We start from the raw sequence: 144,179 nt of genomic DNA, 5'->3' as shown, positions 1-144,179 counted from the left end.
AATCATTTTTATACAATTTTAAGGTTACATTCTGTTTACAGTTATTACAAAATTTTGACTTTATTCTCCATGTTGTACAGTGCTTCCTTCTAGCCTATCTTACACTCAAGTTTGGTTTTATTATAGTTTTATAACAAACTTATTTATTTTACAGTAGGAAATTTATACCTTTCTGCCCCCTTTAAAAAATTTTGTTTTATCAAAGCCTAAATTATGAGTTAGATAGATGGGACTGATGTAGAACTTAAATTTTTATGGCCACCTTATGCAAAGAACTGACTCATTGGAAAAGACCCTGATGCCTGATGCTGGGAAAGATTGAAGATGGGACGAGAAGGGGACGACAGGGGATGAGATGGTTGGATGGCATCACCAACTCAATGGACATGAGTTTGAGTAAATTCTGGGAGTTGGTGATGAACAAGGAGGCTTGGCGTGCTGCTGTCCATGGGGTCACAAAGAGTCAGACACAACTGAGTGACTCAACTGAACTGAACTGATGCAAAGAACTCCTTGGAAAAACCCTGATGCTGGGAAAAATTGAAGGCAGGAAGAAAGGGGGATGACAGAGGATGAGATGGTTGGATGGCATCACTGACTCAATGGACATGAGTTTGAATAAGCTCCAGGAGTTGGTGATAAACAGGGAAGCCTGGTGTGCTGCAGCCCATGAGGTCACAGACTCGGACACGACTAAGCGACTGAATTCAATAGATGTTTGAGCACACACATGCATATACACACATACACATATACACACATTACCCTAAAATAGAGTGTTCCTATGACACTTTAATTGCACTCATCTCACACGCTAGTAAAGTAATGTTCAAAATTCTCCAAGCCAGGCTTCAGCAATATGTGAACCGTGAACTTCCTGATGTTCAAGCTGGTTTTAGAAAAGGCAGAGGAACCAGAGATCAAATTGCCAACATCCGCTGGATCATGGAAAAAGCAAGAGAGTTCCAGAAAAACATCTATTTCTGCTTGATTGACTATGCCAAAGCCTTTGACTATGTGGATCACAATAAACTGTGGAAAATTCTGAAAGAGATGGGACTGCCAGACCACCTGACCTGCCTCTTGAGAAACCTGTAAGCAGGTCAGGAAGCAACAGTTAGAACTGGACATGGAACAACAGACTGGTTCCAAATAGGAAAAGGAGACGTCAAGGCTGTATATTGTCACCCTGCTTATTTAACTTCTATGCAGAGTACATCATGAGAAACGCTGGGCTGAAATAAGCACAAGCTGGAATCAAGATTGCCGGGAGAAATATCAATCACCTCAGATATGCAGATGACACCACCCTTATGCAGAAAGTGAAGAGGAACTAAAAAGCCTCTTGATGAAAGTGAAAGAGGAGAGTGAAAAAGTTGGCATAAGGCTCAACATTCAGAAAACGAAGATCATGGCATCCGGTCCCATCACTTCATGGGAAATAGATGGGGAAACAGCGGAAACAGTGTCAGACTTTATTTTTGTGGGCTCCAAAATCACTGCAGATGGTGACTGCAGCCATGAAATTAAAAGATGCTTACTCCTTGGAAGGAAAGATATGACCAACCTAGATAGCATATTGAAAAGCAGAGACATTACTTTGCCAACAAAGGTCCGTCTAGTCAAGGCTATGGTTTTTCCAGTGGTCATGTATGGATGTGAGAGTTGGACTGTGAAGAAAGCTGAGTGCCAAAGAACTGATGCTTTTGAACTGTGGTGTTGGAGAAGGCTCTTGAGAGTCCCTTGGACTGCAAGGAGATCCAACCAGTCCATTCTAAAGAAGATCAGTCCTGGGTATTCTTTGCAAGGAATGATGCTAAAGCTGAAACTCCAATACTTTGGCCACCTCATGCGAAGAGTTGACTCATTCGAAAAGACTCTGATGCTGGGAGGGATTGGGGGCAGGAGGAAAAGGGGACAACAGAGGATGAGATGGCTGAATGGCATCACCGACTTGATGGACGTGGGTTTTGGTGAACTCCGGGAGTTGGTGATGGATAGGGAGGTCTGTGCTGCGATTCATGGGTTTGCAAAGAGTCGGACATGACTGAGCGACTGAATTGAACTGAACTGAACTGATGACACTTTTTGGGCTTCCCTCATGGCTCAGACAGTAAAGAATCTGCCTGCAATGCAAGAGACCTGGGTTCGATACCCTGGAAAAGGGAATGGCTACCCACTCCAATATTCTTGCCTGGAGAATTCCATAATAAGTTGAAATGACATAAAGCAAAGAAATAGTTACATACTATATATATATATATATAAGCAAAAATCCTTTTGGATTTCTTCTGGTTAAAGAAAGCAAATACTAACGTAGGTCTTCTGTAAAAGCAGAGTTGCATAAAGCAAACTTTCCAAGAGTGAATGATACTTGTGTGTGTACAGTTGGGATACAAGAAAGAACGTACAAGAAATATTGAGGAATGTAATTCTTTAGGACAATATTGTTAACTTCACAATTCATATATGCAGGGAGATATTAACAAAGTTCTCTTTACTTCTAAGTTGAACAACAACAATGGAAAAACAATTCCTATGGTTCATTGGAATATGTAACACATGTTCTCAATTCTGGATTGAGACCTTGAAAAGTGACCATTTCCTCAAGGGAGATGTCATTAAAAAAAAAATAGTCAGTAGTGAAGGTGTTCATATCTAGTTGCCTTGCTGAGAATGTCAGTCACAGTCTAAAGAGATTCCAAAGGTAACATGATAATATGGCATGTCTACTCAAGGGCAACCAGTGGAAATGTTCTGAATCAAAAATAACTCAACGTTTGAGAATTCTGAGAGGACATCCAGTATATCTCCATCTAGAATAATTGGGAGGGAGGGATGTGTTAGTTTGTTTCGGAATTTCAAGAGATTAAATTTAGTACGTTATAAATTTATTGTTGGAAGTGTTAAATCTCATTAGTAATTGAATTTCACAGAAATAAAGACTTCAGGGAAAACTGATATTTATCTATTTGGCAGAAATCAGTTAAATTCAATTAAACATGATTTTTCAAAAAAATGTTTTTGCAGTCACTGTGTAGACCAAAACTAAAATTCAATTACATGTAGGTGATCGTTGTATCACATTCTGGTTATCAGAAAACAGTCATCTTGAAATTCAACAATGGTATATTGGATATTTGCCATTTCAGCAAATACCATTGTAAGAGCAAAGACAGCTCATAGCCAAGAAGCTCATTCCTAAGCTTCTCTTTTGCTTTCACTCAATAAAGGGTATAATAAAACTTCGTCCTAAGAAAGGAGCTTGCAAACTCCTTGCCCCATTACAACAGAATTTGACCTGAATATTCATTTTTGTAGTTAAAAAATGAAGATAGAATGACAAACAGAATTATTCCAATTATTGTTCTCTGGAAATCACGTGTGTTCATTCTACAATGAGGTGTGAAGAAACTTTATAAAGAAAACTTTGTAAAGAAGAAAAATGAAAAAAATCATATTAGGAAAGGAAAATGTTGTTAATCTGAGGAGGAATGACAAAGGAAAAGGCAGTAATGGGTGCATAATATCTTCGGAGGTGCTTGATTTGGAATACAAGGTAGGGGGTTCAAATATGGAACCTGAGGTTTCTTCCTGGCAGTGATATGACAGTCATGTCAGCCATCCTTCTAAAACTGAACCGTGTTGTGTTTTATAACCTGTGGGTGAAAAGAATAGATATCCTCCCTTAGCCTTTTAGCAGAGCCAAGACAAGCAGTGCAAGGGAGAGACAAGTCTCCAGGAAAAGGAGTTACAAGAAGCTACTTCCCACTGTCACTCTGGGTCAGTGGAAATACACGTGCATGCCCAGGACACGCGTAGGTGCTGTGGGCAAGTTGGAGGCATTAACCTTGGGTGCTGCTGAGTCCAGAACACTTCAAAGGCAAGGGGCAGTGAGGGAACCAGAAGCCAATCAGAGTGAAGAGGATGTTTGGACCGAAAGAGAGAGTGCATATAAAGACTAAGGGTTTGGGGTTCCTCTCTCTTGCTCCACTGTCTCTGTTCTAGTCAACACCTGCCAGTCTGGGCAGGTATTTCTACAACTCCAAGAGGACAAAAGGAGTCAGGTGAGTCTGGGATCAACTAGACTTACATACATTTTGTCCCTCTGCAGTTGCTCTGTGAGACTTAAATTTGAATCATAAGGACCAGCCTTCCCAATGTATTCTACTTGTTTACTCTGAACCTGCTAAAGGAGTCAGCCATTGACATGTGAGCCCACAAATGCACATTCAAGAAATGAGTAGAATACATGGCCGCCACTGCTTCCTTTCATTTTCTCTGCATCGGGAGAGGCTGGGATGACGCTCAGGCCTCCATTTGTCAGACGGGGCTGGCATGGTCTGCGGCCTATTTGGCAGGTACACTGTGATACTAAAAGAGGCTGCATTTGGAAGAAAGGCATGTTACGATTTGGTTCTAGGGTGGCAAACTTTGAATATATTGCTGCAGAATTCTTCTTTAGGAACTGCTTTCTTTTAAGTGTCAGAAAGGAGAAATGTTAGTCTGGAGAAGAAATTCCAACTTCTTTTAATTGCTTAAAATATTTTTAGTCCTGTATGCATTTTTATTTACCCAGTGATCAAATGTTCTGAAGTGATGAAAGGAGCCTGTAATATGGAATTTCAGGCATCAGTCACAAGACTCAGGTAGGGGAGGTTTTTTTTTTAGCTACTTTTTACTGGAGGATAGTTGCTTTCCAATGTGTGTTAGTTTCCGCTATACAGTAAAGTGAATGAGTTATGTGTATGCATATATCCCCTCTTTTTCAGATTTCCTTCCCATTTAGGTTACCACGGAGCATTGAGTAGAGGTCCCTGTGCTATACAGCAGGCTCTCATTAGTTACTTTAAACATAGTAGTATGTATATGTCAACCCCAATCTCCCAATTCATCTCACCCAGAAATTTCAACTTCTGAAAGACCTGTGTCCCAGCTCTGAGCATTTGTTGATGCCCAGAGACCCTTTGGGAGTGATGCTTTGGTTAAGCAATGAGGCCGAACATACCATTAGGATTAAGTATGAAAGTGATATTCAATGACCAGCTCTTGCTTTATTCTTTCCATGACATCTGCACAGAGGTTTATAACCCATTTTATTATATTTTGTCATTTCTTAAAAGACAGGCACATGGGGGAGAATCTCCAATGCCATTCTTTGCTAATCCCAATGTTAACCTAGTGATTTTACTCTGAGACTTCCAGTTTGAGTTAGATGACCCTCAATAATAACCTATCTAATAAGAATACAGTCTAATATATTTATTGTTCATGTTAAGGACTAAGGCCATAACATGCAATGCTTTGCTTTTAGTTTTAAAATAAAGATCAAAGGAAACTTATGGATGGTTTCAAATAGGATGGTATTACCTTAGCTGATGAATCAAAGTTGTGTCAATATTACCCTCTACCTCACAATGAATTTAATCCCTAATTTATTTACCTGTATATAAAAAGGAATGTAGCTCACTTAATACTAACAGGTGGTGTGGGTCTAGGAAAAGGAAAGATTAGTCATTCTCATTCTTATCATCTCACGATTCCTTAATCTCATGATTAAAGGTGATCACTAAGGAAAAAAGTTCAAAGGAATGTTACAGTCCTGTTGAATTTAGGGTACAAGCCTAATGTGTGCCTTGGACTCCACTATGGGAATTTGACACTCTCAGTTGTTACTTCCAGAAAACTCTGGCAAATCTGGCTTATTAACTTTATCACCCAGGGAGACTGCAATAGAGGAATGACACCAGGGTGACTCTGTGCGGTTAGATGTAGGTCATTGTCAGATTCTTTGATTTGTAGAGGACAGTTAACAACTGTCTAATAAACCATTAGTAACCTGTTGTTATTGTTATTACAGAAGTCCCCTTATCTGATTTTAGCCATCAAGGAGGAACAGGAGGACTCCACTAAAAATGCTTCTTAAATGGCATCTGCATGGACTTTGTTTTGTTTTAAAACTTCCCATTGCACTTTTGCATTCTGTGTTAACCCATAAATGCCTTAACTCATTTTATAAGCAGCCAGGAAATAAATCCTAAATAGTAAAAATTTTAAATTTAGCTAATGTGTATATTTTTATAAACACACATGTATATATGGGTTTGTACGTATATGAACAAATACATTTATAGGTGGCTTTGTATTGTTAATGATGTTTTCCTTAAACAATACACACATACATATATATACATGTGTACATGCTCAGTTGCTAAGTTGTGGCTGATTCCTTGCAACCCCAATGACTGTAATGCACCAGGCTCCTCTGTCCATGAGGTTTTCCAGGCAAGAATACTGGAGTGGGTTGCCATTCCCTTCACCAGGGATGCATATGTATATATACATGTACCACTGTGAATTGGTATAAAGATTTTTATTTTGCAAAAGGCTTTTTATAGATGATCTTTTACTGAACTCCATAATTAACCTGTGCAAAGGTTAAATGACCTGCCCAATTTCACACTTGGTAACTCAGAAAGCCAGGGCTAGCAAGGAAGTTTCCTGATTGCTGGCCAAGAGTTCTTTCCACTGGAACAGTTGTCACTGGTTATTAGGAAGCTGAGGGGAAGAAACTGATTTAACTTCTCTGAAGTTGAGAATTATTGATAGTGACTGAAATATCATCAGTGCCGTGATTTTCCAAAGCCAGCTGATCTAAGACAGTCCTGTGTGTGAGAGAGTTATGTAAAGGGCCATGTATGATAACTTTGCTGTGTTCTGTCTATATTATGTGATGCTGCTCTAATTCTTTTATGTGAACTATCTTTTTATTAACTTTATTTTTGACAAACCATCACATAGCTGCTATTCATTACACTAGTAATGAAAATACTGATGCAAGATTATGAAGGTATACAGAACTGGAACCTTGAATCATATGATAAAAGTCAATTTCCAATACTGTCCTTCAGGCAACAAAAAACTTTTAATAGAAATCAGAGATTATGGTATTACAAAATTCATACTTTTTGCAAGGTTAAAATTTGATTAACCATTTTTTTAGACATTCTCTTTGGAGATACCCATTCATTTTAATTTATGGTTAAGCTTAATAGAGACAGGCAAATTGAAAGGTATTTAGTTTATTCAACTGGCCCTTGCTGGCAGGATTAGTCAAAGAAATGGGAAACTGCTACTTCATTACGAAAACAGCATACTCATAATCAAAACGAACCAAGTTGATGAACACATATTCTCCCTTAGAATTCAAAATACTCTTAACATATAAGGAGCAGTCAAGAACTCCTTATAGTAACCTTGGCATGATAAGTATTCAGAAAGGTCAGCCTGACCCTTCAGACTTATCGTGTGTAAAAATCTGTTCCTCCCATAATGTCCCAAGGGCAATTTTCACAATTGAAACAAGTTTCTTCTTATAAAACAAGGTAAAACCCTACATTCCCTGGGGTAGAAGTTAAGATGCTCTAACTCGCCTCCCCCCACCTCCCCTCCCCCGCCGAAATTATTTTTTACAAAACAAACAAAACCCAATGTAGTGGCTTACATAGATAGAAATGTATTTCTCACATTACAGTCCTGCCGGTCCAGGTGGTGAAGGTCATTAAAATACACAGGTCTCTTCCTTCATTTCTGCTGCATTGCCATTCCCTGATCTGCTCATCAGCGTTACCGAACGCTGAGTCTCTACCATGTCTGTGCTACAGCCCATAGAAGAAGGGACTAGGAGAGAGTCCAGGGCAAGTGTCTTTAAGGAGCTGATCCAGAAATGAAAGATATCCTTCTACTCCTCTCTCATTGCCCAGAACTTTAGCACATGAACTTATTTAGCTTCAAGGGATGCTGGGAAATGTAGTCTGTAATTGGGAGACCATTCTTTTAAAAGATAGTGTGGAGGAGGAAGGGTGGAGGGGTGGGTTCATCTATTAAAAGAAGGTGGAGAAGAAAAGATAACTGGAGAGCATCTACCAGTATCTGTCATAGTCACTATATACAAAGTAAAATGCATAGTATCCACAAGGAACCATCAAAGGCATTCAAATAATTAAAAAATAAATTAATGCTGGTTGTGCTTGTGTTTTTTTGGCTCCAAAATCACTGCAGATGGTGATTGCAGCCATGAAATTAAAAGATGCTTACTCCTTGGAAGAAAAGATATGACCAACTTAGACAGCATATTAAAAAGCAGAGACATTACTTTGCCAACAAAGGTCCGTCTAGTCAAGGCTATGGTTTTTCCAGTGGTCATGTATGGATGTGAGAGTTGGACTGTGAAGAAAGCTGAGCACCAAAGTATTTATGCTTTTGAACTGTGGTGTTGGAGAAGACTCTTGAGAGTCCCTTGGACTGCAAGGAGATCCAACCAGTCTATCCTAAAGAAAATCAGTCTGAATGTTCATTGGAAAGACTGATGCTGAAGCTGAAGCTCCAATACTTGGCCACCTGATGCGAAGCACTGACTCATTGGAAAAGACCCTGATGCTAGGAAAGATTGATGGCAGGAGGAGCAGTGGACAACAGAGGATGAGATGGTTGGATAGCATCACCGACATGATGGACATGAGTTTGAGTAGGCTCTGGGAGTTGGTGATGGACAGGGAGGCCTGGTGAGCTGCAGTCCGTGGGGTCACAAAGAGTCAGACATGACTGAGTGACTGAACTGAACTGAGTGCTTGTGTTATTTAAAAGTAGTGACTCTCAAGTTTTCTCAATCTAGTACAACTTCTTTGGTGTAAAATTTACCCGTCACTACCTTTTGAACAAAGATTTAGCTGTGTACATGGCTTTGTCTCTAATGAGAAGATATGAAGGTAGTTTCTAGTTTTTATTAATATATAACATAAGCATATTAGAGAGGCATGCCATTTTTTTGAACATTATTGAAGAATGAACTTTTCTAAGTTAACTTTCCAAATAATGGAAGCTCGCCATTTTTAATGTAAAACACATATGATTCTCTTTTGTGTATGTGTCTGAGTATGAATGTAAATATTTACTAAACTGAGGTAGTTTTCCATCTACTTCCTTAGGCCAGATAACAGCTGAATGAATTTATCAGTTCAGTTCAGTCGCTCAATTGTGTCCAACTCTTTGCGACCCCATGAATCGCAGCACGCCAGGCCTCCCTGTCCATCACCAACTCCCGGAGTTTACCCAAACTCATGTCCATTGAGTTGGTGATGCCATCCAGCCACCTCAGCCTCTGTTGTCCCCTTCTCCTCCTGCCCTCAATCTTTCCCAGCATCAGGGGCTTTTCAAATGAGCCAGCTCTTTGCATCAGGTGGCCAAAGTATTGGAGTTTCAGCTTCAACATCAGTCCTTCCAATGAACACCCAGGACTGATCTCCTTTAGGATGGACTGGTTGGATCTCCTTGCAGTCCAAGGGACACTCAAGAGTCTTCTCCAACACCACAGTTCAAAAGCATCAATTCTTCAGTGCTCAGCTTTCTTCACAGTCCAACTCTCACATCATACATGACCACTGGAAAAACCATAGCCTTGACTAGACGGACCTTTGTTGGGAAAGTAATATCTCTGCTTTTGAATATCCTGTCTAGGTTGGTTATACCTTCATGAAATGCCTATTTATTTGGCATCAATTATGTGCCAGTGATGACATCAGACTCTGCACAGTATTTCAGATTTAATCTTCCCAACAAGCCGGTGAGGTAGGACAGATTTTCCCTGTTTGGTGTGTGAGGAAACTGAGTCTCAGGGAGGTTAGGTAATGTGCTCAAGGTCACATCAAGAAGCCTCAAGTAAAACCCTGATCTCACCATTCCTTCTACAATACTTCTGTCAGTTTCCTTCATTCAACAACTATTTATCAAGGACCTTTCTCTCCGTGCAGTATGCTCAATGTTTTTATCTTTTGCTCCTGTTTAACCGCATGACAATCCCATAAAGTAGATGCTGTTTTTCCACTTAAAGATGATACATCTGTAGTTCAGATAAGTAAAATATCCAAATGGCAAAGAAATGGGTAGGCCAGGATTTACAACTAGATGGCCCTTTCTACTCAGAACCTGCCGTTCCTCCTATTGTATGGTCACTGAAGTTCCCAAAGCTTAGACACAACGCCGACCTGCTTTACCCTCCTGTTCTCTGTATTTCCCATCTACCGTCTCATACATCCTGTCGACTCTTCCAGAAACACCTCTCAGTCCAGCCCCCAGAATAGATGAGCCATTATCACTTTGGGCCTGGAGCTGTTTCCTAACTGTTCCTTCTATGATCGAGTTATCTTTCTTCCAATCTCCACATTTTCATAAGGTAGTTGGCCTCAAGTAAACAAAACAATCACAATTCTTTCATTCTTAAAATGTTGCTTTCTGGCTGGATCTCCATAGAATAATTTCTCAGTTTATTACTTTGGCATATGAAGCTCTTCTCAACTCAGCTGTGGCCTCATCTCTCATCACTCAGCTCCCACCTAACCTAAATTCTATCCATACTTAATGCTTTGCTAATCTCCAAACCCATCTGCTTTTTCATGTCTATGTACTTTTGTACAGGATGTTCTTGTGACCTAGAGTAGCCTTTCCCATTTTTCTTTTTCTGCCGGAAAAGTTCTACATGGTAAAGATCCAAGTATAAAATTATGAAAGTAGTTCCCTAAATGAGCGTTGTCACTCTTCCTTGCTCTCCCAGTACTCTTGTGTCTTAAGTGCTGTCCTATTTATGTATATACGTGTCTGCCTCGGCCAGACTCTACTCTTCTTGACAGCCAGGACCACCTGGGCCTTGCACAATGTCTGGCACATAATAACCATTTAGCAAACGTTTGACTGGGGACAGTGGATGAAAGACTCAGCTGCTAGACATAGCACAAAGGCAGCTGGGATACAGGGGTCATTTAATAACAAAACAATCAACGGCTTATTGAAAACTTAACCTAAACTCTGTTTCTTAGTACTATAAGGGGATCAGGAAAGAACAAAATAATCCTCACCTTTAACTCTTTGCCTTAGCTTAAAATTTAATTAAGCAGCTAAGACTGATGTATTGGAATTAGAGCTTTCATGTACCTTCTTAATTGTTACTGTTTTATTTCTGCTAGACTGTACAGTCCAAGCAGCTGGATTCTGTTTTCATCCTTGTATTCCCAGCTCTTGTCATTGTTCATATAGTGAGGATTCAAAAATCTCTGTTGAAATGTGAGTGAATAACAAGTTTTCAAAAATACACAGAATGACTATATTTAAAGTACAAAGTAGCTTAGCCTCTGTAGACATTATTGGAGATGAGATGAAGATATAGGAACTGAGGGAAGCTTTGGGTCAATCTGAGACACAGGGAGGTTGTAAAAAGATTGAGAAAGTGCTGAAGTCATGTCAAGGACATAGAAAAGTTATGAGAAAGTACATTCTATTAATCATCAAGGCCACATAATACTGCCTAATAACTCCCAAACTCAGTCTCTAATACGAGCACTTGTTTCCACACTTATGGGTCTGCTGATTGAGGCTGCATTAGTCAAGTAGCTCTGTGAAAGGCTGCAGGTCACTTAAGTCAACTGGAGTTGCCGTTAGACTGTGGTTGGGTGCCATTCTGCTCCACGTGTCTCCAGCCTTGTGTTATTTCTGTGCATGCATGTTCCTAAGTCATGTCCTACTCTGTGCAACCCCATGGACTTAGAGCCTGCCAGCCTCCTCTGTCCATGGGATTTTCCAGGGAAGAATACTGGAGTAGGTTGCCATTTCCTTCTCCAGGGGCTCTTCCCAACCCAGGAATCAAACCCACATCTCTTGCATCTCCTGTACTGACAGACAGATTCTTTACCACTGTGCCATCTGGGAAGTGTTATCAGGGCAGGGTTTAAATGTAATTTAAGCGTGAGAAGTACATGAATAATTGTGTCCAAAGGATGGGATTTTGTCAATTGATTCATTCATTGGCACAATGACCCCTCCCCTTGCTAGAATCCACAAATGAACCCTCCCTTTGCTGGAATTATACATTTACATAGTTTGTCATATGATTTTGCAACACTTCACACCCTCAGTGATGTTGAGACTGGCTGCGTGGTTTGCTTTGGCTGATGAAATGTGGGCAGAAGTCACAGTTGGCCAGTTTGGGGCTAAGACCATGTGAGAAATTGTGCTTTCCCTGTATGACCTCTTGTGCTCCTGCCCTTTGCCACAGGTAGTACATGCCACACATAACTGCTGGTCTAAGAATGATGAGGGATATATGATGTAAATTTGTTCCTGATCTAAAGCCTGGAGCCCAGCAAACTTAGATGGAAGCAAATCTGCTTCTGCTGACCATCAGAGCAGTGAGCAAGAAAAATATATCTTTGAAGACTCTGGGTTTGCAGGAATAGCTGACCAGTACAGGTGTGGACGTGGGCAAAGAGAGGAAGTATTCAGAATTTATTTTGGAAAGAAGACTAAGGATTCATTGAATGGAGGCAGGAATAGGATGTGGGAATTGACAGGGTAAAGAGGCAACAGATGGAGAAGAGGGTCAAAGCTGACTGGGTGGTCAGTCCAGGTTAAAGTTGGGTGAGATCTTGAAATTACCCTGGAAACTGCAGTCTCCAAGGCAGGATTTTTCTGTAGAGTAGTTTTGTTTGGCCCTTTAGATTTTTAAAAATTTGAATTTGAATCTATTAGGTGGGTCATCTACTCTCCAGCTCCTTAGCTTCCCTACTTTTTCTTTTTGACACTCCATACCTTGGAATGGGCTTCGCTGGTAGCTCACTAGGTAAAGAATCTGCCTGCAGTGCAAGAGACCTAGTTTCAGTCCCTGGGTCAGGAAGATCCCCTGGAGAAGGAAATGGCAACCCACTCCAGTATTCTTGCCTGGAAAATCACATGGACAGAGAGCCTGGCAGGTTACCGTCCATGGGGTCACATGAGTCAGACACCACTTAGCAACTGAACTGTTGCCTTGCAATGCATTTGAGTTTATGTCCCCTATTAATCCCATCACCACTTACTGCCAGGCACATTGATTTTAAGGTGAATATGAGATAATGTGAATTCTAATGATGAAAGCTGGTGTGAATTGAACACATTATGGGTTCATCCCTTTCCCTAAGTACTTTATATGTCTTGTCTCCTGAATTCCTATTTCATGGATAAGACAAAAGTAAGTTAAGTAATTTGCCTGAGGTCAACAGCTGCCAGTGGACAGTCCAGCATTTGAAACTTCCAGTTTATTGGTGGTTTAGTCGCTAAGTCGGAGAAGGCGATGGCACCCCACTCCAGTACTCTTGCCTGGAAAATCCCATGGATGGAGGAGCCTGGTGGGCTGCAGTCCATGGGGTCACTAAGAGTCGGAGATGACTGAGCGACTTCACTTTCACTTTTCACTTTCATGCATTGGAGAAGGAAATGGCAACCCACTCCAGTGTTCTTGCCTGGAGAATCCCAGGGATGGGGGAGCCTGGTGGGCTGCCGTCTATGGGGTCACACAGAGTCGGACACGACTGAAGCGACTCAGCAGCAGCCGCTAAGTTATGTCCAACCCTTATGATCTCATGGAATTTAGCCCTCCAGGCTCTCTGTCCATGGCATTTTCCAGGCAAGAACACTGGCGTGGTTTGCCATTTCCTTCTCCAGGGGATCTTCCCAATACAGGGATCAAACCCAGGTCTCTTGCACTGCAGGCAGAACCCAATTTATTGATCACTTTCAACTGGGTCAGCCTAAAGATGAAACAGGACTTATTTTTGTTTAAACACTTTCCTCAGTGTCTTATCTTGCAGCCCCCTTCCTTTCCTAGTTATAAATTCCTTAGCCATGTCTTGAACAGAATTATAACTTACAGTCACTTTTGGTGTTAAAAATTGAATCATTTCACAGCTCCAATCTTACCAGAGTAGGACCTTTCCTTCCCGGATCAACAGCTACATCTAGGATTCAAGAGACCTGAAGGGGGAAAGTGGTGATTTCTCCTCACTCCTTGCCCACTCCTGGCCTGGCACTGTGTGTGGGTATATTGGGGTTGGTAGTTAGGGTCATGATCTGGTTCTCTCATTCTCTTTTCAAGGTGGATGAACTCTAGTGTTGAGGGAGGGTCAGGGAAAACAGGGGAAGAATGGCAGATGTCTCTTGACTCAGCTGCCCGGGTTGTTCTTTTTCTGTAGATTGTCTTTGCTTCTCTGGCCAACGCAACTGGCCTGCGGTACTATAGGTGTCCAAATATACAATAGGTGTCCAAATACTGGTTCTCTAGAAAGTCACATGTATACGATATTTGGAATGGTCTTGGAGATATGCTGGAGACCTGGGTTTGATTCCTGGGCTGGGAAGAGCCCCTGGAGAAGGAAATGGCAACCCACTCCAGTATTCTTTTTTTTTTTTTTTAATTTATTTTAATTGGAGGCTAACTACTTTACAATATTGTAGTGGTTTTGCCATACATCGACATGAATCAGTCATGGGTGTACATGTGTCCCCCATCCTGAACCCCCCTCCCACCTCCCTCCCCATCCCATCCCTCAGGGTCATCCCAGTGCACCAGCCCTGAGCGCCCTGTCTCATGCATCGAACCTGGACTGGCGATCTATTTCACATATGGTAATATACATGTTTCAATGCTATTCTCTCAAATCATCCCACCCTTGCCTTCTTCCACAAAGTCCAAAAGTCTGTTCTTTATATCTGTGTCTCTTTTGCTGTCTTGCATATAGGGTCATTGTTACCATCTTTCTAAATTTCATATATATGCGTTAATAGACTGTATTGGTGTTTTTCTTTCTGACTTACTTCACTCTGTATAATAGGCTCCAGTTTCATCCACCTCATTAGAGCTGATTCAAATGCGTTATTTTTAATAGCTGAGTAATATTCCATTGTGTATATGTACCATATGTATATGTAGCTTTCTCATCCATTCATCTGCCAATGGGCATCTAGGTTGCTTCCATGTCCTAGCTACTGTAAACAGTGCTGCGATGAACACTGAGGTACACATGTCTCTTTCAATTCTGGTTTCCTCAGTGTGTATGCCCAGCAGTGGGATTGCTGGGTTGTATGGCAGTTCTATTTCCAGTTTTTTAAAGAATCTCCACACTGTTCTCCATAGTGGCTGTACTAGTTTGCATTCCCACCAACAGTGTAAGAGGGTTCTCTTTTCTCCGCACCCTCTCCAGCATTTATTGCTTGTAGATTTTTGGATAGCAGCCATTCTGATTGGCGTGAAATAATACCTCATTGTGGTTTTGATTTGCATTTCTCTGATAATGAGTGATGTTAAGCATCTTTTCATGTGTTTGTTAGCCATCTGTATGTCTTCTTTGGAGAAATGTCTGTTTTGTTCTTTGGCCCATTTTTTGACTGAGTCATTTATTTTTCTGGTATTGAGCTGCATGAGCTGCTTGTATATTTTTGAGATTAATTCTTTGTCAGTTGCTTTGTTTGCTTTTATTTTCTCCCATTCTGAAGGCTGTCTTTTCACCTTGCTTATAGTTTCCTTCATTGTGCAAAAGCTTTTGAGTTTAATTAGGTCCCATTTGTTTATTTTTGCTTTTATTTCCATTACTATGGGTCATAGAGTCATAGAGGACCCTGCTGTGATTTATGTCAGAGAGTGTTTTGCCTGTGTTTTCCTCTAGGAGCTTTATAGTTTCTGATCTTACATTTAGATCTTTAATCCATTTTGAGTTTATGTTTGTGTATGGTGTTGAAAGTGTTCTAGTTTCATTCTTTTACAGGTAGTTGACCAGTTTTCCCAGCACCATTTGTTAAAGAGATTGTCTTTTCTCCATTGTATATTCTTGCCTCCTTTGTCAAAGATAAGGAGTCCATAGGCATCCTCCAATCATTAGGAGTAGCTCTCTTCTCACTTGTCTGTAGTATAATTAAGAGGTAGTAGGGTATAAAGTTTCCCTCAGGCCAACAGCTCAGAACCAGTACTCTCAGCTACCAATGTTATCTACCAACTGAGAGGTCAGTTCAGTTCAGTTGCTCAGTCGTGTCGGACTCTTTGCAAGCCCTTGGACTGCAGCATGTCAGGCCTCCTTGTCCATCACCAACTCCCGGAGCAGAGGTAAGATCCATAATACTGACTTTTGTCTGTCTGGAACTAATAGTTGAAGGTAAGAGGAGGGATAGCTCTCAGAGGGAGAGACTACTGGGAGAAGAGTCTAGAGGCTAACACAATTGAGTAACAGAAGGATCTAGTTTCCTGAGCAGGGATCAAATTTCGGCCTCTGCATTGGGAGCATGGAGTCATAGCCACTGGACATACCAGGGAAGTTGACAGATGACTTCATTATTTTCCTCCTTTCTTGTGTCTGCTAGGTGAGCATCATTTTTCTAAGGCTTTTGTTTGTTTGTTTTGAAGACCACTGTTTTTAATATATTTTCCCCTTGGTTTATTTATAGTGACAATGCTGTCCTTAACTTAATGGTTATCTTTTATGTAACCATAGAGTCATAGGTGCTGAGCTCTGGTTGGGAACCAACTGTTCAGAGAGACCATTGTACGTTTTCTTAAACCAATTGTTATTTTTCTATGCTGCTTGAAGTCCACGAAAACTGCTTTTTTTGTCCTTCTTTCCAGCCACTTATGTAGATGGGGACCTCTCAGTGTTTTAAAGCTTTTGAATTGAACTCTTTATTGATGCATTTTAAAATATATGTTAAAAAGTGCTTGCATCTTGATCCTCCTCTCAAGCATGTTTTCGCTACTTCCTGGCATATCTCACACTTTTCCTTTTGGTTGTATAACTGATTTGCAAACTTTAGGAAACTGATTTTTGAGTATACTGTTGTGTGAATGGAGGAGATAACTCTTAATATTTCATTTGGCTCCTTATCTCTTTCCTTGTACTTTGTGTTCATTTTCCTAATTCACTAACTTATAGTATGTTTCTTTCAAAGAGAATGTCATCCTAATACTATTTAAAAGGGTATGTTTAAAATAGTGTGCCCCCCATATTTACATACTGTTCTAAATTTACAGCAGTTTCCTAGAGACAGAGCTCATATCTCTTTCCAATCATTTTTTATTTTTTTTTCCCCAGAAAGAAGAGAGGGACTATATAATTCTAATTTTTTGTCTTTGATCAGTTACAATTAAATTTACACTTGTGGGCCTTTCAATTTAGATTTCAGGCCCTTTTGACTTCTTGGGCTGGTGGCGCTTACTCCTCCCTGGGAACCTCCCCTTGGAATCTGGGTACCATGTCTTCCTCTTCATATTAAGATTTGTTGTTGTATTAAAACAACATCCATTTATTTTTCTTCTCTCAGAGCTAGGCTTTTAGCCATTGATATTTATAGCTATTTCTTTTGTAATGCATGTTTCTGTCTATACTTTTTACATTGTGATTACTCTGTGAAGACTTTTCTTGAATATTTTCTCCCTGTCTCATTTGATTCATCTTTCTGCATTGTCTATTTGTCTCAGGTTGAGTTGCTCCTGTCCCAACACTAGTTCTTCCATTCATTTATTCCATATTTGTTGAATGCCTTATATTCTCGACTGGAGAAGGAAATGGCAACCCACTCCAATATTCTTGCCTGGAAAGTCCCATGAACAGAGGAGCCTGGCAGGTTCCAGTCCATAGGGTCACAAAGGGTTGGACACAACTGAGTGACTAACACTATATCCTTGACACTAATCAAGGATTTGGAGATACAAGGGCACAGATGGCAGGCAGGATCTCTGCCCTTATGGAGTTTTCATTTTAGTGTGGAAATCAAATGAATAATATGATTTCAAATAATGATATATGCTGTGAAGAAAATAAGGTAGCCTAATGAGGTGGAGAGCTAGATTTAGTTGAGTAGGTAAGCTCTTCTTTTTGGAATTCTCATTCTTAATAGGATGATTAAGGCTCCTCTAGAAGGTGACTATGAGCTGAGACGAGATTGACATAAAGAACTGGGAAAAGAGAATTCCAGGCAGAGCGAACAGCAAGACTAAAGTCCTGGAGGTGAGAAAGAGCTGTTTGAGGAATATAGAGAAGGCCACTTTGGCTATAGCTGAGCTAAAGAGGATAAGGTGGACAGGAGCTGATGGTGGCGGAGTGGTCAAGGGCCAGGGCACACGGGGTGCTGGCGTCCGCCTTACTGGAGGCCCCTGTGGAGTTACTTACAGACGGTGACTTACAGAAGCCTTGGCACTGATTTTGAATTTTATTCTAAAGGTCACAGGAGCCCACCAGGTGATTTTAAGTCAGAAAAGGAGAAGATCTATGTTTAAGAAATGACTTTGGCTGGTGTGTTGAGAATAAGCTGTGAGAGGAGACACTGGAAGCAAGGGGATCAGTTGGAGGCTACTCTCTTTAGTTAGAAAGATGTTTTGATTTGTTAAATCCAAGTTACTCCGACTGACTTACAAGAGGACATGTTTCATTTCATATATAAAAAGTCCAGTAGCAGGGTGGACTCCAGGATTGGTTGTTTCAGCAACTCCATGATGTCATCAAGGAGACCCCTCTGCCACCCCTGGATTTTGTGTTATTCTCACGCTAGTCACAAAATAGTTGCTATAACTCTGAGAGTGATGCCCCCAAATCACCAAGTCCAGAGGTAGGAGAGAAGTTATTATATCATGTGGCAATCTCTTAGCAAGTGTCCTTCTAAATACGCCCCATATCTGTTTCTAAAAATGTATTTACTGTATTTGTTTGGGTGCGGCAGGCCTAGCTGCAGGCCTGCAGGATTTTTCGTTGTGGCGTGCGAACTCTTAGTTGCAGGATGTGGGGTCTAGCTCCCTGACCAGGGATGGGACCCGAGTCCCCTGCATTGGGAGCATGGAGTCTTAGCTACTGGACCACCAGGGAAGTCCCTGCCCCAATACCTCTTGGTCCAGGATTGGTTACTCCTGACCCCATCACTGACAGAAGTTATGGACTTATTAGTATTTACTTGAGTGAATACTTTGAGGATGGAGTGGATAATAGGGAGCCCACTCCTATTGCTCTAGTCCAGATAGAAATAAATATTGAATGGCTAGCCTACTGTGTGTGGGCTTCCCCAGTGGCTCAGTGGTAAAAAATCCTCCTGCAACGCAGAAGACACAGGTTTGATCCCTGGGTCTGGAAGATTCCCTGGAGAAGGAAATGGCAACCCACTCCAGTATTCTTGCCTGGGAAATCCTATAGACAAAGGAGACTGGCAGACTGCAGTCCATGGGCTCGCAAAGAGTTGGATACGACTTAGGAACCAAACAACAACCACAACAAGCCCACCATGTGTACATAGCAGGACCTCACACAGAAGTAATAAACCAAAACCAAACAAAGTAATCTTCCTTCTTGGACACTTCAAAAACACTCCAAAAAATTTATTTTTCCAAATTATGTTGTCCTGTTAGCCCATAACATAAGAAAAAGATATTCAACTAACTTTTCAAGTTTGCTTATAAAGAGAGGGAAAATTTGCATAGCTCTCATATAACAGGTAATGTTCTGGAAAGTTTACAATGAGAACTGTGTTATACTTTACAAACATCTTACAGAATAAGTATTTCTAGATCCTTTATGCAAAACAAAAGACTTGGCCTAATTAAATTGATGAAAGTCACACAACAATTTTTGCCATTCTCCAAAGTCCATGTATGAATATCATTTTAAGAATAAAATAAAATTATATGTATGGCTATAGTTGAATCTGCACATTTGAGTACTTTTAAAGGATTCTGAATCAATAGCTTGCCTAGATCTTGATAGCTGGATCTCATTTTTAGCTTCCACGGGCTCACAGGCAATATGAAAAGCAATAATCTTCAAATTTGAACAAATAAAGATCAAAAGTGATAGATCACCTAGAAGCAGACTCCAGAGCCAGGTCTCTTTCTATTTGACAACTCACATGTAATAAAGACAGTGCCTAATTATTCTAAAAGTACTTCAGGAGGGTTGTTCTGTGGATGTTGAGATGCTAATGTTTTTGGAAATGAGTATTATGGAAGCAAAATTGACAAAAATACAGACTCTTTCCACCTGAAGACAAGTTATTTATTCCACTCAGTTTGGGGTTTTTGTCTTTGTGTTTTTAACCTTTGACTCACTGTCTACTCTGCACAGATATTGACCAAACCATAGCTGCTGGGATGTGAAATTAGGTGATTTAAAGATTCACTTCTGATTCCCAGGATTGCTTCAGGGCATACTGTGATGTGCTTTAGGGCGTAAAATGATCTCAGGCTGAGGCTAAGGGGGGAAAAAAAAATCTCTGCAGTAACAATAAATATTGCATGGTGGCTAGGTGGTTAGAAAATAACGTTCTTACACATTTTCTGAGAAGCCAGCTATACTTTTCATCAAATAAGTTATAAGGCAGGAAAGTGAACTATATCAACTGTTGGCTTATTACACATTGGAAACTCTCTAAGTTATTCAATATGTTATAAATTGTTTTCACCAGTTCAAAGATGAAATTCACTTTTTTTTTGTTTGTTTTCCTAAACTAGTTTTGCATCAATGCATAGAGCTAAAGATAAATATAAAACCTCTGGGAGAGTTTTGGTACACCCAGATTTTAATTTGTCCATGGTAATGAGGGGGAAAGGAGATGGTAACTCCTGAATGTCCAGTTCTAAAGAATGGAGTTTTAGTGTAGAAAACCAGATAATCCTACCAGGGCTTTGATTGATCTGTCATTTGCATAATCAGGAGTAAAGGACAATCTTAGAGTATAGTCTCCCAAATAACTTTTATCTGTGTTACCAGAAAACAATGAAACCCTGACTCAGTGCTTCCTGAACGTGTTCCTTTCTACCCTCTGGCAGAGCTTCTAATAAGCCAACTGATCAGAAAACAGTGGAGGAAAGTAGGCAGAAAGAGAAACAAGGAATCTGGGTTAATTTCCAAACTGAATAATCAGCTTCCTACTAAAAAAGAGAATTGGCAAGGCTGTATGGAAGGTTCCATGATTCCCTCGTTCTCATTGTGGCCGCAGTATGTGAGCTGGCAAGAGAGACCTGCAAATACTATGGATAAACCTAATCATTTCTCAAAGGCTCCCATTTAACTCACTATAATTTAAGATTACACAGCCCTACTTGCCCTGCATACATCCTCCTCTGTGTTGAGTCTACAACTTGCTTGAGAACCTAACATTAATCGCCCTGAATGGTGTGTTAACGTGGAGGGCTTTGTAGTTGGTGATACACTTGGGAATTTGCAAGTTTGGCCCGGGAAAAAGAAATCTGTCCTCCCTCTCAGAATCTTGGAAAAACTTGGCCACTATCCCAGTGGCTCATATTCCCTGATCCCTACTCCAGCCATCTTTTTATGATTAAAAAAAAAAAAAAGATCCTGCTTAATTGTGTCACTCCAGGTTGGTGGAGAACAAAGATCTGGGTGTGGCTGGTGGGTTTGTGACCTACACAGCCTAGCTACTGCCCAGCAGAGCAGAAATTATTCAAATCCTTAGAAAGCCTGCATTGCTCTATTAACACACTGATTTTACATGTGAGGAAACGGAACTCAGAGTGTTTAAATGACTTACCCAACTTCACACGGTGTTGGAGTCAGGATTTAGACACACACATTGGTCTGATGTGGAAGCTCATGCCGTCTCCACCATATCATGCTATCTCCCAAACGTATACAAAGGGAAGAGTAAACACAAACAGGTCAAGTGGAAAATTGTCTTTAAGTAAAAAGGTCTTTGACATGGAATAAGCATTTAATAAATGCTTTCATTTCCTTGAATGAAAAAGCAAATTAATTAGCAAGTGATTTTTAGATTTTTTTTCTCCTTCATTCTTGCTTAAATGTAAAAAAAAAAAAGAGTATTCATTATTTTTGCAATTCCTAAAAAGAAGGAAGTGAGAGAAAAAAGACTTGCTTGCCCTTTTCCACAGATGTAGAAAGTAGTTCCAGAAATTAAAAATACCTGCAAAAAAATTTTGGATGAGGAATGTTCTTTAGAGTTCAAGTCATCAATTTTAGCACTGGATCAGTTATTGTTGGTTTAGCGGATTCAGTTCTCAGAATGGTCAGTGTCATAAAGTGACCATGTAGTTCTCTTTCCCTTGACTTTCCATCTGTGAGCAGATTTTAATCTCTATCATCTACCCAGGAGAATGAGATGTTCTAGTGAGCACAGAAATATAAAGTACTCTCAGTTTGGATAAAAGACCTTGGGATTAGAGAAGTGTTAAGTAAAGTTGCAAGCCAGTACACATTCAACAATTACTTGATTTATAGTCCACAAGGATTTGAACACATAATAGAGAAGTACAGAAAGGAAAGAAGTAATTGCCAATGTGTATCCACAGACTTTCCTGTATCATAATTGCATGAGAAGAATTAAGAATTAAGACAAAGTCTGCCTTTGTGTCGCTAATGTGAGATGGAGAGCCTTATCTAATCTTTGGATCTCAAGCATAAAGTAAGAGAGATATATAGAGATTCTTGATATTTGGAAAACAGAATTTTGGAAAGCAAATCTCCTCTCCCTGTGATTTCTAAATTTAGAAATGTGTCATCGTGGAGAATACTGGGAACAGAAGCTTAACAAATTACACAGATGACTTAGGACAAAAATGCGCAACCCTACACAGCACTATCCACTGCATGAAAGAGCAGTTCTGTCGTCTAGAGCAGTACTGTTCAGTTGAACTTTCTATGATGATGGGAATGTTCTATTCTGAACCATCCAAAACAAAAGCCACTAGCTGTGAATCAGCAATTGAACTGTGACTAGTGTGGCTGAGGAACTAAAATACTAATCTTATTTCATTTTAGTTAACTTGTATACAAATTCAAGAGCCACATGTTGCTAGTGGCCTAGGTATAGAGACAACTTGTACCAGAAGTTTCTATTTCATTGCCTCTGGACTAAGCAGCGTTAATTCCAATGGCTATGCTGGCTTGTTGAACTCAGGAGGGTCAGAAGGGCCCTCTTGGAAATCAGACTTCAGTGGGAGAAGACTTTTCCCCCATTATTCCATGACTCTAGAAGATCTTAAGACAGGGCATCATCTCACAATAGGGCTTCCCTAGTGGCTCAGATGGTAAAGAGTTTGCCTTCGATTCAGGAGACCCAAGTTTGATCTCTGGGTTGGGAAGATCCCCTGGACAAGGAAATGGCAACCAACTCCAGTATTCTTGCCTGGAGAATCCCTTGGACAGAAGACCCTGATAGGCTACAACCCATGGAGTCACAAAAAGTTGGACATGACTGTACGACCAACACTTAGACTGTCATAAGGAACCCAAAGACTCCTTTGAGTGATTGTTGGCTTCTTCACTGAGTGGCTAATTCTCTTAGTGAGTGAGTGTAAGTCGCTAGTCAGGTCCAACTCTTCACAACCCCATGGACTGTAGCCCACCAGGCTCCCCTGTCCATGGGATTCTTCAGGCAAGAATAACTGGAATGGATTGCCATTTCCTTCTCCAGGGGATCTTCCCGACCTAGGGATGGAACCCCCAGGTCTCCTGTATTGTAGGCAGATTCTTTACTGTCTGAGCTACCAGGGAAGTCCACTTCTCTGAAGATAATCCCAAGAGACAGACTGACATAGGACTACTCAAGAACACTTATTCCATGTGAATCCTTCTGTGTCCATCAGTATCCATACACACATTTGTTCATGCAAAAAATATTGAGTGTCTATCATGGGCCAGATGCTGTTCTCGCAAGGGTAATTTTCTCCTACTACTATACGGACCCCATAGGCACATTAGGGAGCAGCAAGGCATGGAGGAAGGAGCTCTGGAATCAGACCAACCTGAAATAGCACTGATTCCTAGAGCAGAGTTTGGCAACAATTTTATTGTAAAGGGCCACATAATAAATGTTTTAGGCTCTGTGAACCACAAAATTTCTTTCACATCTATCCAACTCTACAGTTGTGTCAAATAAACCATGAACAATACATAACCATACAAGCTTGGCTGTGTTCCCAATAAAACTTTATTTATGGGGCTGAAATTTGAATTTCATCTATTTTTTCCTGTATAATAAAATCTTTAGATCTTTTTTCAGTCATGAAAAGGTAAAAATGATTTCTTACCTTATGGGCCATACATAGACAGGTGGCAGAATATGTTTGGCCCACGGGTTAACATAGCTTGCCAGTCCCTGGCCTAGAACATAATAAATGAGAAAATGTCTATGGTATAATGCAACTAAAAGCTCTTTATGAACATTTAGTATTTCTAGAACACCACTTGACTGTTTATGTGGAGTCTTACGTTGATTTTCTTTTATTTGGATTTTTAGGATTTTTCTATGTTTAGTCATTAGAGTTAAGATGAACATCCTTGTTCATAATAACTTTATTGTGGATTATACACAAGTTGGAAGGTGTAAATATTTTAAGATTTTTGTTATGTTATTGCCAGTTTGTTTTCTAACAGTTTGTAGAAACTATGTTCTGCAATAGCCCTGACTAGTCTTTTTCAAATTTCGTATAATTTAGTCTTTTTGTAGGTAGCTCTGTGGCCTCATTACCTAGAGTCTTAATTCTATGTTTGAGAAAGTCCTTCAAACCTACTCTAAAGACAAATAGACTGAAATATCCTGGCTAAAATTTTCCCAAGCAACTGAAAAAGCGATTAACATTTATTAAATGAAAAAACTCCTACTAGGAATCTGGGTTACTGGCTGGGTTAGTAAGCTATGACAGTGTATTAAGGGTGAGAGAGATATGACTTTCCTAACTTCGAAGATAGGTAAGAAAGTAATATGCATACCATAAAAGCCATCTGTTGTTTAAAATGCAGAATTCAGGGGATTCCCTGGAGGTCCAGGGGTTAGGACTTGGAACTTTCACTGCCATGGCCCAGGTTCAATCCCTAGTTGGGGAACTAAGATCCACAAGCTGCATGGCATGGCCAACAAAAACAGCAAAAACAAACAAAAAAGCAAAGTGAAAATTTCAGTGATTTTAACTGTGTCCCTATAGATCTGCCTGTTCTGAAGCTTTAATATAAATGAAATCATATAATATGTAGTCTTTTGTGACAATCTAATGTTTTTGAGGGTCATCCATGTTGTAGTATGTATTACTGCTTCATTCTTTTTTATTGCTGAATAGTATTCCACCGTGCAGAGGTAGCACATTTTGCTTATGCATTCATCCATTGATGAGCATTTGGGTTATTTCTACTTTTAGGTTATTTGGAATCCTGCTGCTAATATTCATGTACAAGTTCTTGTGTTGACACAAAGTTTCCATTTCCCTTGGATATAACTAGGAATGACATTTTTGGATCATATGATGACTTTTCCCTGGTCATCAGATGGGCTTCCCTGGTGGCTCAGATGGTAGAGTCTGCTTGCAGTGTGAGAGACCTGGGTTTGATCCCTGGGTCAGGAAGATCCCCTGGAGAAGGGAATGGCAACCCACTCCAGTACTCTTGCCTGGAGAATCCCAAGGACAGAGGAGCCTGGTGGGCTACAAGTCAATGGGGTCACAGAGTCAGACATGACTGAGTGACTAAGTCCATATATGATGACCCTATGTTCAACATTTTAGGAACTGTCAGATGGTTTTCCGAAGTGGCTACCCTGTTTTATATTTCTACCAGCAATATATGAGGACTTCTATTTTTTCACATCCTCACCGTCACTTGTCTGGCTTTTAAAATGTATTCATCCTTGTGGACATGACGTAGTGTCACATCATGATTTTGATTTGTGTTTCCCTCATGACTATGATGCTCAGCATCTTTTTATGTGCTTAGTGGCCATTTGAATAGCTTATTTGGACAGCTCTTCAGATTCTTAGCCTATGGGCTAAGATTTTTAAATTGGGTTATTAATCTTTTTATTGTTGAGTTCTTAGAGGTTATCTTTATATTTTCTAGATGAAAGTCCTTTGTAATATATATGACTTGCAAGTACTTCCCCCAGTTCAGTGGGTTTACTTTCTTGATAGTGTCCTTTGAAAGTGCAAGAGTATTTGATTGTGAAGTCCAATTTATCTAATTTTTCTTTTGCTGCTTGTGCTTTTAAAGTGTTATCTAGTAAATTGTTGCTAAGTCAGATCATAGACATGTATTCCTTTGTTTTCTTCCAAGAGTTTTATAGTTTTCTACAACTTATTTTAGGTTGTCTTTTACATTTAGGTCTCTGATCCACTTTGAGCTAATTTTTATACATGATAAGAGGTAGGCATTCAAGGAGGGTATGGCAACTCACTCCAGTATTGTTGCCCAGAGAATTCCATGGACAGAGGACCCTGGCAGGCTACAGTTCATAGGGTCAAACAGAGTCAGACACTACTGAAGCAACTTTGCACGCATGCACGAGGTAGGCATTCAACTTCATCTTTTTGTATGCAGATATCCAGTCATCCCAGAACCATTTGTCAGAAAGACTATTCTAAGAATTGTTTTGGAATTTTGGTTGAAAAATCAAATGACCATAAATGTAAAGTTTTGTTTATTAATTCTTAATTAGAATGAATATATTCCATTGATTTGTCTTTCCTTGTGTCAGTACCACTCTGTTTTGATTACTGTAGTTTTTTTTTAAAGTCAAATTATTTATATCTAACATAACAGTTAATAATAGTTAAATGACATGTAAAATAAGATTTAAAATATGATTTCAAAAACATAAAATGTTAAAGGTTTAAAATGCAAGCTTAAGTGACCATCAACTTAGATTGCTTTATACATAGGTTGTTATATATGAACCTCATATTAACTTCAAAAGAGAAAAATAACCTCTAACAGATACATGGAAAATAAAGGGAAAGAAATACAAACATAATCTTAAAGATAGTCATCAATCACAGGGAAGAGAACAAGAAAAAAAGAAAGGACCAAAGAAGAACTACAAAAACAACAGGAAAACAACAACATGGCTGTTTTTAAAATTCTTTTTAAATTGGAGGAGAATTGCTTTACAAATTTGTGTTGGTTTTCACTGTACAACAATGTGAATCAGCCATAAGAATATGTCTATTTCCTTACTGTAGATGTTTAATGTTTTGAAATTGGGAAGCTTAGTCTTCCATCTTTGTTTTTCTTTCTCAAGAATGTTTTGACTGTCCTATCTCATCATTTTCATACAAGTTTTAGTATCAGCTTGTCAATTTCGGCAAAGAACTCAGCCAGGATATTGATATAGTTTGCAGGGAACTTGTAGATCATTTTGGGGGAAAATCTTAATAAAATTAAATCTTCTGATCTATGAGCATGGGATGTATTTCTGTTTATTTGGATTTTCTTTAATTTCTTTCAACAATGCTTTGTACTTTACAATGCACAAGTTTTGCATTTTTGATGAAGTTTATTTCTTCATGTTTTAAAATGCAGCTGCTATTGCAGTGTAAAAAGCCAAAAGAGGCAAATGGTGAATGGCCTGGCTTCTACACCTAAACTCCCCAGTAAGGTGATTCATTTCTTCTCCTCTGACAAGAAAAGATGAAAGTTGGGGGAGGAAGGATGGGACAAAAACAGGAAGTTTTATTCAACACAATTCTTTCCTAGGACTAAGAAGTTCCTTTCAGGTGACACGACCAGAGGAAAATAGGGATTCTTCCTAGTAGAAAACCAGATGATTGACTAGATACGACAATTAAGGAGAAGAAAGTAACAAGAATAATTCCAGTTTCTTGTGAGAGCAATTGAGTATACTATACCGCTATTAGATGGGGAAAGGTTCTATAGAACCATTTTTGGGAAGATATACTCAGATTGGTTTGAACAAGTTACCTTTAAGATGCCTTTGAAATGTGTGAACAAGGATGAATAAATAATTAAGAGTTTAGAAATGGACTTCATAGAAGGCTAGCAGCAAAGTTAATTTGGCCTAATTAGCATATTAATAATAAATTAAAATGTGCAGAGCAGCTGGAATCATCTAGGGAGAATTTATAGTTTTACATGAGAAGAGAGTCTAGAACTAAGTTTTGGGAAATTTCATTATTTACTGGTGGGGTAGAGCAGGATGAGCTGGGTAAGTTGAGAAAAGGTAGAGATAGCAATTATGGGAGGAAACAAGAGATTGCTGTGTCCTGAAGTCAAGAGTAGAGAATGTCTCAAGCAGGGAGTGTGTCAGATACGAAGGAGACATCGGGAAAACGGAGCTTGCCTGAGTGCTCAGTCATGTCCTACTCTTTAGGAACCCCTTGGACTGTAGCCCCCAGGCTCCTCTGTCTGTGGGATTTTTCCAGGCAAGACTACTGGAGTGGGGTGCCATTTTATTCCTCCAAAGCATCTTCCCAACCCAGGGATCAAACCTACATCTCCTGCATCTCCTGCATTGGGAGACAGATTCTTTACCACTGAGTCCCTGGGAAGCCCTGAAACAGAGCTCGACCAATTAAATTTGAGGATATCAAGGTCTTTGGCGACCTTCACAAGAACTGTTTCAGGGGATTGTGGTAGGATAGAAAACAAGATTCTGAGGATCTAGCTGGTGGGGGGAATATAGTTGAAGAATTTTTTTTTTTCTTTTTATGAGAAGAGAAACTTAAGAATGCTTAAATGTTGATGGCAAAGAGGCCACAGAGAGTAAGTCAAATATATCTCAATAAAAATATATAAATAAAAGGGAAAAAACCAATTAAGATGGTAGAAATGTGTACAGTAGGTTTCAAAGACTTGGTATAAAAAATGGTATAACATTACTCATTGATTATGCTAATTGTATGTTGAAATAGTATTTTAGATATATTGGGTTATTAAAATATAAAAAGAGATCACAGAGAAAGAAGGATGAAGATGAATTGATGAGTTGGGACAAACCATAGGATGCTTCCGTCGTAGCTCGGGTGGTAAAGAACCTGCCTGCAGTGCAGAAGACCTGGGTTCAAATCCTGAGTTGGGGAGATTCCCTGGAGAAGGAAATGGCAACCCACTCCAGTATTCTTGGCTGGAGAATCCCATGGACAGAAGAGCCAGGCAGGCTACAGTCCATGGAGTCACAAGAGGCAGACACAACTTAATGACTAAACCAACCAACCAACCAATTCATAGGATTAGGTTCTTAGAAAGGCAAATTCTCAGAGGATCCATAGTACACATAGAGTGGTTATCCTCTTAAATAAAGAGATCATTCCTTATTGTGGAAGGATGCAAGATACACTGATGCTTGTATCTTTTAGGTTTGAGAAGATTTGCTGTTTGCTGTTGTGTTTTTTTCCTTACAGGAAAGGAATGGGTAAGTAAGGGAGGCTGGGTATTTAAGGAGAGCTGAGAGTTGGTCAGGGGACTTCCCAGGTGGTGCTAGCGGTAAAGAACCTGCCTGCCAATGCAGGAGACATAAGAGACATGAGAGATACAGGTTCCATCCCTGGGTCAGGAAGATCCCCTGGAGGAGGGCATGGTGACCCACTCCAGTATTCTTGCCTGGAGGATACCATGGACAGAGGAGCCTGGCGGGCTGCACACCAGAGGGTTGCAAAGAGTTGGACACAACTGACGTGACTTGGCACGCATGCACGAGAGTTGGGCACACATGCTGTGGGGCTATGACAAATGGAAGAGTGTGTCAACAAAAGAGATATTGTCATATTGCTAGATGGTATTGAGGGCTCGATGTTTGGATGTGCAAGAGGAGCTAATTAAAAAAATTATTTATGTATTTTTGGCTTGCTGGGTCTTCGTTGCTGCATGCAGACTTTATCCAGTTGCAGCGAGTGGCGGCTACTCCCTCATTGTGGTGCGTCAGCTTCTCGCTGCTGTGACTTTTCTTGTGCAACACGGGCTGTCTGCATTTGGGCTTCAGTACTTGGAGCACGGGCTCAGTAGTTGCATTGCTTGTGCTTAGTTGCTCGGTGGCAGGTGGGATATTAGTTCCCTGACCAGGGATCGAACCCATGTCCCCTGCACTGGCAAGCAGACTCTTAACCACTAGACCACCAGCGAAGTTCCAGGAGGGGCTCTTAATGAGGGAGACATAACCATGCGATGTGATGGAACCTGAAAGCAAATGACTGGGGCAATAGATAGACCTAAACTGAGGAGGTGGTGGGTTTAGACTAAGGTCACTTCCAACTTTCTTGTTTCCAACAGAGGCTGAAATTAGAGAAGGACTTGATGGCTCTGAGTGACAATAGCCAAATGCTTGTCTTTATTTTCCCACAAGACTAGACAGCATTTCCAGTTCTGTTCTGTCATAAAGGAAGCACCAAGGCCAGCTTTGTAGAACAAGGATTCCTACCTAGGTTTCCTTCTCCAGCTGCCTGGTGCTAACAGCTTAGAGTATTTTATTACAGTCATATGATTGGTAGCTACAATTCAGAGCAAGACTCCAGACAAGAATCTGTGTCATCCAATTAGAAAAGGTCATTGCACTAATCCTGAGCTGGAATGAGGGTAGAGAGAGATGTAACTGGCAAGGCTAATTTTGTCATGTGGCATGCAAGGGCAAGTGGCAAGCTAATGGTCTCCTACTTTTCTAAGCTAGGAGCCCAGAGTCCTTGGCTGTGATCGGATGTAGGAGAAGAAAACATTTATACTCCCAAGTACCATGAGGTTACCTGTCTTCTAGAGAAAGCCCTCAAGCTTGTCCCAGCCATGAAGAACCCCAGAATGCCATGGCAGCCTTGGTACATTACCCTCCTCATCTCCCAGTGAGACTTTTTGTATCAGTGCCTCGACAACCTCACACATCCCCTGTGAATCAGATTGCAGCAGGGACATTCATCACGTTATGTGCTGAGAAATGTAAAAGAAATGGGAGTTGCCTGAAATGAACAAAGTAAAGCAGGGATTGTTGATTGTGGAGTCAAACTGCTAACTTTCAGATAATACCTATGTGGTGAAGCCCATTGTCACAGGATTAAAATATCAGGTGTGTTTCTCTGGATGTGTGTGTGTAGGTGTGTGTGTGTGTTTTTAAATTAGTTGTCTCCAAGTAAGAAAACATGATTAGTGACAGAGTGTAAATCAACACTTTTTGTGGAAGATCATAATGTATTTTAATTAACATTAATCTCCCATGCTTCTCAAATGTCCAGTATTTAGATGTGACACAATCTCATTTTTGATTAGGAGGTTTGGAAACATTTTACTTTCAAGTGATTGGCTCCTGGTGATAATGGTTGAAAGTATTACTCTTGGTCATGATAATAATAGTGGTAATAAAATAATTATTATAGCTACCATTTATTACTTACTTGGTGCCAGGCACTCTGCCAAACATTTTACAAGTATTGTATCATTTAAGTCAAACAACAACCTTATAAGCTGGTACTATTATTTTATAGTATTTATTTTACAGGAGTCTATTTAACCAAGGAAGCTGGTTACTTCTAAAATATCAGGGCTGGAATACAGCAGAGTATATCTGTTTCTGGACGCTGTGCTCTGTATTCTGCCATTTCCTCTGTGACCCTACTGTCCGCGTGCCTCAGTTTCTTCTGTATAAGAGAGCTAATTGCATCAATCTCTTTGGGAATTAAGGATTAAAGGAGACAATGCAATGTAAAACTCTGATAACAATACAAGTACATAGAACATACTCAAGTAAATGCTGGTTGCATGACTGCATTAGAATAAATGGTGTATCCATTAGAATTCTTGTACGAGAATTCTCTCCTGATAATCAGTCAGCTTGCTCTTTGAATTACTTTTCTTGCAGTTGCTCGAACACGACTGACCTCTCCATAAACCGTTTCTTGGGATCAACAGCTAACAATAAACTGTAGCACAGGGCTACAGTTTATAGAAACAGAATAAAGTAAAGCCTAAATGGCCCACAGGGAAACCACATTCATAGTGACAAATTTGTAACAATAAACTGAATTCAGCTAAACAAAGTCTGTGAAAAGGAAAGATGATGTTCAGCAACAGCCTCTTTTGAGAATCTGGTTCCTTAAAACCACAGCCTTTTAAAGTGCGGCAGCCAAGTTAGGGCCAACATAAGAAAATTTGTAAAGGTCCATTGGTATGAGGATTTCTAGAATGTGAAATCATCCACTTGGTCTCCACTTGCCCATGTTTTCAGGAAGCTGCCATTTAAAATCTAACTTGGGGACTTCCCTGATAGCTCAGTTGGTAAAGAATCCACCTGCAATGCAGGAGACCCCAGTTTGATTCCTGGGTCGGGAAGATCCACTGGAGAAGGGATAGGCTACCCACTCCAGTGTTCTTGGGCTTCCCTTGTGGCTCAGCTGGTAAAGAATCCGTCTGCAATGTGGGAGACCTGGGTTTAATCCCTGGGTTGGGAAGATCCCCTGGAGAAGGGAAAGGCTGCCCACTCTAGTATTCTGGCCTGGAGAATTCCATGGACTGTATAGTCCACGGGGTCGCTGAGCGACTTTCACTTTCACTTTCACTTTGGGGATATCACTCAACAACAAGAAGGAATGACCTACTGATTCATGGTACCATGTTAAAATAATTATGCCCAGTGAAAGCCAAACAGGACATTCTGTATGACTCCATTTATATAAAATTCTAGGAAAAAGAAACAATCCATAGTGACGTACAGTCAATCACTGGTTGCATGGAAATGGAGCGGGGATGTCGAGGGAAGCATCACAAAGGAATATACGGGAACTTTCAGAGGGTGATGGTTTCACAGGTATACAAATGACAAAGCTTATTCAGCTGTACACTTAACACATGTGGAGTTTATTGTACTTGATTTTACTTCAATAAAACTATTTTTTAAACTTTCACAGGATTCTTTAAAAATTTTTATAAATGATAAGTTTTATCATTTTTTCCTTCAAATCTATTGTCAATTCCTACTCATGCTTTAAGAGAATTTTAGGTTTTCTTATAAACTTGAACTTCTTTGTTGAAGTTAGAATTAGCTTTCAGGTTTAACTTATTCATTTACACATGTATGGTTGCACCCTGACACACACAGATACACATACCAAAAAACCTGTTAAGATTTTGATAAACTGCACTGATGCTATACATTAATTTTGAAGCAAAAGACATTTTTATGACATTGAGTATTATGAACCACGAGTATGGTATATCTCCATTTGCATAGGTCTTCTTTAATGTCAAGAGTTTTAGAATTTTCTTTATATAGGTCTTGTACATTTCTAAGTATTTATGATTTTACTACTGAAATGATACTGTTTTTCCAAAAATAGGTTTTCTGTTGACAGAGTATTAAAATGCAATTGATTTTTAAATACTGGTTTTAATCCAGATGCCTTTTAATAATTCTTTTAGATTTTATTGATTCTTTTAGATGATTTTATGTAGACAGTGATGGCATCTGCAAATATCAAGAATTATTTTTACTTCCTTTCTGATTCGCAAAGCTTTCTTTTTTAAGACTTATTTTCTTATTTATTTTTGGCTGCACTGGATCTTTGTCATTGCATGCAGCCTTTCTTTCATTGTGGTGAGCAGGGGCAGGTCTGCATTGCAGTAGGTGGGCTTCTCATTGTAGCAGCTTCTCTCGTTTCAGATCACGGGCCCTAGGCACCCTGGCCTCAGTAGTTGTGGTACATGGGCGCAGTAGTTGTGGGTCACAGGCTCTCAAGTGCTGGCTCAGTAGTTCTGACATGCGGACTGAGTTGCCTTGCTGCATGTGGGATAGTCCCAGACCAGGGATCAAAACTGTGTCCCTTGCCTTGACAAGCAGATTCTTAGCCACTAGATACCTTGGAAGCCCTCTCAAAGCTTTTATTTCTTTTTCTTGTCTTACTCCTTTGGATAGGTTCTCCAATACGGTCATGAATATAAATGGTAATAGATTAATTTTTCTTACCTTCATCCTAAAGGAAATGATTTCAATACTTCATCATTAAATAAAACTCTGTAGGACAGTTTTATAGCACTGATTCAGTTTTTAAGACAATTATAGGACTATCAATTTTCTGTTCCTTAGTCAGTTTTACTAAGTTACATTTTCCTAGAATTTGTTTTCATATCCATTGCCATAAAGTTGGTCATGATATTCTTTTATTATATTTGAAATATCTTCAGCATCTCTAGTTATGACTTCTATTTTATTCCTAATTTTGCCTATGAAAGCATTATCTGTTTTCCTGATAAACCTTGCCATTGTTTTGTCAATTTTATAAGTTTATAAGAACTTTTAAATATGTAAATGGCTTATAAATCTATAAGAATTTCATAAGAACCAACTTTTAAATTTGCAGATGATTTCTATTTTATGTATGCCCTAAATCTGTACTAATAATTTTTACCTTCTCTTCTATTATTGTGGACAGACTTTCTGCGCGCAAAGCAAAGTCTAACCCCGTCATTTGTGCATTAAATTTCATTCCTTTCTCCTACTCAGAACACTGGTCTGACAATTCTCATTTCTTTTCCTGCATCATCACAGTCCCCCCCCTTATTACTGGAACATTTCCATCAACATAAAATATGCTATTACTTCTTCAATTTGCAACAACAGCATCAGTGTTCTTCTGACCTCATTACTTCCAGATGTCGCCCTATTTCTCTCCTCTCTATAGCACGATTCCTTGATAAAGCTGTCTGTACCTGCTGTTTCCAGTGTATCCTCTTATTTTTTTTTCCTTGAACTTCCATAGCAACCATTGCTCTGAATCTCCTTTACTCCAGGTTATCAGTGTTGCTAAAACCCAGCTGCAATTTCTCGGTCCTTTTCTTATTTGCCTGATTACCAGCATTTAACACTTGCTTCTTCTCTTTTCTTCCATTAGTTTCCAGCACACCACACTGCTACCCCAACTCTATTTCTGGCTGCTGCCTCTCAATCTTTTTTGGTAGTTCCTTCTCATATTATCAATATCTAAAATTTGAAGTGTGATCATGACTTAACCCTTGGACTTCATTTATCTATCCACACCACTGTTTGGTGATATCATCCTGTTTTGTGGTTCTAAATATTCGTCTGTGTTCTAATAACTCCAAAATTCTATCTCCATCTCACATGTTTCTCCAGCATTGACTCTGTTTGCTACATGGCCCCTGTAAATCCTCAATATGACTGTGGACCAAGTGGCATTTAGGATTCCTAGAATTCAGAGCCAGTTCAAAGCCAGTGCCTCATAGCTCCTGAAAGATCCAGATGTTTCTTTTTGCCATAGCACAATCATACTCATAAATGCCTACAGTTTCCTTTGGAAAAGGCTTGAAGGAAGGTTCATAGTATATACGTATGGCAGGGTAGCAGGCTCTAATTTCAAGTGAACTTAGGCTCTCCCCTATAATCAAGGGGTTCCAGGCTTATGTACAGAAACTAGATGGGAGGTTTTGACGCTGCATTTTATCAGTCCATGCCTAGTTTCTATCAGGCATTTGAATTGTTTGTATTTTATAGATCAAGTAACATTTTAGTAACCTGTCTCTTTCATCCTTCAGATCAGTTCAGTTCAGTTCAGTTCAGTCGCTCAGTCGCTCAGTCTGACTCTTTGTGACCTCATGAATAGCAGCACGCCAGGCCTCCCTGTCTATCACCAACTCCCGGAGTTCACCCAAACTCATGTGCATCGAGTTGGTGATGCCATCCAGCCATCTCATCCTCTGTCGTCCCCTTCTTCTCCTGCCCCCAATCCCTCCCAGCATCAGGGTCTTTTCCCTAGAGACACTCAGATCAGTTTTCCACTGCCAGATATATTTGCAAGTCAAAACAAATTGATTACCAGTTTATTCCTTCTGCTCATTATGGTAAATGCATCCATGTTGTCTTTGTCAGTTAAGCACAGACACTTGGTTAAACGTCAGTTAAGCCACTTCAGCACAGTTTCCTATTGAAAATCAGAGAACGCGTTTCAATGGCAGCAGATCTTAATTTCACAGCTATAAATGACAGCGACCAGAGAGCTTTCCCAAGATTCAGGTTCTCCCCTCAGCGTTGTAAACAAAGTGACCTTGGAGCCCTCTCGTGAATGTGGTGTGGGTTAAAGGTAGTGGAAGGGTGGGAATGTAGGTCAAAGGTGATAAATCTCCTGAACAGTCTTGCCCTTTACCCTAAGCCTTTTAGACCCGCTTTTCTACATTTTCCCAGGGATGTTCTGGCATCTCAGTCTTGTTACAGGCAGGCTATCAAAGAGTCAAATGCCACCCAATCAAAACAGACTATCAGAACCACTTCCAATGGACATTTTCCATCCAGAAACACTCAGAAAACCATTAATACCAAGACGCTTGGTTCTTTCTAGAATCCTGTTCCATCCTCCTTGGTCAAACACCCTTATGATCTATTCACAGTATTCTTCATTTCCTCTCTGTAAATGCTCCAACACACTCAAAATCTGCCCCTCACCATAGTCCTCGTTACCTTCATTGCCACGGTGCTGAAGGAGAGGAACCATTTGGTTTTCTACAGACCTGCTTCCACTGGCATTTCACCATCAATCACCAGCAGTACCTTGATTAGTCATATGCCAGTTCTTATCATGGATCACTAACTATCCATTTCACATTAACAAACAGTTCAACACTCACTGCAGCCTACAAAATGACCAAATTAACTCTAATGGACTATGTTTGATTGTCTGGGACTATGCCTCTTGCCAATATCTTTATCACTCAGGGTTCCTCAAAAAACAAAGTGTATCAACCTTTTTTTTTTTTTTTGAAATGAAGTGATTTCATTTAATGAAATAGTCACTGTGTTTAAAGTTTTATTTTATGTAATAGAAAAATGAAAAGAGTGAGAGCAAGAGAAAGACAAAGCATGAGGGTGTCACAGAAGTAGCTATTGAAGGAAGCAGCCACCACTCTTAGGGCTGGGTTTGGGGGGCAAAGGGGAGAGGCTGGAAATGTTAAGTCCTAGAAGCTGGAAGAGAGGCCTGAGATGCTGAAAGTCAGACTTTAAATGACAGAGAGGCTCTGCTTAGCTGTTGTGGGTATCTTTTTGTGTTGGGCTGGGACGGTGGGTGGTGGGGCGGGGTGGATGATAAAGATGGTTCTACCAGTATTAGAAAAATTGAAAACTGGATTCAGCTGCTGTGTTTGAAAGCAGCTGCTGCTTCCAAGGTAAAAAGCATTGTTAAGCAGATGCTTACAGTCACAAGAACAGGAAGGAAGCAAGTGGGAATTTTATAGCAAATAAATTTACAGTACTTTGGGGCTCATTCTTATCTTACAATCAGACTACACCTTGAAGTTATAGCATAGAAAGTCCCTGTTAGGACAAAATAAAGACTGAATTCTTAAAAATGAGTGAAACTAGCACACATCTAACTTAGCCAGAAACGTGGTAGATGCTACTTTTTCAACCCCCTTGCTCTGTGTTTGTGTGTAAAAGCAAAACATCTGTACACCTGCACATGTATTTATATAAACAAAATATGTTGGGGTCATCCAAATGGGCACACAATTTATGTTTGTTTCCATGGAATATTCCTTGGCTAGAAACCATGGTGCCAAGAAAATAAGTCAGGGTATAATGTCAAAATATCACATTTCATTGTGTAATTATTTAGTGTGACTTTGGGTGAAAAAAATATATTATTCTGAAAAAAAAAAGTTCAAAATGTGATGTAATTTTTCAGAAACTGAAATGATGAAGCATTGCTAAATGAATATAGTTATTACATGAGATAAAACTTCACTTGTTTCAGAGCTTTTGGGAAAGAAAAAGTGTAGCTGCCTTTATTTTCAGACCACAAATTTATGCTGAAAATGTTAAGAAATATTGTACAAAATTACTGAGTGATATAAATTTAACAGAGTTGCAGGATGCCTGGCCAATGAACAAAAGTCAGTTGTATTTCTATATATGAGAAATGATAAATTGGAAAGTAATATGTAATAAGTATTATTTAGAATAACAATAAAACACTTAGGAAAGAATTTATAAAATATGTGTAAGACCTATATACTTAAAGCTGTGCATGCATGCATGCTAAGCCACTTCATTTGTGTCTGGCTCTTTGCAACATTGTGGACTTTAGCTCACCAGGCTCCTCTGTCCATGCTCTCCTCCAGGGACCCATCCTCCTGACTCAGGGATTGGACCCGAGTCTCCTGCAGTTCCTGAATAGCAGGTGGATTCTTTACCACTGAGCCACTGGGGAAGCCTACTTTAGACTGTAATAGGATTAATATTTGCTGAAATAAGTTAAATATAGCATTAATGTCAAATGAGTTATATTATTAAATTGACTTTAAATTAAAATAACATGAAATTAATACAATTAATATTAAAAATTTTTAAATTGTATTACTTAATATAAAATTAATCTCTCATAAAACTTATGTTATCAGAGGAATATAAAATTAAACCACAGTAGATGCTCTGCAGTTACAATGTAATGGCTAAAATAAAAATAACAATAGAAAGTACTGGTAAGGTGTGGAAATAACAAAACTCTCACACATTGCATATGTACGCATAAAATGGTACAGCCACTTTGGCAATTTTGCAGTTTATTATGAGCCAAAACATATAGCCACCATATGACCCAGAAATTCCACTCTAAGGATCCAAGGAAATGAAAACATACTCATGTCCACATAATAAATTGTACAGGAATATTCATTGAAACTTCATCCATAATAGCCAAGAATTGGAAACAAATCCAATGTCCTCAAAAACATAATGCTAAAATAAAAGAAGTCAAATGCAGAAGACTGTGTGATTCCATTTATATGAAATTCTAGAGAAGTCAAAACTACAGTGATATAAAGCAGACCCTTAGGTTTTAAAGTCTAGAGTTTGAGGGGTAGGGGAGAATTAACCTCAAAAAGAAAAAGAACTTTTTGATGTGATGGAAATATTCTATATCATGATTGTGTAGTATTTCTACAACTGGGTACATTTATCCATTCTCATCAAATTGCTGATTTAGACTGGTGAATGTTATTGTATGTAAATTATGCTTCAGTAAGCTATATTAAAAAAAACTGCAAAAGAAAACTAAATTATTTTTCATGGAAGTAAGAATAATTCACCCTTTCTCTAGGATTGTCACCTAATGCCTCTGGTCAGTTTCTGAGGTGAGAAAGTAAGAAGATAAGTGTAAGAAAATGAAACTGAAAATTTCTCTTAGCTCAGGGGAGGATAACCGTAAAATGTAATTTCTTGTGTTCATTCACCAAGGAAGACTATGGTAAAGACTCTCTTGAAGGTTGTTGGAACACGTCTCAGATTCTTTATTAAAATCCCTTATTAAAAATAGTGCTTAAAGCTTTGTTATCACTTGGTATTTTAATAATTGGAATATCAAGGTGAATACTATTTATTAGTAAATATGCAAATATAATAATGTTCATTGAAGAAAATGTATTTTCTAAAATAAAAGTGCTCTGTATTTTATTCTTTCAATATACACATGTCAGAAATGACAAAAATACACCTTTTATTTTTTGTTATGATTATGAAATTTGGGGAAGTCTTTAAATTTATAATATGATCTTTAAGAAGACAGCTATTTATGCGATAACTGATATTTGTTTTGCATTAAATGTTAGATTAGAATTTTATATACGATCTTAATTAATCTTTACACTGTTCAGAGAGTAGGTGTTATCCCATTATCCCCCCTCTACTTTCTGGGGGGATGAGAAACTGAGGCTCAGAAAGGCTAAGTGACTTGCTCTGGCTCACAAAGCCATTAAGTCGTAGAGCTGGATATAAACAGGATCTGTGTCTCTGGCTTCAAAGTCCACGTTCTTTCTACCAGCTCACAGTGTCCAAGAATAAGGAAGAGAAGGGTGAGGGGCCAAGAACAAGAAAATGCCCTGCTCTGGGGAATAGTAAAAATCTGTGAGCTTCAGAACGAACGCTTGATTCTTAGAACAAACCTGGGACTTCTGAGACTTAGCCCCAAGCATTGGGAGCCCCAGGAAACACCAGTGCTTTTGCAAATGCAAATTAAATCAAGCTCCTTGAGGAAAAACCAAGGATTGAATAAATGCGTGGGCTTCCCAGGTGGCACTAGTGGTAAAGAATCCGCCTGTCAATGCAGGAAATCCGGATATGATCCCTGAGTTGGGAAGGTCCCCATATACTCAAGCCCTAATTTCCAATGCGATATTTGGAGGAGTCGTCTTTGGGCGATAAACTGGTTTTAAGTTGAATTCATGAGGGGGCAGCTCATCCTCATGATGGCGTTAGTGTCCTTATAAGAAAAAACTGGAAATAGAACTGCCTTATGATCCAGCAATCCCACTGCTGGGCATACACACTGAGGAAACCAGAAGGGAAAGAGACACGTGTACCCCAATGTTCATCACAGCACTGTTTATAATAGCCAGGACATGGAAGCAACCTAGATGTCCATCAGCAGATGAATGGATAAGAAAGCTGTAGTACATATACACAATGGAGTATTACTCAGCCATTAAAAAGAACACATTTGAATCAGTTCTAATGAGATGGATGAAACTGGAGCCCATTATACAGAGTGAAGTAAGCCAGAAAGAAAAACACCAATACAGTATACTAACGCATATATATGGAATTTAGAAAGATGGTAACAATAACCCTGTGTACAAGACAGCAAAAGAGACACTGATGTATAGAACAGTCTTATGGACTCTGTGAGAGAGGGAGAGGGTGGGAAGATTTGGGAGAATGGCATTGAAACATGTAAAATATCATGTATGAAACGAGTTGCCAGTCCAGGTTCGATGCACGATACTGGATGCTTGGGGCTGGTGCACTGGGACGACCCAGAGGGATGGAATGGGGAGGGAGGAGGGAGGAGGGTTCAGGATGGGGAACACATGTATACCTGTGGCAGATTCATTTTGATATTTGGCAAAATTAATACAATTATGTAAAGTTTAAAAATAAAATAAAATTAAAAAAAAAAAAAAAAAGAAGGGACAAAGACTAGAGCCGCCTCTCCCTCTCCCCCTTTCCCCCTCTGTCTCCCTGCTCCCTTCACTGCTCCCTCTCCACACCCACCACCAGCAGGTGAATACACAGAGAAGGCCGCTATCGGCAAGCCAAGGAGAGGAGCCTCACTAGCAGTGGCCTTTTCTGGCATCCTTATCTTTGACTTCCATCCTCCAGAACCCTGAAAAATAAATTCTCGTTTAAGTCACCCAATATCTTTTGTTACAGCAGCCAAGGAGACCATGGTAGGTGTGTGCATATATGCACAGACACATACATATATACATACATGTACATACACACACACACATACATGCATGCTAAGTCGCTTCAGTCATATTTGACTCTTTGTGACCCTATGGGTGGATTTTAGGAGGATACAAATAAATTTTAGGGGGATACAAATATTCAGTCTGTAATATAGACACAACACAAACACAGCAGGTGATTCTAATGTGCAGGCAGGTTTGAAAATCATTGCTTTAGAACAATTGCTTTCAAACCTTCTCATATGTCAGAACCACCTGAAGAACTTGCTCATATATATATATATATATATATATATATACCACCCCTGGAGTCTCTAACTCTCTAGGTCTGGAATCATTGTTCAGTCAGTCATGACCCATGGACTGCAGCATGCTAGGCTTCTGTCTTTCACCATCTCCCAGAGCTTACTCAAACTCATGTCTATTGAGTCGGTGATGCCATTCAACCATCTTATCCTCTGTTGTCCCCTTCCCCTTCTGCCTTCAATCTTTCCTAGCATCAGGGTCTTTTCCAATGAGTCGGCTCTGCATCAGGTGGCCAAAGTATTGGAGTTTCAGGGTCAGCATCAGTCCTTCCAATGAATATTCAGGACTGATTTCCTTTAGGATGGACTGGTTGGATCTCCTTGCTGTCCAAGGGACTCTCAAGAGTCTTCTCCAACACCAAAGCTCAAAAGCATCAATTCTTCGGTGCTCAGCCTTCTTTATGGTTCAACTCGCACATCCATATAAGACTACTGGAAAAACCATAGCTTTGACTAGATGGAACTTTATTGGCAAAGTAATGTCTCTGCTTTTTAATATGCTGTCTAGGTTGGTCATAGCTTTTCTTCCAAGGAGCGAGCGTCTTTTAATTTCATGGCTGAAGTCAGCATCTGCAGTGATTTTGGAAAAAAAGGAAAAAAAGGAAAAAAATCTGTCACTGTTTCCATTGTTTCCCCACCTATTTGCCATGAAGTGATGGGACTGGATGCCATGATCTTAGTTTTTTGAATGTTGAGTTTTAAGGCAGCTTTTTCACTCTCCTCTTTCACCTTCATTAAGAGGTTCTTTAGTTCCTCTTTGCTCTCTGCGATAAGGGTGGTGTCATTTGCATATCTGAGGTTATTAATATTTCTCTCTACAATCTTGGTTCCAGCTTGTGTTTCATCCAGCCCAGCATTTCGCATGATGTTCTCTGCATATAAGTTAAATAAGCAGGATGATAATATACAGTTTTGACATACTCCTTCCCCAATTTGGAACCAGTCCATTGTTCCATGTCTGGTTCCAACTGTTGCTTCTTGACCTGCACACAGGTTTCATAGGAGGCAGATAGTGGTGGCGGTCTGGTATTCCCATCGTTTTAAGACTTTTTCACAGTTTGTTGTGATCCACACAGTCAAAGGCTTTGGCATAGTCAATAAAGCATAAGTAGATGTTTTTCTGGAATTCTCTTGGTTTTTCTATGATCCAATGGATGTTAGCAATTTGATCTGTGGTTCCTTTGCCTTTTCTAAATCCAGCTTGAACATCTGGAAGTTCTTGGTTCATGTACTGTTGAAGACTAGCTAGGAGAATTTTGAGCATTACTCTGCTAGGTCTGGAATGGTACTCCATAATATGCATTTATAACAGTTATCCAGGTGGTGCTTATGCTGGGACCTCCCTTTGAGAATTGTTTTGGAAGCCACTGACTTGTGATGTGTACAAGCTAGTACAAGAAATTAATTTTAATCAATTGGATTTCAGGAATTCAGTTCACAGAAGTTCTCTTATTTAATCACATGTATTTATTGAGTGCCAGGTAAAGGCTAGTCACTCTTATCAGTCTCCAGGGATACACTAGAGACTAAGCCTATCAGAAACCCTGCTCTCATGAGGCTGCTCTTGAACCTAAGGCTGAGTCACTCCTTTCTATTTCTTTTACACTACAGACTTTTATTTTATAAGAATTTGTTTGTATATCTACCCATTTATGACTGAGTTTCCTGGTGGCTTAGATGGTAAAGAATCTACCTGCATAGCAGGAGACCTGGGTTCAGTCCCTGGATTGGGACGATTCCCTGGAGAAGAGAATGGCTATCTACACCAGTATTGCCTGAAGAATCCCACGGACAGAGGAGTCTGGTGGGCTACAGCCCATGGGGTTGCAAAAGTCAGACAGGAGGGAGCGACTAACACTCTCACTTTCCACTTATGATGGGGTTTCCTTGATGCACTGAATTATCTTTAATCCATTCATTCATCAGTTTACTGGACAATCTGTTTGCAAATAAGATCCAGAGGGAAAAAACTACAAGGGAAAAAATTCCTTGTGTAGGGGTGAAGACAAGGAACAAGACAATTGCAAGTAGAGCAATAAGCATGAAAGAGGCTGTGGGAGATGTGATTGTTGCCATATATCCACTCCTTGGCTGGTAGACCCTTTCCTCAGCTGCTGCCAAGGCTAAACTAATGCCATACACCTGCCACCTTTTGGAGGGGAAAAAAGGGTGAATGAAAGCCACCTGCCCTGGAGATTACTGAGAAGTTACGACCTACCCAGTTAATTCTTGGAGTAAGAACAGACTCCGCCCAGGGGAAGAAAACGGCGGAAGTAGTGAAGTCAGAGAAATCTGTGCAAAAGATCCTGATTCCTCTGGGGTACGCACTTGCATGGTGCAGGGGACGAATGTTTCTAAGTGACACAGGAAGCCATTTGATGCTGTCCTCAAGCCCCAGGGATGTTACGGAGGTGAGTAGCATGATCAGATATCCATTTTAACGTCATCATGGTTGCCGTGTTCAGAAGTGAGGTAGGAGGAGAGGGAGAGTGGAGGTGATTTTGGAGACGATGGTGTAGTGGTGAACGCTCCTGGCTCTGGAGCCTGATTTCCTGGGCTTAAATTCCTGGATTTCCTCTTAGTTAGCTATTTCACTTAGCATAAAATATTTAACTTCCCAGAGCCCTCAGTTTCCTTGTCTATATGATGGGGATAAAAGTGGAATTTACTCTTAAAGGTTGTGTGAGGAGCCTTAAATTAATCAAATTATGTCCGGCATTGGCTTATAGAAAGTGCCCAGTAAATGCTGGCTCTTATCACTGCTCGGTTAGTACTATTAGCAGCCACAGTAGCAGTGGTAGCGCAGGGAGGTAAGGCAGACGTAGCAGTAAAGCTGGCAGTGTGTTCAGATGAGAAATGAATGGAAGCTAAGCCAAGGGAGTGGCATCGGGGGACACAGCCATGGGGGAAGAACTTTATATGATATTTAGGTTTTAATTATCAGCAACAGTTTGACCTAGAAGTGGGTGAGAATAGCTTGGATAACTGGCTAGCTAAGCAATAGTGCCGTTTCCTGAGATGAGGATCACAGGCAGAGGTGCTGACTTTAATGGGAAAGTTCGAGTCTGGTTTTGAAAGTAATGAGTTTGAGATACATTTGCAATATCCCCAGTGAGATTTCCATATGTAGCTGGAGAGTTCTGGCATTAGAGACAGACGTGTGTGCATGCTCACTCATGTCCGACTCTTTGAGACCCATGGACTGTAGCCTGCCAAGCTCCTCTGTCCATGGGATTTCCCAGGCAAGAATACTCAAGTGGGTTGCTGTTTCCTATTCTAGGTAATCGTCCCAACCCAGGGATTGAATCTATCTTGCGTTTCCTGCATTGGCAGGCAGATTCTTTACCACTGTGCCACCTGGGGTAAAGACTGAACCTTGAGATAAACATCTCATAGTAAAGAGTATGTTTACAACTCGAGCATCTTTGGGACACCCACATTAAAAAAAATTAATAATTGAGAAAATAATTAGAAAAAAATGGGATCCAAGAATAGCTCTAAAAAGGTTTTAAGCAGAAGAGGAGGATGGAACTCTTGGGAGTACTCAGAAAAAAGCAATAAAGAATGCAGCCTTGGGAGGAGAATATGGTACACCAGAAATCTCAGGTAAAACCAATAATGTCCAATCTGTCTACTACAAACGTATACTCACACTGTCTACTCACAGTCTGCATTTCCCGGACCACAGAGGGAATAGAGAGTACAACAGGAGCAATTTTTACCTTGGTCACAGATGACATTCCAGTGCAAGGTGAGAGAAACATCACACTTGAAACCCATGTTCACTTTGATAAATTTCCTTTGAACACTGGGGCCCAGGCTAAGGTAGTTCTACAGTGTGAAATGCTAGCTCTGTAAGAAAATCTGACTTATTTTAGGTGTTTCTTTTTTTAAAAACCAAGAACATATAGATATCGTAGAAGGCTACAGTGATCTAGAAATTAAACACACAAATTAAAAAAAGCAAAAAGGCTTCCCTGGTGGATCAGTGGTAAAGAATCTGCCTGCAATGCAGGAGATGTGGGTTCGATCTCTGGTTTGGGAAGATTCCCTGAAGAAGAAAGTGGTAACCCACTCCAGTATTCTTGCCAGGGAAATCCCATGAGCAGAGGAGCCTGGTGGGCTATGGTCCATGGGGTGGCAAAGAGTTGGACATGACTGAGCAGCTAAACAGCAGCAGCAAAAACTATATAAGAGATTTATATTGTATTTTACAAAGCTAAATGTGCAAGACATAATATCTATTTCCTTTAAATAAAACCAAATTAAATCTGACTGTAAGCTTCAATACCACAGACTTTAATTTATTGGGACTCTCTCCATATTTTAATGTATTATGCAAGGAATCTTTGGCTAACTAGACTTTTCAGAGATGTAGGCTTCACTGGTTACCATTGAAAAGTCTGTGATCCTTTAAAATTCAGAGGTGCAGATGCTCTATTCCATGCACTTAGGGTTTAGGAGTCTGAATTGTCAACCCCAAATTACGTACCTAGAGAAGACATACTTCTGGCCTGAAAGGAGACATAAAGACATTTTAAAATGAAGGAAAACTAAGAGAATTTGTTGCCAGCAAATCTACCATAAATAAATGACCAAAGGAAGTTTTCTAAACAGAAAATTGCTTGACAATTGAACTAAAATTGTAACACTGTCTGATGGCTCTGAACATATGTAGAAATATTTATTACATTTATAAGTGGAGGAGAGTAAAAGAATGTAAAGCCAGGTAAGGTTTCTATGTACCATTTAAGTTAGTAGAATGACAATGCCAAATAGACAGTAATAAGTTATGTGTATACAATGTAATATTTAGAGCAACCCCTAACAACACTAAACAAATAAACTAAGAAATGCTATCAGTTCAGTTCAGTTCAGCTTGCTCAGTCATGTCCGACTCTTTGCGACCCCATGAATCGCAGCACACCAGGCCTCCCTGTTCATCACCAACTCCCGGAGTTCACTCAGACTCATGTCCATAGAGTCGGGTGATGTCATCCAGCCATCTCATCCTCTGTCATCCCCTTCTCCTCCTGCCCCCAATCCTTCCCAGAATCAGGGTCTTTTCCAATGAGTCAACTCTCCGCATGAGGTGGCCAAAGTATTGGAGTTTCAACCTCAGCATCAGTCATTCCAATGAACACCCAGGACTGGTCTCCTTTGAGATGGACTAGTTGGATCTCCTTGCAGTCCAAGCGACTCTCAAGAGTCTTCTCCAACACCACAGTTCAAAAGCACGATTCTAAAAACTGTTACAGAAAACCAATAAAAAGACTAGAAAAAGAAAACAGAAATAAAAAACAGAACAGAAAACTAACTAAAAAATGGCAGTGTCCAGTTTATTTATTTTTGTTCTGGTTTTGATGTCATATTTAGGAGACCATTGCCTAATCTAAGTTCATGAAGATTTACTTATATCATTTCTTCTAGAGTTTTATAGTTTAAGTTTTTACATTTAAATCTTTGATCCATTTTGAGCTAGTTTTTGTGTATGGTGTGATGTATGTGTGTATGTGATCCAGCACTTGGCACTCTTATTACAAATAATTGATCATAAATATAAAGGTATATTTCAGGATCCTCAATTCTATTCCTTTTGCCTATTTGTCTCTGTTTATAACAGTACCACATTGTCCTGACTACTATATGTTCATAGCAGGTTTTGAAATTGGGAAGTGTGAGTCTTCTAATTTTGTTTTTCTTTCTCAAGATTATTTTGACTATTCTGCATGCCTTGTGTCTCCATATGAATTTTAGGATCAGCATGTCCATTTCTGCAGAAAAGTTAGCTGGTATTTTGATAGGGATTGCATTGAATTTGTAGATCAATTTGGGGAATATTGGCATTGTAGCAATAAATATTTTCCATGAAAACAAATGTTTTCCTGTTGATTAGGGTCTTAAATTTCTTTCAATGATGTTTTGTAGCTTTTAGAGTATAAGTTTTACCCTTCCTTTGTTAAATGTATTCCTAAGTATTTTATTCTTTTTGATGCTACTTTAAATGGAATTATTTTCTTGACTTCATTTTTTATTTGATCATTGCTACTGTGTTGGGAAAATCCCCTGGAGAAGTAAATGGTAATCCACACCAGTATTCTTGCCTGGAGAATCCCATGGACAGAAGAACCTAGTGGGCTACAGTCCAGAGGGTCATAGAGATGGACAAGACTGAAGTGACTTAGTACACATGCACTGTATAGAAATTCTATTAATTTTCACGTCCTGATATATATCTTGCAACTTTGCTGAACTCATTGATTAGCTCTAATAGATTTTTAGTGGATTCCTACAGGATTTTCTATATGCAAGATTATGTCACTGGCAAGTAACAGTTTTATTACTTCCTTTCCAATCTGGAGTCTTTTATTTAATTTTCTTGCATAATTGTCTTGGCTAGGCTCTCCACTACAATGTTGCATACAAGTGGAAAGAGAAGACACCATTGTTTAGTTTCTAGTTTTCATTCACACCATTAATATGATATTTTTCATTTGTTGTTCAGTTGCTAAGTTGGATGCAGGAGACACAAGAGAGGTAGGTTCATTCCCTGGGTTGGGAAGATTCTCTGGAGTAGGATATGGCAATCCACTCCAGTATTCTTGCCTAGAAAATCCCATGGACAGAGGAACCTGGTTTGCTACAGTCCATGGGGCCACAAAGAGTTGGATACGGCTGAGCACTCCTACAAATATCTTAACTGTGAACTTTATGTAGAGGATTATTTGTATGGTTTTCACACCAAGGGGATCATATCATGTTTGCAAATTTTAGCCTAGTTTTCTTCCCAACATAAACAGTTGCATCATTAATCTGTCTTTTGTATATCACTGCAATGGCTACATGCCATTTTATTGCACTTTAAAAAATGAATTATCTTGCCATTTATCCAAGATTAATTATTATAAAAATTATCCTATAAATCCATGTGGTTATATTCATGATTGTTTTGGGGTTGAAATCTGAGAAGTAGCATATCTGGGTCATAAGGCATGCACCTGTGATAGATTTTTATAATTTAGTTTAGTATTTGTTCTGCTTGTGTTTTCTCTCCAACTGAATTGTCAGATTCTTTTAGATAAGAGCCTGGTTTTTTCTTCTGAGTATCTTCATAGGCTACCCAGGATACCTACACAGGAATATTCGCCTGAAGGTGGTTAAGGAAAATATTTAAATGACTAGATATCTCTTTGCAACAAATGATTTATTCTTAAACTTTCCTGCTGTACCTAAGATGTTTCCATTGTTTTCTTTTTATATGCCTTTATTATATGAAATACTACACACACACATACTTTTCAATAACTAACATTTTTTTATATTCTTTTTATCCAACTTTACATTTATTACTTCCATGTTGTCTAATTATCAAAGATATTTCAAGCAATATTTTTTTTCCACTTTCTAATCCAGGCAGAGAAGGGTGGGTATCAGGAACTGGGCTCTTGAGAATATATTGTTTAAGTAGTGCAGGTTTGGTAAGCAAACGCAGTTGGTAAAAAAGTTTAGTTTCTTGTAAGTCTATAGCCAGATTGAATGCAAATCTTTTGCTTGTCTAAACAATCATCATTGCTGCTGCTGCTAAGTCGCTTCAGTTGTGTCCGACTCTGTGCGACCCCATCGGTGGCAGGCCGTCAGGCTTCCCCGTCCCTGGGATTCTCCAGGCAAGAACACTGGAGTGGATTGCCATTTCTTTATCCAATGCATGAAAGTGAAAAGTGAAAGTGAAGTCGCTCAGTTGTGTCCGACCCCTAGCGACCCCATAGACTGCAGCCTACCAGGCTCCTCTGTCCATGGGACTTTCCAGGCAAGAGTACTGGAGTGGGGTGCCGTTGCCTTCTCCGAAACAATCATCACAGGTGGTAACAATTTTGCTACTAGAAGCACACACACAGATTGAGAAATTGGGTGTGTTTTGCAGACATTTTTCAGAAGTAGGATACTATGAGGAGCAAGCTGGCTTAAAGAATAGGAGAGGAGGCACCATCTGAAAGAATAGGAAAGAAAATTCATGAAAATCTGTGGCTGGTGATCAAACAGGAAAAGCTAATGGTTATTAGCTGTGAATAGTCTGAGTTTTTATGCTGCTAGAATGTACAATATTATAAATTACTGTTTTGGGATTGTTGTGCTAGAGAACAAATGACATATAAAAAAGAAAGAAACAGTCTTCGGATTGGGTTCTGTTTTATTTTAAAGTTATTTTCCAAGCACTACTGTAGGAGCCTTTTTCAAAAGTGACATTTCAAATCCTGAGGGTTTGTGCCTAGATGCAATTTATCTTTTAGCATATATTAAAGAAAAAGATGCTCTCATGAAATTTTACTTACCTGTTAGCAAAATTCATGCCTTTTAAAGTTTAGAAATTCTAGAGTTTCTTATCAAGACATCGACATTAGCATCTGCAGCTCTTTAGTAAGAGATGTAAACTTGCAAAAGATTAGCTTGTTTACTTACATTTCAGTTCAGTTCAGTCTTATATAACCAAACTGCTTAAGATCAAGACCAAACCAAACATTGAGAACCATAAAATACATGGAGGTGCTTTGGGAGAGCTAGGAGGCTGTTATCTAGAAAAGTCAGGTGAAACAAAGATGTATTCTATTGTGCAAAGAGCCAGATGTTTAGATGAATTGGGGGTTTGAGAAGAAAACATGAAGGATCAGCTAGGATCTTCAGTGCCCCTTTGTTTTCCATTAAATCAGAAAGCAGGATGGATAAGCATTCCCCAGGTTTAGAGGAAAGAAAGGAAGATTTTAAGGAGACGGTAAGATGCTATAAACCCTGTGTGTGGTGGGAACATAATGGAAAAAAGGCTCAAAGCTGTGCATCCGCAAGACCCTGGAAAGAGGACGCCCTCCTCCTCCAGGGGCGGCGCTGTCTTTGTATCTTGGAGCACTCCACATATCAGTCTGGGAATGATGTGGTAAGACTGATGGACCAAAAGGGTGCTGAGAAAGATACTATCAAAGTAACCAACTGATGGAGTGTAGCTTCCACTGTGACCTTTATTTCTGGGTTCCAAGAGCCTTCATCTTATTCTCATGGCTGGTACGATTATTATCTACCTCTGCCTGGGCCACCACGGTAGAACCCTGATGTTATTATTTTTAAAATATTTAGTTATTTGACTGTTCCAGGTCTTAGCTGTGGCTTGTGGGATCTAGTTCCCTGACCAGGGATTGAACATGGGCCCCCTGCATTTAGAGCATGGAGTCTTAGCTACTGGACCACAAGGGAAGTGCATCCCTGACAAGTCCTGCCCATCTTATTAACTGTTCTTTACATTGATGATCTATCTTTTCAAAACCCCATTTCCTGCATACTTGAAGTTTCTGCTTCTGTTTCAGATTTAACGAATCATTTTCAAATGCTTCCATTAACTGTTAAAAACCTTATTTCACATAGTTCTTTCTCAAATCATTAGCCTTTGTCTCAGTTAAGTCAGAATTATTTTCTGCGTCTGTGCTCTTTTTGCTCAACTATTTGCTCAGCCTCACTTTCCTTGGTTTAGATTCTACTCATCCTTCAAGGCCCAGTCTAAATCATATTTTTAACTTGAAACCTTAGGCAGCATACTTCAGCTCAGGAATGTTTATTTTCTTTTCTCTTTGCCAATATATAAGCCTATTAACTAGGATGCTGGGAAAGAAATGACCTCATTTAACATTCTGTTGAATCCAGTAGTATCCTTTATTTCCATTCTGCTGTCCAAACCATATAGTAAACATTTTGACAATGGGAGCCTTCTGAGAATTCTGCAGCGCCTCAGACAGTGCTGGGTGCCCAGCAGTTAACACAGCACCTACTTGTGACTGAGGAAGAAGACATTAAATAAAAAATACCACAGTGGTACAAAGTGTAGGGAAGTGAGCAAGCCTTGAATGATACCAGTCAGAAATAATTTCAAGAAGGTAATATAATTTTACAAGAGTTTTGTTTCTTCTTTCTTCAAAGACACCAAATGGGAGGGATAGGAAAGACCTCCAAATATTACATAGAGCTACCATATGACCCAGCAATCCCCCTACCAGATATAATGCCCGGAGAAAACTCTAATTCAAAAGGACACATGTACTCCAGTGTTCACTGAAGTACTATTCACAATAGTCAGGACCTGGAAGCAACCTAAATGTTTAACAACAGATGCATGGATAAAGAAATTGTGCATATTTACGATGGAATATTACTTAGCCACTAAAAGGAATGAATCTGTAGAGACATGGATGGACCTAGAGTGTGTCATACAGTGTAAAGCGAGTCAGAAAAAGAAACACAGAATCATAGATTAATGTACATATGTAGACTCTAGAAAAAGGGTACAGATGAACCTATTTCCAAGGCAGGAACAGAGAGGCAGACACAGAATGGACATGTGGACTTAGGTGTGAAAGGGAAGGGAAGGCTGAATTGAGAGATTAGGATTGACATAAATACTCTACCATGTGTAAATTAGCTAGTGGGAAGCCTCTGCCCAGCACAGGAAGCTCATCTCGGTGTCTGTGATGACCTAGAGGGGTGCGATGGTGGGAGGGAGCTCCAGGGGGGAGGGGATACATGTATACATATAGTTGATTCACTTCATTGTACCGCAGAAATTAACACAACATCATAAAGCAATGATAAGCCAATAAAAAATAAATTTAAAAAAATGAAAAAAGAAAAAAGATTCCAAATGTTGCATGGTCTGCTGTGTTGTTTTGTGCAAACATCCTTGGGAAAATTGGAACCTGGAATATTTGATGAATCCTCCAACCTTGGCACGTCAACCTGGAGTGTGCTTTATTTTCTTTTATTCCTCAGAATCCCTACGATTATTAATAGTGGATATTATCCAAGGGCAAAGAATGTGTGGTCTTTTTGACCAGAGACTAGTTTCCATAAAGAAAATAGCTAACTAATTATCATCTCTGTCTCCAGTCCATTTCTGCCACCCATAGCAACAAAGGATTCCATTAAAAAACATTACTATTTTATTAAAAATGCTAAATTAATTTAGTATTCTTTTTAATTTCCCAGTAGGTTTTGAAGAGATTATGGTGCCATCTGCGTATGCCCAGAAGGGATAATTATAATAGCAGAAGAACCAGCCTCAGCTTTGGTGCCTTCTTTTTCAAAAGTGACCTGAATGGAGTCATTGCATTTACTGATTAGTTACAGTTCTTTCTCTTCATTCAAATTGGTAACAAGGGAAACAATACTTCTCAATACTCTTTTAGTAAAAATGAATATCTCCTGAAGTAAACAGTTCAGGTGTAGACTACTTAATGGGCTTATTCAGCAGAGTTTATGAAAAGGTTGAACCAGTTCATTCTTAGCTTGTTTTCAGTTTTTACATATAGATTATCTTTTGCTAGTCTGTGAAGCTTGTAAACCACCTTCTGTGCCAAGCTATTGTTTCTTAGCTGCAAGCCCACTCTTCCAAACTCTACTTTGTGATGGTGAGGCTGAGATTTTGTCAACCACATTTCAGCAATGCCACTTGGCTCCTGGCTAGGCTATACCACTAGAGACCACTAGATGGGCTTCCTGTTTATTTCCTATGACTGTGCTATACTTCTTCATCTTTTCTGCATTATCTTCCCTTAATTCATTGGGAATTCATTTTGGAGTTTTTCCAACACTTGCAGAGTTGGATTCAGGCACCATCCCAGGGATATCAGCACTAGCTGAGCACCTTCTCAGAAGTCTGAATTTCATCTCCTCCAGGCTTTAAAAAACTTTAACTCCTCCCTTTGTTCTGCTAAGCCAAGGTGTGTAGCTGCCTCCTGCAACTGATACTTTCATGATACTTGAAAAAAATTGTTTTTGTTCGAGTATACTTGATTTACAGGATACTTCCCTGATACCAGTTGTAGGCAAGTGTGTGTATTATCTGTGGCTGCTTTATAAGAGTCAAATATTTGCAATGGAGACCATATGACTGAAAATGTTTGCTCCCTGGCTCTTTGTACAGAAAGTTTAGTGAACTCTGCCACAGTGTTCTAGTCTTGTCTTTTTAAAGTTTACACTAAAATTTTAAAATAATTACACTAAATTCTCTCTGTTCATGTAATCAGTGTGGTTTCTAGATCATGCTTGGACCTTGACTGATACAAATATTGGTTCCACGTGTGGTCCTGGGAAATGGACACTCCAAATGGGGATTGGTTTGGTCATATTTTTTACTTGAATACAAGGTTGAAATTAGGTACTAGCGACCCATGGTGCGCAGTTGATCTCATTCAATCCAATCATTACCAGTGTTGATTGTGGTGAAATGCCTGCTGCTGCATATGCCTCAGAACCTGGCCGTCATGACAGTAATGATGACTACAAGGACTTTGGCTGGGATAGATTTTCTGATGGTTTTGAAGTTCTTACAAAAAGAAAATGACAAATCCAGAGACTTGGAGAGCTTTATTATATCCCTAAAAATATCTTTTTAATAACCTGGACTATCATTGCTGAGAATCAAATACAAAATTTAATTGGGCAGAATGCACAATTACAACAAAAATTAAATTCATAGCTTTTGCTGAGTCATTCACATACAAGTACAGAGTCTGACCAGGGAAGAAATGTGCCCCAATTAGCCTGGTGGCGTCTATGAATCCTTTCTCCAACTATAGCTTTTAGATACATGAGCTAAAATATATAGGATAAAAATGGAAACAAATTATAATGAAATACAATAATAAAAATATTTTTAAAAATTCATGTAATTCTTTAAAATAAATGCTTTAAAGAACAATGTCTAGCAGTAGGTCTTTGCTGCTAAGTCGCTTCAGTCGTGTCTGACTCTGTGCGACCCCATAGAGAGCAGCCCACCAGGCTCCCCCATCCCTGGGATTCTCCAGGCAAGAACATTGGAGTAGGTTGCCATTTCCTTCTCCAATGCATGAAAGTGAAAAGTGAAAGTGAAGTTGCTCAGTCGAAATGCCACAGTTTGAATACTTATTTTGATATATCTGCATCACATTATAAAGTAGTGTGAAATATCTATGATTTCTATTGTTGCCAAAGTCATGGGCAATGATTAACACTACTGTGGGGTTGGTTTTTTTTTTTTTGCTCATACTTTTTATAGAAGAAAATCTAAATTTCAGTTAGATGTTAATGAAAATAAAGATGTATTTTTTTCTTCTTCAAGTTTACTAATCTGGTTTTCATCTATGTACCTCAAGAATCCCTGATTTAGTAGTTTAGGTACCCTGAGAAATCAGCGGTATATACATCCTTGAGGAGTTTTGACATAATTATTCAAAATTAATTAGATGAGGATGAAGGCTGCATGGTTCATTTAATCTTCTTTTAACTCTTTCTACTTATGACACATCCTCCTATCATCCTAGGAGTCTCTTCCTCTAGGAGACTGGCTGAGAGAGTGTTCTCTCTGCTTCTATATAGTGCCAGGACTTTTGCTATGGAAGCACCTACAATACCATCGTGTTCAAGTACTTAAATGTGTTTTCCGCATCAGAGATTAGGATACTATTGTGCCTGTTTGCCTTTCCATATTCTCCCCGCTTGACTGTGAGGTTTCTGATGTTAGAGACCACATCTGACCACATCCAACACAGGGCCCATCACCTAATACAGTTGTCCCCAACGTTTTCGGCATCAGGGATAAGTTTCATGGAAGAAAATTTTTCCAGGGACTGGGGGAAGGGGCTATGGTTTGGTGGTGATTCAAGGGCATTGTATTTATTGCGCGCTTTGTTTCTGTTGTTATTGCATCAGCTCCACCTCAAATCTTCAGGCACTGGATCCCAGAGGCTGGGAACTACCGAGTGGCTGCTCAGACTACGTTTGTGAGTCAACAAGTGCATGAAATGGATGGATTCCAAGGTGAAAATAGTGTTCTTCTCTTGTTCAGGGCCAAAGGTCTTAACCAGGTATTTTGCATAAGCTTTGCCGTGAATGGAGAGAGAAGAGAATAGAAGTGAACGTGTCAGTATAAATCTGTCCACCGCTGGAAACGCAACTCAGTGTTTAACCCTATCGATAGTGGAGCACTAGACATGCCACCTCTGAGGAGGATGCTATTCTGATTTTTTTTTTTTTTTTTCATTGCAAAGAGAATCGTGAGTCGTTTTACAGGATGGCATGTATGACATCAGTGTGCTGCGTACATCAGGGGAGACTGGATCTCCCCTTAGCTGTGGGGGTGAGAGATGAGTCTCGACTAAACCAATCTAGTCATGGTAATTCCCTTTGGCAGTGTTTAGTTCAGGCATGGGCATGTGATGCAATTGTGGGCAAAGAAATGTCATGGCAAGGCTGCTGAGGGGTGTCCAGGAAAAGACAAAAAGATATGCATGAAAGGCCACATTTCTGTATCTCTCTCTTTGGCTGTGGTTATGTGAGGGGGTGATGCTAGAGCTCATGAAAAGTGTGTGAGAGAGGGGAGCAGGTGGCATAACGAAGTGGCAGTGTGGACGGATGGAAGGACAGTGGATGACTGGTGATGTCATTGAGATGCTCTGTGAACCAACTGCTGCACTTGTTATATCGCAGGAGTCTTGAGTAAGCCATTTTTTAATGGATTTTTTTGTTATTTGCATCCTAAAGGGTCTTAACTGCTTCACCTTCTTAAGGGAAGGACAGCTTTCCTAATGGTCATACACGGGTGTGACAGGGATTCCAGTCTGCCTGAGACCTCAGTGCAGGAGAGTCACAGAAGTCTGTATTATATGCAGGAGTTCTTTAACAGCTCCAAAGTTCTAATTAAACAGTGGATAGGGTGCCAGCCATTTCTGAAATTCATCAAATGAGAACATTTCAAGCTAGATGAGAAGCATTTGTAGGTGAACTAAACCCAAACACCCTTCTGAAACCCCAGTATGCTATGGCAAGGCGTTCCTGTGCAGCCTGTCAGGTGTTACCGTGTTATGAAACTGGCTTTGACATTTGGATGTCTACCACTTGGTGAGTGGTTAGTTATGAAATGCTATTGGTTATACAGATTATACTTCTGGAATAAAGCCTGGACTTCTGGGATCTTTTTAGTGGCTGGTTTATTTGTATTTCCAAGCCATTTTCCCAATAAGCCAACACAATCAAATTACATGCAGCTTTGAAGACATTCTACCTTACAGTTTGACATTTTAATTAGGACTTTAAAGAGATAATAATCACTGCCCACAACTTCCCTAATGTTACCTAGAAATGGGCCAGTTAATTAGGATCCCAGAAAAACCCACCGCATGCATTTCATTTTAATTGTTTTTCCAAAACTCCCATCACCACATCTCTTGGCTTCAACTCAGACCAAATCAAACAAACAGCAGGGAAGAGTTCAATCTCTCTGGCCTTCCAAAAACTCTAAGGGTGCAAATAAGGAAGGCAGTCTATGTCCATCATCTAAAAATGTAGGTTACAGCCTGCCTAAGATATTTTTCTTTTCATTTCAAGATTGCTTTTGAAAGGAAAACCATGCCAGTGCATTTCATTAGGTCATTCTCTATGAAAGCCATTGACATCTGGTTCATCTGATCTCTTTGATTCCTGTATCTATACTTTATTTTTCTTTATCTCTTCTAGGGTAACATTATTAATGGGTGGTCCCACTAAGGAATTTTTTTTTTTTAATGCTCGCTGATGGCCTTACATTTCTTCAAAGTGGATTTTACAAGGTGGAGGGAAAAATGAGTCTGTCTATTGTTGAGACACAAAGGGGCCCAGGGTGTGATAGCAATTCAAGAAATGAATTCTGGACTGTTGGGCGGATTATGTGTAACAGGATGCTCACTGCCTCACCAAGCCCTGCCCCTCCCTATCCCTGGGGTCAACATACAAGAATGGAAATGTGGTAAACGTCTGAGCTGTTTGACTAACGCTCTGATGTGTTTTGACACATTCAGGCAGGAGAGGTGGTTGTCACTTCCCAGAAGGGGTTTAAGAAGTGTAACAATATGCCCCTCTGTCACTCTGCCAGTCAGGTGCCTTTAGCCTCACTTTTGGACCTGAGTACTTGGGCCCCAGTCTCCAGGTGAATGATCAGTTGCAACGTGTATCTCAGTTCCCAGGATCCAGAGGTTATAAAATTTCTTGTGTTCAACAGTCGAGTTCATTTGAAGGATATCCTCCACTTGCAAATTCATTGTTGACTACTATTTCAATATGCTGCTGAATGTGCTCACTTCACACTTGTTCATGGTGAGAGGCAGTGAATCCAATGAAACGCAAACGTTAGCCACCACCCCCTCCAACACACACAGCCCCTTCCAAGTCTCTGGCAAGACTTCTTGCAATGTGATCACATGTGTTTGTAAAATTTGAAAACGTAAGATAATCTAACAACAGCTAGTTATAACCACTGTGTGTTTCCTGACCAATTTTGTCTGAACAATTTTGTGGTTTCTTTTACAAAATAAGGACCCCCCCCAGTTGTTTAACCTTTAAGACTAACAAACCTGGATCTACCCCTGCTCTTTATGTAAGTACTTTTTAAACTGGTTTACAACTTGATGTAAGTTTTGTCTGTAAAATACTTTGTTTTGATTTCGGTATGTGCCTTAGCATGCTCACCACCACCAAAAGTTTCGTTTCCATCCGTCACCGTACTGTTGATCCCGTGACCCATTTTGCCCTTCCCCTACTCTCTTCCCTTCTGGTAGCCACTATGTTCTCTGAATCTATCTGTTTCAGTTTTTGTTTGGCTTATTTGTTTGCTTTTAATTTAATATTGCACATATTAAAAACACATAAAATTGTAGGTTTCTTTTTAGTTTATTTGAATTATTTCACTTAATACCCTTCAAAATAGTATATAAAGAAATCATGTAATTCAACAACAACAAAACAAGCCAATTAACAAATAGCAGAGGAGCTGAACAGACATTTTTCCAAAGAAAACCTACAGATGGCCAACAGGCACATGGGGAGATGTTTAACAGCATTAATTATTAAGGAAATGCAAATCAAAACTGCAATGAGATATCACTTCATATCCATTAGAATGGTTATGATAAGCACTTTTAAAAAGTGTTATTGGGCTTCCCTGGTGGCTACGTCAGTAAAGAATCCACCTGCAATGTGGGAGACCTGGGTTCAATCTATGGGTTGGGAAGATCCCCTGGAGGAGGACATGGCAACCCACTCCAGTATTTGCCTGGAGAATCCCCACGGACAGAGGAGCCTAGCAGGCTGCAGTCCATGGGATGGCAAAGAGTCAGACACGACAAGTGACTAAGCACACAGGTCCTTGATTAGAAGAATGTGATGTGTCCTGGTAATCACAGGCTGGCTTTTAGAGGTAGCTCTGTGTGCAAAGGAATGTCCTTGAAGCAGACCAAGTTGGCAGGGTAAGTCTTATTTTTCCTGTCAACCATGATTCCCTGAGATTTCTCCAAACTTGAGACAGTTCTCTGATCTTGAGAGTTTCAATCAGATAAGATATGTGTGATGCTCACTGGGTAACAAACAAGGACGCACCGTATAGCAAATGCACCTTGCTCAATTTATGCAGCAGCCTAGATGGCAGCGGGCAGGGGGTAGTTTGGGGGAGAATGGATGCATGTATATGTATGGCTGAGTCCCCTCACTGATCATCTGAAACGATCACATTGTTAGTTGGCTAAACCTCAATACAAAATAAAATGTTTACAGTCAAGAAAAGATATCTGTGATTCTTAGGACAGTGAATGTGCATCGTAAGTCCTCAGTGAATGCTAGCTATAATAATCATGGTTATATTAATTTCCTCCAAACTGTGCAGCCTGTGTGTATCTTTTTCTACTACTTCCTTCATCTGGGAAAAGAGATAATACTTATTTTACAGGGATGTTTTGGGGAATAAGTATGTAAAGCACTTGTCACAGTGGGCTATGCACCCAATGAATGGACATGATTATTGTAATGATGTGCTGATGTGTCATGGGCTTCCCTGGTGGCTCAGTTTACTGGTGAAGAACCCACCTACCAATGCAGGAGACATGGGTTTGATCTCTGAGTCAGGAAGATCTCCCCAGATAAGGGAATGGCAATCTGCTCCAGTATTCTTGCCTAGGGAATTCCATGGACCAAGGGGCCTGGCGGGATACAGTCCATGGGTTGCAAAAGAGTCAGACTTAGCAACTAAACAACACCAACAAACCGATGCATCATATACAATCATATATATATGGTATGAAATGGAGAGAAATAAAATGATAATAATTCTGGCATACTTGGGAATCCTAATGAGTTAACTCATAAGCTCACTTATACGGTTTCACAACACCTGTGGCAGATTCGTTTTGATGTTTGGCAAAACTAATACAGTGTTTGAGGTTTAAAAAAAAAAAAAAAAAGAATTCTAAAGCTAACTAATGGGCTCTTAAGACCTATTAGAATTTCATTAAAAATGTTATCAGATTGAAATCTGAATTCATTTGCATAATTGATCTAATCTTGTACTGGATTTCTGCACAAATATAAGTAATAATTGGTTAAAGATTAGTGAGAAATAAGATATTGGCAAATATATTCCTCAAATCTCATTTGAATTTCATTCCAATTGTATTCACAACCAGGGATTTGAATTATTGATTTCTGTCTTGCCTGGAAATTTTAAGAAAAGTAACTATAGCATTCCCTTGATTTTCTTGAACGAACTATATGTTAATGTTTTGTTTTTATACTAAATATATAGATTCTATCTTCTTTGTTTAAGTGGGGCCAAAATTCATAAACTAGTTTCCTGAACTTCAAGATGTCTATAGTTTTAAGGGTGTTAGACCAAGTTGGGCATATGCATATTTACACTGTCATACATAAGCAAAACGAATATTGTGCTACATAAAAGTGTGTACATCCTTTTTAAAAATAAATATTATCAAATGGAAAATATATGATTCTAGACTATGATTTCTTAAGGGAGGTGTCTAACAGAATGCCTGAACACAGGTAAAAGTTCAATATACATTACTTTAATGACTAAATGAATAAATTCAGTTCAGTTCAGTCACTCAGTCTTTGCGACCCTGTGGACTGCAGCACACCAGGCTTCCCTGTCCATCACCAACCCCTGGAGCTTACTCAAACTCATTTCCATCAAGTCTATGGTGCCATCCAACCATCTCGTCCTCTGTCGTCCCCTTCTCTTCCTGCCTTCAATCTTTCCCAGCATCAGGGTCTTTTCCAGTGAGTTGGTTCTTCACATCAGGTGGCCAATGTGTTGGAATTTCAGCTTCACCACTAGTCCTTCTGATGAATATTCAAGATTGATTTCCTTTTGGATGGACTGGTTGGATCTCCTTGCAGCCCAAGGGAGTCACAAGGGTCTTCTGTAACACCACAATTCAAAAAAATCAATTCTTCGGTGCTCAGCTTTCTTTATAGTCCAACTCTCACATCCATACATGACTACTGGAAAAACCATAACTTTGACTAGATGAACCTTCATTGACAAAGTAATGTCTCTGCTTTTTAATATGCTGTCTAGGTTGGTCATAGTTTTTCTTCCAAGGAGCAAGTGTTTTTTAATTTTGTCAACATCTGCAGTGATTTTGGAGCCCAAGAAAATAAAGTCTGTAACTGTTTCCATTGTTCCCCCATCTATTTGCCATGAAGTGATGGGACTGGATGCCATGATCTTAGTTTTCTGAATGTTGAGTTTTAAGCCCGCTTTTTCACTCTCCTCTTTCACTTCCATCAAGAGGCCCTTCAGTTCCTCTTCACTTTCTGCAGGTGGTGTTGTCTGCATATCTAAGGTTATTGCTATTTTTCCTGGCAATCTTGATTCCAGCTTGTGCTTCATCCAGCCTGGCATTTCACATGATGTACTCTGCATGTAAGTTAAATAAGCAGGATGACAATATACGTCTTGACAGGAGTCCTAACGTGCTCCTTTCCTGATTTGGAACCAGTCTGTTGTTCCATGTTCGGTTCTAACTGTTGTTTCTTAACCTGCGTATAGATTTCTCAGGAGGCAGGTAAGGTGGTCTGGTATTCTCTCTCTAAGAATTCATCTCTTTAAGAATTTTCCACAGTTTGTTGTGATCCACACAGTCAAAGGCTTTGGTGTAATCAATAAAGCAAAGTAGATGTTTTTCTGGAACTGTCTTGCTTTTTCTATGATCCAATGGATGTTGGCAATTTGATCTTTGATTCCTCTGCCTTTTCTAAAACCAGCCTGAACATCTGGAAGTTCACGGTTCATGTACTGTTGAAGCCTGGCTTGGAGAATTTTGAGCATACTTTACTAGTATGTGAAAGTGAAAAGTGAAAGTGAAGTCGTTCAGTCGTGTCCGACTCTTTGCGACCCCGTAGACTGTAGCCTACCAGGATCCTCCTTCCATGGGATTCTCCAGGCAAATTGTGCAGTATTTTGAGCATTCTTTGACATTGCCTTCCTTTGGGATTGGAATGAAAACTGACCTTTTCCAGTCCTGTGGCCACTGCTGAGTTTTCCAAATTTGCTGGCATTTTGAGTGCAGCACATTCACAGCATCATCTTTTCAGATTTGAAATAGCTCAACTAGAATTCTATCACCTCCACTAGCTTTGTTTGTAACGATGCTTCCTAAGGCCCACTTGACTTTGCATTCCAGGATGTCTGGCTCTAGGTGAGTGATCACACCATTGTGATTATCTGGGTCATGAAGATCTTTTTTGTATAGTTCTTCTGTGTATTCTTGCCACCTCTTCTTAATAGCTTCTGCTTCTGTTAAGTCCATATGATTTCTGTCCTTTATTGAGGTCATGGTTGCATGAAATGTTCCCTTGGTATCTCCAATTTTCTTGAAGAGATCTCTAGTCTTTCCCAGCCTATTGTTTTCCTCTGTTTCTTTGCATTGATCGCTGAGGAAGGCTTTCTTATCTCACTTTTCTATTCTTTGGAACCCTGCATTCAGATGGGTATATCTTTCCTTTTCTCCTTTGCCTTTCATTTTTCTTAGCTCTTTGTAAGGCCTCCTCAGACAACCATTTTCCCTTTTTGCCTTTCTTTTTCTTGGGGATGGTCTTGATCCCTGACTCCTGTACAATGTCACGAACCTCCGTCCATAGTTCTTCAGGCAGTCTATCAGATCTAATCCCCGAATCTAATTTGTCACTTCCACTGTATAGTCATAAGGGATTTGATTTAGGTCATACCTGAATTAAATGGAGTAGTTTGAATTTGGTAGGGAGAATTCATGAAATATTCTGAAGAATGTGACTCTATGAGCTTCTCAGAAGAGAATCAGAGATTTGGGGACATAGAAAGGAATTTAGTGACTATGTAGGCCAACAGTCTCATTTTACACGAGGGAGATAGAATCATTTATATAAACTAGTAATGGAACCAGGAGATGGTATGGAGAGCAAAGTGAGATGTACATGAAAGTATTCCCGTATGTTGTATCTCAAAGCAAATCAGTAAATAATACTTAGATTCATAGAATAATATTAAGAAAATCAGTGCTATGTCAATTGCAAGACTTGGCTTCTTCTCAAATTATTTATCTATTTCTGGTTATTAATTTCTTTCAGACTAATTCCCAATGACTGTCCATATAATTTTGTCATAGGGAAACTATTGCATTGTGCACTGTCTGAAAAAAAAATAGTACTCACAACTGAGAGGTTTGGAATGTCTGTCTTTCAGAGGTTTCTATTGTAGTGAGATTTGACATATACCATGTGCATGGTGAAAATGCAAATTTAGAGGGTAGTGAAAAAAGGAAAGCAAGTTTATATAATTGACACAATTTGAAGCACAACAGTCCATGTGGCTTCAATTACTGTCAAACCCCTTTAGTTGGCTGTAGAAAGGAAGAGGGAACAAAATAGCACTGTCTCTGTGGTTGAAAAAGACCCCACCATTGGAATTTGAGTTCCTAGATGCTGTGTGTGTGTGTGTGAGAGAGAGAGAGAGAGAGAGAGAGAGAGAGACAGACAGACAGACAGACAGTCAGACAGTCATAGTCTTAATTCATCGAATACCTGAATCCTCCTTTCTTTGAGGTTTTTAACTACTTCAATCCCACGCACAGCTACCTGCCCAGTGAGTCTAAGATAAAGATCGTAGTAAAGTTGGCTTTGTATGAATTCATATAACTGGTGTGCTTTTTTAAGTCCCAAAGGATATTTAGCCAGACTAAATTTATGAATTTCTATGAGCAACCATCTGGACTGGACTGATGCATCTTAGAAGAGTTCTCATCAGTAGCTGTCATGAGGTCTTTAATATCCAAACCATAATTTCCATTCCAGCTTTGAAGACCACTGGTGAACAAGCTAAAGTAGAGCTTTGGTTGATGATCCATAGAGTAGGTTTAGCAGCCTAGACTAAAGATGGATTGTCTTAAGATGAGATGAACTTTTTGGCATATACTTACATGGGTACATGCATGCTTAGTCACTTCAGTCATGTTTGACTCCTTGTGACCCAATGGACTGTAGCCCACCAGGCTCCAATGTCCATGGGATTCTCCAGGCAAGAATACCAGAGTGTGTTGCCGTGCCTTCCTCCAGGGAATCTTCTTGACCCAGGGATCGAAGCTGAGTCTCCTGCATTGTAGGTGGATTTTTACCCACTGAGCCACCTGGGTTGTCTTAGCATATTCTTAGTAGTGAGTAAAAGACAGTAGGCAAAGTTAAAAATTCAGGTACATCAGAATCCCACTGTTGGGCATACACCCAGAGAAAACCATAATTTAGAAAGGCACGTGCATGTGAACACCGTGGCACTATTTACAATAGCCAGGTCATGGAAGCAACCGAAACATCCATCCACAGTTGAATGACTAAAGAAGATGATTGCGTGCATGTGGGCTAGGTCGCTTCAGTCATGTCCGACTCTTTGAGACCCTATGAACTGTAGCCCCTCGGGCTCCTCTGTCCATGGGCTTCTCCAGGCAAGGATACTGGAGTGGGTTGCCATGCCCTCCTCCATGGGATCTTCCTTACCCAGCAATCAGACCCACGTCTCTTGTATCTCCTGCGTTGGCAGGTGAGTTCTTTACCACTAGTGCCACCTGGGAAGCCCAAACAAGATGTGGTGTGTGTGTGTGTGTGTGTGTGTGTGTATAATGGAATATTACTCAACTATATAAAGGAATGAAATTGGGTCATTTGTAGTGATGTAAATGGACCTAGAGTCTGTCATACCAAGTGAAGTAACTCAGAAAGAGGAAAACAAATATTGTCCATTAGTGTATAAACATGGAACCTAGAAAAATGGTAGAGATGAACCTATGTGCAGGGCAGGAATAGAAACACAGATGTAATGAACATGTGGAGCAAGGGGAAGGTGGGACGGATGGAGAGAGTAGCATTGATTTACCGCCACGTGTAAAGCTGCAGGGGGAAGATGCTGTGTAGCGCAGGGCATCCAGCTCAGTGCCCTGTGATGCCTAGAGGGGCCCGCCGGGAGTGGGGGAGTGGGAGGGAGGTGCAAGAGGCAGGGAACATACCTATACACACAGCTCATTCGCTTCAGTGTACAGCAGAAGCTAACACAACACTGTAAAGCAATTACGCTCCAATTAAAAAAATTAAGCGGGTTGCCATGGGAAAGAAAAACCATCCCATGAATCGTGCTGGGATGAGACCAGTAAGCACAGAAGAAGCTCTATATCTACAGGTGGAAAATACTAAATGAATATTCTTGTACTTTTCTTTCTAGTGCTTTCAAAAGTTTTGGCAGAGACATGACTATATGCTGCTACCCTTGTTGTGTAAAAAAAGGGAGATACATTTAGGAGAAAAATCAGGACCTGGACTCAAAGAGCTGGAACTAGCTAAGCGAATGTTATTTTTTTCATTGAAACTATTCCTATAAACTGGAGTTAAATTGATTTGATGGCTCCGAAGCTAACACCTCTGGGGGAACATTTTAGAGCATCTTTTGAAATGAGTATTTGTGGTAGACATAGGAAGCTCACAATAATATCTGGGAAAAGAAAAAGAAATTTCATTAGAATATTTCCAGTCTTTTCAAAATTAATCTTACACCACCTTCCATTATGGGGGAACACTGAATAAAGAAAATTGTTTCTCAAGCATCCAACTTTGAGTGCTAGTTAAGACTTTTTGCCAAAACATGCATTTACTTTCCTAGCCTGGGGGAACTGAACTAGCAAACGGATGTCACTTCTAAGCACACAAGTGTCTTTGGTGTATGCTGAATGAAAAAGTTTGAAGGAACAAGAAACTTCCATTCACATAAAATTCTTTCTCATTAATATCCCAGAGCAAAGAGTTGCTTGTAAGTTTGGGGGTGGTGAGGAGGGTGGAGAAGTATCACTAGCATTCAGCTTAGGTTGGACAAACCACATCAACACTACACTTTTATTATAACGTTTTCATTCTTTCCCATGTTTTCAATCCCTTCAACTTTTGCTTTGACCAGTGACCTCCACTAGGGATCTCCCCAAGTGTATAGGATAATTGGGATGCCTGCACAATGTAGAAGTCTTCTGGGTTTCTTATCTGTATGTCATTTGCTTGTACTGGCCTAGCCATATGGCTATCAGAGGAAATTGTATTTTTCCAACCTCAGAGAATGTGTTTTATTAATTCCTTTGCAAATTCTTCTCACTCAGTGAACGATTCAGAAAGAAAATGCTCAGATTCAGGTGAAGAGAGTCATACCAAACACTTGCCAGACCACAAAAACTTCAGCTGCCTGGGCTTAAGGCTGATTTCAGTCACTAAGGAATTTGGGGATGAAAACACTGTTTGTAGTGAACTTGCAGAAATTCTACAAGTGCCACAAGGACAGGGGTCAGGTCTGTCACCCATTCGGCTGAAGAACTATTTAACTGTCTACTTCAATGACCTTTTCATCTTTTTATCACCATTGCTTAGATTGTTAGACTCCCTAATAATTTACAGGCTCCAGGGTTAGAGTTCTTTTCCTGGAGGCATTAAAGTTCTGCCCTGATCATCTGCTTTGGGGAAGATGGTTTGCTCTGTCTTGTTTTTCTCTTAAATGTGCTTTGGTCTTCATGCCCTAACTCAGTGGTTCTCAAATGTGAGTATGCGTCAGAATCCCTGGCTTATTAGACTATGGATTATTATGCCCACTTCCTCTGCCTGCCTCCAAAACACACATCCACACCCAAACCCACCCCCACCCCCTCTCTCTCTGTGAGTTTGTGTTTCTAAATAGTTCCCGGGTGTTGCTGATGCTTCTAGTCCTGGTCCACATGTCAAGAACCATTGCTCTGACCAGCCATCAATTCCCATTCCTAGAACATTCCATTTTCTGTCCCTTGCAGACAATCTGTTTCTCTTTTCTTTTTTCTCTTTTGCGACCACTTCCTCCCATTCATTTTCAAACATGACACTAATGTGTCGAACATACTTAAGCCTTGCCACCTTCTAATATAATAGAATTCAGGACAGTTTTGCTTTCACATTATTTACCTGGGCAGTATAGTGATGCAAGTAGTTACTTAACGATGGTTCGACATCTCCACTTATCACTACCACACTTTGGAATGATGCAAACTCAGATAAGGCTGAATCAAGGGTCACAGTGGAATTCGGTGCTGGACGAGGTGCTTCTTTCTGTTTCACGATGGAGGTTCTTGCCCCACTGGTATTATTTTGCTCTTATTTGCTTGTTAACCCAGCCCCTGTCTATCACATGTCCCTGGATGCTTATTTTGGAAAACAGAAGAGTGTGTGTTTTTATACAGTGACGGATTTATTGTTTTAAAGGTATTTTCAAGTCAGTTCTGCTTTAGGTTGTTTGGGAGATCTCAAAGTACCTCGTCCGAGTTGGTCATCACCAAGAGGCAAAAAAGGTGTAAATACAATCCATGCTGAGGGTAACATAAAGGCCAAGGGAGCAGTTTATTTTGTTGAATTCCACCAAAGGCAAGCAACACAGCAGCTTCAGACCTGTCCATATCGGCCTGGTGGCGGGGGACACGCTGGCACTTTGAGGATCCTGGCTCCATCCCCACCGTGGGAAAAGCTTACATGTGATTAGAGCTACAATTAAAATGGGACTTGACAAAGTAATTGAGAGAGGCAGCCGCTTTTGCAATGTTCAGGACTAATTCAATGGATTTTCTTCCCTGTCTTCAGCAGTGTTCGGCAGCTTCTTTGGTGACCGGCTACACCGTTTGGCAGTGAGTTCAAGGGCTCATAACTGCACAGAGCAAGGAGCCTGCTGAACAGTGAGGTTCCAGTTTAGAAAGAGTGCTGCAAACAAAGGTAGGCTTTTATTTTGAGTAAGATCCTTTCATCTGCGCAAAATCGCATGCCTGATCACGTGCCACTCACCACTGCCACGCTCACAGTGCAGGGCATACATCCTCACGCTCTCGTTCTTAAATCCTGGAGGGTGGGGGACTCGATGGCAGCATTTTGTCCCGAGTTTCCAATTTATTGAACTCTCTCTGTGTCCCTATTTCTCGCTTTGCTTCTCGTCACCACTTTCATCTCCTGTCTTCTCCTTCTTTTTGGGTCCCTGTTTTATTAAGATGATTATTTTTGGTAGGTGGCTTGGAATGTAATATTTGGTGTTTTGTTTTCATGGGAGAAAACTGATGGTATTATAGGTTTCCCATGGACTACAGGGCATGCCTGTCTCTGCCTCTCTCTGCCTGCCTGCCGGTCCTTAGGGAAAGCAGCTGCCTACAAAGCGTGGTCAAAGGTCTTCACTGCACTTGTGATGTGACGGTGCACAGTCGTCTCTGTCTGAGTAGTTGCTTGATTGCTCTCTGTCTTCCTCACTGAACACAGGCCACTGGAAGACGATGCCCACCTGTCTGGACCTTGGTTGTGTCTCTAGTACCTTTCATGGTGACGGGTACACAGCAGACACACAGTAGCATTTATTGTGGGGCAGGAAAGAATACAGTGTACTAGCTGAGTTATGGGAAGTGTACCAGTTGAGTTATGGGAAGTTCTTAGCTGGTCTTAACTACACTTTGGAAATGGCACTCCACTTTGGAAAGAATTGTGCAGAGAGTTCTTAGTCATGAGCCTGTGGTTTGGTTTGTTGGTTTAGTTTATTTTGAGACATTCAAGTGATGGTATTGTTGGGTGGAGATAGACAAACAATGTATCACAATAAGGATAAGTATTAATTATGAATTCTATGAACTTTTTATTTCAGCAACTAATTACTGGAATGTCCAGATTGCTGTAGCAATGTATTAAGTTTCTAAAAACTTGTGAAATATGGTCTATAGTTTTTCTAGGGTTACCATAACAAAGTACTACAGACTGAGTGACCTAAACAACAGAAATTTATTATTTGGAGTCCAGAAATTCAAGATCAAGGTGTCCACACGGTTGATTCCTTCAAAGGGCCAGGAGGGAGAAATCTCTTCTATGCCTCTCTGCTAGCTTCTGGTGGTTCCTGACAATCTTTGGCATTCCTTGGCTTGTAGAGGCATCACCCTGATCTCTGACTTCATGTTCATATGGCCTCCTCCCTGTTTACCTGCATCTTCTGATTAGGATACCAGTCATATTGGACGGGAGCCACCCTATTCCGGGATGACCTCATGTGAACTAGTGATGTCTGTCACACCCCTATTTCTAAATAAGATCACTTTCTGAGATGCTGCAGGTTAGCACTTTAACATGTGAATTTTTCATGGACACAATGGACATGATCCGGTAAGGTACAGCTACTGAACAGAAGATGCATCAGAATCTTTGCATCCAGATGCTCCCTGCCACCTCCCTCGAGTGGTGGGGTTTTGACCTTTTTCCAGTGCAGGGTCAGGATAATCTTGGCTTGGCAACCCACTTCCATTTAACTAGTTGAACCTGTTTCAGAGAGCCAGCCAGCAGGTCAGTTGCCAGCTGGCACTCTCCCTGTGTCATCTCCAGTGGAAGTCAGGACCATGCCTGTGACAGTATGAGAAAACTTCTGATGTCTGCAAAATGGGCAAAACCCTTCTCCTCCTCACTATCGCTTGTGAAGCAGTCCCATCAGCTGCCCCGGTGCTGTGAGGATGGCAGGAGAAGCTTCTAGGGGGTTGTCGTGGGGGTTGGCTATTGAGAACTAGGACATCAGTTGATGGACAGCATTGATCTGTTCTGACAGAAGAGCTCCTAGGCAAAAAAAAAAAAAAAAAAAAAAAAAAAAAAAATCAGACCTAGGATGATGAAATACTCTGGAACCACTGGGCACAAATATTTTACTTCACCATAGTAAAGGGAGAAGGTAATGTTTGACTTCTGGCTGAATGTCCATGAGAAAGACCAATATTTAATCTTGTCTCTGGCTTTTTATCAAGAGAACATGTTACATCAGTTGTGGTAGCTTCCAGGTGCTTAAAAAAGGAACTGGCTGAGAGATGAAGGCTTCCCAAACTGTAAAATTCACAGCAAGGCAGTTGTCCCTGTCGATGCCGCCTGTACTCTAGGGTTCGGCCGTCAGCGTGTAGTCATGGCTCTTGTTTTGGGATGAATGAGAGAGAGAGAGGCCGCTGAGCACAGTTGCAGCAACGGGCCAGCACCAGGGCAAATGGTGTGCCCCATGGAGAGTTAGTGGCAGGGGTGCAGCATGAATGTTTATCTCTTGCCAGAGAGAATGTGGGCCAGAATGCTCTTTAATGAAAAATATCATTTCGTGAAGGCAGGAAAAAGGGCAGGGATAAAACTTAAACAGGAAACAAAAAAATGCAGATTGTGAATGACAGCCTGATGAAGAGTTACAAAGTGTGGGCCTTGCTTCTTGTCCTGCCGACCTCAATGTCTGGCTGTGCTCGGTCATGTCCGACTCTTGTGACCCCATGGACTACAGCCCGCTAGGCTCCTCTGTCCATGGGCTTCTCCAGGAAAGAATATTGGAGTGGGTTGCCATTTCCCCCTCCAGGAATCAAACCTAAGTCTCTTGCGTCTCCTGCATTGGCAGGTGGATTTTTTTTTTTTTTTAACCACTGATTGCCTATGTGATCCCCAAACCAGTTTTCCCAACACAGTAGGCCTGATTTTTACTCCCCTGGTACTGGGAGTAATGGCATAGCTCATTTCTAAGGAAGTTTTAGAATAAAAATTCTATAATATCATCATTTCGAGCCAATCTAGAGTCTAGATTCCTCATATCTTCAGTTTGCTGGCTCTGTCTCCACAGTCTTCATGTTTTATGTATCTAGTTTAAAACTCCTGTAGCTGGTTTTTGTCCTTTTTGCTTAATATTTAAAAATTTTCTTTACTTCCATGGTTTTAGGGTATCAGTGCCACAAGGTATAGCCTAAAACGACTTTGTAAAAAGCAAATTTTGACCAAAATTTGAAAAATTATGTTCCTATATTTCTGAAGATAAATACTCGAAAGAGATAAGCTCAATGGCATAAAGCAAAATTGAACCCTCTCCCCACAAACAATAACAACAGTAAAAATCAGTATCTTCTAATATGAGATCTCTGTGGTATAATAAGATCTTGTCTCCAGTTCTTTAAGATATAATTGAGGATGATTAACCATGCGTGCATGCTAAGTCACTCAGTCATGTTCAACTCTTTGTGACCCCATGGACTGTAGCCCGCCAGGCTCCTCTGTCCATGGGCTTCTCCAGGCAAGAATACTGGAGGTGGGTACCATGCCCTCTTCCAGGGGATCTTCCCAACCCAGGGATCAAACCTGTGTCTCTTTACATCTCCTGCTTTGGCAGGAGAGTTCTTTACCACTACAAGAAACCCATGATTAGACCTAAGTATTGAAAAATAAGCATATAAGGAGAGAGGAAGCTCCTATGAAAGATGGGATTTAAATCATATTCTGTGGATTTAGACCCACAGTATATGGATTTGATGGCATTTGAAAGTGCAGTAAGTGCATACCCAGTAAGTTTCTAGTTGTGTCAAGGCCATTTTGGACTAGCAATCAACGTGGCAGGAATTGAGCTCAAGTGAGAACTTAGTTCTGTCTGAAGGCTCTCATAAAAGTTCTAGTAAGCAGCACCCATAATGCTCTTGTGTTGGTGCACCTTCATGATGCTGAGTTAATTTTATTGGGATGGTGGGAAGCTGTGTTGGATGGTGGATAGGCTTCTCCAAGGGTAGTGGTTGTTTTAAAATACTATTTCCATTTCACACAGCTGTGTGGCCATGGGGCAGTTATTTAATATTCCAAAGTTTCAGTTCACTTACCTGCAACCTGTGGTGGGCTACCCTGGTGGCTCAGTGGTAAAGAATCCACCTGCAGTGCAGGAGACACAGGTTTGATCCCTGGGTCAGGAAGATCCCCTGATGAAGGAAATGGCAATGCACTCCAGTATTCTGGCCTGGAAAATCCCATGGACGGTGGAGCCTGGTGAGCTATAGTCCATGGGGTTGCAAAGAGCTGGACACGACTGAGCCTCTAAAGAACAACCCCCACCTGTGATGGATCTCAGTACTTATTTCTGGTTTCTTTTGCACGTGAGGATTAAGTGAGATTAATAAATGTAAAGTGCTCAGTAGAGGGGCACACAGGAAGTGCTTAATGGATATTAAGTAAGGACTATAATTACGCTTGTTACAATGTCCTCCCTTTTTGGGGAAACTGACTTTATTATAATAATGGATTCAGAACCTAGTGACTTTCTGTCACTGTAGAGCACTTTCTTCTTTAATCTGTGACTGATCACAAAGTTCTAGGTATCCAGGGACTTAACATCATCCTAGAGATCCAAATCTGAAGGGAAAGCAAACATCCCCAGGCTAACGCATGGGTGTGGTGCTGCTGATGTCTTAGGAGCACCCAGTCCATTACAAGTCTGAACAAAACGATCCTGGCTCTCGGCACAAAACACACAGCGAGGAAATGTGTGTTTTGTAAGAAGACAATTCAGGCTGTTTTTCAGGGTCTTCCATAATCCAGCTGCTGCAGCAGCAGCAAGAATTATAGAAGATAGCACCTGAATATTGTAAGAAAACACAAATGAAGACGAGAAGGCAGTCTGCAACTGCAAGCCTGGTAGGAAAAGAAGACAGATGCGGAATACATTGAATGATTATAAGCATAAGTCCCTATGCTGTGGAAAGATGGAAATGACTTTGAAAGGCCACCTCTCTTGAGTAAATGCTTCGCTTCTGCTTGACTATGTCTGATAACAGGATGCCCTGTGTCTTCTGAAGTACCCTTCCCTAGCCCTCTCTAGGGACTAGCTGGTATAACTTTGTACAGGCAATAGTGAGAAGGAAAAAACCCTGACACTTCCTTTACTCTAACCTTAATTTGAATCCGAACTCTCTTGTTTGGCATTTCTAAACTTCAGATGTAAAATAAGGACAATGTATAAATGAGCGTCATGATGGCATCTACTTCATGGGGTCTTGTAGGGACCTCGTGAGATAATACATATAACATGCATAGCACAGTATCTTGTGAATAACTAACACTCCGGGAACCATCTGAGTGTAGGAGTAATTTTACTTGATTATTGAGCAGGACTGCCTGGCTCCAACATTTCTAATCTCAAACAATTGACTTTCTTTCTCTGTATTTGTATTGCCTCCTCTGCAAATGAGGATTCTAGGAGCATTTAACATGACATTGTTGAGAAAACTGGATGACTCGATGCAGGCAAAGCTCCTAGAAGAGGGCCTGGCACATGTAGGGGATTATTCAGTGTTAGTCATTATTGATAAAGCAGTTCTTGCGACTTGTTTTTTCAGTCTTTTTGCTTCATGAGTATTTCCCACCAACAGCACCCCTGTGCCTTTTCTAGCTCTCTCTCTTCATGAGAACTCTTTTATTTACTTTTTTTGTTTTTATTTTTTACTTCTCAGCTTTTTAGTTTGTATCAGCATATATTCAATTAACAATGTTGTGCTAGTTTCAGGTGGACAGCAAAGGGGCTCAGCCATACATATACATGTATCTGTTCTCCCCCAAACTCCCCTCCCATCCAGGCTTCTACATAACATTGAGCAGCGTTCCCTCTGCTGTATAGCAGGACCTTGTTGGTGATCCATTTTAAATATAGGCGTGTGTACCTGTCAGTTCCAAACTTGGTAACTATTCCTTCCCCCCATCCTTCCCCTCTGGCAACCATAAATTCATCCTCTAAGTCTGTGAGTCTGTTTCTCTTTTGTAAATAAGTTCATTTGTACCATTTCTTTTTAGATCCTGCATAAAAGGGATGTCATACGCTCTTTCTCCTTCTCTGTCTTACTTCACTACTATTAGTATGACAATCTTGAGATCCATCCATGTCTCTGCAAATGACCCAATTCCCCCTCCCCTTTTTATGGCTGAGTAATATTCCGTTGTACATATGTGTCATATTTTATCTATTCATTCTTTTGTCAATGGACATTTAGGTTGCTTCCACGTCCCTGCTATTGTAAACAGTGCTGCAGTGAACATGCGGCTGCATATATCCTTTTGGGCCATGTTTTTCTCCCAATGTATGCTCAGGAGTGGGCGTGCTGGATCACATGGTGACTCTGTTTAGTTTTTAGAGGAACCTTCATACTGTCCTCCATAGTGGCTGCACCAATGTGCATTCCCACCAGCAGGGTAGGGAGATCTCTTTCAGAGTAGGATCTAAATGAAGCCAAAGTAGTAGGTTTAAACTTTTAGGGGCCACTGAGGCTCACACCACTCCCGGCCCCCCCCAGGAATAAGAGTGGATGAGAATAAATCCATTTCTAGGGACAGCTGAAGGAATAAGCCACAGAGAAGGTCCGAGGGAACGGTAGGTCAAGAGTTGCAGCCTGGTACACAGAGGACTTGAAGTACTTTGAGATGCAGAGGCGCAGGAATGAGGATGAGACAATGTGGTTTGTTTGGGAGCCTGGCAACATGGCAGGTACTTGAATGGCTCTGAACGCGGAGAGCTGGCTTTGCCAAGTGCTGTGTGCCTTTCATAAGCATGAAATCCACTTAGGTAACCCTCGGTACATACCCTTCTGAAGCCACAGCTTGTTCTTTACAAGTTTTTGGCAAAACACGGTTTTCACTGGTCACGCCCAACCTATTCTGTATTTACTCTGAGTGCATAAGACTAATGAGATAATCATACCCTGCAGCTTAACTGGTTGAAATCTGTAAATCTCCTAAAAGTGTAATTACCTATTCATAATTTTTTTTTCCAATATTGCATCCATCTCATTAGTACATATGTTTTTACTGTTCATGTTATGGAAGAAATTGTCTTTTTGCCATTGAAGGAAGAGTTGGCAGGGGGAGACAAGGGTGTTGTGTTTGAGCTACTTGCTTTTATCTCCTTGATGAAATTAAAAAAAAAAAAATGCATCCCCAAGTGTAAGAATGCTCTTAGCAGTTAGTTCTTTCCATTCAAGTCTTTTGCGCTCACAGCAAGGACCCTGAAGGGCAGCTGCACCGCGTGGGGTGGGGACGCTGCAGGGCGAGGGCTTGGCCAAGGTTGACCTTGACTCTTATCGAGGAATGGTTCCTGGAGATCGTGGACCCATAGTCCATCACAGGAACAGGAACCTTGCAGAGAACAAAATTAAGTCTGATGCAGGCTCTGCAGACAGCCCCGTGGCCCTTGGCCTGAAATATCTGTCTAAGGCTGGGCAACAACCACATCAGATTTACATGTTCATATACTAAGAATTGAGGTGACTAAAGATTACAGCCATTTTGTTCAGAATTGACTTAATCTAGTGGTTTTTCTAGGCAGAGATAACATGAGCACTAATGGAGCTTTCATGACATTCCCAGTTTATTTAATCGGTTTTTTGATTCATGACACATGGTCCAATTTCACAGCATATTAAGTGGTCCTATAAATTTCTTTGAAGTTTCCCAAGTACTTTTTTTTTGGCTGCTGCACATAAAATTGCTTGAAACTGTGGCCCCGAATGACTCTGTGGGATGGGGTCGGGCAGTGTTTACCTGTTTTGTATGTCTGTATCTACACGGGACCCCACACTCCTTCCGCTTAAGGTTGTGTAGAAAGAGCCCTATTAGAGAAGCAGCAGGTCAGGGGATTCTCCTTCTGTGGCTGCCACCAACCTATATGTTGTGGTGTGTGGGCCACTTAACTTCTCCTGGCCCCAGAACAGAGACTTACAGACCTCACAAACTCTGGATGTTTCCTGAGCTGCATATAAACTGTAGCAAACTATGGCCCAGTCTGGAGAGGATTGCTAGGGCTGTGGCTTGTTTGGCTAAGCAGTTGAGGGGGTTGAGAAACAAGGCAGTGGGGACAGGGAATTTAAAATGGGGTAAAGAGGCTGGGGCGAGGAGGCAGGATTTGTTCTTTGGGCCCTGAACGTCCTACCTTCCCCATTCTAAGGAGCAGGGCTAAGACGAGCGAAGCTGGCTTTATTTCTCCTACTTCTGCTCCATCTCAGTTCTTTCAGGAAAGAGGATGTAAGCCTTCTATCACTGTCTATATGATTCACTGTTTTTTAAAGAAAAGTTATATTGGAGTCTAGTTGATAAACAATATTGTGCTAGTTTCAGGTATACAGCAAAGTGATTCAGTTATACATATACATGCATCTATTCTTTCTCATGGAGGAGGAAATGGCAACCCACTCCAGTATCCTTGCTTGGAAAATCTCATGGACACAGAAGCCTGGTGGGCTGCAGTCTAGGGCGTCGCAAAGAGTTGGGCACGACTGAGCAACTCACACTTACTTATTCTTTCTCAAATTCTTTCCCCACTTAGGTTATTACTGAGTAGTGAACAGAGCTCCCTGTACTATAGGGTAGGTCCTTGTTGGTTCTCTGTTTTAAATATAGCTGTGTGCACATGTCAACCGCAAACTCTCAATCTGTCTCCCCTCCCACCTTTCCCCTTAGTAACCAAAATTTCCTTCTCTAAGTCTGTCAATCTGTTTCTGTTTTGTAGGCAAATTCATTTGCATCATTTTTTTTTAAGATTCTCTAGGCAAGCAATGTCATATTATATTTGTTTTTCTCTGTCTGATGATTCACTCTTAAGAGGCATCACGCTAAGGGATTTTTATGCTAAAGGACCAAATACATTTGGATCAAGTTTGACTCTGTATTTTTATTCGTGCCGTGTCTTCCTAAGTTTGACATGTTGATAAAAATTATAGTTTCCCAAACTCTATATATTTCCAAAACCTTGAAGTCTCGGAAGCTAAATATCTGAATTATAACTTAAACTTTCACGTTTTATTTGACTACTTGGGTCACAGATATAACCTTCTTATAGCCAGCCTTTATTTAGAGATACATTTGTAGGATATAACAAAACAGCTGCTTTAGAAAAATTTCCCCCATAAACTTTATCTTCAAGTATCTTAATGCGATTTAGACTTTCTACCTTAATGGACTATAAGCCCTAAATGAAGTGTGCTGATCTCCATCAGTTGCAGACCAGAGGCATCTTTATTTTCAACTCCCTGAGTCCACCTCCATTCCTTTAAACCCATTGTCTCGCTATGTAGCCCTCTTTTGTAAAGGACTTTAAACAACTCTAGAGCAGCTCTTTTACACGTGCTGCAGACTGTATGTAGTACTTGGGAAACTTGTCTGCATCCTTGCCTCTGCCATCAGTGAAAGCACAGTTTGCACTCAAAGTAGACCTCAGATCACATGGTAGGCAACTGTAGTTTCTTGCCTAGAGGTTCTTATGAGTATAGGTCTTGCATCAGACCCTGTAGCTCCCCAACTCTGAAGGGACACAGGCCATGCTGTCTAAGTGGTCCTCGTGAAATGTCTTTCGTTTGACTTGAAGTAAAGAGGAAGTACCATGTTCCAGTGGCAGGGTAGGGGCATGTGGACTGGGAATATACTCCAAATACTAACAGATCCTCCAAAGCAGTTGTCTCTCTCTCCTTTCCCCTTTAACCACAATTCTTTTATTCTCTTGAGGAGGGGGTTGGGTAAGATCACAAATTCAGCTTTTGTTCCCTTTCTTTTGCAAGTACTGTAGAGGTGACCTGACACCTATACAGTGTCTGATGATTTGTGTATGCTTGCTTTATGTATATAAATACGTATTCTATTATTACATAATTGTTACATAGGTCTGCAGCTTCCTTAAAGGTAGATGCTTTGGTTATGCGCATTTCTATACCCTTTGCGCCACCTGGCACCGGCCCTGTAGAGTAGATGCTCAATATATGTCTGCCAGGTGAGTGAGTGAATGAGGGTGAGTCTCCTGGATTGCCTGTGTCGTGAAGAACAACCAGTTTCTATTAAACCGCACACTTTCAAGTTACCCTCCTGCATTCTGCTTCTCATGTAAGTACTGTTATTAAACTTCTAAACACTTAACAGAAGGCTGTTTTTTGGCAGTGGATGAACTCCTTTTGTCTTCTGTCCCGTGAATATCCTAACCACTTTGTCACTTTGATCTAGGGGGCATTTCATCCTCAGAAATGCAAAGGAGTTGGCGGCCGCACAAAATGTGTCCTGTTTCCTATTGCTGTAAAAACCCACTGCTCTTGAGCCTTTGCCCGCCCCCTTTCATGATAATGTGTAAGCCACTAAATTGCAGTTACTGGCTGTGGCCATGGCCATCAACAATCGTGAATGCCATGTAGATTCGAGGCTTGCTCCACTAAAGACTCCACAATGGCTTTACTGTAACTGGGTTAACTAGAACTTGGCAAACGGCAATCCAAGGAGGGTGATACCAAGCCCCTCCCCCTTCCAGGATGCCGGGCCTGATCTTCTTGTATTTGTGCAACTGGCCCATCCAGAGACCCACTAAAGCCGGGAGGAGGGCCCCGGTGAGGGCGACTCTCTCTGGGTCAGGTTGTCCTTTTGCAGTTCCTTTCACACAGCTTCTCTTCCTGCAAGGCGGAGTGGGTGAGAGGATGGCTTGTTTTCTTTTGCTATTTGAAATACAGCATTGAGGGTCATGCTCTGAATAATTTGTGCTTGTTAGAAATGACTGTCGTCCTCTTGAAGCAATAACAAAGAACTACATTTAAATTAAATTCAGCCAAGCAAGAGCCTCTCCACAAAAATCAATGGAGCCAGGCATTTTTCAAAGAGTTATTTTGATTTTTTCTTTTGAATCGGTAATATGGTCGGACATAAATCAGCAAAGAGAGCCCAGAATCTAAAAAAGGGCTGGGCCATTGTTCAGAATGCTTTAAAAGTGTTTGGTAATATTTGGGATGGCATGGAAAGGGAAGATAAAATCTTAGACGCAATCGTGTTTGTTATCATTTATTTTTGTACTTGGAAAACTTTGTTCTTCCCCAGTACACCAGTTTAAAATTTCAAAGGTGGGTTTTTGAAAGAAACCTTTATTTATTTATTAAATCTGGAAGATTTCGAGAGACTGAAGCTGTATAAAATAGAGTTTTCAAAAGTTAATTTACAGAAAGGTTCTGCTACACCCATGCACTGCTGTGGTCTTCTTACCAAATAGGGCATCAGTCGTGACCAGCAATTTGGTGGCCTCACATGCTGGGTATAGGACTTGTTCTGTCAATACACAGAAACATATCTATTTGGTTGGCCAAAAAATTCATTCAGGGTTGGCCAAAAAGTTCATTCATAGTTGCCCAAAAAGTTCATTCAGGTTGAAAATGAATAGTTTTTGGCCAACCCAATATCAGTTCAGTTCAGTCACTCAGTCGTGTCTGACTCTTTGTGACCCCATGGACTGCAGCACACCAGGCCTCCCTGTCCATCACCAACTCCCGGAGTTTACTCAAACTCATGTCCATTGAGTTGGTGATGCCATCCAACCATCTCATCCTCTGTCATTCCCTTCTCCTCCTGCCCTCAATCTTTCCCAGCATCAGGGTCTTTTCAAATGAGTCAGTTCTTCGCATCAGGTGGCCAAAGTATTGGAGTTTCAGCTTCAACATCAGTCCTTCCAATGAACACTTGGGACTGATTTCCTATAGGATGGACTGGTTGGATCTCCTTGATGTATTCTTCCATGATGGTTTATCCTATGATTTTTTTTTTTTAAACTGGAGGTTGATTGCTTTACAATGTTGTTATTAGTTTCTGCTGTACAATGATGTAAATCAGCTATAAGTGTGTATATATATATCCCATATGTATATTAATATATATCCCATATGTGTATATATATGTCTCCCCTCCCTTGTGAGCCTTCCTTCTTCCCATCACCTGCATCCCAGCCCTGCAAGTCGTCACAGCGCATGGAGCTGAGCTCCCTGTGTTAGGCAGCAGCTTCCCACTAGCTCTGTATTTTGCATATGGTGGTGTATATATGTCAGTGCTACTCTCTCAATTATTTTCTTTTTTTTTTTCAAAATAGTTTCAGGTTCATAGCAAAATGGATAGGAAGGTGCCGAAATGTCTCATATGCCCCTGATCCCACCCAGGCACAGTCTCCATCATTTTCAATATCCTTTGCCAGATAAACAGATGTATTTTAAAAATATTCTTTCTTCCCAGCATCTGTATTAAACCCTACTTCAGCACAAAAAGTATCTAATCTTTCCTTGAATATTTCAAAGCAGTGATACTTCCCAGTTCTTCAAGAGTAAAACTTCTCTATTCTTTTCTCATCCTAGACACGTAAGGATCTGGAGCTGCCAATTTTATCTTTTAAAGTCAAGAAAGACATTTCCATCTGTTATTTTGATAATTTGCCTTGCAGTTGCTCTGCTCCAATCAGGGATTAATCCTCTTTCATAAACCTAATGAGTAGGTAAATTATTAATACACACTGAAAAATTAAACTCCTCATATCCTCGCACCTTGTCTGTATGATAGGCAATATCGTTGTAGAAGCACATGCTTCTTTGCTGTAGTTTCTGCTTTCAAATCAGAGAGGAGGTCTTCAGTGATAGCCAGTGTGGCTACTCTGAGCAAGGTCATTCTACCTGGCTTTAGCCTCACTCTGAACAGAGAATCCTTTTTGTGTTTGCTGTTCTCCTTGAAGAATTCTTTCTGTGTAGCTTTTTGCACTGGTGTCACTAATGACCCAATACACATCCCCTCCTTAGTTATTCAGTTTATGGCCCTAAAGGCCATGCATCTTATTTCTAGTAGATTCTCTCTCTTACCCTTACTTCTTTCATCATACCCCATAATGGCCTCTCCCAGACTATGCCACCTCAAGCAACTTTGACGGTAAGAATCCTTGCTCTAAGTTAAACAGCGTATTCAAAAGCAGAGACATCATTTTCCCGACCAAGGTCCATATAGTCAAAGCCATGGTTTTTCCAGGAATCATGTATGGATGTGAGAGTTGGACCATAAAAAAGGCTAAGTGCCGAAGAAATGATGCATTGGAAAAGACTCTTGAGAGTCCCTTTGGACTGCCAGGAGATCCAACCAGTGAATCCTAAAGGAAATTAACCCCAGATAGTCATTGGAAGGACTGAAGCTGAAGCTCCAATACTTTGGCCACCTGGTGTGAAGAGCCGGTTCATTGGAAAAGACCCTGATGCTGGGAAAGTTTGCAGACAGAAGGAGAAGGGGGCAACAGAGGATGAGATGGTTTGATGGCATCACTGACTCAATGGACATGAGTCTGAGTAAACTCCAGGAGATGGTGAAGGACAGGGAAGCCTGGAGAGTTGCAGGTCATGGCCTTGCAAAAATTTGGATACGACTAGGCGACCAAACAACAACAAGAGTCAGTAAGATTAACTTCCTGAAGCCCATCTCCCCAAAATACAGCCAACCTGATCCCATCCTCAGAACTCTGATTGACTCAGTTGGTCTCAGATGGCACTTGGGAACCATTTCACAAATGTGATTCTGAAGCGGTCACACTTTGACAGACACTCGTCCAGTTTGCCTGGACGAGTTCTGTCTGTTCTCTCTGTGGTAGTGTACACTTCTTGGCACTGTGTTGTTGCTTCAGCAAAACTCAGAAGGGGGAAGGCAGAGTGGTTGGGGAGGAAAACTGAAAGACAAATTTTATTTTACTTTTAACTGGAGGATAGTTGCTTTACAGAGTTGTGTTGGTTTCTATTGTACAACATTGTGAATCGGCCATGTACACATATCCTGACCCTCTTGAGTTTTCCTCTCGCCCCTCTAGGTCATCAAAAAGTGCCGGGCTGGGTCCCCTTTGTTATATAGCAGCTTCCCACTAGCCATCTATTTTATACAAGGTCGTCTATATATGTTAATGCTACTCTCTCAGTTCATTCCACCCTCTCCTTCTGCATCTCTATTCTTGCCCTGGAAGGACAAATTTTCTAACAAAAATTTGAATTCCAGAGAAGTTTCCCAACTTACCATCTTTCAGAAGATGAGTAAATTGTACCTTTTTTACTGACAAGACACAATGGTGATGAGATGAAGCTGATTAGCTCACTCTAGACCTTTGATTAGACACCTGCCCCCAACCCCGACCCTTTAAATATTCCATGCAGAGAGACTCTGGCATGATCAGGGAGGGTGTGATCTGTGGACCCATGTACATATTATTTACTGACAAAATACTTCAACCCTGACCTCAGAAACCTCATCTTTGATTGATAAGGTCACTGCTAATGAATTAATGCTTTGATATTTGTTCTTGGTACTTAACATTTAGGAATAACTTCTGATTTGAATATTATATTTATTGAATAAAATACTATTTTTGTATGTTCAAATGTTGGAATTCAGTAAAATGGAATAATTACAGTATTGCCATTACTTCTGCATCAAAATACTGGACAGTTACAATAACCATTCACTTAGATGATGCTAAATTTCTAGGGCAGAATGTTATAAGCTTTGGGAAAGCATCAGTAATTGAGCTTATTTAAGGGATTCTTGCAGAGAAGGCAATGGTACCCCACTCCAGTACTCTTGCCTGGAAAATCCCATGGACAGCAGAACCTGGTGGGCTGCAGTCCATGGGGTCACTAAGAGTCGGACACGATTGAGTGAGTTCCGTTTCACTTTCCACTTTAACACGTTGGAGAAGGAAATGGCAACCCACTCCAGTATTCTTGGCCTGGAAAATCCCATGGACAGAGGAACCTGGCGGGCTATAGTCCAAGGGGTCACAAGAGTCAGACATGACTTAGAGACTAAACCACCACCTAAAACCCCAACCTTTCATGGGGATGAATGGATGGGTGGGGAATTGCTATTTCAGAATTATTCTAAACAAATGCGGGAGATATCCAACCAAGTAAGGGAACATTCTATTTATAGCACTTGACAATTCGGTTGCCAGTCAATGTCAAAGTGGTCCAGCAAGGTAGGATCTTGTCCACAGTTACAGGGCACCAGCTGAATGATGGGAACTTAGTTGGCATGACTCCAGCCTTCAGTGGGCTAGAAAAATTAATGAAGGGATCCCATATTTAAAGTATTTCCTGGAGGATCTGAGAGTCATACCTTTCTTTTCTTTGGCCTCCTAATAATTTTTAAACCAATAGCCAATTAGAGTCTGTACTAGCCCAATATATTTTAGATCTTTTTTCCAAGCAAGATGATGGTAAGATTCATTAATTCCATAAAAGTAAAGTTGAACATTTTCTGCTCTATATATCATTCTGCATTCAAGAATGGATTGGACATTAAACCGGTACAACTTGGGCCCTATCCTAAAGTTCTTTACAGCATTAGCATTTAGTGTCAGTTATATATTTTCTGGATGATTCTCTGAACTTTCAAATTATCCCCTCTTCATCTTTTTGGAAAATCAGGTTACATAGAGACAAATTTTCTGTAAAAGTACAAGATGTGAACCTGTATTAGGGTATAAGAGAAAAGCCAATGAACCAAATAGAGAACATGAGGTCACAGTAGGGCTATCCAGAAGGCTAAATTAGTGATAAGTTATATGAGTTACTGATTGTGTTCCCCTAAAGATGGATTGATTCTCTTCTCTAGACTTAAAACCCTCCCATGTCTTCCCATTTCCAACTGCTTATCATGTAGGTTGAGGTTCTGCTTGACCTGGCTCTGAGTGTTCATGGCCCTCAGCTTCTTCCACTTTATCAGACACGTGGGATTTCCTCTCTTCTTTGAACTTGCTGAACTCCTTCCAGCCTCCAGGCCTTTGTACTTACTGGTTTCTCACCTTCCCTGACCTTTAAATGGCTCTGTCTTTCTTGACAATCAACTATTAAGGGCTTCTCTCCTGGCTCTGAGGGTAAAGTATCTGCCTGCAATCTGGAAGACCTGGGTTCAATCCCTGGATCAGGAAGATCCCCTGGAGAAGGAAATGGCAACCCTCTCCAGTATTCTTGCCTGGAAAATCCCACGGATGGAGGAGCCTGGTAGGCTACAGTCCACGGGGTCACAAAGAGCCAATCGAGTATTGGCTCAATGCTTTTTGAGAGGCCTCCTTTGACCACCCCTTTGAGAGGTGTACCTCTCTTTCAGTTACCTTCTGTCATATCAGCCTCTTCTCAATCCGCACATAGCACGTCACATGACTCCCACATTTCACTGAAGGTACACTGTGTGCCCTCATGCTCAGTTGCTCAGTCATGTCTGACTCTTTGTGACCCCACGGACTGCAGCCTGCCAGGCTTCTCTGGCCATGGAATTTCCCAGGCAAGAATACTGGGCTGGGTTTCCATTTCTTCCTCCAGAGCATCTTCCTGACCCAGGAATCAAACTTGCGTCTCCTGTGTCTCCTGCACTGGCCGGTGAATTCTTTATCACTGAGCCACCTGTGAAGCCCAAGTATCTGTGTACATTTAGTTTCTTTTGTTTATTGTCTGTCTGCCCCCTTGACTGTAAGCTCCATCTGTGCAGGTGCCTCTCCCATATTTTATTGTTGTTATTCACTGCTGAACCCAAAGAACACAAACAATGCCTAGCACTTGGTAGGTACCCAATAAATATTTCTTGAATAATTAATTACAAGTGACCTAAGCTCTAGTAAAAGACAGCTGGCTGGAAGTGGTGTACAGGGATAGGACAAGGGAGGAAGTTGAGTAAAGCCATCTCATTGAAATTTTCAATAATTCAGAATTCTCAGCTATAAAATGTATGCAACACAACTGACTGATTTTGTGAGCTTACACTAAGGAATCACCATCCATGAATAAGCATTTTGTAAATTCAGGATTCCTGATTAAAGATTATAAGACTGATAATCCAAAGAGATGTGATGGAAGGGATAATATGAAAGTCCAGAGAATTATTTAGGAAATATATGAGTGCTCAGTCGTGTGTGCTCAGTTGCTCAGTCGTGTCCAGCTCTTTGCGGCTCCATGAACTATAGCCCACGAGGCTCCTCTGTTCATGGAACTCTCCAGGCAAGAATTCTGGAGTGGGTTGCCATTTCCTTCTCCAGGGGATCTTCCCAACCCAGGGACTGAACCTGGGTCTCCTGCATTGCAGGCAGATTCTTTACCCACTGAGCTACAAGGGAAGGCCTATATATATATATATATATATATAGGCCTATATATATGTGTGTGTGTGTATATACATACACATATATATATTATATGGGGAAAGAAATATATAACTGATGCTAAATGCTATTGATATAAAGAAAGGTACGACAAGTTCAAAGTTGTACTGATTTAAGGTCCATTTTGTTCTTGAGTTCAAGTGATCTGTCTATGATGTTCAACTTTACTTTTGCAGAATTTGTGAAACTTACCATCATCTTGTTTGGAAAAAGTCTAAATTTTATTGAGCCAGTGGTAACTCTAACTTATTATTGATCCTGAGATCATTAGGAGGCCACAGACAAGAAGAGAAAAATCCAGGTTCTTTTTAAATTTTTTGTTTTGGAAATTATAATTCTGCTTCCTCAAAACAGTCATAAATCAGCATTATTACATTATGGCAGTTTCTATAACATGAGGAGTTCTGGCATATTGACTCTTACAAATGAATGATCTCTACTGCTGGATTTTACTTTTGTATATTGCTAGAATTCTTATTAGTGTTCAATTAACAATATGGAATTAAAACTTACTATACTGCATCTGAGTCTATCCATAATTTCCACAATAAAACTAATAAAAACTCAAAGGATGTGACAGTTACCTTTTCACTCTCCCCTACCTCACAGTTATTTTCATTTAATCTGTAGTCATGAGTGCTTCATGAAATTTTTACTATATTGTGAATAAAGCTGAAGCTTAGTGCTCTTCAGGTCAAAACTCTTTGGTTTATTGAGAGTTTGACATCAATGGGATTCTACCTGAGAACATCTGGTTCCTCCCACTTATTATTGTTCTCTGGGTTTATCAAAAGTTTACTGAATCATATGCCTGAGCCTATGTGGTTCTAATTCCGCAGAATTATAATCTGATTCAGTGCTTCCCAAACACTAGGGTAGGAATAAGTACTGGTCCATGGCCAAGTCAAAAATATAAGGACAGGGCAGTGAGTTTTTATGAAGGTATTTTTTTCCTCAATTAAAAAAAAACTTACTTTATGTAAAGATGGTATTTTCTTTACTATTTGGTATAAACCATTCTTTTATGAAATTATAATTATAATAGATGTTGCATGCATGTGCGCTCAGTCGCTTCAGTTGTGTCTGACTTTTTGCGACCCCCTGGACTGCTGTCTGCCAGGCTCCTTTGTCCATGGGATTCTCCAGGCAAGAATATGGGAGTGGGTTGCCATGCCCTCCTCCCTGGGATTGTCCTGACCCAAGGATCAAACTCACATCTCCTGTGTCTCCTGCATTGCAGGTGGATTCCTTAGCTCTTAGCCACCAGGGAAGTCCATAAGAGATGGTAGTCTTTTTAAAATATGTTTTTACTTGACAGCCTAAAATATTGGCAATTCTGAGTATCAGTTTTCTTCCTTAAATTTTTTTCAATATATTAAATTCAGAGAGTAGCATAATGAACCCACATGTACTCTGTAAGTAACAACAATTTTGGTGGTTATAAAATCCCAATTAAAATTGAAATAAGTTCCCCAGAGGATGATCAGTTCCCTCACAATGCTGGTGAGAAGATGGACGCCTAGGAAAGGAAAATACCTTAACACTAGTGACTGCTGGGCCTGACATTTCAACCTTGGCATTTCAGTTTCTAAGAAGAATGTTTTTGATGCTACATAAGTGTGAAATGTGAAATATTTCCTACCATATCAATAAGCGAGAAATGTCACCACCACCATCAATTTCTGGCCTCCAAATGAGAATGAGAGCTCCCAAAACTATGGGCCAACAGAGGCTGTCACTCCTGGACAGTGATTGCCAGGGAGCTGGGGCAATGCAAGAAGCAGCCATTTGCCACTCCTTAAAGCGAAGAAGGAAACAGGATTTGGCTCCAGATAGCTTGGTGCATGTGAAAAGAATGAAGTCAGTGAGCCCGGAGGCTTGCATCTTCCCATACAGAGAATGCTAACTTCCTAAACTTGATATCTGATCTTCAATGTTCAGACTGCTGGCTCCCTTTGTTGCTAACTTACACATAGCCTGACTCCCCTTCGTGCCTCCTTGGAGCAGTTTTCTCAGAGCTCCTGAGATGCTGTCTCCTGGGCTTGGAGTCCTAAACATTCCCACCAAATAAAATTACTCCCTACTTTCAAGTTGTAAGTATATATATTTTTCTATTTTATTTATTTATTTTTAAACATTTATTTTTAGTCAACATAAACAAGTAAAAAACCATATTTTAGAGGACCCTTGCCTCATGCCGTATACAAAAATGCACTGTTGCTGCTGCTGCTAAGTCGCTTCAGTCGTGTCCGCCTCCGTGCGACCCCATAGACGGCAGGCAGCCCAGAAGTGGATGTAAGACCTAAATGTAAGAGCCTAGATTATAAAAGTCATGGGAAAAAAAAAGCAGGTGTAAATTTTTGTGACCTTAAAGGGATTTTCTGGAATTGGATGGTAGTTGCACAACTTTGTAACTTTGCTAAAAACCAACTTTAAAACTATTGTTTTACAGCTTGTGAATTATGTCTCAATTTATAGAGGTGAGGCCTTCCTGGGTAGTGCTAGTGGTAAAGCACCCTCCTGCCAATGTAGGAGATGTAAGAGATGTGGGTTCAATGCCTGCGTTGGGAAGATTCCCTGGAGGAGGGCATGGCAACCCACTTCAGTATTCGGACCTGGAGAACCCCATGGGCAGAGGAATCTGGTGGTCTAGAGTCCACAGGGTGGTGAAGTTGAAGACAACTGAAGCTACTTCGCACGTGTGCATGCAAGCATTTATACAGAGATGAGCATGCTTCCGTCTCCAAAAATTATTGCTATCTTCATTTTGGTTATTTTTTTCATTTGTCTCCCTTTAACTACATTTTCCTAAAGGAAGTTTCTGTAGTGATAAACTAAAGTCACAGATGAGCAAAATGTTGAAACACAGAAATTATTTTTGTGTTTTAACTTATAAAGATTGTTTTGTTTTTTTTTTTAGTTTAAAGTGATTTTAGATTTATAGAAAAGTTGCAGAGATTATACAGGGAAATGTCTTTTACTCAGTTTCCCCTAAAGTCAGCATTTCACACAGCCAATGGACCGAGGACCAAAACTAAGAAACTAACACTAATTTTACTCTTAAATGAACTTCAGACTTTATTCAGATTTTGTCTACTGAGGTCCTTTCTCTGTACCAGTGTCCAATCCAGGACACCACTCTGCATTTCGCTGTCACATCTTTTTAGTCTTCTCTGCTCTGTAACGGTCTCATTCTTGTTTTCTATGACCTTGGCAGTTTTAGAGAGAATGGTCCAGGTATTTTATAAAATGTTCTTCAGGTTAGGTTTGTCTGGTATTTCTCTTATGATTGGGATTGTGTGTGTGGGAGACAATATCAGAGGTAATACACCTTTCTCATGGCACATGTGGGGGAGTACTTGGTATCAACGTGACTTATCACCAGGAATACTGACCTTGATCACTTGCTTAAAGCAGTCTTTGTCAGGTTTCTCCACTCTACGTTTACCTTTCCATACTCCATTCTTTGGAAGTGAGTCATAAACCCAGCTCACATTCAGAGCAGGGTGGGAAGATTCGTCTCTACTTTTGGGAAGGGTTGCTTAGTCTGTTCAGGCTGCTGTAACAGAATACCATAGGGCGCATGGCTTATAAACAACAGGGATTTATTTCTCATGGTTCTAGATGCTGGAAAGTCCAAGATCAAGGTGCTGACAGATTAGGGTCTAGGGAGAGCTTGATTCTGGGTTCATATACAGCTATTTTCCTGTTGTATCCTCAAATGGTAGAGAGAAGGGAGAGCTCTCTGGAATCTCTTTTGTAAGGGCACTATCACACTCATGAAGGCACCAATTAATCCCTTCCAAAGCCCCACATCCTATTACCATCACTTTGGGGGCTAAGATTTCAACATATGAGTTTTGGGGAGACACAGATATTTAGTCCATAGCAAGGGGGTGGGTACCTATATACATTATTTGTTGTTTTCTTTATGACAAATTTGTCTCTTCTCCTGCATATATTTAATCATTGATTTATATCAAGATAGATCCATATGTGTTTATGTTGCTGTTGTTTAGTCAGTAAGTTCTGTCCAACTCTTTGCAACTGTGTGGATTAGAGCCTGCCAGGCTCCTCTGTCCATGGAAATTCCCAGGCAAGAACAGTGGAAGGGATTGCCATTTCCCACTCCAAGGTGTCTTCCTGACCCAGGGATAGAACCTGTGTCTTCTGCATTGGCAGGAGGATTCTTTACCACTAAACCACTGTGGAAGCCCACATTTATTTTATACTTTGTCTTAGAATCCAATCCTAGGTTTTTTATTTTGTTGCTCAAATTGTCCCACATTTGGCCCCCAGAGATCTTTCAGGTTGGTTTCTTTGTTCCTTGACAGACTTCATCCATTTTAAAAATTAAAAAAGAGTTGTTGTTTTTTTTTTTCCCCTTTGGGTATTTCCTTACTTTCTGGCATTTCAGGAGGCTCCAGAAATATATACTCCCTGTATATACTTATCTTATATACTCATCTTATATACTCCCTGTCTCAGACCTAGAATGTGTCCCAGCTTCTGAAATTGGTGGAGGGCATTAGAAACCAGGATCTACGTGCTGAGTGTAAAAGCAGTGATGTTTGGGTGTAAAGCCAGTAATGTTTGTATAGTGGGAAGCTGTCATCTTCAGGGAAAGGAAAGACACAGCTGTCAAGTGGAATAAAGAGGATAAAAGAACCAAAGAAATGTGTTAGGTGAATGCTGTGTTGAAACTGGAGGTAAATCAGGGCACCTGCTGAGTACCCATAATGAAACGCTGTATATGGATATGCATGGCCACTCAGCACATGCATTTAAAATTGATGATGAGACCCTGGGGTAAATCTATAACAAGCCACCTTTGCAATGGACTTTGATATGCCATTCTACCAGATTCACAGCTGATCTTTCACAGGAAGGCCTGGCAAAACCTGGCACTGCTTGATAGTGCTGTTTTTTGCACTGAGTTTTCTCCTTTTTAGGAAGTCAGCTCAAAGAGTCCCTTAAAACATAAATGGAGGGAATAATGATAATGATACCTAGAGAGTGCAGTTGCTTGGGATTCTGAAGTTCCTGTTTGTGTTTTATCATTATGACTTTTCATTTTGTCCGAAGCAGAGAAAGACTGGATACCAAGCATGGGAATAACTGTGGTGAAGAGACTGGAAGGAGAGAGCAGTGTTAGAGTCACAGAACAGCAGGCAGGGGAAGCATTGCAATTCTGTCCTCTCCAAACCTCAAGCGCAGAAGCTGGCTGTGTGGGAGATTGTAAAGGGAAATCTTAATAGGAGAGCGACGAGGTGGACAACCTTTGATACACTTATATTAACATATGTGCACCTCACAGAATACATTTTGAAAATGCTGGCAGACACAATTTTTTTTTTAGAATGAAAAATGGAGAGTGCAGTTTTTTAGGCAGCTGAAAATTTTCAATTTTACTACAGATTAGCTAGGAAGTACAAAAAGCCCTTCCTGAGTCAGCTTAATACTGAAATGGAGTTTCCCAGAGTTGGTTTAACTCTGCTAGGGAACGTTATAACTCCGGAATCATTGATTGAATCCATTTAAGGGATGGAACAAATTTTTTTATTTGTAACAATGTCTCGATTCCACCTTCTTTTTTTTTTTTTTTTTTGCCAGGGGTACCTGAAGCGACTGCTGTAATTAACGAAGCTATGTTCTACTTACTAGTAGAGTCCCTTTTATCTCAGAAACCCATGATCCTGGAGGAAAAGCATCTCACAGTTCTTCTGAAACAGAAGTGAATGAGATCTTCCATTTGATCTGTAAAGTTGCATTTTCCTACATACCTCCCTCAGGAGGCAGTGTGGCTATGTCACACTTTCTGAGGGCTGGGATTTATCCTGTTGTTGTTCAGTCACTAAGTCATGTCTGACTCTCTGCAACCCCATGAACTACTACCGCCTGCCAGGCTTTTACTGTCTCCAGAGCTTGCTCAGATTCACGTCCATTGAATCAGTGATGCCATCCAACCATCTCGTCCTCTGTCGTCCCCTTCTCCTCCTGCCTTCAATCTTTCCCAGCATCAGGGTCTTTTCCAATGAGCTGGCTCTTCACATCAAATGGCCAAAGTATTGGAGCTTCAGCATCAGTCCTTCCAATGAATATTCAGGGTTGATTTCCTTTAGGATTGACTGGTTTCATCTCCTTGCTGTCCAAGGGACTTTCAAGAATCTTCTCTCGCACCACAATTTGAAGGCATCAGTTTTGGTGCTCAGACTTCTTTATGATCCAACTCGCACATTCGTACATGGCCACTGGAAAAACCATAGCTTTGACTATATGAATCTTTGCTGGCAAAATAATGTCTCTGCTTTTGAATATGCTGTCTAGGTTTGTCATAGCTTTTCTTCCAAGGAGCATGTATCTTTTAACTTCATGGTGGCAGTCACTGCCCACTGTGATTAAGCCCAAGAAAATAAAATCTGCAACTGTATGCCCACATTTATCCCGAGTCTACTATTTACTTAATGTATGGCTGTCTGCTTACTGTTCTTGCTTTGGGCTTCATCATGGCCCCTCTGTATCTAGCTTGCCAAGACACACACACACACACACACACGCACACACACATTATTGTGTTGAAGTGCTAGCCTCTAGCACCTCAGAATGTAACCAGTAAAATGAGGTCATTGGGGTGGTCCCAAATCCAATACAAATGGTATTTTCCTTAAAAGAAGAGGAAATTTGGACAGATAATATCGAGGCACAGAAAGAAGATGGCTGTCTATGTGCCGACCAGATAGGCCTGTATCACATCTTTGTCTCATGTCTTCAGAAGAAGGCAAACCTGTGAATGCCTTAATCTCAGACTTCCCAGCCTCCTAAGCTGTGAGAAAATAAATTTCTACTTTTTAACCCAGTCTGTGGTTTTTGCTATAATTATGTATCAACCTATATAGTGCTATGTAAACTAATATAGTGCTATATGGAATATCATGAGAATCTTTTAGGGGAAAGAGAAACATTAATTGTGGAGTCACTGGATAAAGAAATATAAATAAACTAGAGACCTCCCTTAATCCCTCCAATGACCTTTTAGGTGGGCATTAACTTCATTATATTGATGAAGAAATAGGCCCTTGAAGAGATTAAGTAATCTGTGTAAAACCGAAGAGTTGGTGGTGGAATTGATTTACACTCATGTCTCCCACTTCAAGCCCTGGCCCTTTTTACTTTGTGTCATTAGGAAAGAAACTATAATTGGTAGCTAAACCCAACCGATGGTGTACTTCTACAATGACTCCAGTGACAGATATACTTGCTTATTTGGGGGTAAACCCAAAGAAGCTTTAATCTGGAAATAATCCAAACCTCTGGATGAAAGAAACCCTCAGAATGACAAGTGAAAGGGAAGGTGGCTCAGTTGAGTCCGACTCTATAGTCCATGGGATTATATAATCTATAGTCGTGTCTGACTGTAAAGTCCATGGGATTCTCCAGGCCAGAATGCTGGAGTGGGTCACCTTTCCCTTTTCCAGGGAATCTTCCCAACCCAGGGATCAAACCCAGGTCTCCTGCATTGCTGATGGATTCTTTACCCGCTGAGTCACGAGAGAAGCCAAAGCATACTGGAGTGGGTAGCCTATGCCTTCTCCAGTGGGTCTTCCCAACCCAGGAATTGAACCGGGGTCTCCTGCATTGCAGGCAGATTCTTTACCAACGGAGCTATCAGGAAAGCCCCAGGATGACAAACAACCCTCTTACTAATCCATGAGTTACTTTTGTCTCCCACTAGATGGTGCTAGAACCTATTTCTATTATGACGCAGTATGGTGCCAGGAGCTCAATCCAGTGTTACTTTTGGTGATTTGGCCACAATCTATTGATATTTTGGTTTAACATTTCTTTCCTATTGTTGTTCTTGTTTCTCTGCTTATAATTGAGAAGGGAATCCTTGAAAGCGCCAGACTGGGAGAGTCATCCACCATGGTAGCCTGGCAGGAAATACACGCCATGGTCACAGGGTGAGAAATACCTATCCAGTGAGCACAGGACACTTTTCTATTTTTGGAGAGGTCCTTCATACACTAATTCATGGTTGAATGCATAAAGAACAAGGGACTTAAAATTGTTCTATCTTTGGTTCTTCTAGTGATTGATTCACTCTGGGGAGAGGCCTATAACTGCTCTCTGCCTTAGTTTTTTCCATTTATAAAATAGAAATAAAATATGGGACACTTATTTCAAAGGGCACTCGGAAGATGAATGAGGTAGTGTCTCTTAAAATACTCTGCGGTTATTGGAGAAATAGAGTTATATCCTCTTTGTAAATAGTGCAAGAATGATGAGGCCTACAAGTTGACTTTGACCCATCAATGCCTGTTTCAATCTTTTCACCCCACTTGGTCACAGATTATCCCTAAATCCTTTCACTGCTTTCTCCAGTAAAATAAAATGGCATCAGCATGATGGAAACTGCCATCTGGGGAATGTATTACTAGGAGTCTTTCAGTTACCAAAGGGAGGAATTTGTTCTGCCCTCCAGAAGTCGTTTCATCTCGATTTTTCTCCAAGCTCAAGTACTTTGCTAAGGTTAATATTTGGGGTAAGATTTCTGGATCGTCTCTTTATACAGAGTCAGTGGGGAAGGTTTGCGCTATCCTTTGTTTTCAACCTATTTCTCAGATGTGTTTAGAAAGGCCTACAGAAAGGTCCATGGGGAATGAAAGACCATGGATATTTTAGACTCTGTCAGGTTTTGTAGGCTTGATATACGCTATAGGCTGAATCACGTCTTCCCAAAATTCATATGTTGAAGCTGTAATCCACAGAGTGGCTGTATTTGGAGGCAGGGACTCTAGGGAGGTAATTAAAATTAAATAAAGTAATAAGGGGGAACCCTGATAGGATGGGGTTGGTATTGTTGAGAGTCATCAGATAGCTCCTTCCCGACCACACCCCCACCAGTCACGTGAGCACAGAACAAGATGGCAGCCTCCTGTAAGCCAGCAAGGAAACACACGTGAGACCCACCATGCTGGCACCCCGACTTCCAGCCTCCAGAACTTGAGAAAATGAATGTGTTTTGTTTAGGCCACTGGGAATGTGGTATTTTATTATGGCAGCCCGAGCTGCCTAAGACAAACTTACCTCATAGCTCTAAGAAAGGGGTTGGCCTACTTTTGCTATAAAGGGCCATAGAGTAAATATTTTAAGACTTGTGAGTCATACAGTCTTTTATTAATACAGCACCTCAACTTGGGCCTTGTGGCACGAAAGCAGCCATAAGCAGTATATAAAATATGAATGAGGCTGTGTTCCAATAAAGCTTTATTTGCAAAAACAGACAGTGGGCCGTATTTGGACAGTAGTTTGCTGGCTCTAAGAAAACACAAATGTAATTTAAAGTGGATATATGCAGGTTTGTTCCTTGAAGGTGGAGTTCCATTATGACTAAACAAACATAAAATAAAGACAGTTTCTTATCTTTTGCATTCTTTAAAGTTGCAATATATGATTCCCATGAGTAATAATTATTACTTTTAGGCAAAAAGCACATGAACTAGTGTATACTTTAATGGCCAAGCCATACAAATTTTCTGGATCTCCTAATTTTTTATTTCTCATAATCCAATAAAAATTTTCTCTTTAATGTTCTATTTTTTTCCTATATGAAACATTCATACAGAAGCTCACTTATGGTCAAAATATAAGTAGAATGTGTTTGTTATACATAGCAAATTTGTATAAAGAGTCAAGCTCTTTTTGTCTTTACATGTGCCAGTTCTGACAGTCACCGTTTCCCCTGATTCTTCCCACTGCTGCCAAGCACTTAGCTAGTTTTCTCCTTTTCCTATTCATGGGCTATAATTATTTGAAAATGGCACCTCATTGGCCTCTGTGACTTCAGTATGACTGCCAAAGCTTTCTACTTGATCATTTAAGTACAACCACAACCACCATTTATAAGATGCTTATTATGACCCAGCTACTAGGCCAATTGGAGAAGGCGATGGCACCCCACTCCAGTACTCTTGCCTGGAAAATCCCATGGACGGAGGAGCCTGGTAGGCTGCAGTCCATGGGGTCGCAAAGAGTTGGAGATGACTGAGTGACTTCACTTTCACTTTTCACTTGGATGCATTGGAGAAGGAAATGGCAACCCACTCCAGTATTCTTGCCTGGAGAATCCCAGGGATGGGGGAGCCTGGTGGGCTGCCGTCTGTGGGGTCGCACAGAGTCGGACATGACTGAAGTGACTTAACAGCAGCAGCAACTAGGCCAATTATTTTCCAAATATAACCCCATTTAATTCTTCTAACAGTCCTATAAGATAGGTATTATTATGTCTATTTTTTAAATGTGGACATTGAAGTACTGAGTAAGCAAATGGCTCATCATTGAATAATCAGCAAGCAAGTAGCATTACTTGTTTTGGAGCCCAAGTGTCTGAATCCAGAACCTGTGTTTGTATTCCCTCCTCCTCATTGGCTCTCTGTAATGCAAACACTTGGAAATTAATACTTTCTTTATATCCTCATAATACCAAAAAATATAATCCACACATAACTACCAGCCCTCCAATAAGCTGAAGCACTGGAGATAGAATTTATATATGTCATTTTAACAAAGAAAATCTGGGTGTTTTGTTTTTGTGAATTTTACAGTCTAATTTCTTGTAAAAGACTGATTTTTGAAATCCATGCATGTGTCATCTTAGTGTATTGTTCTCCATTGAGTTAAATATGGGTTAGTCAATGCTGTGTTAATATGCTCTTGTCTAAGTCTTTTGTTAAGACTATCAACTTACAGAAAATAGGGATGGTTTAGCTTAGGTCAGAGAAGGCAATGGCACCCCACTCCAGTACTCTTGCCTGGAAAATCCCATGGACGGAGGAGCTTGGTGGGCTGCAGTCCATGGGGTCGCTAAGAGTCGGACACGACTTCACTTTCACTTTCACTTTTCACTTTCATGCATTGGAGAAGGAAATGGCAACCCGCTCCAGTGTTCTTGCCTGGAGAATCCCAGGGATGGTGGAGCCTGATGGGCTGCCGTCTATGGGGTCGCACAGAGTCGGACATGACTGAAGTGGCTTAGCAGCAGCAGCAGAAGCAGCTTAGTAGGTAATGTACTACCATCTGGGAAGATGGGAAGACCATGGGCTTCTGTGTTGGCAGACCTTGTGTTAGCCTCTCATTTGCTTCCCATGTTACACAACCTCTTGAGACTTTAATACCATTATCTATTAAACAGGTTAATAATATGTCCCTACCAGGTGACTGAGGTTAGAACTAATATTTGTGAAGTACATAGCCTAGCACGTGCCTGGCATGCAATAGGCTCTTAATAAATGTTAAACTGCTGACAGCATTGATCTGATGACAAGTAACTTCAGAAAGAATATAAATTGATCAGCTGAAAATAGATTATTACTGCTTCCAAGATATGTGAGTTGAAAACCATATGTATGTGCCTTTGAGGCTGGATGTTGTTATGTGTTTAGACAAAAAATATAGTTTTCTTATTTGGAATAAAAATGACATTCTGGAAATCCTTGATATGACAGTGAGCTCTTTCATAGCAGTTTGCTGTTAGAGGGAAGAAGTGAGACACATGGCTTCGATTTGTCTCTGAAATACACAATTTAACTTTTAAATGCAGGGGAAAATGCCTGGGGGAAAAAATGAGCTTTTTTTTTTTTTTTTTAAAGGCTAAACACCATGAACATCTCCTACTCTTTCCCATTTGCACTTAGTATATATTTGGATTAACAGGTCAGGGCAGGCTTGTTTAAATTAACTGAGCCCTTATTTTGTTGTATTTATTATTTAAAGCATCATGTTGGGTCAGCAACTGTGAATGCCAGGAGCTGCTGAGACCAGATGAGAAGGATACAACGTAGATTTTTTTGCCTAAAATACCCCATGTGTATCAGCCAATCAGCAGGGATTAAATGTGATCATCTCCCCTTATCTGCTTTGTGGAGATTATTTGACGAGAAATTAAAGTACAAGGCAGTTTCCTCTCTTCTCTGCCATTTGTATAGATTTTATCTGCCATTAATTAGTTGTTTGTTCATAGAATAGTAAGAAATGTTGATATCTATTGAAACCACATATAAGAAGCAAATGTAGAAAAAATTCTGCATTGTTAAGACAAATATGTGATCTAGGGTTTATCAGATTTTTGGGGACTCCTATACCCGAGTGGACTTCCCTCGTAGCTTAGTCGGTAAAGAATCTGCCTGCAATGCAGGAGACCTGGGTTTGATTCCTGGGTTGGGAGGATTCCCTGGAGAAGGGAATGGCAACCCACTCCAGTATTCTTGCCTAGAGAAACCCATGGACAGAGGAGCCTGGTGGGCTACTGTCCATGGGGTCGCAAGAGTTGGACACGACTTAGCGACTAAACCACCACCTTACTTGAGTAGCTCAAACAGTAAAGGATCTGCCTACAATGCTGTAGTTCAGTTCAGTTCAGTTCAGTTGCTCAGTCGTGTCTGACTTTGCGACCCCATGAATTGCAGCACGCCAGGCTTCCCTGTCTATCACCATCTCCCGGAGTTCACTCAAACTCACGTCCATTGAATCGGTGATGCCATCCAGCCATCTCATCCTCTGTCGTCCCCTCTTCCTCCTGCCCCCAACCCCTCCCAGCATCAGAGTCTTTCCCAATGAGTCAACTCTTCGCATGAGGTGGCCAAAGTACTGGAGTTTCAGCTTTAGCATCAGTCCTTCCAAAGAACACCCAGGGCTGATCTCCTTTAGAATGGACTGATTGGACTCTCAAGAGTCTTCTCCAACACCACAGTTCAAAAGCATCAATTCTTCAGCGTTCAGCTTTCTTCACAGTCCAACTCTCACATCCATACATGACCACTGGAAAAACCATAGCCTTGACTAGACGGACCTTTGTTGGCAAAGTAATGTCTCTGCTTTTGAATATGCTATCTAGGTTGGTCCTAACTTTTCTTCCAAGGAGTAAGCATCTTTTAATTTCATGGCTGTAGACCTGGGTTCAATCCATGGGTCGGGAAGATTCCCCCTAGAGGAGAGCATGACAATCCACTCAATCCAATGGACAGAGCAGCCTGGTGTGCTACTCTTTGGAGTCTCAAAGAGTTGGTCATGACTGAGTGCCTAACAACATTCACTTTCATATCAGCAGAGCTTCTGAATGTTTCTCAATCGGAGCCTCAGGTCGTTGTGACTGTGGAACAGCCTTGTGAACTGATGGCTGCACCATGAAGAGTAGCTGTGAGGGGAAGGAGGAAGTCCACCCAGCTACATGGCCCCTGGATACATTGCCAGATTTAACAAAAACAACAACAATAACAAAAAGCAAACCACAACCAGGATGCCCATTCAAACTTGAATATCAGGTAAACATGAATAACTTTTTAGCATAAGTGAATTTGTTCCAATTATTATTATTATTTTAAAGTTTCGCTGAAGCATACTGATTTACAATGTGTTGATTTTTGCTGTAAAGCAAAGTGATTCAGTTATACATATATGTGTGTGTTCTTTTATTATTCTATCCTATTGTGATTCATCACAGGATATTGAATAAAGTTCCCCATGCTGTACCGTAGGACCTTGTTTACCCATTGCATATGTAACAGTTTGCATCTGCTAATCCTAGACTCCCAATCCTTCCCTCCCCCTCTCCCCTTCCCCCTTGGCAACCACAAGTCTCTTCTCTGTGTCTGTGAGTCTGTTTCTGTTCTGTAGATATGTTCATGTCATATTTTAGATTCCACATATGAGTGGTATCATTTGGTATTGTCATATATGTGTGTGTGTATATATATATATTCACATCTTCTTTATCCATTCATCTGTTGATAGACATTTAATTTGTTTCCATGTCTTGGCTATTGTAAATAATGCTGCTATGAACATCAGTCAGTTCAGTTCAGTTGCTTAGTTGTGTCCGATTCTTTGGAACCCCAAGGGCTGCAGCACACCAGGCCTCCCCATCCATCACTAACTTCCGGAGTTTACTCAAACTCATGTCCATCGAGTCAGTGATGGCCATCCAAACATCTCATCCTCTGTCATCCTCTTCTCCTCCTGCCTTCAATCTTTCCCAGCATCAAGGTATTTTCAAATGAGTCAGTTCTTTGCATCAGGTGGTCAAAGTATTGGACAGAGGGGTGCTTATGTCTTTTCAAATTAGAGTTTTATCTGAATATTTGCCTAAGAGTGGGATTACTGAATCATATGGCTCTCTATTTTTAGTTTTTTGAGGAACTTCCATGCTGTTTTCCATAGAAGCTGCACCAATTTATATTCCCATCAGTCATGTGGAAGGGATCCTTTTTCTCCACAACCTTCCAGCATGTTATTTGTACACTTTTTTAATGATGGCCAGTCTGACCGGTCTGAGGTGATGCCTCACTATAGTTTTGACTTTCATTTCTCTAATAATTAGCAATTCTGGGAATTCCCTGGTGGTCCAGTGGTTAAGACTCTGCACTTCCACTGCTGAGGGTATGGATTCAATCCCTGGTCAGCGAGCTAAGATCCTACATGCCATGGGGCATGGCCATAAAATAAATTAAGAACGTTGATCATTATTTCATGTGCCGGTAGGTCATCTGTATGTCTTTGTTGGAGGAATGTATATTTCAGTTCAGTTCAGTCTCTCAGTCGCGTCCAACTCTTTGCAACCCCATGAACTGCAGCACGCCAGGCCTCCCTGTCCATCACCAACTCCCGGAGTTCACTCAAACTCATGTGCATCGAGTCAGTGATGCCATTCAGCCATCTCATCCTCTGTCGTCCCCTTCTCCTCCTGCACCCAATCCCTCCAAGCCTCAGAGTCTTTTCCAATAAGTCAACTCTTTGCATGAGGTGGCCAAGGTATTGGAGTTTCAGCTTTAGCATCAATCCTTCTAAATAGACATTGTGTGTTTTTTTGTTGTTGAGTTGTATGAGCTGTTTGTATATTGTTCCAATAATTGAACAGTATATTTCCTATACTAAATAAAAATGTATTGTTCATTGGAAATTCAAGTTTAACTAGGCATCCTAAATTTTATCTGAATATGACAAAATGTTATAATTTATGTGACATAATTTGTATTTATGATGTAATTTTACCTAGGGTGTATGACAAAGGTGGATGTCAAGGGAGAGTCATGAGCCTAAGTTTGGCAAAACTGAGGAGCAAGAAGAAACAGTTACAATGAATTGGGGTAAGAGGATCTTGAAAATGAAGAGAAACCTGTCTTAATATAGGGAAGCTGTTAGATCACCTGGTTGTAGCAAGAATCAGGAATTTTGACTTTTTTGAGTGTGTTCCTCGGATCTTATGGACATTGCTGAATCCATCATCTCAACACATGATGGCAGATCCTCAGGCTTACAGGCTATGAAGTGGTATAGTGGGGCATGCCCTGGAATGTGATGTGGTAAGACCTGTGATGGAGGCTTGTCTCTGCCACTAATTAGTAGCATAACTAGTTAAATAAATTCATCTCTCTGCACTATAAGATCCCTGCATCTAAAAGGCGAGGTGTTCAACTGGATTCAGTTCAGTTCAGTTCAGTTCAGTTGCTCAGTCGTGTCCAGCTCTTTGCAACCCCATGGACTGCAGCACGCCAGGCCTCCCTGTCCATCACCAACTCCCGAAGTTTACCCAAACTCATGTCCATTAAGTCAGTGATGCCATCCAACCATCTCATCCTCTGTCGTCCCCTTCTTCTCCTGCCCTCAATCTTTCCCAGCATCAGGGTCTTTTCAAATGAGTCAGTTCTTTGTATTAGGTGGCCATAGTATTGGAGTTTCAGCTTCAACATCAGTCCTACCAATAAACACACAGGACTGATTTCTTTTAGGATGAACTGGTTGGATCTCCTTAAAGTCCAAGGGACTCTCAAGAGTCTTCTCTAACACTACAGTTCAAAAGAACTAGATTACTCATGTTTAAACTTGTTACTGGCTGAGTATCTAAAATTTATAAGAATGTCTCTCCTTTATGTGTCTTGCATCCTTCCCTCTCTACTTCTTTCTCATTAGTACACAAATATCTTTTAGTCTAAGTCCTTGTGCTCAGTTGCTAAGTCATGTCCGACTCTGTGACTCCATGGACTGTAGCCCTCCAGGCTCCATGGGGTTTTCCAGGCAAGAACACTATAGCAGATTGCCATTTCCTACCCCTAGGGGTCTTCCCAAACCAGAGATCTAGCCCATGTCTCTTGTGTCTCCCGCATTGGCAGGTGTATTCTTTGCCCCTGAGCTACCTGGGAAGCCCTTTAGTCTGCAGTTACCTAAATAAATCACTAAGTAGATGATTCATATCCTCTCTTCCTCCCACTACCAACATCTCTCTTTCCAAATATCTTGAAAGAATAACCCACACTGGTTGTATCTCTTCTCCACTTGTCTCCACTTCTCAGTCTACTGTGGTCTGGTTAAGATTACTAACAACCTCTTACATGCTAAATCAAATGGATGCTTTGCAGGGTGTCTCACCCATGACTTTTCTGCAGCACTTGGCATTGCTGTTGTGCCCCTGCTCATCAGTGTCCTCTGTATACTCATTTCCATTGGCTTCTGAGACAGCAGCCTTCACAGACTTCTCTTGTTCTGCATGTTTTTTTTTTTTTTTATATCTGAACACTTAGGAAGGTTTTCTCCTGGCTCTCCACTCAGCCAGAAAATTATCTTTCCACTGGTGTATGCATTGCCGTGGCTTCAGTTGACATTATTATGTTGATGAGCTACAATTGCAAATCTCCAGCCAGATTTTTCTTCTGAGCTCCACACTGGTATTTCCAACAATAGGCTCCTTGAAGTTGATATCCTATGAACACTTCACATTCATTATAGCCTAAGCCCCTGATGCTTCTATACCAACAGAGTATAAAGAGAATGCCATTTATTTTTTTCTGACATCCAAGAAGATAGTAAAGGAAGCCAGATTGAGTTCCTTTTAAAACTTTTACTTTCCCAAGTAATGTTCTCTGGATGCCGACAGTTATATTTTGTAACTGTAATGATTAGTTTGTGTAAGGTAAACATGCTAGTTATGGCTGAAGGTTTCCAGTATCCTTTCTGTCTGGTCATATGCCTTTACAAGAGGTATTCCCACAGCCTTAAGCTGTTTATTGGTTTTCCCAGAGATACAGCCTGCTGATAATATTCTAAGTACTCTTTTGGTCGTACAGAATTTTTTTAAACTGTTCTTTTTATTTAGTTTTGTTTGTGCTGTGTCGTTGTTGTTGCATGGGCTTTTCTCTAGCTGCAGAGAGAGGGAGCTGCTGTCTAGTTGTAGCGCATAGGCTTCTTACTGCAGCAGCTTTTCTTGTTGCGGAACATGGCTCTAGCTCGCATGGCTTCATTACCTGCAGTACATGGGCTCGATAATTGTGGCTCCTGGGCTCTGGAGCACAGATTCAATAGCTGTGGCACACAGGCTTAGTTAGTTTACAGCACGTGGAATCTTCCCAGTCAGGGGTTGGACCCATGTCCCCCGCATTGGCAGGCGGATTCTTTACCACTGAGCCACCAGGGCAGTCCCTGTATAGAAATTTTGACCTACTTCTCTGTTTTATCACACATAAAGTGGCTACTGTGATAATGCTTGGCATAGTTTGGGCTTACCAGGCAGAATGTCCTAAGAGGCATATGGTGATGGCATATTCGTTCCTCATGCATCTTCTGGCAGCTAACCATGGGACATTTATCAGAGACCTCATAAATCTACATACGCTAGTGGGACGATGCTCATTTCAGGGCCACATCAATTTACCAAGGGTTATGCTTCTCAAAGACCATTCCGAACATACTTTGTGAAGGAAGTCACATTTCCCTACTGATTTGCATTATAATTTCAGGGATGTGTGCCCTCATTAGAAATGTTGGCACTAAGGTAAGTTAAAATCATTCTTTAATGTGGAAGATGCTGTAATAACATATTTATTAGGAAAGAGGGACCTCTGAGAAATCACCCACAAGCTACCAGAAATAAGTGAAATACCTTGTTGGATCTTCTCTGATCTCTTAAAGGTTACACTAGAAACAGAGAAAATAATATTCATCTTCATTTTTGCACTTTTGCTTATATTATTTTGTCTTGTTTTGAGAAAAGAAGAAATTCTGTTACTGGAAGGGAGTCAGCACAGGCTGTTATAATTAAATATCATAGACTGTACAGCTTAAGCAATAGGTATTTATTTCCTATGGTTCTGGAGGCTGTAAGTTTTAGATCAGGGTGGTAACATGGTAGGGTTCTGCTAAAGGCCTTCTTCCTAGCTTGCAGATGACTGCCCCCTTGCTATATCTTCATGTGGCAGAGAGAAAAGAGAAATCTCTCTAGTCTTTTGTTATAAGGGCACTAATCTGATTATGAGGACCCCACCCCCATGACCCCATCTAAGCCCAATTACCTCCCCAAAGTTTTATATCCAGATAGGAACACATTAGGGAGTTAGAACTTCAGCATATTAATTTTGGAGGAACACAGCATTCAGCCTGTAAGAGGAATAGTCTACCTACCAGGAAAATGCTCTGCATTCTGATAAGTTGGTAGTAAAATTTTGTTTGAGATAACTGGTTTATAGCTGAGTATTTCTTAGATTAAACATTATTTAAACTGGGAATCAAGTCTTAATAAATCTGTTGTTCTGTTTGCCTCAAGAAGTCTATGGCATTGAATGAGTTGATGCCAGAGAAGATGATGTGTTCGGAATTGTCTTTTTACTGTGTTATTTAGACTATTGTACACCTGGCAGAAAAAAATACATAGCCCTTGATAAAGGCAACCTTTTCTAGCATTTTGAGTTGACCTTGTGTCATTTCTCTGTGTACACCTTCCTTGACACAGAATGAGGAAGAGTCAGGTAAAGAATTCAGCAGAGTAAAAGGCATCAGGTCTGACTTTTCATGCGTTTAAAATCTTGCCAGTGTTGTCATTTTCTCTGTGTTTTGATCATTCCAAAAAAGTTTAGAATTATGGGGAAAAACTAATTTTAAAAGGAGTGAGATTATGGTGATTCTTGATGAAAACATCCACAGAAAGACAAGGCATGTATATGAATAGTTATAGTAGCATTATTCATCATCAACCAAAACTGGAAATAATTCAAATGACCATCAATTGGTAAATGAAGAAACATACAATGGAATACTCCTCAGAAAGAAGTACACTACTGTATACATTACAGCATAATCGAAGCTGTAAAGAATTTTGCTCAGTGAAATGATCTCAATTCATAACACTAAGCAAAATACAATTTCATGTGTACAAAATTCTGAGAAGAGATGAATTTATGGAGATACAAATCAAATCAGTGGTTGTTGGGGGCAAGCCTGGGACCAAGGATGACCTGCAAATGAGGGTACAAGGTCACTTTTCGGGGTGATGGAAATGTTCTAAATGTTCTAAAACTATCATGATGATAGGTATGCAGGTATGCAATTCTAGATTTTCTAAAAACCACTGAATTTTCTAAAGACCACTCACAATGGGTAAACTTACGCTGTGTGAATTATACCTCAATAAAGCTATGAAGAAGATAAAGTTCTAATAAAGCTTCATTTCTGTCTTAATGTAAACCTGTTGAAACCCATATTCTAGGGAATTGTTTTCATTTCTGGTCCAGCCTAGATTTCTCTTCTCTTAGATCATGGTGATCTTAATACCATGATCTTTTCACAAGTCCTTTGGAGTCCATTCAGAAGCATTAATGGCTAAGACACCTATTTTCTTTCAGAGATTTACTCTGACCACAGAATCGTCTGTGACTTTCAAGTGTGAGCAGCCTAGTGGAATGATAGGTATTGTAAAGATATTACTTGGGAGGTGCTGGGTGAAGACCTCTGTCTTTTCTGGCACTGTCAACCAGACTAAAGAGGAGTGTGGCATCATCTGTAAATCAGTCTAATGGCTGCACTTGATTCCCATTATAAGCCACACTGGTACAGTTCCTGACATATCAGAAATCTTGAATAATGTCCATCAACCCTTTGCTATCGACATGCTGCACACTCAGTGTGTTCTTGCTTGGGGAACACCCTGCCTCCAAAGATGCTGAATCTTTGGAGAAAGTTCAGAGCACTATTGAAAAGCAGATAACAAACAGTCATAGAGCAAGAATGGGGCCATGTTAATGCTGTTAGTCACAGTAAATGCATCTGATATTTGTTCCTATAACTCCTATCTATAACTCTCACCATTCCTCCTTTAGGCAGAGAGCAAGTGGAGTTTATAAACTTTTCTGGATGGTCAATCTTTCATGAGATTTTCCACATACAAATTCAGCTGTTGTTGCTGTTCAGTCACTAAGTTGTGTCTGACTGTTTGCAACCCCATGGACTGCAGCACGCCAGACTTACCTGTCCTTCTAGAGTTTGTTCAAACTCATGGCCATTAAGTCAGTGATGCCATCCAATCATCTCATCCTCTGTCACCCCCTTCTCCTCCTGCCCTCTATCTTTCCCTGCATCAGTGTCTTTTCCAGTGAATCAGTTCTTTGCATCAGGTGGCCAAAGTATTGGAGTTTCAGCTTCAGCATCAGTCTTTCCAATGAATATTCAGGGCTGATTTCCTTTAGGATTTTCAGCTAATAGAATCTAATGCCTAACATTAGTTCACAAAGAGAACATGAAATCAAAATCCAATTCATGCTGTTTGCTCTGTAGTCAGGTAAAATATGGGAAATAATGTCTAATTCTCTACAACTGACATGAAAGCCCTACTGATTGGATCATTATGGGTGATATGGATGGGGCACACTGAATTATTGTTAGATTTGAGACCTAATATGAACAGAAGGAATACTGTCATGTAGGGGACCCCATTAAAACACTGCTGTAAGGGAAGCAACTCTGTTCATTAAAAGCTAATGTCTTACATGATATTTGTACAGTTTTAAGAGGATATGAATAGACTGTGGTACACCTAAATCTGTAAAAGGCCAAGTCAGTCCATAATGCTAATCTTTAGACAAGCAGAATCAAGTTAAGAGCTGTAAGATAAAAAGTAAAAAAAAAAAAAAAAAAAAAAAAAGGCCCAAAATGAAAGACATTGAATTTGATTTCAGAAACAAAATATATTCATATTTAAAAAGCTAAATCATTAAAGCATTATGAGGGTCAAGATAAAATAGTCCATGCTTTTTGGGAGAGTTGCATATTGGTTGGAAAAGTTAAGAAAAAACTCAGGAGGAGGTGGTACTACAGGTCTAACTTAAACTGCGGGAAACCTGGTCAGCTACAGAAAAAGAATTAAGGACTGGGGGAAGCACTCCAATAAGCATTGAATTTGGAGGTGAAAATACTAAAGTATGTTTTGTGAACAGTGTGGAGAGTGGTCTAGCTATAGCTGTAAACATGTGTTCGGAGTTATGGGAGATAAAGTTGGGAAGTATCTTGCACTTTGTCTTGAATGCTTGATTTTAATGGTTTAGATTTCATTCCATAGATAGTGGAGAAACAATGATGGTTTTGAACAAGCACTTAACATTATGTGCATGATATTCTAAAAATAATGTACCAACCATGTTACAGAATAGATTGAAAGGAGAAGACCCTCAATTCTTGGGGGTAAATTAAAAAGTGATAGGAAAGAGCAGATTTAAAATAAAAATGAATAGTTATAGAGAGGAAACTCAAAAAAGACCTCTCTTTTTCCTTCCAATATTCAATTATACCTCTGAATAGGACAGTGACTGTAGTACTAATAAAAAACAATTAAGAGCATTGGTAGAATCGAAAATGATGTTCTATTTAGGTTGGTGCAAAATTAATTGCTGTTTCGTGTTGTTGAAATTTGCCATTTGATACTGGAATATATTCTTAAAGAAAAGTGGTTATATTATGCATCCCTTTAATGCATTTGGCTCAGAAACTGCTAATGAATGTACAGTGCAGTGCTGGTTTGAGACGTTTTGCAGAGGAGATGAGAGCCTTGAGGTTGAGGAGCGCAGTGGCTGGCTGTTGGAAATTGACAATGACCAACTGAGAGCGACCATCAGATCGGCTCCTCTTACAACTACGCAAGAAGTTGCCAAAGAACACAAAGCCAACCATTTTATAGTATCTGGCATTTGAACCAAACTGGAAAGGTGAAAAAGTTCAATAACAGGGTGCCCCTGAACTGACTGGAAAAAAATCCAAAAACTATTGTTTTGAAGTATTGGCTTCTCTTATTCTATGCAACAACAATGAACCATTTCTTGATCACATTGTGACCTGCGAGGAAAAGTGGGTTGTATACGACAACCAGTGACAATTAGCTGAGTGGTTGGACCAAGTAGTAGCTCTCAAGCACTTCCCAAAGTCAAACCTGCATCACAGAAAGGTCATGCTCACTGCTGGGTGGTCTGCTGTGGGTCTGATCCACTACAGCCTTCTGAGTCCAAGTGAACCCATTACGTCTGAGAAATATGCTCAGCATTGACCAGATGCACTGAAAACTGCAATGCCTGCGGCCAGCATTGGTCAACAGAAAGGGCCCAGTTCATCCTCCATGACAGTTCCTGACTGCACGTTGCACAACCAATGCTTCAAAAGTTGAATGAATTGGGCTACAAAGTTTTGTCTCATCCACCATTTTCACTGACCTCTCACCAACCAACTACCACTTCTTCAAGCATCTCAATGCTTTTCAGGGAAAATGCTTTCACAGCCAGCAGGAGGCAGAAAATCCTCTCTTAGTGTTTGTCAATTCCTGAAGCACAGATTTTTAAGCTACAGGAATGATCAAACTTATTTCTCATTGGCAAACGTGTTGATTGTGATGGTTCCTATTGTGATTAACAAAGATGTAGCTGAGCCTAGTTATAATGATTTCAGATTCAGTCTGAAATCACAGTTACTTTGGCACCAGCATAATAACTAATGAAAGTCGAATGCAATGTGTTGAGTAGACATCTAAGGAGGTCATACATTACCAGCTGGTTCTGAAGGGACTCACACAGATTGCCTTATGTTCTGTTGTATTTCTGGGGCTTGTGGTGAGACCTCTATACAGTAAGTGCCCTATACACATTAGGTGAATGATTTAAAATAACTAAATATATAATCATGGAGAACTGGTTAAACATTAAGATCACAGATTTGGAAGTCCATACAGAGATGATAGTTCAACATGTGAGAAATGGTTAAGTTTTTAAAAGGAGTGTCAGTCTTTTGGACTCTGTGGGAGAGGGAAAGGGTGAGATGATTTGGGAGAATGGCATTGAAACATGAATAATATCATATATGAAACGAGTTGCCAGTCCAGGTTCGATGCACGATACTGGATGCTTGGGGCTGGTGCACTGGGACGACCAAGAGGGATGGTATGGGGAGGGAGGAGGGAGGAGGGTTCAGGATGGGGAACACATGTAATCCAAATGTGGTGGATTCATTTTGATATATGGCAAAACTAATACAATATTGTAAAGTTAAAAAATAAAATAAAAAAAATAATAAAAAAAATAAAAGGAGTGTCACAAAAGAAAAGGAATGAAGGAAGAAAGGAAAAAAAGGGAGGTAGGGAAGGAGGGAAGAAGGGAGAAAAGGAGAGGGAGAGGGAAGGAAGATGGAAAGAAGAAAGAAGGAAAAGAAATCATGACCAAGAGCCGAGTCTTGGGAAAGTCTTCTAGTGTGGAAGTGTAATAAGATAAGGAACCCACAAAAGTGGTATCCATCAGAAAGACAGTAACTTTAATGCATAAAATGTCTCTAATTAAAAAGTGGTAGGTTAAAACAACATTTCAGTGGTAGTTTTAGAAGAAAAAACTACTTTTAATCATATAAATAGTAATTAACATTTTTGATTATGTGAGAATTGAGTATGTTTGCTTTCTTTAAACTTTTCTACTGTAGGTTATGTGAAAAATGAAGGATATAAGAGTGTGCTTAAATATCAAATCACTTGAACAGTTATTTTTTTGCTTGCCAAAAGTGAAGAAAATATGTTATGTGTATTTTGATGAGCATCGAATAGTGACAAGCAAAGCTTGTTTACTTCCTCTAGGATGATATTTTACTCCACTCATGATTATATAAAAATTAATTTTGGAAATTGAATTAAGTGTAATTTTTGAAACATTCAGAGTTAGTTGTATAAAGTCCAATTTGACAAAAAACTTCTTGTGAGTTTCCAAAAGGGATTTTTTTCCATGACATCAAGAGAATATTATTCACATTTTTCTTACAGTAGGAGTAGATGACACTGTTTTTCCTCCTTAAAGTCACTTTTAAGATATTGTCTTTGAAATCTTCATCAAGTTGAGAAAGTAATTAGATTTTTTGAACATTAATATGCTGTATCCATATCTGGGTTTCGGCTATAAATATTTAAGATGTAATGAGAAATGAGGTTGGGAATTTTCTCTTGAAATTTTAGATTTAGTCTACGCAATGCTCAAAGTATATATGCCAAACAGTCAACATCCCCTGACAGTTACAATTTTTTCAAGTTTCACACAATTGATCTCTTTTTTGGTGTTTCAAAAAATAGGCAACTTGGTCTTTCAGCTCATAAATTTAGCCAAGAATATTTCCTTTTGAGAATCAAAGAACCTCAACATGGAGCACAAGCATTTTTTCTTTTAACCCAAATATGTATCTTCATAAAGCAAAGGGCAAAAAGCTGGTGTTTCATATACTATTATTCCCATAATCAATTATCTTGATAGGGAAGTGAGTTCTCTATGAGAAGTTGGCAGCATCTGGGCAATTATTTGGGAGAGCAAATGGTATAGGGCAACTAAACCAATGATTTTTATTTCTCTCCAATTTTATTTATTTATTTTTGCAAGCAATCTAGATGGCCAACCCAGTATTTCTAGAATGGTAAAAACATCCATGACAATTATCCTCTTCCCTCATTCTGCTTCTTTTAGAAAACTTAGAGCCATGAAGATAATTTACCTTTTTGGTCGTTTCTAAGCCTTGAAAAAAAGCATTTTTATTCCATAGGTTATTTAGCTATATATTCAGAATAAACTAATACTTGACTAGACTTTCCCACTGGTAGAATCAACCATCACAAGTCAAGCAAAGAAAATAAAAGTTAATTACTGCTTTTTTGCCAAATTTGAATTGTGGTATTCTCTGCAGAGTTACCTGTTTCGAGATTAATCATAGGACTAATACAAAGAAACACCATAGTGTTCTTTAGTATAAAGCACTACTTTTTTTCATAAAGAAACACTATTGGAAACATTCACAATACAAGGTTTAAAGAGAGTCCCCAAAGAACTAGAGCTTTTACGTTTTTCAATTGAAGGGGCTATTTCACATAAAATATTCAGTTTTTGAGGATTCTTGGTTAGAGGTTTTAGTAATTGCCAACTTCATGTATGTACAGAGAATAGTCTTTTTTTTAGGATTTGTATGATTTAAAAAATTTTTTACTTAAGTATCATTCAAGAAATTCATTTGGTTTCATTACTCTGTATTTTTAGACTTAGACTCTTCTGAGAAATCTGAATGTCATTTTTTTTCACAATGTTTGTAAGATTTTACAATATCAGCCTTTTCACATTTAAGAAATTTATTTTTTCCAACATTGTCAGCTACCCTAATGTTTCTCCAAAACAAAAACATTTTATCCCTCATCCTCCAGAAAACTTCTGAAGACTGGAGATGCTGATTAGAGCCTGGCATAACTTTCACAGAAACGAATCTTAGTTGTGTGAGGAAAGAGACTTATTCATTGTTCAATCCCCTCACCTAGAAGAATCAATGAGTTAATGTTCAGAAAATGTCTCTTGCATGAATTTCTTAAGAATATGTGTTTAATGTCATCAGTGATGTCAACGGTGGGGCTGGCAGCTTCAGCTATGCATAAGCTCCAATAAGCAATATTTTAGATAATTTTCCATATATAGCTACGCATGTAGCCTATTTTAAAGCTTCATAAATGGCTCCAGTTTACAATCTGTGTTGTCACTCGCATAGAGCATGAACTATAGCTGATGAGAAAGGAAATGGGAGACGCATCATAAAGAGCTTTCGTGAGACCCCCTTTTTGACATTATGGTAGATTCAACTATCATAAAACATTAAATGTTTGTTATTTGTAATAAGTGATAAGCTTATCATTATCAAATGCATTGTACACACAGCCACATTGAACATAATTAAGAAATGATTATCATGTGTTGCATTAAATGTAGTTCCTATTATAAATGTTACTGTTCTGATGCTGTTCTTGCAAACCCCCCAAACTTAGAAGTACTTGCTTTGTTTTGATTTTATGTATTTCATATTATGAAAGCTACCTGTATATTTTTTAATTTCCCAAGTTTTCAGTCCTCTTATGAAATATATTTCTTTAAAAAGTACCTTCCCTGAGTATCTACCAGGCTTACAGCTGAACTTCTGGGGAACTTCTTGTTTTCTGCCTCTTTGTCCCCAGAGCACTGTTAACTATAAGCAAAGGGGGAAGAACATTTGGACTGGGTGGGTACTGGTATGCCAAATGCAATTGAGGTCAAACAGAATGATGAGTACAAGCAAAGTCTCTGAGATTTGGCAAGACCGTGATTATTAGATATCCATGGAAAGAACAGTTTTATAGCTAAATGAGGATGAAAACCAGATTGGAAAGCAATGGTAAGATACATTTAAACCCATTAGACAGTATGAAGTGTAAAAATCTGACAGTACCAATTATGGCAAGGCTGTGGAAGATGCCTCATATGTTAACAGTGGAAGAATACTCGGAAACAACTATTCAGGAGAGGCCACGGATACTATCCACAGTATCCAGGAAGATAAAAATGCATGTGACCACATGGCACGGGGTGCAGATATTTCACATTTGGTTAAGTACCTTAGAGAAACTTTTCCCCTGTCACAGAGAGACATGAACTAAAATGTCTATTCTGACATTAGATTTGGTACTGAACAATTGGAAGTAATGTAAATGTCCATCAGCATGGGAAAGATAGTTTTTGTCTTATTTATATGGTAGATAGTACTCACCATGTAAAACAAATGAGTTGAAACTGTATGCAGCAAAATGAATACATGTCAGGTATATGATATATGGCGGAGAAGGTAATAGCAACCCACTCCAGTACTCTCGCCTGGAAAATCCTGTGGACAGAAGAGCCTGGTGGGCTGCAGTCCATGGGGTCGCGAAGAGTCGGATGCGACTGAGAGACTTCACTTTCACTTTTCACTTTCATGCGTTGGAGAAGGAAATGGCAACCCACTCCAGTGTTCTTGCCTGGAGAATCCCAGGGACGGGGGAGCCTGGTGGGCTGCGTCTATGGGATCGCACAGAGTCGGACACGACTGAAGCGACAGCAGCAGCAGCATATGATATATGGTAGGTAGTACTCATCAAGTAAAATGAACGAATTGAAACTGTATGCCTCAAAATGAATACATCTTAGGTATATGATATATAAAGTATATTTAAAGAACAAATTTTGGAATTGTACCATGTGATATCATAATGTACTTGAAAAGCAAAATGATCAAAAGGATGCTGTTTTAAGAACTATGGAAGTTAAAGGATGCAAACAAAGGGGGAGAATTTTAAGCCTCTGAATAAACTTGGGATACGGAGTGGGCTTCTTGATGATGTATGGATCTCTAGATTCAAGAGAGAAGTAGACTTTAAGCTCCAGAGTGCATCTTATTCTTTGTACATCTATGCCATCATCTATATCATACATCCGTGCCTTGTTCATCTTTGAATTTCTGGTGCTGAGCATAGGACCTGATAGTTAGTGTCTGTAGGAAGTCAGACAGAAAGATGGAAAAATATGAAAGGAAAAAAGAAAATTGAGGACTATAAAAGAAGGAAAGGAAAGACAGAGGAAGGCAGTGAATGAGAATGAAGAGGAATTGAAGAAAATAAATCAGAGATAAAGACAAAAAATGATGGCATTTGTTCTTTATAACAAAGATGAAGATGCATTTTCTTGTAGAGAATGAAAGAGCTTGAAAATTTAACTTCTTTTAAAGATTCTAAACACGTGAATCATATTCTCTTGGTACTGGAGTCTAGCAAGATCCCTAAAATTTAAATTCAATTGTGTTGTAAGGGAGAAATAAAAATTTAGGAAAAGTAATTGCCTGATCTGCTGAACCAGTGAAAGAGAACTTGCACTGGTGTGTCAGGAGACAGCAGGCACAAATGGAACTTTGTGAAGCTTTGGTAAGTCGGAGAGTTGACAGATACTTGTTGATTAATTAATGGATAGGGTTGAACTAGTTTAGACAGCTTTTTAACAATCACCTTATTTTGCGTTATTATGAAGAATTTGAAACCATATGTACTGAACAACTTTACACACACACAAATAGTGTCAGACCAACATTAGCTAGTGTTACCTTAAACTATGAATGACACCGTGTGGATATTGGGAACAGCTGCATGACAACTCCCACCACACCAGTCCCCAGGGCGTGCAATTGAAGTCAACCTGATTCTTTGGATTTATCCTATCACTGATGTCAGAGGTCTAAGAGCAAGGCTGATATCGAAGACTGCTCGTTTGTAATTGTGTCATTGCACGAGATAAACCATCCATTAATTTTGAGATAATTTCTCAGCTCAATCAATAACACCAAATAATTCTGAGGTAATTTCAGTCTGCAGGAAAACAAATCTCAGGGTTTTATGACATTACACAGCATTTCTGTCAAAAATTGCAATGGACAGGTAGTCGTATTATTTGGGACTTTCAAATTTTCTGCAGGATGTTTTCTTTATGGACTGTACATTCTAAAGCACCAATTAGGTAGAATTTTAGTATATTAGAAAAGGTGAATTTCTATTACTATTTCACAAAATTCAGTAATGTGCATCTGGGAGCCATTATATATAACTTTTAACCATTTTTATTGTTTTTATTACGTATTCAGTCTATAATCGAGTGATATACTTTGGAAACACATAAAACTGCAACTCTGACCCTCCTGAATCTCATCCCACCTCCGGTTTTTTTGTATGGATGTGAGCTGGAAATCATTTTGTACATTTTTTAAGAAGGCGATCTAAATAAGAGTAATATTTTATGACACAAGAAAGCTAAGAAATTCAAATTTTTGTCCACAGACAAGCATTTATTGGAACACAGCCCTACCCCTTCATTTACATATCATCTCTGACCACACCACAATCACATTTGAGTAGTTGTGACAAAGACCACATGGCCCTGAAATCTTTAAATATTTACTCTATGGCCCTTTGCAGAAAACGTCTGCTAACCCCTGGTCTAAATATGTTATTTTGTAATTATGTGGTACTTTTCCTCCCTGAGATTGGCATAAACAACTCTTTGGGTCACTTGACAGTCTTGGGGTTTGGCTGGTCATCAACCATCACATCAGTAGTCTTCCCAAGGCCACAAGACAGGGAATAGATAATTGTATAATAGTCATCTATGTAGGAAATAATGGCAATAATCATGCAGAATTTCCTGAGAACAGTCAGAGGAGCTACTGCAGGCACACTTCCATTAGTGCCCGTTCAGCTCTTGCTGGAAAAGAGATCTTATTTAACCAACTTGTTGAGAATGCTTTACAAATAATATTGGCAGTCCTTGACAAAGCAAATACAGTTGGTATTTCCTTCGCACGCAGAACAGAAGTTGCTAGATGAATATTCACCTTTTTCTTGTTATTTGGGTGGCAGTTTGTATAGCTGAACTTTGTCCTGTGTACTCAACCCTTTTTTTATGTTTAATAGCTCAATAAAGAAGAAAAGAATTCTTACATGAAACTTAGCAGTGAAGTCTGTGTACGCCTTGCTCATTTCTGTTTGTGTGTGTCTAATTGCCTGCCCACTTTGGCTCTTTTGCTGTTTTTTACTGTAAATTCTACACCAGGTTGGTCTTTGTGTTTTTGTTTTAATTCACTGATGTTGGTCAGTGTTGCTGGGCACTGAACGGGGGGGGGGAGGTAAAAAAGAGTCCCCCATTACTCTGAAGGAGCCACAGAACCATTAAGGACAGAGGAAAAAAATCTCGCTGGGGTCTGAGCATGTCAGACTTATTTCTCTGCCTTGCCGAGGGAAAATCCAGGAATGATGTTTTCCTAATAAAACTTATTTTCAATGACTGAATTTTATTGGAAATGTCTAACATTGCTCTTGACCTACCCATCTCTTTCAAACAGATGTGAGTTTGTGTTTTCATAATTGTTGGGCTCACAAATACCTACATGAGGTAAAGACACTTTTTTTTTTTTTTAAACGTCATGGTTGTGGAGCTTTTGCTTCCTTTGATGGCACTGAAGGCTGTTTAAGCAGCCAGGGAACCAGTGAAGCTCAAAAACGTTTGAAATAGTAGGAATGGAAATAGCAATTTCTCTGTTGCCTCTGGAGAACTTCAAGAGGAGTTTGATATCCCCATTCTTGTCCCTGACACATGCTAGTCTAATTTTCATTACAGAATTTTATATTCATCTAAAAAAGATATTTTCTTTGCAGTTTCCTTCCCTTCTCCCCTCTCCTTCCCCTCCCACCTTCTGTCCTTTTTCGCCCTTTCTTGCATTTTCCTTCTCTTTTAATCTCCCCTTTCCCCTCTACTCTTCCTAATGTGTGCAAAAAAGCATGCTGTATCCTGTCCATATATTTTTTATCACATCTTTTCCGAGATAATATGGAGTGTGATTTGAGTTTTGCTGTACAAAGGGTTGCATGTTTCAAGTCAGATCTGTGGTCATCACTCTATGCAAGTCAGAGAGACAGAGCGTGTCTTAGCTCTGACTGAGTAGAAACACTCCAGGATAACTTCATATGCCTTACCTCCTCTTGTCTTTTTCCCTTGCCTCTTTTGATTGTGTGCTGTCCTGCCCAGTTTTTGCCTGCTGCTTGTTCTATTCGTTTCCTCACCACGAGGTAATTGTGTCTTAAGTTTTCTGTTGCCATACAGCATATTACTGCAAATTTAGTAGCTTAAAATGGCACCCTCTATATCTCACAGTTCTGTAGGTCAGTGTCCTGGTGAGTATCTTGGTTGGGTTCTCTGCTAGGGTCTCAAAAGTTGGGGTTATCTGGAGAAAAAAAATTCTGCTTCCAAGGGTATTCAGGTTGTTGGAAGCACTCAGAGCCTGGCACTCGTGGGTCAGAGGCCCTGCTTTCCTGCTGGTTGTTGGCTAGATTCCTCTCTCAGCTCTTAGAGGCCGCTTTCAGGTCCTTGCCCCTGTGGCCGCCCAGCTTTGCAATGGAGAAACTCCCTCGCAAGAATCCCCCCTCACACTTTGACTTTCTCTGATGTTCTCTTCACCTGCGAGTTGGGGAAAACTCTGCTTTTAGAGGGCTCGTGTGATTGTTTAAGCCCACCATAGGGATAAGCTCCCTATGATAAAGTCAACTTGCGGGTATTCTTATGGGCAAAATTCCTTTTGTTATACAAGTTAACCCTCACAGAGCTAACAGCAGGAAGTGCCGGTTTTGGGGGTCATTTTAAAATTCTACGTACCAAAAATAGTGACACTTTTGGGACAGTTGGAGACATTAATGATCATGAAAGTTAACTCTGTGTTTCATGTGTGAGTAAACTCATTGATACCCTGAATAAGATCAGCTGAATCAAATGTTATGAGATATGCCAGACTAGGACTGGGGTTTAGGACTCCTGCTAAAAGGTTTTCTTGGCTACACCATAGTGCTTTTCTTACGAAAGGGGTGGAGTTCAGAATTGTACTTTCAAACCCCAACATTATCAAAGACAAATAAGTACTGAAGGATAAATGTGGAGGAGTCTTTGAGAAGAGGTTTTGGTTTCTTCCTTTTTACGAGTTGTTGTGAGTTGAATTTTGTCCCCTCTAAAATTCATATGTTAGAAAAACTAAATACCCCAATATCTCAGAATGTGATCTCACTGGAAGTACTGTTGCTGTTGATGTGATTAGTTAAAGCAAGGCCATAGAGAAGTAGGACAGGCCCCTATTCCAACAGGACTGGAGTCCTTATAAAAAGGGGGAATTAGGACACAGACACACAGGTAGAATGCCACATGAAGATGAAGGCAGGGATTGGGCGATGCTCTGCAAGCCAAGGAGAGACAAAGGTTGCCAGCAAACCACAGACGCTAGAGGAGAGGAGTAAAACAGATTCTCTTTCTCAGACTTCACAGGGAACTGACTTTGCTGACACCTTGATCTTAGACATCTAGCTCCAGAACTGTGGGGCAGTAAATTTTGCTATTTAAGCCACCCACCTTGTGGTACTTTGCTATGGCAACCCTAGGAAATTAATACAAGAGTCTATTAAAGTGATGCAAAATTTAAAACTGTAGTCTATTGTGTGCAAGACAAGCCTGAGCAACTGAACTAAACTGATTGTGTACAAAGGTTACATTTTGACTAAGTGCCACCTGAGTTCTGATAGAGGACCTCTAAGTAGTCCAGTGAAATGTTTCAGAAATGAAAGCTACTCAGCTTTGGTAAAAATATTATTTTTTTTGCATATTTAATTCTCATTAAACAGTATGATATTAAATAATACAAACATAAAAATCTGCTAACAGCTGGAAGTAAACGATGAAGGCTCATCTGTCCATTCCACTCCTGGCACAGTGCCCAGTTTACAGCAAGTACTCAATAAATGGTGGTGGAATGAAAGAATGCAAAAGGGGAAAGTTGACTAATATAAAGTGTCATAATATCAGTTCATAGAAGGCCCTAAAGAAACAAACAAAAATAAAATATTTTTTTCAATGGAAAAGCAAATGTCTTAAATGTATGGACCCTTCTTAGGGGAAATCCTAAATTCATTAGATTACTCTTTTAGCAAATATTTATTATAAATCTACAGCCTTCCTGGTGCAGTTCTGAGAAGTGGGAGTAGAGTATGATGGAGAGAGACAAAGAGCCCAAGCTTACAACTGATTGGAGAAGATCTGAAACAAATATATACTGGCAGATACAAAAAATTACAAATTCTCTTAAGAGCTGTGAAGGAAAGAAGCTCTTCCATTCTTGAACTCCATCTTTGATAAAAATAATTAATAAAGATATATTGCAACTTCAGTTGCAATAATAAAATATCATAGTCTGCGTGGCTTAAACAATAGAAACTCTTTGCTAAGAGTTTTGGAGGCTGGAAGTCAGAGACCAGGGTGCCAGCATGGTCAGGTACTGGCCTCCTCTTTGCTGTGTGCTCACATGGCATTTCTTTGGTGCCCATGTGCCAAGAGAAAGAGGTCTGGGGTCTGTTCCTCTACTTATAAGGGCACCAACCTTATCAGACTAGGGACTCACCCCATGACCTCGTTAACTTTATGACCTTCTCAAAGGCCCTTTCTCCAAGGATGAACCCACTGAAGCTTAGAGCTTCGATATATGAATCTGGGATGGTAGAGGGGAATAGAAATATTTGTTACATAACTCTCTTCAAATCATTCCCCCAGGGAGCAACTGGAGTGATCCTATTAGAATACAGAGCAGATCTTGTCACCCTCCGTTCAAAGGCTTCCAAGGCCTTTCGATTTCAAAGTAAAAGCAAAAGGATACACTGTGATGCCCAGGGGTCTACTCTATCTGATCTCATGATTACTTCTCCAGCCTGACCTCTTAAAGTGTCCCCCACTTCAGTTCACTTTCCCCAGCTCAGTTCCTTGCCTTCCTCAAACATCTCAGGCACTGTCCTGCCTCAGGGCCCTTGCACCTGATTCTCTGTCTGCCTGGAACACTGTTTCCTTGGAGGGTTATAAGGTTTACCCCTCCACTCCTGGTTGTCTTTTCTTGTGTGTGCATACCAAGTTGCTTCAGTCGTGTCCAAATCTTTGCCACCCTATGGACTGTAACCCGCCAAGCTCCTCTGTGCAAGGGATTATCCAGGCAAGAATACTGGAGTGGGTTGCCATGCCCTCCTCCTGGGGATCTTCCCAACCCAGGGATCGAACCTGTGTCTCTTGCATCTCCTGCACTGGCAGGTGCGTTCTTTACCACCAGTGCCCCTTGGGAAGCCCACTTCTCAGTAAAACTCTCTGGTCTTTCTATTGAAAAGAAGATTAAGTATCTAAATGTTTACTTATTCATGTTCTCATGATCTGGAAGACAGAGTGCCTGAAGAGCTATGCATAGAGGTTCCTAACATTGTACAGGAAGTGGTGGCCAAAACCGTCCCATAGAAAAACAAATGAAAAGAAGGCAAAGTGGTTGTCTGAGGAGGTCTTAAAAATAGCTGGGAAAAGAGGAGAAGCGAAAGGCAAAGGAGAAAGGGAAAGATATACTCAACTAAATGCAGAGTTCCAGAGAATAGCAAGGAAATATTAGAAAGCCTTCTTAAGAGAGCAATGCAAAAAAAAAAAAAAAAAAAAAGAGGAAAACAATAGAATGGGAAAGACTAGAGATCTCTTCATGAAAATAGAGATACCAAGGGAATATTTCATTCAAAGATGGTTACAACAAAGGACAGAAATGGCAAGTATGTAACAAAAGCAGAAGATATTAAGAAGAGGTGGCAAGAATACACAGAAGAACTATATGAGAAAGGACTTAATGACCCAGATAACGATGATGGTGTGGTCACTTACCTACAGCCAGACATCGTAGAGTGTGAAGTCAAGTGGGCCTTAGGAAACGTTACTATGAACAAAACTAGTGGAGGTGATGAAATTCCAGCTAAGCTATTTCAAATCTTAAAAGATGATACTGTTAGCTCTGTGAAGAATACCGTTGGTAGCTCGATAGGGATTGCATTGAATCTATAAAAACCTCGAATAGCCAAAGCTATCTTGAGAAAAAAAAATGGAACTGGAGGAATCAACCTACCTGACTTCAGGCACTACTACAAAGCCACAGTCATCAAGACAGTATGGTACTGGCACAAAGACAGAAATATAGATCAATGGAACAAAATAGAAAGCCCAGAGATAAATCCATGCACATATGGACACCTTATCTTTGACAAAGGAGGCAAGAATATACAATGGATTAAAGACAATCTCTTTAACAAGTGGTGCTGGGAAAACTGGTCAACCACTTGTAAAAGAATGAAACTAGAACACTTTCTAACACCATACACCAAAATAAACTCAAAATGGATTAAAGATCTCAACGTAAGACCAGAAACTATAAAACTGCTAGAGGAGAACATAGGCAAAACACTCTCCGACATACATCACAGCAGGATCCTCTATGACCCACCACCCAGAATATTGGAAATAAAAGCAAAAATAAACAAATGGGACCTAATTAAACTTAAAGCTTCTGCACAACAAAGGAAACTATTAGCAAGGTGAAAAGACAGCCTTCAGAATGGGAGAAAATAATAACAAATGAAGCAATTGACAAACAACTAATCTCAAAAATATACAAGCAACTCCTACAGCTCAATTCCAGAAAAATAAATGACCCAATCAAAAAATGGGCCAAAGAACTAAATAGACATTTCTCCAAAGAAGACATACAGATGGCTAACAAACACATGAAAACATGCTCAACATCACTCATTATCAGAGAAATGCAAATCAAAACCACTATGAGGTACCATTTCACGCCAGTCAGAATGGCTGCGATCCAAAAGTCTACAAGCAATAAATGCTGGAGAGGGTGTGGAGAAAAGGGAACCCACTTACACTGTTGGTGGGAATGCAAACTAGTACAGCCACTATGGAGAACAGTGTGGAGATTCCTTAAAAAACTGGAAATAGAACCGCCTTATGATCCAGCAATCCCACTGCTGGGCATACACACTGAGGAAACCAGAAGGGAAAGAGACACGTGTACCCCAATGTTCATCGCAGCACTGTTTATAATAGCCAGGACATGGAAGCAACCTAGATGTCCATCAGCAGATGAATGGATAAGCAAGCTGTGGTACATATACACAATGGAGTATTACTCAGCCATTAAAAAGAATACATTTGAATCTGTTCTAATGAGATGGATGAAACTGGAGCCTATTATACAGAGTGAAGTAAGCCAGAAAGAAAAGCACCAATACAGTATACTAACGCATATATATGGAATTTAGAAAGATGGGAATAATAACCCTGTATATGAGACAGCAAAAGAGACACTGATGTATAGAACAGTCTTATGGACTCTGTGGGAGAGGAAGAGGGTGGGAAGATTTGGGAGAATGACATTGAAGCATGTATAATATCATATATGAAACAGGTCGCCAATCCAGGTTCGATGCACGATACTGGATGCTTGGGGCTGGTGCACTGGGACGACCCAGAGGGATGGTATGGGGAGGGAGGAGGGAGGAGGGTTCAGGATGGGGAACACATGTATACCTGTGGCAGATTCATTTCAATATTTGGCAAAACCAATACAATATTGTAAAGTTTAAAAATAAAATAAAATAATAATAAAAAAAAGATGATACTGTTAAAGTGCTGCACTTAATATGTCAGCAAATTTGGAAAACTCAACAGTGGCCACAGGACTGGAAAAGAAGTTTTCATTTCAATCCCAAAGAAAGGCGATGCCAAAGACTGTTCAAATTACTGCACAATCACACTCATTTCACATGCTAGCAAGGTAACGCCCCAAATCTTTCTGGCTAGCCTTTAGCAGTATGTGAACTGAGAACTTCTAGATGTTAAAGCTGGATTTAGAAAAGGCAGAGGAACCAGAGACCAAATTGTCAACATCTGTTGCATTATAGAAAAAGCAAGGGAATTCCAGGAAAACATCTGTTTCTGCTTCATTGACTATGTGAAAGCCTTTAACTGTGGGGATCTCAAGAACCTGTGGAAGATTCTTAAAGAGATGGGAATACCAAGACACCTTACCAGTGTCCTGAGAAACCTGTATGCAGGTCAGGAAGAAACAGTTAAAACTGGATATGGAACAATGGACTTGTTCAAAATTGGGAAAGGAGCACATCAAGGTGTATGTTATCACCCTGCTGATTTAATTTCTATGCAGAATACATCATGTGAAATGCAGGGTTGGATGACTCACAAGCTAGAATCAAGATTACTGGAGAAATATCAACAACCTCTGATATGCAGATGATACCACTCTAATGGAAGAAGGCATAGAGGAACTAAATAACCTCTTGATGAGAGTGAAAGAGGAGACTGAGAAAGTTGGCTTAAAACTCAACATTCAAAAAACTAAGATCATGGTATCCTGTCCCATCAATGGGGAAAACGTGGAAATAGTGACAGATTTTATTTTCTTGGGCTCCAACATCACTTGAAATGGTGACTGCAGTCATGAAATTAAAAGATGCTTGCTCCTTGGAAGGAAAGTTATGACAAACCTAGACAGCATATTAAAAAACAGAGACATCACTTTGCTGACAAAGATCCATACGGTCAAAACTATGGATTTTCCAGTAGTTATGTATGGATGTGAGAGTTTTATCATAAAGAAAGCTGAGCACTGAAGAATTGATGCTTTTGAACTGTGGTGTTGGAGAAGACTCTTGAGAGTCCCTTGGACTGCAAGGAGTCCATCCTAAAAGAAATCAACTCTGAATATTCATTGGAAGGACTGATGCTGAAGCTCCAATACGTTGGCCACCTGATGGGAAGAACTGACTCACTGGAAAAGATCCTGATGCTGGGAAATATTGAAGGCAAGAGAAGGGGATGACAGAGGATGAGATGGTTGGATGGCATCACTGACTCAATGGACATGAGTGTGAGCAAACTTCGGGAGTCGGTGATAGACAGGGAGGCCTGGTGTGCTGCAGTCCATGGGGTGACAAAGAGTCAGTCATGAGTGAGAGACTGAACTGAACTTATTCATTTAGTCATTTAACAAATTTATATTGAACTTCTACCTGTATTCAGGCGTTCTTCTAGACACTGCCCTTAAGAAACTCATAGTCTAGAATCATGTGTTTTATGTTTGATAATATTTATTTTTAAAGAGGATGTACACACTCTTTTGTAGCACATTATCCATTTTGCTTATGTCAGTGCAAATATGCCCATCTTGGTCTAGCACCCTTAAAACTATAGATATCTTGAAATTCAGAAGAATATTTTATGAATTTTGAAGGCAGTAGGAGAAGGGGGAAGGCTGGATGGCATCATCAATTCAGTGGATATGAGTTTGAGCAAACTTTGGGAGAATGAAGGACAGGGAAGCCTGGCATGCTGCAATCCATGGGGTCACAGAGTCAGACATGACTGAGCAACTGAAGAACAGCAACAAAACCAACATGATCTGCTTCTCTGACTAAGATGTTAGCTTCCAGAAGGCACACATTTTTTGTCTATTTGGTTCACTGCTGTATCCACTGCTCTTAGAAGAGTTCTTGGCACATACTTGTAAACAAAATAAATTGGTTAAATGAATGAAAAAATAAACAGGGTGTTGTGATAGTGAAAAGTGGGTGAGATCTGTGTAGGTTAGTAAATAAAGACCTGGGTTCATGGGAGACATTGAAGTTCAAACCTGAAAAATAAGATGCCATTCATAGGAAGAGTTAGAGGGAAGGCAGTTGTCCGGAGGCAGGTGGGGAAGAAAGGGGAAGAATGTGCTCCAGGAAGTGGGAAGAGCTTATCGTCTGATTTGGGAAACAAACTTCTCAGGTGGCTCAGTGGTAAAGAAGCTGCCTGGCAAGGCAGGAGACACAGGAGATGGTGGTTTGATCCCTGGGTCAGGAAGATCCCCTGGAGGAGGAAATGGCAACCCAGTCCAGTATTCTTGCCTGGAGAGACCCATGGACAGAGGAGCCTGGAGGCCTACAGTCCATAGGATGGCAAAGAGTCAGACACAACTGAGCACACACGCGCCTTGGCGTGGCTCAGGGGGTTAAAGGTGGTGAATACAGATGTGGCTCAGTATCTGTGGAGGATTGTTTCCAGGAACCCCTCTTTGAATACCAAAATCCATGGATGCTCAAGTGTTTGTATGTAATCTACACACATCCTCTTGCTTTCTTTAGATCATCTCTACATAACACATGATTCCTATTACAATGTAAATGGTATGCAAATAGTTGCCAGTGTAGGGTAAATTCAAATTTTGTTTTTTGGAACTTTCCTTTTTTTCTGACTACTGTTGTATTTTCCATCAAGGTTGGTTGAACGTGCAGATGGATGTAGATATGGAAGGCTGACTGTGTTATTGAAACATGTGAGAGAAGGGAGAAGAGAAACGTCTGAAGACGAGATTGCAGTGGTTGGCAGGGTCTGCTTCAAGTGTCTTGTAAGCTGTACTAAAGAATTTGCATTTTCTCCTTCATGTAATGGTAATCCATTATAATTTTTAAGTAACACAGAAGTATGATCTGTCGTGGTATTTGTAAAAATAACCCTGGTCTATATGAAGAGAAAGAATTGAAGTGGGCAAGAAAGGTGGCAGTGAGAGCATTACAATGGTCCAGTTTAGAGATGAGGATAACTTAGGCTAATGTTATCCTTTCCTGTCTTTATTTTCTGGTGCCAGTTATCTAGCTGGTTCCTGTTGAGGGTATGTAGCTGCAAGAGAGGCAGTGGTCTGCAGAAATCCCTCAGAAATCCCTAAGTCACCACTCCTTGGGTGCAGTATGAGGACATCTGAAGCCCGATGACAGATGTAGAATTCTATAGTATTTATCTTAGAAATACTTTCCCAGGTATTAAGATACATTAATGAAATCCCATGGTCAGAGGAGCCTGGCAAGTTACAGTCCAAGGGGTCACAAAAAATCAGACATGACTCAGCGACTAAACAACAGCAATGGGATCTGAGGGTGAGGATGGTTTTTGAATTGACACTCATGACATGACATGACATGCTTCCTACTTGTGCTGGGTGATTTTCTGGAATACTGATTTTGTGAGTAGAGAAGAACCAATGAGAAGCCCATGTTTTTCCATTTGCCAAGTGAGGCTCTCTTTCATTTTTAAGGATCTCAGACTCTTCAGAGTTCAGAGACAAAAGAGAGGATGAATGAATCAGTAGGGGTGGCACTAGAGATGAAAGATGATATGCGACATTAAAAGTGTTCTAACGACTGTTTAAAAACTTGTCAACTGAAGCTGTCAAAGGGGTTTACCAGTTCTCCACTACTGGTCATGACTGTTTCAGCTGAGGAGAGGCAGTTTGCAATGCTAAATATCCTAGGAGTAACAAAGTTGAGTTCCCCAAAGGTCTTGGCCTGTTTTCCAAATTTTAATAAATATGTAATCCAATCTGCCTATTCTAGGACAGAACTAACATTTTATTTGGATGCAATACAGCGTACAATTGCAATGGTTTAAAAATTTTCTGTGAGACAGGAGTTACTGAATCCTGCTGTTGTCCAGAAAATGGAAAATGGATGCTACTGCTAAATCTTAACATCTAGATGCAATCAATCCAAGAGCAACAAATAAAAACAGGGAGCTGATTAACCAGCTCATGCACAAATATAAAAATATGTGTGAGCAAAATTCCCAAAGGCAGTAACTTTGTGTATGGCAGCATGGAAAAGACCTACCAGTATGCAGGTGCACAGGCCTGGGCCCAAACATGACCTGAAAGGAAGATTGTATATTTCCTTTGATGAGAGAGGAATTGCTAGAGGTTTAGGTAGGAAGCTTTAGGGAGTTCTGACTACGCCTCACAACTGTCCAGTTGCTACCTGTAAGTCTGCCCCATTGGCAGAAAATTTAGAAAGTGGATTGAAGAAGCCCTCAACAGCAATGCCAGGATAAATGGGATTATAGTTGAGATCTTGTGACAGACCACATTTCCTTTGGGAATTATATGTTTGGGAATGTGGTCAATTTTTGCCCCACTTCTTCAGCTTGGCATGTTGGCCCTTGGTGTATTTGTGACTTAAATAGAATTTGCCTGTAGAACACTGTGCCTCTGCCCATGGATCTCATACTGTGTGTACAGAGCCACCCCAGGTATACAGCTATGTCTCCTCCAGTGTGAAAACTTACTTAGCTACAAAGTAATAGACAAGAACTGCCATGATGGTGCCTGTAATAGGCAGGTGGAACTAGTGTGTCTTGTGAGCATAGAACATAATGACGAAGAAGTCTATAGTCTACCCATCTGGGTTGAAACACCCACTGCAATGTTGTTACCTCTGTGACCTCCCTTGTTATTTGATTCCATATGTCTTGGTTTCCTTATTTATAACATGAAGATGATAATGGTAATTTTCATGTAGGCAACACATGCTGTGCAAAGTTCTTAGAAACAGACTGAGTACATAGAAAGCTCTCAATAATGACCACTTCTGTATGATGTAGCATGTGGTATAACATGACTGGAATGAGGTCAGAGGCCCAAAAAGCATCATGTCAGCATGAAAAAAATTACTGGAGCATGTGGTGACTTTACGTTATACCAATTTCAGAAAGCACATGGATAATTTTACTTAAACAGCTATATGGGGCTGAGGGATGACTAGTGCGTGGTGTTGACATTGTGAAACAGTGTTATTCTAAATGACTGCTACTTTAGTGCTGTATGAAGACTTTTTGTTCTATTCAGGTGTCCCATTAAAAGTGACGAGTTTTTGAAAATGTGCTGAGAAAAAAAGATTGAGTCAAACTGCTTCATGCCTTCTTGACATACTCCTCACGCCCCCGCTTAGGTATCTGGATATGACTGATAGCATCACTCTATGACTGCTGCTCCATTGTTAATTCTATTTTGTTGCCTCATTCATTCATTTAGCAATTTTTGGATGGATAATAACAGTTTTTATTAAATGCAAACTCTGCTCCTTGCACTACAAAAAGCACTTAAAAGTCTATCTCACTTAATCCTCAGAAGGATATTTAAAGGAAGAAATTTTTATATCCAATTTATAGATTAGACTCAAAGAGGTGCAATATCTTACCCAAAGTCATGCGGCTTGTAATTGGCAGAATTTGAACGCAAGCTCAAGACTGAAATCAAAGCACCACATTAAACCGCCTCCATGTTATCAGGCCCTGTGTCAGGGGCCAGTGAAAAAACAGTAAGGAAGTAAAAGATCCCAGTTTCAAGGATGGCAATAAACTGTGGTCAGGGGTGAGTTATGTATTCCAAGAATGACAACATAGAGGGGTAAGTCTTATAATGTACAGAGTGCTTCCTCTGAATCTTTCCTTTTTCCATTGTCAAATCTATCTTCTCTTTCATCAAAATTTCCCTCTGTTTTGTTGCATTTGGTCAGGGCTGCAATCTCAGACAGGGAGCTGATAAATAAGTGGGTGTGTGGTTATAGTGTTTTAGAATCCTACAGCCCAAGTAATTTTACAGAGTGCTCTGGAAGAGGCGTCTTACCTGAAAAGACTGACTTCGTGGGCATCTCAGGTATGAGGGAAGAGCTTGAGATTTATAGCGGGGTAGTCCTCGAGTCACTCCATCAAGCCATGTACGCTGACATTTATTTATGCAAAGGGTGAACCTTCCTCACCTCCATGCCCCACTCCCTGCCCCAAGCAAAGCGTTCTTACCTTTGTTTCTTCACCACCTCAGTTTATCTCTGAAGGAAAGGAAGACGAAAAGTTTCAATATTTCACAAAACTGGACAATTCTCTTTTCAAGTCAAACCTGGCAATGTGACTAGGAAATCTTATGAAAAAAAGAAAAGTTCTCGGTATTTCCTGCTTCTTTTCAGATAATGAATTCAGAAAGGATGACCTCCCCCCAACCAAGCTTAAAAAAAAAAAAAATGTTTACCTACCCTTCTGTTTTCCAATCCAAACTGGTATGATAACATTCAGGAGGTCAACATTTGAAAATGGGTTTTGAAAAAGAAAACCACCCACACTCAAAAAACTATTTTCCTTCCTAGTAAATGTAATTTTAAATTTCAAAGGCAGGATTTAGGTCAGTGGTTTGGGTCATTTTTTATTTTACCCAAACTGGGCCACCCTTCTCTTATTGTGCAATCCAGAGGAATCAGAAAGATGTCAGGTAATAAAAATCCAGCAAGGAAAGAAAAAGTTGGAATACATTCTGCTCAAAGTTGCATGCCCTTAAGTTCTGCTGACTTTAGCAGGATTTGTACATTAGTAACGAAGGGCAGCGTCTGGTCCACTAATTTTATTATCATTGAAGAGGAGATTTTTCTGACTGTAAAATGGAAAAATATAATTTATGATGCAGACTCAGGCTTACAGGCTGAACAAGAGATGGAAACTTACCTGCTGTGGCTTTCAGCACAGAAATAGGCAGGTGAGGGGAGACCAGGAGCACCCACACTAAACGGAGAGTCACTCAGGTCCACATGACCTTTCAGCTTCTGGAGCATCCTAGGCGTAAGGCTGTGCTCTCAGACGGTCTGCAAGCGATGTTTATTATGACATGGAAGCGAGATGAGGTGTGGTGAGCTGACTGGACGAGTGACCTTTTCAATCTGTCAATCTCAGTTCTGCTCATAAATCATTTCAGTGCAGGGAAGGAGCCAAGAAGCCTACTTTTCACCTCATACATAAAGCTTTAGCATGTAGGGCTGACACTTACCCTGGACTAATCACCTGTGATGGATGGTGAAAATACGGATGAGGTGTGAAAATGATATTCCTTTGAAAACCCTTTGCCATTTTCCTTCTTTATTACCCCCCGACCTGGTAGACTCATATTTGAACTTGTCTACTTTTCACTGCCTGCATTTACTGACCTTTGGATTTCATGTGAATGTGCTACTTTTCTGTAGTAAAATCTCTAGACCTGTGGCTCTTTGGCTGACTGGTGACTGCATTTCAAAGATGGCTAATGTCATTCCAGTCAATTGATCTATGTGCTTTTTGGTGTTTGTGATGCTACTAATGTATAGATTCTGTAACAAGGTCAACTTTAATGAGCATGGTTCTTTTAATTATGCTGGCTTTCTCTTTATGTGACTCTTTCTTTTTAGAAGCTCATATGTTTATTCAACAAACATAACCCAGTACTCGGTACATAGTAGACATTTAATTCATGTTTGCTGAATAGATGAATAGCTTCTTATTCATAGAAGATGTTATATTTGAACTGGATTTTGAAGGATAGGTGGAATTAAATCAGTTAACTGGGGGAGGGGGGAGTAAAGCCAGAGATGTAGCAAAGTACAGGCATGTATGCAGCATGGGCCCAACAAAGTAGAGAATCAACAAATATATGCTCAATAAATGAATGAATAAAGGTATTAGGCACTGAAAAAATAGATACGTAAGTTATAGCCCCTTCTGGGAACTTAAAGTAATGGAATTGAATCTGTAACTAATAATAAATCATAATTTGTAAATAATAATAAATGCTTATCATTCAACAAGTATTTACCATATTTAATCAGCATTGTCTGGCAAAACAGAAGGATGTATATCTATCTTTCTCTCTATACGTAGCTAGCTAGTGATAGATATAGACATAGCTGCTGCTGCTGCTGCTGCTGCTAAGTCACTTCAGTCGTGTCTGACTCTGTGAGACCCCATAGATGGCAGCCCAACAGGCTCCCCCGTCCCTGGGATTCTCCAGGCAAGAATACTGGAGTGAGTTGCCATTTCCTTCTCCAATGCATGAAAGTGAAAGTGAAGTCACCCAGTTGAGTCTGACTCTTCATGACCCCATGGACTGCAGCCTACCAGGCTCCTCCATCCATGGGATTTTCCAGGCAAGAGTACTGGAGTGGGGTGCCATTGCCTTCTCCAACGGACATAGCTATAGAGATATAAATATCTTTATCCATCTATATAGAGTAATATCTATCTAGGTAGACTTTTATTTTAAATAATTGATTCATGAGACTGTGGGGCCTGAAAAGTTTGAAACTGGCAGGGCAAGCCAGCAAGATGGAAATCTAGAGAAGAGCTGATGCTAAAGCTCAAATATAGTCTGAAGCAGAATTCCCTCTTCTTTGGAGGATCTCAATTTTTTTCCTCTTAGGGCCTGCAATTTATTGAATGAAGCCCACTCACATCATTGAGGGTCATCTGCTTTACTCAAAGTCTATTGATTAAATGTTAATCTCATCTAAAAGAAAATAACTTCACAGTGGCACTTAGACTGGTGTTTGACCAAATATGGGATTACTGTGGCTTAGCTAGGTTGGCCCTGGAAATTAGCCATCACACCCACTAAGGGGTAGGGCTTGTTCCGGGCACTAAGCACATAGCAATGAACGTGACAGATGAAAGTCCCTGTGATTATGGAGTTTGCAACACACAAATCTGTAAAATTTGCATGATAACATATGTTAAATATTATGGAGAGAAATAAGATTAAAAAAAGGGAGAAGGGAGCTATTCAATACAATTCTGGAGAACGGTCAGAAAAGGCCTCATTAAGAAGTTGTCATGTGAGTCTAGATCTTAAGGACATAAGAAAGGGTTCATATAAATATCCTGGAAAGGAATGGGCTAGGAGAGGGAATAGAGAATGTAAACTTTAGGCAGGAGGGTACCTAAAGTTTACAGCTTTTGATAAGTGCTTTAACACATATAAGGCAGAAGGCAATGGCACCCCACTCCAGTACTCTTGCCTGGAAAATCCCATGGATGGAGGAGCCTGGTGGGCTGCAGACCATGGGGTCGCTAAGAGTCGGACACGACTGAGCGACTTCACTTTCACTTTTCACTTTCATGCATTGGAGAAGGAAATGGCAACCCACTCCAGTGTTCTTGCCTGGAGAATCCCAGGATAGGGGAAGCCTGGTGGGCTGCCGTCTATGGGGTCGCACAGAGTCGGACACAACTGAAGTGACTTAGCAGTAGCAGTTAATACATATAAAATATAAGCAAAAATGTAACATAGTCAAAACCTGCTGTTAGATTATTGTGGAAATAGAGATTATTTACCACTGGAGCCTTCTTCTAAGAAGCCCCAGCATCTAGTAGCATGCATGCCTGCTAGGTTGCTTCAGTCGTGTCTTGACTCTTTGCGACCCTATGGCTCGTAGCCCCCCAGGCGCCTCTGTCCATTTTTCTAGCACTACCTGGGAAGCCTGTATAGTAGTTAGTAGATATTAATTAAAGCTTTCTGAATAAATGAATTGTACCTCATCACAGATGATGCTGTATTTCAGCTAGTTATGGCTTCCCATGTGACGTAGTGCTAAAGAATCCACCTGCCAATGCAGGTGACACAAGAGAAGCGGGTTCAATATTTGGGTTGGGAAGATCCCCTGGAGTAGAAAATGGCAATCCACTCCAGTATTCTTGCCTGGCAATTTCCATGAACAGAGGAACCTGGCAAGCTAGATCCCATGGGGTCGCAGAGAGTCAGCTGGAGGCACTGAGCAATTAGCACCTCATCACAGATAGTGCTGCATTTCAGCTATATATGATAGTTGTAGAAAGACAGGCAAAATTAAATGGTGAACACAGAGCAAGATAAGTAGAGGGAAAGTACAAGGCAGTTTTGGTTCATAGACACTGGTCCAGAGTAGCTGAGTCATGAATGGATTGGTGGACTGGGGATAAAGAAGGTAAAGTTCAAAGTAAGGCTGAAGCCTGACCTCAAAGACCTCTGCACCAAGCCCAAGGAGCTTAAATGCCCTTTCATAAGCAAATTTGAACCATCAAATTTTGAAAGGAGGGGAAAAGTGAAGTCATATTGTGATTTATGAAAGCATTTGCTAAAGAACATTCTTCAATTATTCTTAGAGTATTGATAGGTATTATATGACAAAGCCCAACAATTCAATTTTCAAACAAATTTGGGGCATGCTAGGTTAAGCAAAGTTAAGCAGCTGTTTCATGCAGTAATTCAAATAACTCAATATGCCAGTATATATTGTAAAGAGATAGATGTAATATGCTGATTCCCTAATATTTTTCATCACAGAAATACTTTTTTGATAGCATATCTAAAAGGATTAATAGATAATTGTGCACACTTCATTTGAAACCCTATTTTAGGAAGATACTACTTATTGTAAGACTATATTGAAGGAGTGAATGAAAAAAGAGATTGTTTGGAAAGCTGATAAAATAGCCACAGGGGAGGTAAGAAGGACTTGAACTGGCAATACAGTATGATTTTAAAATGGGGGGAACTTTTCAGAAGTTGAATCACAGTGGTTTATGTTTGTCTTTGGTAGAGAGTGTTGGAGGCTTATGAAAAGAAAGGAGTAGAGAATTTTAATGTATTAGCGAATAGGAAAATGATAATATCCTCTGAGGTATAACCTCCTAAAAAGATTTAGGTTTGAGGAGGAAAAGGATAAATTTGAGAGACTTATGAGAAAAAAATTTTATATCATTTCTAAATATTTGGGTACTTTCTGAATGTCTTTCTAGTACTGAAATAGTCTAATTTCATTATGAAATTATAGTTTGTATGATTTAAATTCTTTTACATTTCTTGAGATTTATTTTAAGGCCTAGATTATATAGCCTATCATAGTGAATATTCCATATGGACAGATAATAAATTATATTCTTTATTGCTGAATGGAGGATCCTATAAATATCAATTTGATAAAGTTGGTTGATGGTGTTGTTTAAGTCTTCTGTATCCTTACTGATGTTTATTTACTTATTCTAGCAATTATTAAGAGAAGAGCTCAGAAATATCCAACAAAAATTGTGAATTTGACTTTTCCCTTTAGTTTTCTCAATTTTATTTTAGGTATTTTGAAGCTTTGCGCCCATATTTTTTTATCTCAGTATGAAATGTTCCTTCATATGTCTGAATGTTATTTATGCTGAAGTCTTTCAGATGTTATAGCCACTCTAAATTTCTTTTGATTGGTGTCTGTATAATATATCTCTTCTCAACCTTTTACTGTTAATCTATGTTTGTATAGGTAAAGTGGTTTCTTCCAGATTAAATATAGTTATGTCTTGCCTTAAAAAAATCCAGCCTAACAATCATTGCCTTTTCTTCAGGGCATTTATATTTAATTTAATTACTGTTATTCTCGGATTGACTCTGCTATTGGGGGTTCTCTTCTACTTGCCTCATCTATTTTTAGTTCCCTTTTTCCTCTTTTTTTCCTTCTTTATCTTCACTGTGGGCTTATTAGTTATACTTCTTTAGTTTCTTCAAAATTGCCCTAAGGCAATATAAGTATATATCTTTACAATAGTCTACATTGAAATTATCTTACATTATATCATACATAGTGTAAGGTACTTTCAAGAATATATTTTCATAAGGAAGTTGTGGTACCTATACACAATGGAATATTACTCAGCTATTAAAAATGCATTTGAGTCAGTTCTAATGAGGTGGATGAAACTGGAGCCTATTGTACAGAGTAAAGTAAGTCAGAAAGAGAAAAACAGATACAGTATATTAAGGCATATATATGGAATTTGGAAAGATGGTAACGACGACCCTATATGCAAGACAGCAAAAGAGACGCAGATGTAAAGAACAGATTTTGGACTCTGGGAGAAGGCAAGGGTGGGAAGCTATGAGAGAATAGTATTGAAACATGTATATTACCATATGTGAAATAGATGACCAGTGCAAGTTTGATGCATGAAGCAGGGTATTCAAAACCACTGCTCTGGGACTACCCAGAGGGATGGGGTGGGAGGGAGGTGGGAGGCGGGTCCAGGATGCGGACACATGTACACCTGTGGCTGATTGATGTGGATGTATGGCAAAAACCACCACAATATTGTAAAGTAATTAGCCTCCAATTAAAATAAATAAATACATTTTAGAAAAGAATATATTTTCATTTCCTTTCTGATAGTTTGCGAAATAGTTTTTATACACTTTTCCCCTACATGTTATATATCTTGTAAGACAATATTTTTTACTTTGGGCAACTAATGATTGTTAAAGCATTTAAACACCACTGTATCCCCAGCACTTAGTACAGAGCGTGGAACATTCAGAGGCACCATAAGTATTTGTTTAAGGAATGAACAAGCGATAAATTGACCTGCAAGGTGTGTGTAAAACTCCAGTGCTCTAAGGAAATCACCTGGGAAATGACCTGGAGCACTTATCTCTCCTCTCCCACTACACCTCCTATCCTTATATCCTGATCGTGAGCCCAAGATATCAGAGAATTCAGAAGTAGCTAACTCTTAAGAAATTGTGCGGAACTTGCATCTTAGAGACATGAAAAATCATTGAAATTTGAGGTCTGTAGTTCAGTGATTTTGGTTTCAGAACCTAAGAACATTCTTTTAGTTTGTTTCTTGGACAATACAAGATTAATTAACTCTTTATGTTCTAATAGTGCACATGGTTTCTGTGTAAAGAGAAGAAAGTTCATATACTTGCGCTCTCCAGAGAAACAGAGTTGGTAAGATATATGTATATGTCTCTCTCTATGTATACAGATAAATATGTGTATTATGAGCAGTTGGCTTGGCTCACAAGATTATGTAAGCTCAGAAGTCTCACAGTGTGTTGTCTGTAAGCTGGAGACGCAGGGAAGCTCATAATATAATTTATTTTGAGTTGAAAGCCCTAAGAATTGGGGATCAGATCAGATCAATCGCTCAGTCATATCCGACTCTTTGCGACTCCATGAATCGCAGCATGCCAGGCCTCCCTGTCCATCACCAACTCCCGGAGTTCACCCAGACTCACGTCCACCGAGTCAGTGATGCCATCCAGCCATCTCATCCTCTGTCGTCCCCTTCTCCTCCTGTCCCTAATCCCTCCCAGCATCAGAGTCTTTTCCAATGAGTCAACTCTTTGCATGAGGTGGCCAAAGTACTGGAGTTTCAGCTTTAGCATCATTCCTTCCAAAGAAATCCCAGGGCTGATCTCCTTCAGAATGGACTGGTTGGATCCCCTTGCAGTCCAAGGGACTCAAGAGTCTTCTCCAACACCACAGTTCAAAAGCATCAATTCTTCAGCGCACAGCCTTCTTCACAGTCCAACTCTCATATCCATACATGACCACAGGAAAAACCATAGCCTTGACTAGATGGGCCTTTGTTGGCAAAGTAATGTCTCTGCTTTTGAATATGCTATCTAGGTTGGTCATAACTTTGCTTCCAAGGAGTAAACGTCTTTCAATTTCATGGCTGCAGTCACCATCTGTAGTGATTTTGGAGCTCCGAAAAATAAAGTCTGACTCTTTTTCCACTGTTTCCCCATCTATTTCCCATGAAGTGGTGGGACCGGATGCCATGATCTTCCTTTTCTGAATGTTGAGCTTTAAGCCAACTTTTTCACTCTCTACTTTCACTTTCATCAAGAGGCTTTTGAGTTCCTCTTCACTTTCTGCCATAAACGTGGTGTCATCTGCATATCTGAGGTTATTGATATTTCTCCCAGCAATCTTGATTCCAGCTTGTTTCTTCCAGTCCAGCGTTTCTCATGATGTACTCTGCATATAAGTTAAATAACAGGGTGACAATATACAGCCTTGACGAACTCCTTTTCCTATTTGGAACCAGTCTGTTGTTCCATGTCCAGTTCTAACTGTTGCTTCCTGACCTGCATACAAATTTCTGAAGAGGCAGATCAGGTGGTCTGGTATTCCCATCTCTTTCAGAATTGTCCACAGTTGATTGTGATCCACACAGTCCAAGGCTTTGGCATACTCAATAAAGCAGAAATAGATGTTTTTCTGGAACTCTCTTGCTTTTTCTATGATCCAGCAATGTTGGCAATTTGATCTCTGGTTCCTCTGCCTTTTCTAAAACCAGCTTGAACATCAGGAAGTTCATGGTTCTCATATTGCTGAAGCCTCGCTTGGAGAATTTTGAGCATTACTTTACTAGCGTGTGAGATGAGTGCAATTGTGCAGTAGTTTGATCATTCTTTGGCATTGCCTTTCTTTGGGATTGGAATGAAAACTGACCTTTTCCAGTCCTGTGGCCACTGCTGAGTTTTCCAAATTTGCTGGCATATTGAGTGCAGCACTTTAATAGCATCATCTTTCAGGATTTGGAATAGCTCAACTGGAATTCCATCACCTCCACTAGCTTTGTTCGTAGTGATGCTTTCTGAGGCCCACTTGACTTCACATACCAGGATGTCTTGCTCTAGGTCAGTGATCACACCATTGTGATTATCTGGGTCGTGAAGATCTTTTTTGTACAGTTCTTCTGTGTATTCTTGCCATCTTTTCTTAATATATTCTGCTTCTGTTAGGTCCATACCATTTCTGTCCTTTATCGAGCTCATCTTTGCATGAAATGTTCCTTTGGTATCTCTGATTTTCTTGAAGAGATCCCTAGTCTTTCCCATTCTGTTGTTTTCCTCTATTTCTTTGCATTGATCGCTGAAGAAGGCTTTCTTATCTCTTCTTGCTATTCTTTGGAACTCTGCATTCAGATGTTTATATCTTTCCTTTTCTCTTTTGCTTTTCGCTTCTCTTCTTTTCACAGCTATTTGTAAGGCTTCCCCAGACAGCCATTTTGCTTTTTTGCATTTCTTTTCCATGGGGATGGTCTTGATCCCTGTCTCATGTACAATGTCACGAACCTCATTCCATAGCTCATCAGGCAGTCTATCTATCAGAGGTAGGCCCTTAAATCTACTTCTCACTTCCACTGTATAATCATAAGGGATTTGATTTAGGTCATACCTGAATGGCCTAGTGGTTTTCCCTACTTTCTTCAATTTAAGTCTGAATTTGGCAATAAGGAGTTCATGGTCTGAGCCACAGTCAGCTCCTAGTCTTGTTTTTGCTGACTGTATAGAGCTTCTCCATCTTTGGCTGCAAAGAATATAATCAATCTGATTTCATTGTTGACCATCTGGTGACGTCAGTGTATAGAGTCTTCTCTTGTGTTGTTGGAAGAGGGTATTTGTTATGACCAGTGCATTTTCTTGGCAAAACTCTATTAGTCTTTGCCTTGCTTCATTCCGTATTCCAAGGCCAAATCTGCCTGTTACTCCAGGTGTTTCTTGACTTCCTACTTTTGCATTCCAGTCCCCTATAATGAAAAGGACATCTTTTTTGGGTGTTAGTTCTAAAAGGTCTTGTGGGTCTTCATAGAACCGTTCAACTTCAGCTTCTTCAGCATTACTGGTTGGGGCATAGACTTGGATTACTGTGATATTGAATGGTTTGCCTTGGAAACGAACAGAGGTCATTCTGTCATTTTTGAGATTGCATCCAAGTACTGCATTTCGGACTCTTTTATTGACCATGATGGCCACTCCATTTCTTCTGAGGGATTCCTGTCTGCAGTAGTAGATATAATCGTCATCTGAGTTAAATTCACCCATTCCAGTCCATTTCAGTTCGCTGATTCCTAGAATGTTGACATTCACTCTTGCCATCTCTTGTTTGACCACTTCCAATTTGCCTTGATTCATGGACCTGACATTCCAGGTTCCTATGCAATATTGCTCTTTACAGCATTGGACCTTGCTTCTATCACCAGTCACATCCACAGCTGGGTATTGTTTTTGCTTTGGCTCCATCCCTTCATTCTTTCTGGAGTTATTTCTCCACTGATCTCCAGTATCATATTGGGCACCTACTGACCTGGGGAGTTTCTCTTTTAGTATCCTATCATTTTGCCTTTTCATACTGTTCATAGGGTTCTCAAGGCAAGAATACTGAAGTGGTTTGCCATTCCCTTCTCCAGTGGACCACATTCTGTCAAATCTCTCCACCATGATCCGCCCGTCCTGGGTTGCCCCGCAGGCATGGCTTAGTTTCACTGAGTTAGACAAGGCTATGGTCCTACAGTCCAAAGACCGGAGAAGCGATGACATGTTCCAACTCAAGCAGGTGGGCAGGAAGCAAAAGGGGCAAATTCCTCCTTCTTCCACCTTTTGTTCTGTTCAGGCCTCAATGGATTGACTGATGCTGACCCATTTTGGGAGGACAATCTGCTTTACTGAGTCTAATAATTCAAATGTTAATATCATCTGAAGCCATGTTTAAAGATACGCTCTGAAATACTGCTTAATCTGGGCACCCTGTGGCTAGTCAACTGGACACACAAAGTTAACCATCACACATTTCCTTTGCGAGGAGTAAATGCTGAAAATATCTGCTGTAAAAGTGTAATCATTTTTCTTATGAAGTTGATTAAGCTGCCTATTAAGTTAAAAATATTTTGTATTAGTTTCCTACTGCTGCTGTAACAAATTACTAAAACCTTAGTGACTTTAAACACACATTTAATATCTGTTATACTTCTTAAATTTCTCCAAAATTGCTCTAAGGTTTAAGTACATATCTTTAGCTACAATAGTCTACCTTGAAATTTTCTTACATTAAGTCATACATAGTTTTCACTTTCATGCATTGGAGAAGGAAGTGGCAACCACTCCAGTGTTCTTGCCTGGAGAATCCCAGGGATGGAGGAACCTGGTGGGCTGCCGTCTATGGGGTCGCAGAGTCAGACACGACTGAAGCGACTTAGCAGCAGCAGCAGCAGCAGCGCTACATTCTGGGTTGGTAATGTGATTCAGGTGTCACTAGGCTGACATCAAGGTGTTGGCACACACAGCCCCTTTCCGGTGGTTCTAGGGGACAGTCTTTCTTGGCTTTTCCAGCTTGTAGAAAATGTCCATGTTTCTTGACCTGTGGTCCCTTCTTCCATCTTCAAAGGTAGCAATATCACATCTCTTTGGCTGTTCCTCTTTACTCACATATCTCTTTCTGACTCTAAATCCAGTCGAGAAAGTTTCTCCTATTTTTAATGCCCATGTGATCAGAGTTAGCCCACCTAAAGATAATCTAGGTTAGTTTCACCATCTCAAGATCCTTAACCTTAGTCACTTCTGAAAACTCCCTTTCGCCACATAAGATAACATAATTACAGGTTCCAGAGATGAGGACCTGGACATATGTTGGGAGTCATTATTCCACCCACCACAGACCCCATAGGACACCTAGGTTTTAGGAATGTCTGGGGTTATGGGTGAGTGCAGAAATACTTCTTTCTCCATAACAGAGTGCCTTTGTCCTGCAACTAAATCAGACAAATGTTCATACTGCAAATGCCAGGGGTTGCAAAGAATTTACTGCTTAGAGAGGAAAAGGACTGAAGGTTTTATTTATAAACATGAAGCTTCATTTGGCCTGAAAACGTTGAACTGAGATTCTGTTCTTGCTGTGAGGATTTGACAGAGAAATAACTGTTTTAATGTAAACCAGTGTGCTTCTTACTTCAGTTACAGAATCTGCCACCTCGTTCTCTCTACTAGGGTTATGACCTTTAAGTTGATGTTATTTGAAGTTTATGGACATTTGGACAGTAGGGGATTGAAATCTGAAGATTTTGGAGTTGGACATTATCTATTATTGGAAATAAATAACTTCTGACTGTATTTGTTTTTTAAAAAGAAGGCAAGAAAAGATCCTTTGACTGCAATAATATTGATATATATTAATGATGATCCTAAGATAAACCAAATATACAAGACTCTGAGCAAGATTGTGAGAATTTAATTAGGACACAGGAAGGGGTTTAGTTGGTATATTTACACACTCTGCATGTCAGTTATTTGCAGAGGAACATTAATAATCTGAGGAGAGTGTGACCTATATTTTTCTGAGTATGTAAATAATAAAGTCCTTCTGCCAAAAGTTAAAACTGTTTATAGCCTGCAGAGAATTTCATAGTAACTATTTTTATCCTGTCATGTCTCTGTATCTTATGTAAACATCACTCGAAGAGGATCATCTACAAGCAGGAATTAGTTAGCATTAAAAATAAGATGTACTCATCGAGCTTTCAACAGAGATCTCCCTTTCCAAACTGACATGGCATCAGAAGCCTTCACGACGGCAAAGATAGCATAATGAGATACACTCTGGAGATCCAAGCGTTCTTGCTTTCTACACAGATCTCCCTCGACAAGCGGAATGAATTCCCATGTGCACTCCAAGGATAGTGTGTGTGTGTTGCAAGTATCTTTCTGCCAAGGGCAGCCAATTTAACTCTAAATCACTGAAAGTGTTCTTTTGTACTCCTGAATATATAGGCAGTGGAACTAGCTGTTTATGTGGTTAGCAATTTAACTCTGGGAACATAAAAAGCAGGAGTTGAAGGATCCCATATGTGTTTGCTGACCACTGATTGGAACCAGAGATCAAATTGCCAACATCCACTGGATCATCAAAAAAGCAAGAGAGTTCCAGAAAAACATCTACTTCTGCTTTTTTGGCTATGCCAAAGCCTTTGACTGTGTGGATCACAACAAACTCTGGAAAATTCTTCAAGAGATGGGAATACCAGACCACCTGACCTGCCTCCTGAGAAATCTGTATGCAGGTCAGGAAGCAACAGTTAGAACTGGACATGGAACAACAGACTGGTTCCAATTAGGAAAGGGAGTACGTCAAGGCTGTATACTGTCACCCTGCTTATTTAACATATATGCAGTGTACATCATGAGAAATGCTGGGCTGGATGAAGCACAATCTGGAATCAAGATTGCCAGGAGAAATATCAGTCACCTCAGATATGTAGATGACACCACCCTTATGGCAGAAAGTGAAGAAGAACTAAAGAACCCCTTGATGAAAGTGAAAGAGGAGAGTGAAAAAGTTGGCTTAAAGCTCAACACTCAGAAAACGAAGATCTTGGCATCCAGTCCCATCACTTCATGGCAAATAGATGGGAAAACAATAGAAACAGTGAGAAACTTTATTCTTGGGCTCTGAAAATCACTGCAGATGGTGACTGCAGCCATGAAATTAAAAGACGCTTGCTCCTTGGAAGAAAAGCTATGACCAACCTAGAAAGCATATTAAAAAGCAGAGATATTACTTTGCCAACAAATGTCTGTCCAGTCAAAGCTATGGTTTTTCTAGTAGTCATGTATGGATGTGAGACTGGACTACAAATAAAGCTGAGAGCCAAAAAATTAATGCTTTTGAACTTTGGTATTAGAAAAGACTCTTGAGAGTCCCTTGGACTACAATGAGATCCAACCAGTCCATCCTAAAGGAAATCAGTCCTGAATATTCATTGGAAGGACTGATGTTGTAGCTGAAGCTCCATTACTTTGGCCACCTGATGCAAAGAACCAACTCATTGGAAAAGACCCTGATGCTGGGAAAGAATGAAGGCTGTAGGAGAAGGGGATGACAGAGGATGAGATGGTTGGATGGCATCACCAACATGATGGACCTGAGTTTGAGTAAGCTCCTGTAGTTGGTGATGGACAGGGAAGCCTGGCGTGCTGCAGTCCATGAGGTTGTGAAGAGTTGGACATGACTGAGTGAGTGAGCTGAACTGAACTGACATCCTGTAGTTTCCTGCCTCTCTGCTTCCTAAGTTTAGGAGAGGGTGGTGAAAAGACATGTAGTGTAGTGGTTAATAGTGAGGTCCCAGAATAAAAGGCCTAGTTTTACATCCTGACCCTGCCACCTTACAGCTGTGTGATGTTTGGAAAATCATGTAACCTTTAAGGACTTCACTTTTTTCATCTATAAAAATAGGGACAAATATGGTGCCTAACTCCTAGGACTCTTGAGAGAATGAAATCATTTGACATATATGGAGTGCTTAGAACAATATTTGACATGAGCTGAGCACTGAATGATACTATGTTACTTTTCTTTTTCCTTCTTTTTTAGGCTTATTGACAACAGAAATTTATTTCTCATAGTTCTGGAGGCTCAGAAGTCCAAGATCAAGATACTGACTGATTAGGTATCTTGTGCAAATAATTTTTGGTAAACTAAATTCTTTCCAGAAGTACTTATAAGAGAGCTGGGTATTTGAAAGAAGTACAGGAGGTGCCTTGAATAGTGAAGAAGACCCTCACTTTCAAGACACTAATACCTCCCACTCTTTTAAGAGGTGAGGCCATACCTGTATCTCCTCAATATTTAATCAGTGGATTATGTAATCCTAGGAATAAGCATCTTCCTTAACTCTTTCATTTACACGAATTATCTAGGGTGAAATAAGGGCTAGACACTATAGTTAAGTACAAGAAAACCACTATAAATAATATTTTAATATAATATTTGAGAAAAATAAAAATTCTCCAAGCCAGGCTTCAGCAATAAATGAACCGTGAACTTCCAGATGTTCCAGCTGGTTTTAGAAAGGGCAGAGGAACCAGAGATCAAATTGCCAACATCTGCTGGATCATGGAAAAAGCAAGAGAGTTCCAGAAAAACATCTATTTCTGCTTTACTGACTATGCCAAAGCCTTGGACTGTGTGGATCACAATAAACTGTGGAAAATTCTGAAAGAGTTGGGAATACCAGACCACCTGACCTGCCTCTTGAGAAATTTGTATGCAGGTCAGGAAGCAACAGTTAGAACTGGACATGGAACAACAGACTGGTTCCAAATAGGAAAAGGAGTACATCAAGGCTGTATATTGTCACCCTGCTTATTTAACTTATATGCAGAATACATCATGAGAAACGCTGGGCTGTAAGAAGCACAAGCTGGAATCAGGATTGCTGGGAGAAATAACAAGAACCTCAGATATGCAGATGACACAACCTTTATGGCAGAAAGTGAAGAAAAACTAAAGAGCCTCTTGATGAAAGTGAAAGAGGAGAGTGGAAATTTGGCTTAAAACTCAACATTCAGAAAACAAAGATCGTGGAATCTGATCCATCACTTCATGGCAAACACATGGGGAAACAGTGGAAACAGTGAGACGCTTTATTTTGGGGGGGGGCTCCAAAATCACTTCAGATGGTGATTGCAGCCATGAAATTAAAAGATGCTTACTCCTTGGAAGGAAAGTCATGACCAACCTAGATAGCATATTGAAAAGCATAGATATTACTTTGCCAACAAAGATCCGTCTAGTGAAGGCTATGGTTTTTCCAGTGGTCATGTATGGATGTGAAAGTTGGTCTGTGAAGAAAGCTGAGTGCCAAAGAATTGATGCTTTTGAACTGTGGTGTTGGAGAAGACTCTTGAGAGTCCCTTGGACTGCAAGGAGATCCAACCAGTCCATTCTGAAGGAGATCAGCCCCGGGATTTCTTTGGAATGAATGATGCTAAAGCTGAAACTCCAATACTTTGGCCACCTCATGCGAAAAGTTGACTCATTGGAAAAGACTCTTATGCTGGGAGGGATTAGGGGCAGGAGGAGAAGGGGACGGCAGAGGATGAGATGGCTGGATGGCATCACCGACTCAATGGATGTGAGTTTAGGTGAACTCCAGAAGTTGGTGATGGACAGGGAGGCCTGGTGTGCTGCAATTCATGGGGTCACTAAGAATCAGACACGAGTGAGTAACTGAACTGAACTGAATGGTCCATTATATATAATACACACACACACACACACACACACACACACACATACATATATGCCATATCTTTATCCATTCATGTGTTTATGGGCACTTAGTTTGCTTCCATATCTTGGCTATTTAAAATAATACTGCTATGAACATTGGGATGCATGTTTCTTTTCAAATTACTGTTTTCATTTTCTGTGGCTATAAACCCAGCAATGGGTTGGCTATATACCCAGTGGATTGGTAGTTCTATTTTTTGCCTGCACCAAGTTAAAGTGTTACCAAAACTGTACTAGGGTTTCTGTTTCTTCACATCATTGTCAACATCTATTATTTGTAGACTTTTTGATAAGAACCATTTTGATAGATCTGAGGTGATATTTGTGGTTTTGATTTGCATTTCTCTGATTAGCAACATTTTTTTCTTTTATAAAGTTTATTATTAGTTAAAAAAACTTATTTTTTAATTGGAGGAAAATTGCTTTACAATGTTATTTTGGTTTCTGCTGTACAACAATGCAAATCAACCATAATTATACATATATTGCCTCCCTCTTTTCTGATTAGCAATATTGAATATTCTTTAACACGCCTGTTAGCTATCTGTGTAGTTCTTTGGAAAAATGTCTGTTCGGGTCTTCTGCCAATTTTTAAATGAGTTCTTTGTTTTTTGTTTATTGTGTAGTATGAGCCATTCATATATATATGTATTGGATTTCTCTCTATATATAAATCCAAGACTGTATATTGTCACCCTGCTTACTTAACTTATATGCAAAGTACATCGTGCAAAATGCCGGACTGAATGAAGCACAAGCTGGAATCAAGATCGCCAGGAGAGAAACATCAATAACCTCAGATATGCAGATGATATCACCCTTATGTCAGAAAGTGAAGAAAAACTAAAGAGCCTCTTGATGAAAGTGAAAGAGGAGAGTGGAAAGTTGGCTTAAAACTCAACATTGGCTGCAGATGATGACTACAGCCAAGAAATTAAAAGATGCTTACTCCTTGGAAGGAAAGTCATGACCAACCTACACAGCATATTAAAAAGCAGAGATATTACTTTGCCAACAAATGTCCATCTAGTCAAAGCTATGGTTTTTCCAGTAGTCATGTATGGATGTGAGAGTTGGACTGTGAAGAAAGCTGAGTGCCAAAGAATTGATGCTTTTGAACTGTGGTGTTGGAGAAGACTCTTGAGAGTCCCTTGGACTGCAAGGAGATCCAACCAGTCAATCCTAAAGGAGATCAGTCCTGAATACTCATTGGAAGGACTGATGCTGAAGCTGAAGCTCCAATACTTTGGCCATCTGATGCAAAGAACTGACTTATTGGAAAAGACCCTGATGCTGGGAAAGATTGAAGGCAGGAGGAGAAGGGGATGACAGAGGATGAGATGGTTGGATGGCATCACCGACTCAATGGACATGAGTTTGAGTAAGCTTCAGGAGTTGGTGATGGACAGGGAGGCCTGTCGTGCTGGAGTCCATGGGATTGCAAAGAGTCAGACATGACTGAGTGATTGAACTGACTGGTATTGGATTTTAATTCCTTATCAGTCATATAATTTGAAAATATTTTCTCCTATTGAGTAGGTTGTCTTTTCATTTTATTTATGGTTTTCTTTGCTGTTCAAAAGTTTTTAAGTTTAACTAGCTACCGTGAAATTAAAAGATGCTTACTCATTGGAAGGAAAGTCATGACCAACCTAGATAGCATATTGAAAAGCAGAGACATTACTTTGCCAACAAAGATCCGTCTAGTCAAGGCTATGGTTTTTCCAGTGGTCATGTATGGATGTGAGAGTTGGACTGTGAAGAAAGCTGAGCGCTGAAGAATTGATGCTTTTGAACTGTGGTGTTGGAGAAGACTCTTGAGAGTCCCTTGGACTGCAAGGATATCTAACCAGTCCATTCTGAAGGAGATCAGCCCTGGGTGTTCTTTGGAATGAATGATGCTAAAGCTGAAACTTCTGTACTTTGGCCACCTCATGCGAAGAGTTGACTCATTGGAAAAGTCTCTGATGCTGGGAGGGATTGGGGGCAGGAGGAGAAGGGGACGACAGAGGATGAGATGGCTGGATGGCATCATGGACTCGATGGATATGAGTCTGAGTGAACTCCGGGAGTTGGTGATACAGGGAGGCCTGGCATGC

General features: G+C 40.1%; 2 long non-coding RNA genes across 7 annotated transcripts in view; one reads left to right on the top strand and one right to left on the bottom strand.

Annotated features, from left to right (window-relative positions):
* Positions 1-7,663, bottom strand: part of LOC129621876 (uncharacterized) — a 26,952-nt gene extending 19,289 nt beyond the window's left edge. Inside the window, exon 1 of the long non-coding RNA XR_008699785.1 lies at positions 7,505-7,663. This is a non-coding gene — a long non-coding RNA (uncharacterized LOC129621876). The remainder of the gene's footprint in view (positions 1-7,504) is intronic.
* Positions 7,664-42,502: 34,839 nt separating this feature from the next.
* Positions 42,503-140,898, top strand: LOC129621874 (uncharacterized). Of its 6 annotated transcripts, none has more exons than XR_008699783.1 (5): positions 42,503-43,521; positions 67,100-67,228; positions 97,345-97,558; positions 99,289-99,379; positions 140,380-140,898. It is a non-coding gene; the product is annotated as an uncharacterized LOC129621874 (long non-coding RNA). The 6 variants fall into 6 exon arrangements; XR_008699782.1 differs by lacking the exon at positions 140,380-140,898 and adding an exon at positions 123,086-123,380; XR_008699784.1 differs by lacking the exon at positions 140,380-140,898 and adding an exon at positions 106,033-107,435.
* The last annotated feature ends 3,281 nt before the right edge of the window (positions 140,899-144,179 follow it).

This window comes from Bubalus kerabau, chromosome 10 (genome assembly GCF_029407905.1).
Source record: "Bubalus kerabau isolate K-KA32 ecotype Philippines breed swamp buffalo chromosome 10, PCC_UOA_SB_1v2, whole genome shotgun sequence".
Classification (NCBI taxonomy): Eukaryota; Metazoa; Chordata; class Mammalia; order Artiodactyla; family Bovidae; genus Bubalus; species Bubalus kerabau.
This window is presented reverse-complemented; position numbering and strand designations above follow the sequence as displayed.